General features: G+C 53.8%; 2 protein-coding genes and 2 non-coding genes across 4 annotated transcripts; 2 read left to right on the forward strand and 2 right to left on the reverse strand.

The window, feature by feature from the left end:
* Window positions 1-10,728: 10,728 nt before the first annotated feature.
* Window positions 10,729-10,801, forward strand: TRNAK-CUU (transfer RNA lysine (anticodon CUU)). The gene has a single exon. It is a non-coding gene; the product is annotated as a tRNA-Lys (tRNA).
* Window positions 10,802-28,357: 17,556 nt separating this feature from the next.
* Window positions 28,358-92,108, reverse strand: LOC129404331 (collagen alpha-1(XIII) chain-like). The gene is made up of 29 exons (XM_055136683.1): window positions 92,092-92,108; window positions 71,510-71,555; window positions 70,411-70,518; window positions 68,164-68,190; window positions 67,543-67,578; window positions 60,707-60,751; window positions 60,083-60,115; window positions 59,581-59,607; window positions 57,015-57,068; window positions 56,382-56,468; window positions 55,601-55,654; window positions 54,893-54,937; window positions 54,533-54,601; window positions 53,148-53,171; window positions 52,487-52,549; window positions 51,381-51,425; window positions 50,811-50,963; window positions 50,305-50,403; window positions 48,754-48,798; window positions 46,028-46,069; window positions 45,374-45,400; window positions 44,650-44,730; window positions 42,727-42,762; window positions 40,727-40,780; window positions 39,857-39,910; window positions 38,688-38,723; window positions 33,326-33,403; window positions 30,397-30,435; window positions 28,358-28,788 (listed from the first exon to the last, which is right to left on the reverse strand). Exons 1-29 carry the CDS (start codon window positions 92,106-92,108, stop codon window positions 28,786-28,788), a joined length of 1,527 nt encoding a protein of 508 aa, XP_054992658.1. The 3' UTR covers window positions 28,358-28,785.
* On the forward strand, window positions 75,486-75,617 carry LOC129404679 (small nucleolar RNA SNORA42/SNORA80 family). Its single transcript, XR_008630048.1, has one exon. It is a non-coding gene; the product is annotated as a small nucleolar RNA SNORA42/SNORA80 family (small nucleolar RNA).
* A 175-nt stretch (window positions 92,109-92,283) lies between the features above and the next one.
* On the reverse strand, window positions 92,284-93,403 carry LOC101553853 (tubulin beta-2A chain-like). Its single transcript, XM_055136192.1, has one exon. The coding sequence runs from the start codon at window positions 93,369-93,371 to the stop codon at window positions 92,472-92,474; it is 900 nt and encodes a 299-aa protein (XP_054992167.1). The 5' UTR covers window positions 93,372-93,403; the 3' UTR covers window positions 92,284-92,471.
* Between the last annotated feature and the right edge of the window lie 49,000 nt (window positions 93,404-142,403).

Here is a 142,403-nt window from a genome sequence, read left to right on the forward strand (position 1 = left end):
ATAAGCAAATTTCATGACTTCACCTCTCCTAACAGCTGCATAGTATTCCATTGTGTAGATGTACCAAAGTTTCTTTAACCAGTCATCTGTTCTAGGGCATTTGGGTTGTTTCCAGATTTGTACTATTGTGAACAGTACGGCAATGAACATATAGGTACAGATGTCATTTCTACTGTGCTTTTTTGCATCCTCTGGATATAATATTCCCAGAAGTGGTATTGCGGAGTCATATGGAAGCTCAACTTCTAGTTTTTGAAGGACTGTCCATATTGTTTTCCAGAAAGGATGGACCAGTCGGCATTCCCACCAACAGTGAAAGAGCGTCCCTTTTACCCCACATCCAGGCCAGCGCTGATTGCTTTTGTTCTTTTGAATGTGTGCCAGTCTCTGACACATTTTCTTCTAAGGAAACTTTTTTTGATCATTTTTAGCAGATTATTTATAACAAGCAACACAAAATAAATTATTTAGGGCCTGCTATTGGGGCAGGCTTGAGTGTTGGTTGGGAAACTTGAAATAATGGTGTGGGAAGGTTAATGGTGGTGGGATTAGTGTTGGAATATTGAGTGTAATAAAACATTGTGAACAACTTTATGAAAATAAAATAAAAATTTAAAGAGAAAAAAAAGAAAAGATACCTGAACCCAAAGACATAGCAACAGAAAACAAAGTGCATGAGGGCTGGAGCAATAGCACAGTGGGTAGAGCGTTTGCCTTGCACGTGGTTGACCTGGGTTTGATTCCTAGCATCCCATATGGTCCCCTGAGAACTGCCAAGAGTAATTCCTGAGTGCAAATCCAGGAGTAACCCTAGGGCATCACTGGGTGTGACCCCCCCAAAAAAAAGAGAAAAAATAAAAAGAAGAGTATGAGAAAAAAGACAGTAAAGAAAAACCCACAATGTTTATACAAGAAGTAGAAATATGCCCAGGAGCATGAAAATGTAGATTGGGAGGATGGAGCAATAGTACCATAGATAGGGTGTTTGCCTTACATACTGCTAACCCATCTGGGCCAGAACTAATTCCTGAGTGCAGAGCCAGGAATAAGCCCTGAACACCACCAGGTGTGGCCCAAAAAACAAATAAAAATTGTTTTAAAAATAGGTTGGAGTTTCCAGAGGAATGTGAACAGAGGGAGGGCAAAAATTGTCATTGAAGAACTGTTGGCTGAAATTTTTCTCAGAATAGTAAATCCAAGAAGCTCAGTGAACCCAAATCAAAATAAATAAGAAAATACCACCAAATTACTCAAAATTAATCATCAAGATAAAAGTCTTTGTATACAACTATACAAAAAAACACAAGAATACAAAAATACAACTGATTTCCAGCTAGAAACAAAATAAGTCCAAAGGTACAAGTTTCAAGTACTCAACAGCAAAGAAAACTCATAATGCCATCATCATCATTTTCCACCAAGAAAAAAAAATCTTTCAAAATCAAAATGAAATGAAGACTTTTTCAAGCTCCAAGAGGTTGAAATCCTTATTAGCCACAGATCAGCGTGTCAGGAAATGTTACTGGAAGTTCTAAAGGCAGATGGGGAAATTATAAGATAAAATTCTGAAACTCTGCTAAGGAATGAAGAAAAACAGAGATGGTTAATATCTGAGGAAATGGGTTTCTTCATTATTTTAAAAATTGTTTTAAAGATTATTGATAGTTTAGCACAAAAATAATAATGGGGGGGCTCAGAGAGATAGCCCAATGTGTACAGTGCTACTTGCCTTGCATGCAGCCGACCCTGTTCAATTCCCAGCATGTTACCCAGAGTTTGGGGATCATCTAAAATCAGTGAATGCAAAGTTGAGGGATTGGGCTTGCTGTGGTCATCAGTTTGTCTGAGATGTTTGGGTTTTACTTTTTAAATCGTTTTTGCAAATGCAAGGGATGTATAAACCGCAACCTGCAGTGTCCACACATTGCTGGCTCTGTACACTATACCTTATTTGATGCCCCTGAGTACTGTCAGGAATGACCCTTAAGCCAAGAGTAACTTCTGAGAGCGCTGCTGGGTATGGTCCAAAAATGAGGAAGGAGAAAGAGGAGAAGGAGGAGGCAGCTAAGCATTGCATTTATAAACTATATAGAAAAATTTCTGGGTTCTCAGCATTCCTTACAAAAACACAGAACGCCTCATAAATCCCATCTGACAGAAACTCCTTGCTTGATTTAGCTGCCCCCCAAAGCACGGGCAGACCTAGATGAAGGCGGGCACACACTTCTAACCTCACCAAAAGACCAGATCCCACAGGAGGGAAAAATCAGACCAAAGAAATTACCAGGTTGGACTAATAATATGATGACCTGACCAAGACACAGCCTTCTACAAATTCAACTGCTCACGGAGCAAGCCAGCAAGTGAAAACACACCAGGAACGTCTGTTGTCTGTGAATGTCTAGGGTTAGGCAAGTGAGATTACCCACATAGGATATCACCCCTGTAACATTTCCCAAGAAAATGCCTTATGCATTCATTGCTAAACGATTAGCAAAAATTTAGTAGTGTACTTTTAAAAGCTACGATGGAGGTGGTTATTGGGGTTTTTTTTTTAACTTAAAAATGACTGTGTACTGCCACATGGACAGTCAAATTAACTCATGAAGAGTAACAGGAGGTTTGTTTGATGATAACAGGATTCCAAAATTGGGACCTTGACCCAACCTTAGAGCAATATGAGAAAAGTTGAAATAATTCCAAAAGAGGCACCAAGCAATTAAAGGCTATTAAAGCAATTAAATCATTAATATACAAAAACATTTTAAGAATCTCTAAGTGCAAACCAAAGGGCATCGGAACATTTATTCTGCTTGGGAATTGGGAATATGCTCACAAGACGGCTCAACCACAGAGTTTATTTTGCAAAGAAATTCGAGAGCATTTCGATGGGTATACATTTGTTTCTCTGGGTTAGGTACTATAATGTTCTCAACCTAATGTTCATTACAAATGAGTCTCCGGGTTACCAAAGCAAACATATACATCACTGCAACTCTCTCTGGCTGAGCATGCGGGCCTTTATGCCACCTCCAAGATGGATCACGGAGGCCGGGAACCATTTCCTAGACAGAGGACCACTAGCCCTTAATAGACCCGGGTCCCCTGTGACACATTGAAAGCAAGATTTCTCGCGCCTGTGTTTCAGCAGCCACCGTGGAAAAGAAATAAACACTTTGGAATGGAGCGAGAAGCCCCGCTGTGCAGACAGGCTGGTTCTGAGCCAGTGGTTCCTCCCTCAGTCTCCGAGAGCAGCAGCTGTCCTCACATCCGCAGGCAGGGACGAGTCTTTTTTGAAAGCCCTTAAGGTCTTAATTGTGACTGTCCCTTCTGGCTCCAATCAGATACTTCGAGCTCACCTGTCATATTATTTGGGTGGCACTCAATTTCACAATCATCAGCACAGAACCAAGCGGTGAATGTACTCATCTAAAGAATGGGATGAGAGAGACAGACAGAGAGAGGCAGCAGCGTGGACTAGAAAGAGAGAGCTGGACTCCCCTGACCAAACTGAATTCAAAGAACAGGCTTCTGCGGCCTCAGACCCAAGGAATGGCTTCCTCAGTAAATGCATGAGTGCTTGATCTTGCTGTCCTAGATCTTTAGAGGCCTCTTGGAAGAGTCTTTATATGAAAATAAGCATGGAGAAATAGAGAGCATGGGTCATTTTCCCTTCTCCACTTAAAAGTCCCATTGCAATATTTGTCTGATGGGGTAATGGAGCCAGTTTCTAGGCTCTGATCTGCTAGAGGCATACACACTCCAATGTATGCCAATGAAATTTTGCTGGCAGAATGAGGCAGCAGGGGAAGGCCCAGCTCTGATGCCTGCTGAGCTGTGGGTGGTGTGACTTTGTGCCATAAGACAAGGTCAGGGGCTAGAGCAATAATAGCAGGTAGGATGTTTGCCTTGCACGCGGCCAACCCGGGTTCGATTCCCAGCATCCCATATGGTCCCCCGAGCACCGCCAGGAGTAATTCCTGAGTGCAGAGCCAGGAGAAACCCCTGTGCATCGCTCGGTATGACCCAAAAACAAAAACAGGAATAAAATAAAATAAAAAAGCACAGCTTAGGGCGTTCGCCTTTCACGCGGCCGATCCATGTTCGATTCCTCCGCCCCTCTTGGAGAGCCCAGCAAGCTACCGAGAGTATCGAGCCCACGTGGCAGAGCCTGGCAAGCTACCCGTGGAGTATTGAATATGCCAAAAACAGTAACAATAAGTCTCTCAATGAGAGACGCTATTGGTGCTCAAACAAATCGATGAGCAACGGGAAATAAGCAGAACTTGCTGTCCCATTACACCACAGGGGGACTCAAAACATGTGTCTAAAGAGAGGAAAATAAGTTGGCCAGATTCTCCGGGCACTCTGCTTTCACTGCTCAGCTTGGTCTCTCTGCTCTCCCCTCCCCTCCATGCTTTCATTGCAACCGCACAGCTTTCAGGGAATCCTCCCCTAAAACAGGGCCTTGGGTCTCCTCACTCCCTGATTCAGAAAAGCCTCTAAGTGTGTCTATCAGAAAGGGCTGGAAGCAGCCAGTGCTGCTGGGACAAACATGTATTTTCCCGATTACACCTCTCCTGTGTGATTACAATGGTTAAACTGTCATTGCACATCTGCCAGAGACGCCCTGTCCCCTCGTCGCATTGACCCATGTTAAGTATGCATTGCAACAGGCTTCCTAAGTGATCTGGGACCATCTGCCAGGGCCCAGGACCAGGGATTAGTGTGGCCCTTCAAGCAGATCAAAAAGGGCTTTTTTCCCAACAACTTCCCAAACACACAAAAATACATATCTGCATATCTGTTTTATTTTTGCAGCACTTAGTACAGCGGCTGTGTAAGGAAACAACCCAAATGCCCACGGACAGATGAATGGATGGAGGTCAGATGATGGTACGGCAATTGGGGTGCATGGCAGGTGCCTGACTCCCAGCACCACATGGTCCCCCAGGAGGCAAGAGGCAGCCCTAGGGGCTGGAGCGATAGTACAGTGGGTAGGGCATTTGCCTTGCATGCGGCCGACCCAGGTTTGATTCCCAGCATCCCATAGCGTCCCCCGAGCACCGCCAGGAGTGATTCCTGAGTGCATCGCCGGATGTGACCCACAAAGAGAAAAAGAAAAAAAGAGGCAGCCCTAGAGGCCCCCAAACTGCTGTGGGGGGGCAGCAGTTTCCTTGTATTGTGCAGCCAGCCTGGTTGACTGAATTGCCTGTGGGGTTTCCAGGCCTCCTGAAGACCCCAAAGTGTTTTGGTGAGACACTTCAACAATTTGTGAGATATATATATATATATATATATATATATATATATATACATATATATATCTTTTAAAAAAATGTATATATCTTTTAAAAATTCTATGTTATCTGATAGAACGATAGCTGTACTGTCTTTAAAAATTGCCATTTATTTATAGGATTGCTTCCCATCATTATTTTTTAAGCCTATGTTCATCTTGAAAAGAAAGATGTAAAAAGCAGTCTAAAACTAATATCCAACGCCTGAGAAAATGGGCCAGGAGGACTGGTCAATGGTTGGAAATTCCCACAAGGGTGTGGGGATGGAGGATAGTTAAGATAGAGGAGGGTCCTTATGACAACATTAGTTGAAAATAAACACTCTGGACAAGAACTGAGTGTTGAAAGTAGGTAAAGGGACATACATGGTAACCGTTCAGCATCTGTATTGCAAACCATAATGCCTAAAATGAGAGAGAAAGAGAAAGAGAGAGAGAGAAGGGAAGCAGGCGGGGTTGGGAGGGAAACTGGGGACACTGGTGGAGGGATGGGTGTTGGAACATTGGATGACTGAAATCCATCGTGAATAGCTTTGTAAAAATTAATTAATTAATTAATTTTTAAAAAAGAACTAAAAAATGTGTGAGGCCAGAGCAATGTGTGAGGCCAGTGGCTTGTCTTGCATGTAGCCAACCAAGGCTCAAATTCCACTTCTTCGCCAGCGTGAACCTGCGAGGAATGAATCCCTGAGCACAGAGCCAGGAGTAAGCCCCGGGCCTCAAAACTAATTTTTTTTTTGGCTTTTTGAGTCACGCCTGGCGATGTTCATGGCTGACTCCTGGATCTGCACTCAGGAATCACTCCTGGCGGTGCTCAGGGGACCATATGGGATGCTGGGAATCGAACCCGGGTCGGCCGCGTGCAAGGCAAATGCCCTGCCCACTGTACTATCGCTCCAACCCCCTAAATTTTTTTTTTTTTGCTTTTTGGGTCACACCCGGTGATGCACAGGGGTCACTCCTGGCTCATGCACTCAGGAATCACTCCTGGCGGTGTTCAGGGGACCATATGGGATGCTGGGATTCGATCCCGGGTCGGCCGCGTGCAAGGCAAATGCCCTACTCGCAGTGCTATCGCTCCAGCCCCCTACCCCCTAAAATTTTTTTTTTAATCAGAAAGAAGAGGAAGATGTGTTTCATGTGGGAAGTGAAAGTCAAATTTGTTTTATGACTCTTTCTGCCACTCTATGCCTTTTAACTGGTGGATTCAGACCATTAGGCGATAGTTGCAATGCAGTTATTGAAATATATTCAAGTATATTAAAAGATAAAGTATGACATTTTATTATTTTATTATTATCTTTAGGATTTTCTAGATTTGTTATTGATCTTTTGCCTTTTACATAATTTTTTCTCTTGAATTTTAGCAACATCCTTGTATTGTGTTGGAGTTTATTCTTCACTTTCTTCTGTTTTACTTCCATAGAGTTTGTTTTAAGGTCCTGAGGTTTATATATAAAGGCTCAAGCCTATGACCTTCTAGGCAAATTAACATCATAGTCATTTAAAAATATCCAATGGTACTTTTCTGTCTCCTGGCCCTGCACTGTAAAATTTGATTTCTTACTAATTCTAGTGCTATTTGTTTGACAGGTAAATGTTTCCTGCAAGGTTGGTATGGCACTGATGAATTAGTTTTATTTATCTGTAAGACTACCAGTCCTGCCTTCTATCCTAAATTATAGCCTGGCTGAATGAAGTCGACTGAAATTCTTTTCCGGTTGGACTCGACTGTCTTTAGGGCTGGGAAAGACCTAAAGAGCTCAAGCATGCGTGTCCCTGTGAGAACTCTGGGTTTGAACCCTGACATCGCCTGGCCCCCTATCACTATCATGTGTGGTTCAAAGACAAAAACCAAAAGAGAGCCCTGGATACCTCATGTAATTTGCATCCATGCTTTCTGCGAAGAAGTGGGCTGGCGATCCTGCGGAGGCTTCCTTACGCGTACCCGCTTTCTCTCCAGGTCCTCAGTCTATCCTGGCCTTATCTCCGGCTCCCTAACACTTGATGTTATGTAGGATAACATAGCCTCAGTAGTTTAGGTTTATTGGGTTACTCCCGTTACAGTGCTCCTATTCCTCTTTGTTTATTTGTAGCTTCTTTCTTAGTGTTCTGTTGACTTGTAAATAATGTTCTCTTCTCCTTGAGTCCTTTGCATAGTTTATTCAGAGCAAGTCCTTTTTGTATGGACACAGGAAGACTTAACAAATGCTATGCTTTTTTGTAACCTGGGAGTCATTTGACTCTACATGATATTTTCCTCCAGGGCATCTGTTCTCTTGACCTAAGCCTCAGCTGCCCTTACTTCCTAGCACCCCCAAAGCACGGTCCCGACGTGGGACAAGAAGGACCCAGGGCAAGCGGTGAGTTGTGTGCTACCCTGGCATCGAGATGGGCCCGGCCAAAGTGCCTAATGCTTAACTATAAGTTAAGAGCTTGATCATGGACAAATGCTGTCATGATCCAAACAGTGATATTAGATTTGGACCCTGCTAGGGTGAGGAATGATTAATCTGGCCTGAGTGCTGTGGTCTGAGCCTGTGGCAAGATGTTGCCAGGAGAGCTGCCTTGCAAGCCTCAATGTATCCCTTGCTATGTCCATACAAAAATAACTAGTATTGAGATGTTAATAAGTTCCTGGACTAAGGAAAAGAAAAAAACCTTAAGAGTGAGGAAGGGCTTTGGAGTGCCCTGCCCTCAGGAAGGGCTTTCTTATGTTGATTTGGCTACTTGGCTGGTTGTAGCCTAGAGGGCAAGGTGGGAGAGACAAGTGGGAGGAGAGAGAGAAGCCAGAGAGAGGCAGAGTTGAGCAGGAGATTGAGAGAGAGGCCGGAGCTGGGAGTGCGGGAGATGAGAAAGTTTGAAGATTGAATAAACGGTAACTAATCAGCAACCAGCTTGGTCCTCGTTCTTCCTTCGCCTGTCCTTGACCACCGGCCAGATCCACGAGCCAGATCCACGGGGCAGATCCACGGGGAGAGACCCAGGAGAGCGGGAGAGAAGCGGAGGGAGAGAATGAAATAAATGGATCGAGCAACCAGTTTGGCCTTCTTCCTTCTTCCTTCCGTCGCCTGCCCTCGACCGACGGCACACACAGTGGTTCCTGGGCACCGGACGCCGGCGGTGAGACAGAGCTGCCCGGAGAGCCCGCGAGTGCACTCGCGCCCCTCGGCGTGCTTTAGTTTTTTACAATGTTATATCTTGGGTTTTGTCTGGTGTGGGCTGGTTGTGTAGGGAACTCGGAGCCTCTCGTATCTGGACGTGTAGCTCTCCTTCTGAATGAGATAACTCTTGCCCTGGGGGTTTCTGACCCTCTTCCCCTTTCCCCTTCTGGGACTCCTACACTGTGAAGATTGTGCCTCTCATGCAATTCCACTGGACTCTTACATAGTCTCTGAAATTCATAATTCTTTATTTATTTGGCAAGGAGGGTCCCCAGTGGAGTGGAGGGTACCATGTTCCACCCCCAGCAAGTCTCAGCCAACTGGCGGATCAGTGCAAGGATCCAAGGCTGAGGGGCTGCCTGGGGGCTCTGTCAGGGATTACCCAGCCCCTGAGACATGCTTGGAGGCCTCCGTGGCCACACTGGGGCCGTTTGGGGAGCTCCAAATCCAAACCAGAAGATGCTGGAGGGACCATGTGGTGTTGGGGATTGAACTGGGGTGAGCGGCATGCAGGATGTGTGATTCCCCGCCCTGTGCTCTCTCTCTGGCTCCTGTGTTCTTTTCGGGAGCACTCCATGATCACGCTTTCCAACTCACTAACTTCCTTCTTGATGCTTTAGCTCTGCTAAAAGTCTAAACGTGTCGTACAAGTCTTTTATTTCCTTTTGAAGCACTTTAATACTCTTTCTCACTCTCCCTGTTCTAAATTTCATTATTTTCCATAATTTTTCTTTTTTGTGAGGGGGCCCTCCCAAATGGTGCTCGGGGAACCCCCCACCCAAGTGATTCTAGGCCAACCAAGATGTCATTTCAGTCAAGGACCTGAGCATGTGGTGCTACTCAGGCCCTGCAGAGAGAGGAGTACCTTAGTCCCCAGGGCCACCTCGGGCAGTGCTCTGGGGCCTTCAGGGCTACTCCAGTGATGCACGGGGGATCACATGGCACAGGTCTGGTATAAACCCAAGCAACTGTACTATCTCCCAGCCCCCTCCATTGCTATTCTGATTTCATTTAATGTGATTTTTAACAGCTCTCTCTCTCTCTCTCTCTCTCTCTCTCTCTCTCTCTCTCTGGATTTGGGGCCATATCTGGTGATGCTCCGGGCTTACTCTGGCTCTCTACTCAGGGATCATTCCTGAGGGTGCTCAGGAGACCATAGGGGGTGCAGGGAATTGATCCTAGGTCAGGTCAGAGGCAAGGCAAGCACCCTACCTTCTGTTACTATCGCTCCTGCCCCTTAACTGTTGTAAACTCATTTCCAGGCAGATTACTCAGTTCTGCTACATTTGAACAGTCCTCTGGATGTTTATTTTGCCCATTTGTTGTGGCAAATTCCTTTGTATATTTTATGTTTTATTTAATATTGTATATTAATTATTTTGTGTTGTATGAAGTAACAATCTTTTGATTTTCTTGTATTTTGTGAAATTTTTTTTCTATATTTTTCAGAAATATATTGCTCTACAGTCTTCTTTTTTGGGTAACTGAGCTGATCCGCCATTTGGCCTATGAGAATGCTAATCCCATCTGCCAGGCCACACTCCGCCCCTATAAGCGTGGGAAGACCCTCTCAGAATACATTCGGCTATGCTCCGAGGTTGATCCCACCACCCAAAAAATAGGGCATGCTATAGGGGCTGCCTTCAAACAGTTCTCTATTCAACCATCGAGCAGTCAGAACAAGCTGTGCTTTGGCTGTCGGCAGCCTGGACATTTCTTAAGAAACTGTCCCAATAAAAAATCGCGGCCCAGACCTAGAAGTCCTTGCCCTAAGTGCAAACAGGGTTTCCACTGGGCGTCAGAGTGCCGCCAGAAGGCCAGGCCGGGAAACTGGGCACAGGGCCAGCCCCAGGGCCCCCAGTCCGCTCCCTCTCCCGTGTCTGGGGCACCTCAGAATCATGGGCCGTTCAACCCATCGGCGTCCAGCCCCCAATTCGCTCCCTCTCCCATGACCGGGGCACCTCAAAATCATGGGCTGTTCAACCCATCGGCACCCAACCCCTCTGCAGAGCCATCCCATACTCAGCCGGATTGGATCTCTGTGCCACCTCCCGCACAATATTAGTTAAAGAACAGGGACCCCAGATAGTGTATGTCAACGCCTGTGGCCCTTTGCCATCTGGAACTTTTGGCCTAATTATTGGGCGAGGCAATATGCTCCCTCAGGGCGTGCAAGTACTCCCCGGGATTATAGATGCTGATTTTCAAGGGCAGATTGGAGTAGTAGTTGAATCACTCTCCCCATTTTCAGTCTTGGACGCTGGCGCCCGGCTAGCTCAGTCGGTAGAGCATGAGACTCTTAATCTCAGGGTCGTGGGTTCGAGCCCCACGTTGGGCGCCAGATGTGGGGTCCCATCCTGTCCAGCAGGGAGGACCCTTCGTGGGGCTAAGGAGGGGACGTAACCGAATGAACAGACGCAGAGCCAGAAGGAGGAGGAGAGAGAGAGAGAGTTTATTCACAGCAGTTACAATACTTATACCTCTTGGTGGGAGGGGGCAGTATGCATGCTTGGACCCCCATAGGAACAATAGTAAAATGCAGATCAGGCATGGGCGTTGGGCAGATCAGGCATGGGCGTTGGCTAGTGAGAGGAATGGCGAACTGATAAGATCAGTAAGGTCAGCAATGGTGACCTTCTTACAGAAATCCCAAGTAAGCCTCTGCTAGACTAGAGGATAAGAGCCGGGCTTGTAAAATGGCTCCCTACATCCTTCGCATTTACATATTACATATTATATTGTTTTATCTATTCTGACAACCTTTGAACTTACACTGGTAAGCTTAAACAGATCAAATTTAGTGCAATTACTGAGAAAGTACTATTCAAATCTCCCCTTTCGTCATTGACACTGACAATCCTTCCAATACTTTTAACAGTTGCCGCACAGAGAATTTCTTCTGTAGGTCCACATTTAATATTTTTAACCTTTCCCCTTGTTTAGAATAAGGAATAAACGGGGAATAACATTACTTGCTTTTTCCCTGAGCATCTGTCACATTGTTGAGAAAGTGAGTCTCAAAATTGGGGATCTTTTGTTGTGGATGGCTATTGATTCAACAACAATAATGATTTAGATTTGACTATATTTGACTGATTTTTATGCACATATATGTTTCTTATATCCTCCCCCCCTCTCTCTTTTAGGATCATATCCATTGGTGCTCAGGGCTCACTCCTGGCTCTCTGCTCAGAGGTCAAGCCTGGTGGAGCTCAGGGGACCGTATGGGGTATAGGGGTACTGCAAGTCAAACAGGATCCAGCAGCCTGCCAGGCAAGCACCTGCCCCAGTACTATCTCTGAAGTCCCTGACAAAGTACACTTTCTAGCAAGGATTTCAATAGGAGTTTATGTTCCCAAAAGTATTGAGTCTCATATATTTGAACAAATCTTTCTGTTCTTCTTGAATAATAGTTTGACAATGAAGTTTAAGTTCAAAATTATTTTGTGTCAGAATGGAAATTATTTCTACATTGTCTTCTTTGAAAACATATAGTGGAAATGACGTCCAACAGAGAAAGATTATGCCAGTGTAAACGGCCGCATATCCTTCACCAGGATCTACGAAGTGTTCACATTTCCCCTCATCGTTGTGCTATTTCATTTTGGTCTTTTATCTTTTTCTGTTTCACTGAGTGATCTGACAGCGAGTTGTGGGTATCCTTCCCCTTGACTTCTAAATCACTGTGCCTCAGTGAAGGGGGAGAATTTTCGCATAGGGCTGGGAGGACTTGCTCAGGGGCTTAGAGAACGTGTGTTTGTGTGTGTGTGTGTGTGTGTGTGTGTGTGTGTGTGTGTGTGTGTGTGTTTGTAGTGTTCAGGGGTTCAAATCCCACACGGCCCAGCACAGTCCTGCCAGCCCTGCAGTCTCTGATCCACAGTGCCATAGGAAATTTCTGGCTGCACTAGAGACCGCCATGTGAGCACCACGAGAGGAGGCCCAAGTCCCTCGAGAGCACCACAACTGAACTGTGGTGTGAGTGCTGTGGCCAGGAGGTCTGGCTCTTGGCAAGAATTCAAGTGAGCCCGCCAGGGGACCCTGGTGAGCCACTCGTCAGACTGTGTGTGAACTGCATAACTGAAGGGTCACAGACTTTCATGAGCACTGCGGTAGAGCACTACAACATGATGTGTAACCCAGACAGCTCCCTGGGAACAAAGGGAGAGTGACAAAGCCAGCCATGCATTCCACTGCAGTCACACCAACGATGGCATCTATGACAGGGAAGGGAAGGGGGATCGGGAGGAGATAGAAACCTTATTTAAAATTCACTTCTCTGACCATAATGCCATTATGGAAACTGAACGTTGATGCAGTGCTCCAGTCTCAGTATCAGACCCCATTCGGATGTTTCTACATGCCCTAGAATGAAAGAAAAAACTATTTTACTTCTGGCCCAGGATTTATTCAATTTTCATGTAATTTTTATTCATCAATCCTGATCAATCCTTCAATCTTTCTTTCTTTTCTTTCTTTTTTACTTTTTGGGTCACACTTGGCGATGCACAGGGGTTACTCCTGGCTCTGCACTCAGGAATTACCTCCTGGTAGTGCTCAGGGGACCATATGGGATGCTGGGAATCAAACCCGGGTCGGCTGAGTGCAAGGCAAATGCCCTACACACTGTCCTATTGCTCCAGCCCCAATCCTTCAATCTTTCTTGACAGTGAATCTTTGAGTTCAGACCAGTGTTTTACTGAAACTGCTTCTATTATTTTTCTTCACTTTTGGGTGCTGCATAGTATTCAATTGTGCATATACACCACAGCTTCTTGATCCATTTACCCATAGTTGGTGTTGGGGCTGTTTCCATATTTTGGCTAAGTACAATGATCATAGGTGTGCACATATTCTTTAAAATTAGTGTTTTGTGTTTGGGGGATAGATAGCAAAAAGCAGTATTGTAGGGTTGTATGGGAATGCAAAAAGTAGTTTTCATAGAGAAAGAGCAAGAAAACACATTTTTAGGAGGGAGGATTGCAAATGGGCTTATGCCAGAATAGTAAATAAATTTTCTCCTGAGCTGGCTCCCTTATTTCTAGAGCAATCCTTTTTGTTGAAAATATAAATAAGAGTATCAGAGATATTTTTGGTTTGGGGCCCATAAATGACAGTGCTCAGGGGCACTCCGGACTCTGTGCTTGGCGGACTCACTCATGGAGGTGCTGGAAGTGTCCCCTGAGCTGCCAGGGGTTGAACTCTGTCTCTGCACACAGACACCATTCCTCTGAGCTATCTCCAGCCCTGGTTTTTAATTTTTAATTCAGCCCTAACGTCTTTGGGGTCAGTTTCACTCCAAATCCAGAGAGAACAATCATCTCCTTTTGGAATTCTCGGTACCTAAACTCCTCCTGGTCCGAGTAAGCTTAAGTCTTTACAGATGACGCTGGTGTTCTTGTTTGGGGACGCTTACTGCTTTCTCGAATCAAGCGTGAGCAGAGAAAGAGATGTTTACGACCTGGTGCTCTCCAAACCAATCTCCCCCCACATGCCGCATTTCCCCTCTAATCTCCGAGTGGTCACACACCGACTTGTTTCAACCTCAGCAACTAGAAGCTCATCAGCTCAAAGACCCCGCGGCCGCACGGTAGCTCCGGCTGGCGTAATGGCCTCAGAAGAGATGTCACGTTGAATCTTCCCACTTGATGAAGAAGCAGAGGCTCTGGAAAATGAGGTGCTGATGAAGGCCCCAAGACGCGTGCCACAGCCACAGCTTGGATTAATCTTCTGATTTATTACTTAAACTTGAAACGATCCAGAAGGGAAGACTACCACTGAGCAATGGCAAGGATACAGTGACCACGTTAGTGACATGAGTCCTGTGGAGAAAGGGAGTGTGGAGACCTCGCTCGTATCTCCAGACTGAGATGATAAGAATTTGCCAGCCTGATCAGAAAGTCCAGGTGGGGGGGATGAAGTTGATCATTGGATTTGGGACTATGAGGTTGAAAAAACCAACAACAACGAAAGCTTGATTCATTATTCTAAAAGTGTCTTAACTGTCAGCACATTGAATTAAGGGGCCAGTAGCAAAGAGATCCTTCCAAGTTACCACAAATGTGAAGAGTCAGGGGTCTTCAATTCAGAGGAAAGGCCCGAGCCTAATAAACATGGAGATTTATTGCTCCCCCCAGTGATGAGTGCTATGAGATCCGAGGTCAGCACCCTTCACTACATCTGCTTTTGATAAGCTCTACCGAGTTATTCACGTCGAGTCCTTAGCCCCCAGCAAAATGGGGTGGGGCTGGACAGGGATAGTGGACAGGGAGAGGGGTGGGCACAGGGGTCAGGAGGTTGATGCTCAAACAATGACTTCATCAATATCTGCTTTTCCAGGCCACGTTTACCAGCATGTGTGTGAGCTGGAAACGAGGGTGGGTTTTGATGTCTGGGAGGAAATAAAGAGGATCCTGGCTTTACAGTTGTGGGAGAAAATCGTGTTTCAGAAGGTAGCTAGACTTCATCTGTATCCTTCTGTGTTACAAGATGCTAGACCTGTTGTTGTTTGGAGAGGTTCTGCCATCCTTCCTAGCTTGTATGAATTCTGTCTGTTCTGATAATGACCATGTACTTGGGCCCATTTGCAGTTCATCTCAGCTTTCCTTAACTCCACATAACGTGGGCTCTTATTAATCTGTGTTTCTATTAAATTTTCCACTGACCTAATCCCATGCATCTAATGCATCTTTATTTTTAATTTTTTTTTTCTTTTTGCTTTTAGGGTCACACCCGCCCAGGGGTTACTCCTGGTTCTGCACTCAGGAACTACCCTTGGCGGTGCTCAGGGGATCATATGGAATGCTGGGAATTGAACCTGGTTCGGCCGCGTGCAAGGCAAACTGCTGTGCTATCATAACTTCAGCCCCATCTAATACATCTTTAATATGCCCATGTTTAAGTCTACGTAAGAGTCTTGATTTTGTCTTTTTTTAAAAATTCATCTCAAAACACATAATCCTGTCACCATGAGCTTGCTTGAGAGAGAGAGGCAATGCTCCTCGTCCCCTTCTCTCTCAGACTCTGTCCCACAGATTAGCTCTCTGGAACCTTCTTCACTGCAACTTGAAAACACCTTTCATTAAAAACAAAACAGTTGTTGCCTCTTCCTTTTCCTTTTTGGGGCCCTGTTCTGGGAGGCTGGAAGGGCTATGGTGGGTTTATTAGCTGGGTGTCACAGGGCTGTGTAGCTAAAGCTTTTACCTGGGCCTGGGTAATGGGATAGAGAATGTCGGGAAACAGGAGCGCATGGGAGGGCTTTTCATAGGGGTCACCCCCGACAGTTAACATCTCGGAACAGGAACGGCTTATGGGGACGGGCCACAGCAGACCCAGACCCAGGTCCCATCTCTCAGACCATGGCTCTGCTCTGCTTTTGGGGATAGGAGGAGCCTTTCATTTTAGATGACCCCAACCTGACCCCCAAACTCTACAGGACACTCGCTGCTTTTCTGATGTCTTGATCCAAAGACAGAGGCTGGTGGGTGGCTATGAGGAACATGCACCAAGTCCCCTGACAGTGGCCCGCCTTTGTGTCCTGCAGAACAAAGCTCAAGAGCGGGGCCCAGAGGGTCCTACTGACCCCAGCTGTGTTTTCATGTGCTGGAAGGAGCATGATGTTGAGGGATCTTGGGTGACTTGCACCCATTAGCTGCGCCTACACAGATGAGAGGTGGCCTGTTTGTGCTGCGTGTCAGGAGCACATGCCCAACTGTTTCAGTCCCTTGGGGCGGGAGGGGATATGCAGACCATCAGGACTTTCTTTTCTTTTTTTGCTTTTTTGGTCACACTTGGTGTTGCACAGGGGTTACTCCTGGCTCATGCACTCAGGAATTACTCCTGGCGGTGCTCAGGGGACCATATGGGATGTCGGGAATCAAACCCGGGTCAGCTGCATGCAAGGCAAACGCCCTACCCGCTGTGCTATCACACCAGCCCTGCATCAGGGTTTTCTTATGAAGTCTCTTATGGAGTTTTACTCCATGTCCTTTGATTATTCTGCTGCCTCAGTAAAGTTGTTCACACCACCACCCCATGGGCTGTTAGATAGTAATGAAGAAATTCTGGTCAGTCCCAGAGCCTATTCAAACCTTAAGTATTTTGTTAACAATTGTTGAACTTTCCCCAGTACTCTTCAAAGTAATGAAATAGTTATGATTCTTAATCATGGTCTTTAGACGTGCCAATAAGAAAAGACAACTTCACACTCAATTTCCTTTTAGCTTTGTCCAAAAATAGAACTCAAGTAAGATACACTGTTGAACAGAAATCTTCTGTCTACATAGCACCCATGATCTTTTGGTCCTAATGCGTATGTGACCAGAATGACATAATAAAAACACATCCTTCCAATTCCATGTACTTTTGTTACCTTTTGGAACAACAGAGGCAGCTGTTTTCATTTTGAGATGAAGCTCCAAGAGGTTAAGTGACTTGGGCCGTCCACCTCTGGTAATGAAAGAGCCCGGACTCAAACCCACTCTTCTGACCCCTAATCTTTTCCTCTTCATCAGGCACCATTAGTCAGTTAGGAAGGCTCTCTTTAATCATGAAATTCTCTTTCCCTTCTGAAAGATATTAAAGGACAGATATTAAATAGAGTTTCTAAAGGAAAAAGAAGACAAGACGTGGATGATTTGCATTTTTATTAATTGAGGTCAACTTCCATTTTAGAAAAGTCAGAAGCAAAATATATAATCCATATTTACATTTCTTTTTACAAAGGAAATATTTACACCAGAGATATAAAGTGCGAAATAGCATATAAACACCCTGGGACGATGCAGATGGGAAGGACTGTGATTTCAACAGGGAATTTTTCTGGCAGGTTTTTTTTTCCTCTTACAAGTTGAAGTGTAGAAGACTGTTGCCTAATCATGTCACTAAGTTCAACCAGGTCCTCTCTCATCTTTTGAACTTGACGGGCTCTCCAAAATTTAAAAGTAGAAAAAAATCTTTGTTTCATGTGATCAGTAGCCTTGGGTTTGCCGTACAATCTCTGGCTTTCCCTTTGGCTCTGTTCCATCTGTGTGAATCGGGTCTTTGCCTTTTATGGGCTACTGGCAGGTAGGACCTCACATTAAAAGCAGTTATTCTCTTTTGCTAAAAGTCTTCACTTTTGGACAGTAGTCAGGTAGCAAAGTTTTGCTGGGGTGGGCTTATTTGAATAATCTGGGCCCAGTCTTAAGGGGCAGATTATCCAATTTACAGAGACGGTCTAGCCCTGCACTTTATAGGAAGGAGACTCAGAAAAGGTGGTCAGTGAGTGGACTATGGTACCAGACTCCTGATGCCTCACGGGACTCTGGTAGTCACTGGTTGGGATGAAGTTGCTCAGAATTCCAGGTTGTGGCCGACCAAGAGGTGGTGAGGTGGGAAGAAATGTGAACACATGTGGGTGGGCTTCGCTGGGGGCTCCTCCCGATCCTTAGGAAACACTGAAATCACTTGGGAGTCACTAAATCGTAAGTCCTCAGGCAAATGCAGTTCACTATTATACTAGAAGTGACTGAAATGGGCTAAAGACCGTTACTTAGGATGGAAAGCTGTCTTCACCTGGTTATGTTCAGGTTTTGGCAAATTTACTTACTGGCTGTTAAAAATCAAAGTCAGAATGAAAAGCACTGAATAACCATCTCCCCCAACCCTCCATGGGAACAAGTACTATTGAAATAGCACCTGATTTTGGTAAACAAACCAAAATAGGTAGCATTTAAAAAGACCGAGCATTTAATATCAATGTATCTTCCTCAAAGAGCTTTAGCTACACGCTTTCTTATGTTTACTTATGCCAGTATGTAGAATACATCTAAAATATCCAGTTGATTAGAAAAATAAATCTAGTCCATCAGAAAAATTATTCAAAATGAATAACTATAATGAAATAATAGAGTGATCACAATGAAGAGAGACAATGCTTGAAACACGGAGATAGGTTAAAGGGTACTTACATGTGGATAGTTAGCAGTGTCACATCATATGTTAAATGGTGTGGGAGGTTTAAACATTTCAATTTTGTTGTTGGCACCACACCCAGTGGTGCTCAGAGCTTCCTCCTGGCTCTGGGTTCAGGGGTCACTCCTGGCAGGGCTTGGGGGACCACCTGGGGTGATGGCGCTCGAATCTGGGCTGGCTGTGTGCAAGGCAAATGCCTTACCTCCCTTACTATTTCTCCGGTCCAGTTTTAAACATTTTTTAAAATTATCTGAAGGCCATGGGAAACAAGAGAAACTGTTCCATTATTAAACTCATTCATCACCAAAATAAAATACCGTGCGTTCAAACGTTGTGCATCCAAATGTACCCCAAAAAGGGGGGAACAGAGAAACCCTTAGAAGAAAGTGTGAAGCAACACATGTGACAAATATTCAACCACTCCCATAAAAAAGGCTGGAAAATCAGCCAGGGATTGCTGGGAAAGCTCACAGAGTCCAGCTGGGCATGATGTGCTGGATTTAGGCGTTTTCACTCCGTCTGAAACGTGATCACATCTTTCTTAGAAAGGAAGCGCTCCAACATAGGGTGTGATTAAAATTCTTCGGGGTGGTTTTCTCGCTCGTTCATGGAAGGGGCCATGGTGGAGTGTTAGAGGTCACACGGTTGCCAGAGAAAGGCTGTGGCGTGAGGCAGGGATTCTGCCCAGAAGGGAGAGGCCAGGCCAGGAGTGAGAGGCCAAGGTGAGACGAGGGCCTTGCAGCCCCACCAGACCTTAGGGTGTCTGCTTAGGATGTCCTGAGGGGGCGTCTTCCTGGCACTGCCTCCGGTCCTCCTGGCAGTGCTTCAGGGACCATTGGTGGTGCCAGGGTCTGAACAGGGGTTGGCCACATGCAAGGCAAGTGCCTCATTGCTGTAGTGTCCCTCTGGCCCCAGAGAGATGGTTGCTAAGCAAAAGATGAGCTCTTCCATTCTACTTTATTTTTCTCTCAAACATCTGGCACGGGCTTTCCCTAGTGTCTCATTGTAAGCAGGATTTCCCTGCAGATTCCAGCAGGCCCTGCTCGGCAGGAAACCACCGGGAGCATCTGACTGAAGGAAAGGGAAGGGCCAGCCCAGGGAATCTTAGCCCCACCCTGTCCACTGTAGCTGTTTGTCCCGGTTGGACAGAGAGAGGGCACGTATCCAGCCACTCAGGCCTGAGCATGTCTTCAGATTAGGAAGAAAAAGCAGATGCCTTGGTGGTTTGAGCCGAGCCAAGCACATCCCTTGCCAGGCATAAGGACAAATGCCGTCAACTTCAGGAGACACATTTCGGAAAGCTGCTGGACGAGAGTCACAAAACCCTACCTCGAGCAGTCCCTTTCATTTCCAAACTGGAGACACAGAAACTGCGCTAGAGCCCGTTGCCTTCCCTCTGGGTGGAGGCGTCCTGGGTCTAGACAAAGCCTGCCGAGATGCTGAACTTACAACCAGTGGGACACCCGAGACACTTGCTTATGACTGAAATATCGAAAAGCCAAGGGAATAAAGCAGCCCTTCACTAGGAGGTTCCCAGGGGCTAGCAGACTTAAACCCAAGTGAAAAGGGTGTATTTCCCTTCTTACGGAGAGTGTAGGGAAAGAGAAGAAAATCGAGTGCTCATAGAGCAACAGAGCCTGTCAGAGGCTGCTGAAACGAAAGGCACCAGCAGGGCTGGGGGAAACAGACCTCACCTGAGGTCTGGGCGGCGCCCTGCTTGGTGAAAGAGTGGGCAGCGTGGGCAGGGGGTGGGCAGGAGAGAGGAAGTTAAGAGAGCAGGAGCTGAGCGGGCTGCCGTGAGAGGTGAGTGGGGGGAGAACTGGAAAGCGCAAGAGAAGGAGGTGAGGATTCTCAGGAGTGGCCAGGAGAGGGGGTGGAGCCAGGGAAAGAGAGGCCAGCTCTGGTCACGTCTCCTGGGCTCCAGTGATTCCTGAGGGGAACCATTTGGTAAAGTGCCAAAAGGTGCAAGAAGTTATTCTTGAGTCCTCTCGACTCCCCCCATCTGTTCGGTTCTGAAGGAGGAAGCCCCCAGGCACTGTGTGGGTGTAAAATTGGGCTCCAGGACCCCTCTGGCTGGCCTCACTACCAGCAAAGGCCCTGCTTGTTGAACACATTACCCCAATTTTTTTTTTTGGTCTTGGTCACACTCAGAAGTGCTCAGGGCTTACTCCTGGCTCCGTGCTCAGGGATCATGCCTGGTGAGCTTGGAGTACTCTGTGGGGTGCTGGAGATTGAACCCGGGTCAGCTGCATGCAAGGCAAGTGCCCTACCCACTGTGCTATCTCTCCAGCTCCACCCTCTTTTGGGTAAAAATAGGGAGTCAAGTTCGAGGGGCAATCCAGGAGAGGACCCTGAGTGAGGGGGCTGCCTCTGTCCAGGGGCTTAGCACCAAGTTGCCTTCACAGGAGGCGCTTTTGACCCAAAGAAAAATTTAGTGGGAAGAAGTGACTTTTTGAAAGTCATAGGAAAAATACAAGAATTCATGAAAAGAAGACAACTTGCCTGGCATTACAACAGAAGTGGTAGAAACACTTAAACCATGAACAAACTATATACAGGGGAACGTTTTCTCCTTTCATATAAAAGACCCACTGTCTGTAGTGTGGATGGGTCTTTCCAGAATCACTGTCTCAAGAAAACAAGTCATCATCGGGCTTTTTCCATCTTGAGGCTATTCTGGAAAACCGTGTTGGCTCTGGCTGCATCCATACAGCCTGTCAGACAGATAGGCTCTTGGCTGTCCTGAGGCCAGGCAGAAAACTAGGTTCTGACTTGCTTAAAAGGTGTGGGAATCGCTCGATTCACTACACCAAAATGTCCTGTGAAGCATAACTAAAATAACGCTTAAAAAACTCTTTAAAATCCTGAGGTAACGGTGGTGAAATTTAAGACATCTTGCGCCCCGTGTGGATGGGACCACGGGGGGATCAGGTGCTGTGTGGGAGGAAGGAGGATTCTCCTTGAGGTGGAAAGAGGCCCAGTGTCACGAAACATCTTATACCAGAGCCCCAAAGGGGGACGGCCTCAGTCAGCCAGGAACACGAATCTTAAAGCAAGATAGAAAATAAATTAAAAAAAAAAAGATGACTTTTGCTTTCAGAAAAAAAAAGAAAAAGAAACATGAACAGTGGTGGAATTGAGACTTAAAAGTGACCTCCCAGGGGTGAGTCCACACTTGTCCTCAGGTCCCACCCCTGGCCACTGTGTCTCCATTTGTATTTCCCAGCATCCTCTGTGTGAAAAACAGGGGGGCCTGCCCCTAGCCAAATTTCACCAGAAATTTGAATAAATTTGAATAAAGCCCAGTGACAACAGTTCATTGAGGTTTGATCACAAAACCCCATTTGTTTGCTGGTTTGTTTTCCTCCTGGACAGTGAGAGCTGACCACACTGCTCAGTGTCTGAGTCCTGCCCCGCACAGCCCTCCCTCCCCTTCTCGGCACAGTACCTGCCCAGGCCAGAGGGGGCAGAGTGGAGGTCGGGGCGGCCTAGGGGCCGGGCTCCTTCCCCCCAGGCCAGAGGACTTCCCTCCGGCAGGGGGCAGTTGCAGGCCCATATAGTTTGGTGAGGTTTGCGATAAAACAGTCTTTGGAATGGCGGAGTGCTAGGAAAGAGTCTCTTAGCGGGCGAGCCCAAAGGGCCAAGTCGTTCCTCTCAGGATGTGGCACATCTCTGCCCTCTTTAGCTGCTGCTGGCTCAGAGCGCGGCCTGCTGGCAGGTGAGGGAGGCCCCTGGGCTATCCTGAGGGCTAGGATCCTGCGTGTCAGGGAAGGTCCTCGAGCCTGTTCCCCAGGCCTCCTGTCACGGAGGGAAGCCTGCGTGGCTGCACAGGGGGTGGTGAGCTAACTTGGCTGTGAGGACGCAGTGGTACCCAGTGAGCCGCAGGTCTGACCACCATCAGCCATGACTCCCCCCACATCCCTTTATGTACACCCTTGACCCTAATGCGAGCAGAAGGGTCCCCTGGCATCTGTCTGGAGCAGGCTGCTGTTTCTAAAGTGCTGTCGAGCATCCAAAGTGGGAGAGACGCGGGGTCGTCAGTGTGGCTGGGCTGAGCTTTGCATGCTGGACATTGAGGGTGCGAGCAGGGCTACCCAGGCTGCTCAAGCACATTCCCTTTAAGCCATGACTGGGCACGATGTTGTGTCTTTAAAGCTAGGATGTGTGTCCTGGTGATCCAGCCTCTGCATTCTGGAACATTCTGGAAAGGGAAGAATTCCTCCAAGACGCGCGGGTTGAAGACGCCTCTCTTCCTTTCCTGTGCCTGTCTCCCCTGTGGCTGCAGTGAACTTCGGCCCTGAGGCGAGTGGAGGTGAGACCCAGGGAGCGTTTCAGTGTCTACCTTTTGTGCGGGGGAGGCAGGCAGTGAGTGGGCCTGCCTGGCGTGACGGAGGGAGAAGGGGGTGGCCGGAGATGCCCCATCATCTGTAGTCTTGCTGCGGAAATGGGCTTGATGTGCCAGAACAGCTGCACGATGCCTCTGTCTGCCGTTGGCTCCGTGCGGGCTGGGCCCAGGCTCGGGGTGGCCCCCTGCCCAGCCTTACCCGTGGGCTGCTCCCCTCTGGGTAGCTCTGCCCCTCCCTCTCGCCGCCAAAGGCATTCTGCTTTTCCAGCTTGCTACCTTAGGGCCTTTGAGAGAATTCCCGGAGTAACCAGGTTTCTAGTGCCGACGGCCCTGGAACTGGAAGGAACTCGGTGGAGAAGCAGGCGGAGAGGTTACAGGCCCCTGGCAGTGGCCTCGGGGGGCTGATGGCCTGATGGGCACCTGGCAGTGCGGCACCCCTCTGCAGAGAATCTCAAGTCTCTGTGAGCAAGGGGGCCGGAGCAGCAGCATTGAGTCCAACAGAGCCGGAGGGCCGGGCCGGCCGGAGTCAGCACCCCCGAGGGGCTCCAGCCCTGGGAGAAGGGGACTGGCCCCCCTCTCCTGGGAGCACCGTGCAATCACCCCCTCAAGCAGGTCCCCCGGAAGCGCTTGGCTCGGGACCCTCCATCCAGGGTCTCTGAGCATCTCCCACCTCTTGGCCAGTCTCTGGGCTGCTGGCTTCACTTCTTGGCTACTAGCCACGGACTCTGGCCCTTGGGGGAAGCACAGAGAAGGGCGTTGAGAACGACGCTGCGGGCGTCTCCCGGGAAGGGGTCCTATAGATGCGCAGTGTGTGGCCCGTTCGGATCCTCTCTCTCCCCTCCCTCCACTTCCACGGCCCCTGGGTTTGAGAAATGAGCTTGGCTGAGGCTCACGGGAAGGTTCTGTGGCGGGTGAGTTGAGGGGACGAGAGAGGGGACCTGTGCTTGGTGGCACCCAGCTGCCATTGGTCTGCTGTGCCCTTGCCTGCCCATCACGCCCCCCTCTTCACCCCAGCCATTCTGGTTGCCACAGCCACACCGCTGGGCAGTCAGCTGTGCAGGGACTGTTGGGTGCCAACTACTATGCTTATTCAGCCACCCCGGCCGGGCAGAGCAAGTGCTTGGGACACTGGACCGCTCGCTTGCTCTGTGGGGCCGAGATACACAAGAGCCCCCCTCAGGGGAGCCGGGTCAGGAGAGACAGGATGAGCCAGGTTTGAGGGGCCCTCCCCGCTAAGCCTTCACCCTCGAACACAAACGTGTGCTTCCCCACCCCCACGGAAAGCGGAAGAAGCACGGGGCAGCCTTCTGGCTTGCCCCAAGGAGGGAGGCTCAAGACAGCCCAGCCATCCAGGAATGCGTTGGCAGGACTGAGCTGGGGGCAGGGGTTGTGTGGGAGAGGCCGCGACAGCCCCTCGTGAAAGGAACTTGTGTCCCACCAGCGTCACCCTGCAGGTGCTGGTCTCCCGCCCCCACAGGTGAGGGGCACCTGCTCCCAGCAGGCCTGCCCCGTGGCTGGCCTCTCTGCCCTGCTCCTCTCTCCAAGGGCTGCGGCGTTGGAAGGCGTGAATGCCCAGGGCTGGGGGAGGGGCGCAGAGCCCGAGGACAGATGCCAGGCTGCTGACTGGGACCCTCTGTGTGCCTGTGGTTCCCTTTACACTCCACATGAGGAGCCACAGCTAGAGAGAGGCATTCCCATGCCCGCTCCCCAGGACACTCCCCCGAGCCGTGTGTGTGTGTGTGTGTGTGTGTGTGTGTGTGTGTGTGTGTGTGTGTGTGTGAAGCATGCACATGCCAACACCCAGGTTTGCAGCACCAACACCATGCACGGTACATGCCAAAGGCCCCGAAGTGGGAAGAGCCAAGGATGCGCCACAGTCCTTGACCCCCCTTCCCCCCCGGTCAGCACAGGCAGTGGGAAGGGAGGGCGCCCATGTCAACACCCTTGTTTGACATTTGGGGAAACTGAGGCCTTGGAGACAGCCCAGGAGAGGACTAGAGGCTGAGCTTGTCCCCTGGGAACTCTTCCTCTCACGGGCCACCTGCCCTCCCCACAGCCTCGGCGTCACGTCCTGCCCGGTGAAGGGAGAAGGGTGACCAGTGCCCAGCCTGGGTGCGTCAGAGACGGGGCTCGTGACTCGGCGTGAGAGAGGACACCCCTTCCTGAGCGAGGCCCCGGGAACACAGAGACTCGAGCCGCCCACCCTGCGGGCAATCAGCATCTGAGCCTGGATCAGCCCGTTACCCTGTCGTCCATGAGGACGCTGGTTAGGGGGCCGGTCAAGCGGGGTCAGCTGTTTGCAAGACGCTGGAGGTGAAGTAGCCGCAGTGGCTACTTCTCGGCCCCGATGTCAGGCTGGGTGCCCCGGGCAGGCAGGACTCCACAGAGAGGGCCACCGGGAGGGCCGTGAGCCTTTCTGGCCACCCTCTGGCACTGCCCTTTGCCCCCTGCCCCCTGCAGTGAACCTTCTAGCACCCATTAGCCGGCCTGGGTCTCCTGCTCTGCGGCCAGCCCACCCAGCAGCTCCAGTCTGCCCTTCCCTGTCCCTGTGGGCACTGTATTTGGCACTTTTTGTGCCCACGCCTGCAGGGGGGCCGGGCTGATGGGGGGCGTGGAGGGCAGTGTGGGAACATAGCTCACAGCGCAGGAGGTACGGAGCTATGTGGGGCAGCCGTGCCCGGGCACAGGGATCCAGGTGCAGGGAGCACGGCGCGGGTTGTGGGCGCGATGCTCATGGATTGTCTCGGCGCCTGAGGGACAAACTTCTCTTACTCCTGGAACTCTCTTGTTCTCCCACCTCTGGGCACATTTCCCTTGACCTTGGCTTTTTTTCTTTTTGAGCCACACCCATCAATGCACAGGGGTTACTCCTGGCTCATGCACTCAGGAATTACTCCTGGCAGTGCTCAGGGGACCATAAGGGATGCTGGGAATCGAACCCGGGTTGGCCGCATGTAAGGCAAACACACCTTACCCACTGTGCTATCGCTCCAGCCCCTACCTTGACTTTTTAACTTCTGTCACTGTCACTGTCATCCTGTTACTCATAGATTTGCTCGAGTGGGTACCAGTAATGTCTCCATTATGAGACTTGTTGTTACTGCTTTTGGCATATCGAATACGCCACAGGTAGCTTGCCATGCTCTTCCATGCAGGTGGGATATTTTCGGTAGCTTGCCGAGCTCTCTGAAAGGGATGAAGGAATTGAACCCGGGTCGGCCATGTGCCAGGCAAACGCCCTACCCGCTGTGCTATTGCTCCAGGGGGAACTTTCTCTACCCAGGGTCACTGGGATACTGATAATACCAATGGGGGGCCCTCCCATGAAGGCAGATGGACCGTGGAGGATCAACAAGAAGCGCATTCTCTTTACTGATTATCACTAGGCGACTCAGGCTCCTTCCTCCATCTCTCCATTTTTTCCTTAGCTCTAAATCTGCACCTTCATTTTGCTTTATTGATATCAGAAGCCACATTCATGTAGATCATTTTATGTCTGTAATTAAATTAATTCCTCCTATTTAAAAACAATGGCTTTGGGGCCACACCTGGGGATGCTCAGAGATCACTCCTAGTGGGCTCAGGGAACCCTTTAAGAGCCGGGGATCTCACCCGGGTCAACTGTGTGCAAAGCAAGGCCCTTGCCCACTGTATATATCTCTGGTCCCCAGAACTTAGCTTTTGTTTTGGGGGAGGGGCCCAAAGGCAGTGCTCAGGGCTCACTCCTGGCTCTGTGCTCAGGATCACCTATGAAGGGTTTCGGGGGCCATATGGGCCACTGGGGATGGAACTCGAGTTGGTTGCATTCAAGGCAAGTGCCCTGCCCACAGTACTATTGCTCCGGCCTCAGAGTTTAGCTTTTGGAACAAGGCAGGAAATTAGAAAGGCGCTGTCTGATTTCCAAAATGAGTGGGCAGGGAAGGAGAATGCCCGTGAGGACCTCTTGGTGTGGGCAGCAGGGTGTCCCATCTATGTAAGTGCTTGAGTGGGGAGCACCCCCACCATTCGTGGGTCTCTCCTGAACGGGATGTCTCCGCTCTCCAGTGTGTGAGCGAAGGTTTGAGTCTCCTTGGCAGTGCTCTAAAGAAAGGGCATTTAGAGGTAAGCGCAGAGGCCAACAGGATAGAGGGAGGTTTCAGCTACCCAAGCAGTATGTGTGGCATTGCAAGCCACGTTGATCTACTCTGTGAAATGAGTTTCTCAGGGGTCAGAAAGATGGTACAATGGGTAGGGTGCCTGCCTTGCATGTGATCTAACTAGTTTCAATCTCTGGAATCACTTAAGATCCCCTGAGCCTGGCCAGGAGTAAGCCCTGAGCACTGCCGGGTGTGGCCCAATAACTGAAAAAAGAGAAAAAAGTTTCTCGAGACCTTTTCTAAGCAGTGCACAGGAGGTCCTCAAACAATATTGTCTAGTTATTGATGGAAAAGGAGAAATGCCAGCTGCCCGACACCAGTAACATTATCTGAAGACTTGCTTTTCATATATGTTGTCTTGTTTAAGGCAGAATCCAAAAACCTATTTACAGTGTTAAGTGGGACTTACTGTACAATGACTAGAAAGCAGCAAAACTCTCTCTCTCTTTCTCTCTCTTTCTTTACAGGTTTGTGACTTATTTTTTAAAAAGATTTATTTTATGTTTATTTATTTTTTCTTTTAAAATACTGACTTCTGGGGCTGGAGTGATAGCACAGCAGGTAGGGTATATACCTTGCATGCAGTTGACCCGGGTTTGATTCCTAGAATCCCATATGGTCCCCTGAGCACCGCCAGGAGTAATTCCTGAGTGCATGAGCCAGGAGTGACCCTGTGCATCGCAGGGTGTGACCCAAAACAAACAAATAAGCAAACTGACTTCTCAGGGCCAGAGAGATGTGGGTAGGGTGCTTGGCTGACCCAGGTTCAATCCCCGGCAAGAGTGAATCCTTAGTACGGACCAGAAGTAAGATTTGAGCATTGCTGGGTGTGACCCCAAAATGAACAAAAACAAACAAAAATAACAACAACAACAACAACAACAACAACAACAAAAACCCACAGGCAGACTGACTACTCATTAGTTTACACCATTAGAGAATTCAGCTTCACCCCTTGCTATGTGCCTTACCAGCCTCAGAGTTCCAGGTCAGTCCACTGGGACCCCTTTAGTAGAAAACTTTATTTCTTAAGCAACTTCAGATTGTCCAAGTGGCCGAGATCTGTGCTGTCTCTGTCAGATCAGAACAGCCCAAGCAATAAACTTTCCCACAGCTAGTTTTGTGTGGAAGGTCACTTCTTAATGCCGTGGACAGCCATCTGCAGGCAGAGAGGGGGCCAGTGCCTGCAGTCTAACCGAGAAAAAAAAAACCCACCTCCAAGCCTCTGTCCCCCTGAGAACACATGGAATGTCCTGCAAAAACAAACTTTAAGACACTCACTGCAGGAAACATGGGGTCCGAGACACGAGACCCCTCCTCATTGCCAGACCAAATGTGTCCACACGCCACTCTCTGCCTTGGGTCCCCCAGCAGGAAGGAATGGGTGTCATGCAATGATGCGTCAGGAGTATGGATCACTCATTTTCAATTTGTCTTTAATAACCAAAGTCCACAAGTTTAAAGTGTCCATAGTCACGCGTTGCTTGGCCGATCACTGTGGCCCTCTGCGTTTCTGTGAATTCACTTGAGGGGGAAGGCAGCCTGCACCTCGGTGCCGGTGGAGCCCCCTTTTGGCACCAGAACTCAATAATTTATTAAGCGTCCATCCTTAATAAGTGTGCACAAATACCATGCAAACATCTGGCCATGCTCACGAACAAAAAGTGTATTAGGGTCCAGGACTTATGCGTCTTGTAAACAAACAAATAAAAAAACGTTAGGAGGTTGGTATTTTCTGTACAAAGTATGTAAGGCTTTCTTTTTTTCTTTTCGTTTTTTAATAATCTGTAATATGCATCATCCTTCTGGCATTTTCAGAGAGTGAAAACTGTATAAAAATAAATATTCTATGTACACACACACACTCAGGCCAATCCTAGGTTAGAGGCATCACTGCAAAACAAACACAAAACAACAGAGTTAGTGTATGTGATGCTGGTGTGTGTGTGTGTGGGGTGGCCCGAAGGAGCTTATCCCACCTGACTCGGATGGGAACTAAGGAGGGGAACCTACAGGCACCTACGCTCTTGAAGGCAGGGAACCCCTGCCCCCACATTAGGTGTCCCCAGGCTGGGGGACTGGCAGGTCAGGAACTCCCATTCTCAGCCACCAGGGGGCACTTTCTCTCCACGCTGCCTGCCGCGGTGCCTCTGCTGAATCCTGGGTTTTGCCGGGCTTTTGCAGAAGGGACCATTATCGGGAGACTCTCCTTGCTTCTCCGAGAACACTGAAGCGCTGGACAGTGATGGGGCTGCCCCCCCCCTTCGCCAGGTCCAAACACTGTCCCCCTAAGCATCAGCAGTGACCCTAAAGGCTGTTCCCCAGACCTTCCCTGGTTAATCCAGGTCCAGGGGTCTCTGCAGGAGGAGACATGGATGGAGGGACAGGCTCACCCAACCTGCACGTCCTACTTTTCCTTCCTCTGGCTCTGGGGGTGTTTGTGGGCGCTGGATTTACGGAGAGTGTTTGGTGATGCCTGTTTCTCCACTGCCCCGGGGAGAACCCAGAGTCTCACCCGCCTAAGGTGAGACTCTGGCCCAGCCCAGCCTAAGGGTTAGCGTTTTGGTGGGTTTGCTGCTGCTGCCCCAATTCTGTGAACGAATGAGATTGTGGGCAATCTACAGAGGGGCCTTTATTCACATAAAGGGGCCAAAATAAGGGGCCTTATTTTGTTGTTTATGGGCCACCCCCGGCCATGCTCGGGGTTACTACTGGCTCTGCACTCAGGACTCACTCCTGGCAAGCTCAGGGGACCATGTGGGATGCCAGGGACCGATCCCGGGTCTGCCGCGTGCAAGGCAAGTGCCTTAATCACGGCGCTATCACTCCAGCCCCTATTCACCTCAATTTAAGCCCAGTCCTGCCATCATCGGGACAGGGGGGATCTGTTATAAGCACAGGGTGGGCTCTCAAGCCCTTGTGGGAGGATGTACTAGCTCCCTGGGGCATGGTGCCCGGGTGAGAGCTGCCACCTTTCCCAGGGGCCAGCCTGGGCTTCAGGGTTAGCAAGCAGCAGGGACCCTTAGGCTCAGCGAGGTTGCCCTGTGCTGGGGAGCCCGGCTGGGCAGGCTGACCTCAGCGCTGCCACAACAGGTGTCATGAAGGAACCTCCCCGCTATGAGGCCCTGTGGGAGCAGGGCACCCCGACTGCTGGGTTTAGGGAACAGCAGAGCACCGGCTCCACCCCGGGAAGGTCCCAAAGCCACGTGAGAGCGCAGGCCTCGTGCAGTTGGACGAACGTCATCAGACGTGGGCTTAGAGGAACCCTGAAGCACAGCTCATGGGGACGGACTGCAAGTGGTCCACGGCGAGTGTGAATCCCTGGGTTTAACCCCGGCCTGGCACAACAGGACTAAAACCTGTGGGGCAAGGGTCTGTCTCCACGGACCACGCGGCGTCTCTGTGTGGCCGCATGAAACCACACGGGTGGGGCGGGCGCTGGCACCTCCCTCCACAGAGGGGAGAGCGTGCCCAAGGAGGGCAGGCCGGCGCCGGGCTTACCTTGTTCCAGCAGCCCTGGACGGGTAAGCCGTCTTCGCCCTGTGGGAGCAAGGGAGGTGGCGGGATCAGAATCTCCGTGAAGGCCTCCCAGGCAGGCGCATGCAGGTGGGCATGACTCACAGGCCGCCCTCTCCCCAGCCCACCTTGTCCATCTCTCCTTCTTTTCTTTTGGGGGTTTTGGGCCACACGCGGCAGTGCACAGGGCTGAATCCTGGCTCCGCGCTCAGGGATCACTCCTGATGGGGCTCAGAGGACCAGATGCCGTGCCGGGGATTGAACCCGGGTCAGCCTCGAGCAAGGTCGGTGCCGACCTGCCCTGCTGCCGCTCGAGTCCCTGTTGTCTATTTCTCTGTCTCCCAATGGTCTCCCTGCTGAATGCTTACAGGTGCTTACAGGTGCCTCAGTTTTCTCCTCTGTCAAACCCAGGTCATGAGGGGGCTCCCCGCTGAGCTCCCCACTTCTCTTCTCTCTCCCTCTGCATTGAGGAGGAAATCTCCCCAGTACCCAGCCATTCGAGGGGGGCAGGACACTCGCAGGGGATGGTGGTTCCCGGGCACGGTGACGGGACCTGGTGCCTGCAGCAAGACAACAGGACTTCGGTCCCAGCTGCGGGGTCCACCGGGTTCGGGGACAGATGGACAAATAGGGCGGGGGTCAGCAGTGTGCCCCAGCTCCTCTGTGTGGGAGACACTCCCAGAGCCTTGACACATGCTGAGTTTTCTCAGCCCCTGGTGCCCTCAGCTAGGAATCTCTGAAAGACAGGTGGGGATGGGGTCACCAGTCTGGCTCATCTTCTTTTTGTCTTTGGTCACACCCAGCAATGCTCAGGGCTTGCTCCTGGTTTTGTGCTCAGAAATTACTTCTGGCGGTGCTTGGGGACCATGTGGGATGTCGGGCATTGAACCCATATTGGCCACGCCCAGGACAAATGTCCGCCCACTGTGCTATGGCTCTGGGCAGCCTCGGTGTTCGTAGAGGCAGACACTAGAATTCCAGGCTCCCCCAGGGAAAGAGAGGTGGGAAGACTGTTCCCAGGGGTGGAGCCAGGGCTGAGCCCTGAGGTATCTCTCCTGGCCTAGCCCCAAAGTTTGACTAAACTAAAGCTTCACTACAACTCAGAGCAATAGTGCCCAGCGTCCTGCAGCCACGCTCTGGCAGGATGGCAGGAGGCGGGGCAACACTGTGAGACAGGAGCAAAGCGGCCCCCCGCAGGGAAGCCCACAGACCAGGGCATGCTGGGGCGGTGCTGGAGAGAATGCCCGTGGCGTGAGGGTCGGCTCAGATGAGCCTGTTCTTCCCTGGGAGGGAGGCCGTGCACCAGGGCGACCCCCGGCCCCTTTGGGACTCCTCCCCAACTCCAGAAGCGAGAGGCGTGTCTGGGGATCACAGCGGCATGCCCACTGGTACGGGAAGGGTGGCAGGGAAGTGGGGGGGGGGAGCGGTGGGCACAGTGGAAGGAGCAGGCAGGGCTGCGCTTGAGAGCCGAGGTGCTGAGACTGGGGCCTGGGGCCGGGCTGATGGTTAATTGGGGGCTAGGAAGTTCCAGGGTGTATGCAGGCAGCATGCTGGGGTGCAGGCCAGGCCAGGAGGGGTGCAGGGCTGGAGTACAGGGTGAGAGTGGGGGGGCAGCTGTATGCTCCTCAGCCGGCTCGGTCTGGGCATGCCCTAGACCTCAAAGAATGGGGGCCCTCTGGCCCCCTCCTGCCTGCTCATGGCCTTATAAGTTTCCTTCTATCTCTCCTGTTCTAAGGTCACGAGTGGGCACGACCTGGGGGACACGAGGGGCAGGACATTCTATTAGGGCATGAATGTGGGTCCATGAGCTCCGAACTCCTGGGGAGATTTTTTTCTTTTCTTTTTCTTTTTGGGTCACACCCGGAGATGCTCAGGGGTTACTCCTGGCTCTGCACTTAGGAATTACTCCTGGCGGTGCTCAGGGGACCATATGGGATGCTGGTACTCGAACCCGGGTCGGCCGCATGCAAGGCAAACGCCCTACTCGCTTTGCTCTCACTCTAGCCCCACTCCTGGGGAAATTGAAGGGTCCTCACCAGCTCCCCTGCCGTGGCGGGGCGTCCTCTCTGTGGGGAGGACAGTGGGTGGAGAGGCCAGAGGCTGTGCCGTGGCCACCTGGGCTCGTGTATGCAGGGACACTCAGGGCCATGTCCCCTGTGCCTGTCCCCTCCACTCCCTGTGGCCTCTCCCCAAGCCCTCCCTCTCACCCTCCCCAGACTCCTTGAGACCTCCCGGGGGTGAACCAGCTCCAGCCCGGCCCTGAATGGGGGGGGGGGGTTGTGATGGATTTTGGGAATGAGGCCAAAGGGTGAAGTTTTTGGGGTCTCAGTTGCAGACCTGAGCCTGTCCCTAAGTTTGGGCTGTGTCACCCGCCACTACCCCAGGCCCGGCCTGGAAGGAAGATGGGAAGCCCCTGTTTCAGGTCATCCTGGAGCCCCTCGTTACCCCACCTAAAGTCCTCTGCCAAATCGAGCTGGGTGCTGAGGGCGGAGTGGGGAGGCTGACCCTGGCACCTCGCTGAAGCGTGTCAAGTGCCCAGTGTTCGTGCCACCAGCTGCCATGGGTGGGACAGGGGGAGTCGCAGTTCTAAGAACCTATCCAGGGGCTTCCCTGGTGCCCCCCGCACCTGGTTTGTCCATTTCCAGAGGAGCAGTCGAGGGGCCAGCACTGGATGTGGGGTGGGGTGCAGGCTTTGGGCTTTGGTGGGGAGCCAAAGGACTTCCTGGCACCCACAGCATGCAAGAGGGGTGTGGCAGGGGTCCCTGAGAAGGGCCAGAGCGGGCACTCTGGAGTGAAGCAGGGTGGGGGCAGAGGCGGTGGCTGGAGTAGGAGCAGGGAGGGGCCCCAGGCACAAACCACACATGGGAAGCCGAGTCAGTCGGCCGTGCAGGCGGGGCGGGGGGAGGTGCCATACCAATGGGCACGGGGCATCCAGTCCGTCCAGCCCAGGTAGCCCTGGCTCCCCTTTCTCGCCTTTAAAACCTCGGTGTCCCTGTTCACAAAACCAACCGTGATGATTACTGAGGCCAAGGCTGGCCACTCGGGCGGGGGAGTGGAGAGGCGCAGCCCCACCCGGCCATGATGCAGGACTCCGAGGGCGCTCGGGGGTGGGGGCAATGCCCGCTGCTTCCCGTGCTCCCAGCTCCAGGTTCTCCAGGGCTGGGGAGGACGCACGGAGTCCCTCTTGGAGGAGGTGTCATGAACCCCGAGTGTCACACCCTCCAGGCCTGGCCCCTGGGCCCTCTGCCCCGGGAAGGCTCCCCGACGCCCAGGGGTGCAGCCCCGTAGGTTCGTCCTGGAGGCGGGCAGCAGGCGGAAGTGGCCAACCGACAGGCGGCCTTTCCGCGCTGCTGTGAAGCCGGGCACCCTCAGGACGCGCTGACCCCCGGGGTCCTGCATCTTGACCGAGTGAGGAGGATTCAGCGGCTTGAGCAGCCGTCCACAGGGCGAACACGAAACCAAGAAGGCAGAGTGAGGTGAGCAGGCTGGCGGGGTGAGTGCCCTGACGCCGGCCCCGAACCCCTTCCCGCCCCGCTCCCTCCTTGACAGGCTGCCCAGAGGAAGGGGCAGAAGTGCCCGAGACTGTGCTCTTGGTAGTGCCCACTCGAGGGCCTGGGGGGCAGCATTGACCCCTGGGTCTCACCCGCCTCTGTTTGCCTTCTTGGTTTCGGACACGCCATCCCCCTCCCCCCAGGAAATAAACCCCAAACGAAGCAAGTGATAAATGCCAACATACCAACGGGCAGGGGGCATCTAATCCGGGTGCGCCTTGGTCTCCCTTATCCCCTTTAGCCCCTCGAGATCCTTTCTTTCCCCGCTCCCCCTGTAAATAATGATTTAGTCCAAGAAAACACAACAACATCAACACTTGGGGATGAGTCCCACATTCGAGTTAGAGGCAGAAAGAAATGGAATAAACAGTGGTTGTGGTTAATTCTATCCCATAGGACAGGGTTAGGGGTCAGTACTGACCCGCTCCCGGCCAGGACCCTGACAAGGTGGCCGGGGCAGGGGGTAAGAGCAAGGAGGCTGGGAGAGAGAGAAAGAGAGAGAGAGAGAGAGAGAGAGAGAGAGAGAGAGAGAGGGATGGGGTGAGAAAGACAGAAGGAGAGAGGGAGGGAGAGAGAAAGGCTAGGACAGAGCAGAGAGAGAGAGAGAGAGAGAGAGAGCACTTGGCAGGGAGGCAGGGGCGGCTGGCTTGCTGACGCCACGTCCTGAAACATCTGTCTGGGGGAAGGGGGGGCCCTTCCTTCTCTTGGAGCGCACTCATTCAAGAAGTGGCTGCTAGTGACTTTTGTCCCAGCCACCCCTCGCCCCTTGCTATTCCAGGAGTCAAGTCTAGTTTTGAGTTCGAGGGACTGCGCGTACATGAGTGTGGGGACGACACGTGCCCCTATACTGTGTGTGTGCCAGTGACACAGGCCCAGGCACTTGTGTGCATGTGCCTATGTGTGTCTGCACATGTGTGGTCCCGGGTGGTCGCTGGTTCTCGGCAAGGCAGCCCTGGCTCCTCCTGTGGGGGTCGGCTCCATCCTGGTCCCTCGCCTCCCTCTACTCCGGGGCTGTGGGGGCGTCTGGGGAACGGGCTGGGGTTGGCTTTTCCAGGGTGGCCCTTCATGGAAACTGTTCTCTAGGGTCCATAGCGTGGGGACTCTTGGTGTCACCCAGGGCCCGGGCCTGGAATGCTGGCAGGAGAACCTTGCAGGAGCTCCCAGGAGGTTCTGCCTGTTCCTTGGCCTGGCCTGCCTGTGCGTGTCAGAGGACACGGGACAGGGCCTGGCAGTGCTGTGGCCACACACGAGCATGGTGCCACGAATCGGCCCCAAGTAGGGGATGAGCATGGCGGCCAGCAGCCTGCTTGGAGGAGGCCCAGGATAGCTGCCACTGCCACCCCCCTGCACCCCACCCCCAGGACCCTCTTGGGTCAGGCAGTGCAAGAGGCAGCACGTACTCCTAGGTTCAAAGGGGGCTCTGGGTCCCTCTGGGTTAGTGGTTCGGGGCTGGTGGTGGCCACGGCCCTCACCTTCAGAGGGACAACTGACCTGGGGGGGGGGGGCAGTTCTGAGGGTGCAGGACATGGCTTCACATGGGAGGTCCATGGAGACATCGCAGTAGTAGCCTGAGCCATAGCCACTCTGCCTCCAAGCCCAAAAAGCCACAGGGAGGAGGGGGGGGCGCCAAGAGGCGGGGGACAGGAGAGGCTGAGAGGCAGAGCTCTCTCCCGGAGGCCCAGGGCGTGGAGGGGGGACAAGAGGAAGTAGATCTGGGCTGGGGAGCAGGTGGGCAGGGCCGAGGGAGGTGGCATCATGATGGTGGGGCGGTCACATTTGGGGGCGGGGTGCTGACGGAGTCGAGGAAGGAGGAGACAGGCCTAGGCCTGGAGAGACAGTAAGAGGGAGAGGGGGAGAGGAGGCGAAGGGGCCTTGGGAGCCGTGTGGATAGATGCACGCATGCATGCATGCACCCCCCACCCCATCCCACCGGGAACAGTGCTGTCACATGCATGCCCATGCACGATCTCCGTCCCCCCGCCTCCAGCCCCGCATGCTTGACCGACAGTTGGCTGGCACACACACACAGCTGCACGGCAGCATTCATTTTCCTGAGGCCCAAAGGACTAAATCCTCCCTACCCTGGGGCTCTGGAAGAAATCCTTCATTCTAGAAACTTCTAGGCGCAGTGCACAAAAATGCGGAGAGGGAAAGGAGGTGGCCTTGGTGACGAGGCCGGATACTTCTTTCCCCTCCTACGTGTGTGCCCTTAGCAGAATCCTGCCACCACCTTGGATCTGGACCAACACAAAGGGGGGCTTCCTCCCCGCCATGACAGGGGAGAGGGAGGTCACCCTACCCCTAGTGGGATCTAGAAAAGCACTTCTGTGCTAGGTGGGTCTGGGGTCCGGGGAACAGAGCACAGGAGAGTGCAGGCCTCTGACAGGTCCCCTTGGGCCCGACATGGGAAGGAGTCCCCCACCCCATATGTGGTGAGGTAGGGGGCAGGGGGCAGGCTTTGTATACCTCTGGCCTCACCTCCACCCCTGGCCCTGTCACTCGACCAAAATCCCTCTCTTCTGGGGTTCCAGCCACCCCGCTCTGGGAGAACAAGTTCTCGGGGGTGTCGAGACGGGGGCACATTCTCCCCTGATGTTCTGATGTCCCGAGAGAGTAAGACAAGTGGCTGCTTCTTGTTGGGGATAGGGCTGGGTCACCCCAGCAGTGCTCAGGGCTGACTCCTGGGTTTGTGCTCTGAGATCACTCCTGGTGGGGCTTGGCGCCCGCACATGGTATAAGAGTTGGCTATAGAGTTGGCTGCATGCAAGGCACGCACCTTCGCCCCTGTACTGTTGCTCTGGCCCACGCACGAGCTGTTTCTTAACTCAGAAACCTACTCCTTGCAGAAAGTCAGTGCAACGAGCATTATGATGCTCCCCAAATAAGGGTCCCACAGCAGACTGTTTCCTGCACTGGCATCGTCTCGCTAACTTCTGCCAGCCAGGAGAGCCATGTAAAAACTTACACAGAGGAAGTGGAGAAGAAATATTTTCCCACCTACCCCGGGCCCCACGGGCTTGTGAGTGCTCTCTGTACCTTCAGCAGGAGAAGCTCTGCCCCCACATCTCCTCCACCCGGGCCAAGGGTGGTGCCTGCCCTGCGTGTGCCTCGGGAGCAGTGCAGTGTCGGGAACACGGCCTGTGCCCGCCTCAGTGCCGCAAGCCAACTGAGAGGGTCTTAGGGAACAGGGCTCCGTGCTAGGGACCGAACACAGCGCAGAGAATCAGAAACACACAGGGAGGGAGGTTAGGAGGCTGCCAGAGGTGGAATGATCACATCTGCGAGTGGCTCAGAATGCCACAGAAGGGACGGTGGGCTTTCCTGCCCACCCTGGCAGGCAGAGTTCCTGGGAGCAGGTCTTCTCTCACTACAGCGTACTCCCACGGGCAGTCTGCAGGGCAGCCCGTTTCTAGACTGTGCAGGATGAATGGGATAGCTCGGAGCAGGGCCAAGGAGAATTCAGGGACACAGAAAAGCTCAATAAATACATCTTCCATGGACTAGGAAGGTGTTACTCTATACAAGCACGCTTATTTCTTCTCTCTTCCTTCCTTCCTTCCTTCCTTCCTTCCTTCCTTCCTTCCTTCCTTCCTTCCTTCCTTCCTTCCTTCCTTCCTTCCTTCCTTCCTTCCTTCCTTTCTCTCTCTCTCTCTCTCTCTCTCTCTCTTTCTTTCTCTCCTGTTTCATTTCTGGGCCACACCTGGCAATGCTCAGGCTCTGTGCTCGGGGATCACTCCTGGTGGTGCTTGGGGGACCATACGGAGTTCTGGGGATCAAACTCGGGTCAGTTGAGTGCAAGGCAAATGCCTTAACCTGCAGTGCTGTCTCTCTGACCCACAAGCACACATTTCTATGCATGAGCTTGGCCAACTGGGGTTCGAAGGTGAGCGTGAAGACCTGGGTTCTAAAAACTCTACCTTCGCTCTGACAAGTCAGAACCTTTCATTATCGATTTGGGTCTTGATTCTCCATTTTCCCACCACACTTCCTTTCCTATGCTAAGCCTTTAGACCCTCGTGCCTCAGAAGATGTTCTTGGAATGCATTGCCCTCTGAGGACTCATTCCAGAAAGAAACCCAAACATCACCCCTTGGTCAGCTATAGTTCAGTGATTCCCGCGTGGCTCACTGCCGTGGTCTGTTTCACATAGCATCGCGTGGGTACAGCCCTTTGAGAATGGTGTCCTTGTACAGATGCAGAAATCAAGGCAGAACAAGAGACCTGAGCAGACATAATTTATTTCCAAGTCCTGCCTCCTCTCGAGAGAAATCATGGCAGGAGACTCTTTTTAAAGAGCTTCTCACTGCTGTCTACTTATCCTGGCCACTGGCATTCATTCTCTGTCACCGGGAGCTTGAGATGCCCGGTGAGGCTAAGTTTCCGGGGGTCAGGACCAGGGGGTGATGGGTTGAAAAGCATCCCTTAAGGGGTTGGGGGTGAGCTGACCAGGGATGCAGTGTCTGGCTGCCAAGGCTAATTCACTGGCCATGGTGGGATTTGGAGCCTCCTGACCATTCAGAAAAAGTCGTGCTTCAATTTCAGGATTAGGCCCCAGGCTCCTGCCGGCCATGGATTAAGTTCCAAGACTACAAGGACTTTTAATTGAGGATGATTTAGCAGGAAAAACTGCAGGCACCAGTGAGGTCAGGGATCTCTAATTGATCATTCCACCACATCGGGAAGACATTAGTGATGAGAGAGCTGAGGCACATGGCTCAGACTCACCCGGTTTCCTTTGTCCCCAGGTGGTCCGTGTAAACCCTGCAATAAATCAGAGGGACAAAAACAAGTTCAGGATAAGACCTGGGGATGGGGGGGGCGGGGCGGTGCTTCCTCCAGGGCCCCAAGGCTCTGTCTGAGGTCTGATTCTTCCAAGATAGCCTTGGCTGGGAAGGAGCAAAGGCGAAAACTGCTCAGGGAACTCGACCTAGAAGCAAAGGAGAGTCCTGGGCCAGGCTGACGGGGCCAGTTCAGGTTTTCCCGCTGGTGCAGGACCAGCCCCTCCCAGCTCCCTCCTGGGAGAAGGATTCTGAGGTGCTCCCCCCTGCCCCCCTGCTCTCCTCCCAGGCCCTGGGAGCAGCCTCACACACTCCCTCCCAGAGGAAGTCACTCTGGGGATTGTCCCCAGTGCCACCAGTGCAGGCAGAGACCAGGGGGGGTCACTTAGCCAGAGCCAAGCTGTCCGGGCACGGGAGGATCACCAAGCTGTTGTCGGGAAACCACAATCGTGGTTCTCTCAGGGGGGACCAAAGAAATGGTTTTGGTTTGGGTTCACGGCAAACCCGGCGGTGCTCAGGGTTTACTGCCTGCTCTGGGATCATTCCGGCAGGGGGTCAGAGCACCTTGCAATGTCAGGGGTGGAACCGGCGTTGGCTGCAAGCAAGGCCAGCGTCTAAACCTCTGTATTGTCTCTCCAGCTCACAGCAGATTGAATAAAACCTTTCGAATTGTCTTGGAGCCCAACCCTGACGGTGTTCAGGGATCCACTTGGTGCTGGGGGCTGAAGCCCACGCCTCCCACCCGTGGGGCATGCGCTTTTACTGCTGAGTCCCACCCCAGGCTCTGTTGGTCTTGAATGAGGGGGCAGTGGGATGCTGGTGGCCACACCGGAATCCTGGATGTGAGGTGGCCCCTGCCGGAGGGTCAGACCTCTGGCACATTCGGACGTGAGACATTCACTGCTCTGGACGGTCCCCGGGCTGAGGACCTAGACTCCCTCCCACCCAGGGGCCGTGTGTATTGACTTTGCCTTGTGCACTGCCAGCAGTGGGTCGGAGTCTGTAGGCCCCTTGGCTTTTGGGGATTCCCATGGGGCCCCGAGTTCCTGCCGCAGGGTCTGGGGGTGGGGGAGTGGACCGAGTGGAGGGAGAGACCCGGGTACCCAGGAAACTCACAGGAAGCCCGGCTGCTCCCATTGGTCCTGTCATCCCAGGGTCACCTTTGCTGCCCTGTGGGAGAAGGAAGTCATGAGCCTCCCCTGAGTGGTGACAGACTGGCCACCGCACTGTGTCCTCCCGGGTCCCTGAAGGGGGCCTGGCTGGGCTGAGATATGCAGGGGCTCTGGCGGCCCAGGACTGCCACTGACAGGAGCAGGGAGACCCCAGGGAGAGGGGCAGGGAAGGGAGGGGCCGGGTTCTGGGCAGCCGCAGAGTGACCACCCCTCCCCCGGAGCCTGGACGTCTCAGGGAAGCCTCTGCCCCTGGCCCTTGCTGTCCTCCCCACCCGCTACTGTGTCTCCCGGAGCTGAGGGATGGAGCATCTCGGGGGGGACTCTGCCAGGCCCACTTGCTGGCCCCAAGGAGGAGCGGGGGGCACCAGGGCAGCTGGGAGGAGCCGGCACCCGGCACCCTCATGGGGGCTCATCCTCGCTGCTGTGAACAAAACCCCCGATGACTTGGCACTGTCCCCCTGCCTTTCCTGACACCTGCACTTGGCTCTCTGCGCCCACCCCAAAGCATACAAAGTTCAGGGGCGCCCGAGCATGCGGTCCCACGGGATTTGCCAGACTCAGCTGGTGTTGGTACTGGGGCCCAGAGCGGAGTGGGGGACACTCTTGGGGTCTCTGTCCCTCCCTACTGTCCCGGGGCCCACATCTGCCTGGCTCCCATTCAGGATGTCGGGAGGATCCCGGGACTGATGGAAGATAGGGGTGCTGGTGGCGTTAGGAGGAATGGATGGGAAGGCCGAGGCTAACGGGGGGATTCTGCACGGGGGTCAGCCCATGCTGGACCGGCTCTTCCCTCTGGGGGTCGCTGGGCACTCACCCTCTCTCCCTTTGGTCCCACTGGGCCTGGAACTCCAGTTGGTCCCGGAGTACCCTGGGTGGGGGTGAAGGAGAGCAGAGGTGATGGTGCTGGCCCGGGGGGCCCTGGGAGCCCCGCCTGGTAGAGCCAAGCCCAGAGGCGCAGTTTTCAGGGTTGGCCAGGCTCGCTGAGGGCCGTCATCCAACTGGCCCTTAGGTCGGAGAGGAGCTGTTTGGGCTCGGGGGCCAGATTCGAGGAAGGAAACCCTCTGACTTCCCAGCCAAGCTTGCCAAGGCTGAAAACAGGAGGAGTTGATACCATCCCGGGGCGGGGGGTGTCCGGGGGCTGCACCCCGGGCGCTCTCAGCTCCACATGCAGCGAGGGGGGGGGGTCTTCATGCCACAGACCGAGGCGGGCACAGCACACAGGCAGGCATGGAGGGTCATTCAGCTGCGGTCCCCACCCCCGGCCCTCCCCATCCCGGCTGCACTGAGAGGGGCTTAGCAGGTCTGGGGCTGCCTGACTCTGGCCTGGAGGGGGTCGGGGCCCCATGGGGTCTGTGTGGCTGACACGGGTGCATGAAAGAACCCCAATCCCTCTCTTCATTCCTGAGCCTCCATCGCTCTGCAAACCACGTTGGGCGGGTGCCAGGGGGCAGTGGCCCGTGCCGGGGGTAGGGAGTGGCTGTGAGAGGTGGGCGAGGGCCCGTACCATACACTATGCAAAGAGAGAGCGAGAGCACGTGGTCAGCAGGAGGAGGGGAGCAGGAGGCGAGCAGGGACACCCCACGTGAGCGATGTGGGAACTGCAGGGGGGATGTGGGTCAGAGCGGATGTCCCAGGGCCCCCGGGGGCTTCAAGGCCTGTCTGCAGGACCTGGGTCCTCTGCCTCTGCATCAGCAGGTGAACACACGCCCTCCATTCGCCCCCTGACACGGGGGTGGCCATGCACGCAGGTGGGCACTCGCGGGCGGGACAGGGGCCTGGGGGGCTCATTCCTCCCCTCTCCCCCTTTAAATTCCTGACAATGTTTGTTTGAGCAGAGTTAGTGCCTGGGCACGGAACACGACGGGACAGGAGGCCTGGGGGAGCATGACTTGGGCGGAGGTGCAGGGGCGGCAGGGATGCGGGGGCTGGAGGAGAAAAGCCACAGCAGAGACGGCAAACGGGAGTGTGTGAGCCAAGTGTGAAACCCAAACGGAGGCTTTTCCGAGTCTAGTGTTAAAGCCTCTGCAAAGAGTGAAAGCTTGACCCCTTCCTTCCCTAGCTGGAAGCCCGGGTTGTCTTTTCCCTGCCCAACTGCTATGAAGGTCAGTGATCTGAGCATTGTGGGGAGGCAACTGGCCCTGGGTCTGCTGGGTGCTCTGGGTGTAGCGGGGAGAGGCCGTTTCTGAGATGTGGTCCTGGTTTGTCCCAAGTCGGGCCGAGGTGCTTCCTAGGGAGACCCGGAGAAGGCCTGCTCTCCAGACTCAGAGCAGCCGGCGGATCTTGTTTCTACTGCAGCAAGGCCCCGGCCGGTTTGCCATGGGGTGACCGGAAGTAAGAGGCATGGTCGTTACAGGCCCACGGACGCCCCTGAGGACCAGTTCTGCCCTGCCCTCCGGTGCGGCCTCCCTCCCTCCCTCCCTCCCACTGCAGACTGGAGCTCCCCCGGGAGGAGGCAGCCCTGGCAGGCAGCAGAGACAGCTCACAGCATGGAGACACGCGGCGGGGAGCACACAGACACAGGGGGGTTGGCAGGAGGAGCAGGGTGCCCCCCCTCCCCAGGCCTGGGTTCTCAGACTCAGCTCAGCCTCCCACCCCACGTCTCCCGACCTGGAGGTTCAGAGGGAGGACCTGGCTGGGTCCTGCAGCAGGTGACCTGCAGCCACCTGGGTACAGCGGGAGAGGGTGGTGGGAGAAAGCAGGCACGACTCCTCGGGAAAACAAGGCCACAGGGACAGACGAGAAGGACCACAGGCTGGGGGCGGGGGCGGGCGGGGGTGGGTGGGGGAGGGGTCAGGGGTCATGAGTGACACTCACCGGTGGCCCAGGCCTGCCGTCCAAACCTGAAGCTCCCTGGACGAAGGGAACAGTTGGGCCGAAAGAAGGGGAAGGGGGAAATGGGAGGGAGAGAAAGGGAGCGGGGAGGGGAGAGGTGAGTAAAGCGGTGGCTCCGGACAGACACACACACGCTGGTGCTCGACACGGGGGGGGGTGGGGGGACAGATGACGCGTCCACATGGAGACCAACAGAAGCATGGAGATGCTGCCTGCAGTGGGGAGGGCTGCCCTGCTCCTCCCTGCCCTGCGCCCGTCCCCACAGAGCACTGGGAGGAGGTGGGGGACCGGGCGGGGGCTTGCCTAGCCTTTCTGGTAAATCCCCTGGGACCCCGGGAAGCTCCGTGAGGGCCGAGCTGATGGGGCCGACAGATCCCCGACTCAACTGCCCGCAGAGCCAAGCCCGGGCTCTGGCCCCAGACGGGGGCTCTCGTAAAGGCCCGGGGACAGCTGGCAGGGACAGAGGTGGATGGCTGGTGTCCCCTGGAGCAGACTGGCTGGGGCCGAGGTGGCCAGCCGGTGTCCCCCGGAGGTTGCTAGTACAACCGAGTTGCGAGGCTGACCTGGCTGTCCAACCCCTGATCGAATAATTTCACAAATCATTTCCTTCATGTTAGAAAGTGGGGTGACCCCGTAGAGCAGGCAGGTGGCCAAAGGAGAAGATTCGAACACGGGGCCCTCATTCCCCACAGGCAACGGTTCGTTGACCTGAAGAGGCTGTCCAGGGTCTGCTCCTGCCCCTCCCTGAGGCTGTCTGGGGGCATGCACAGGCTGAGGACGTCTTGTTTGTTTGTTTCCTTCGGCTGGAAAATGTACTTCCCTGCACACCCATTTTCTGGCGCCCTGTTGCCTAGGACCAGATGTTCGAACACGAGCGATCGGGCTCTTTGCTTTTTCTGGGGCATCGTGGTGGGCTGTGCCACCTGTTTGCGTGCCAGCCCCTGCTTGGGCTCTCCAGGGTTCCCTACCAGCTGGGGGAACATGTGACTGAGCCAGGGGGTGGGGGGGGGTGAGGGGTCCTGAGTCATTCCAGACACACTAAGGCATGAGGAAGCGTCAGCAAAAAGCATTCACTCTGGCGACTGCCAAGGGCCCAGCTCAGCTCGCCTGCATCGATGCCCACGAGAGGGACCTGGCCTTTGCTCCCATCATTGGATTCCTGTGGCGACATGAACCCCATCCGCCAAGTGGGGGGGGACTGAGTGCCCCAAAATGCCCCTGGCTCCTCACTGCTCTGGGGGCAGGACCAGCTTTGCATGTACCTGGGATGGACAGGAGGCCCCAGTGTGGCCTCTGGTCCTGCCCTGCCACTGACTTCTATGTGACCTCCAGTGACCCACTGCCCCCTCAAGGCCCATCAAGGAAAGTGACAGGAAGCCTGGTGAGACCCCTGCCAGATCTCTCGAAACCAAAAGTGTGTCGAGCCCACCGGGGCCTGGGGGATAACGGAGCACAGCGGCCCTGGACTCCAGGAAGGCAGCGAGGAGGCCAGCAGCCTCTGGGCCTTGGGGCGCTGTCCAGCCCCCATCTGGCAATGCAGAGGCCCTCTCAGTGGTCCCCCATCCCTGCTAGGGGGAGTCTGGCCCGGGCAGGCTGAGAGCAGAGATCTGGGGAGCAGAGCAGCGGCTGACCCAGGGTCCCTCCGGGGCGGGGGTGGGGGCAGGCCCTGTCCCCGTGGGCTCAGACCCGAGGGTCCGGCCTGCAGCTCTCGTGGGTGCCCCCGACGAGGGCTCCCAGTGGGGCCTGGCCTGGCCAGCACCCCCGGCTCCAGGCACTCAGACAGGGCCAAAGTCTGCGGCCCGGCTCCTCGGGTAAGAGCACGCAGCTGTGGGACGCTCTGGTGTCCGGCGGTCTCCCCGAGGGCCTGCCCAGCGCCTGGCCCGCTCAGGGCCCCCGGATACTCACGGGGAGGCCCAGCGCCCCTCGGTCTCCTTTTTCTCCCTGGATGCCTTGCTCTCCCTTCGCTCCTTCCAGTCCCACTTCCCCCTAAAGGAGAGAGAGATGGGGGGTGGGGGGGTCACAGAAGGCACGTGCTGGAAAGCCCACCCGTATGTTCTGGGGTCCTGGCGAGGAGGGGCAGCAGGGAGGAGGGACTGCCACAGAGGACCCCCAGGCCTGAATTCTTAGCTCTGTTGGGAGTGTCCCAGGTCGCCCCATAGTTTGCTGCCCCCGGCCCCAGCCCCAGTCACACAGCCAAACCTCACGAAGGGGAGGGGGCTGGGAGGGATGCAGAGCCACAGGGGAGGGGCGAAACCCCAGGGCAAGGCCAGTTCAGCATTGGCAGAAGTGATCACTCGCAGGACAATGGGGGCCGGGCAGTTGCTACAAAGGCACCTTTCAGCAGCTCCCAGGCCCCCAACATCACTGGGAGAAGAAAGGGCTCTGGTCAGCAGCCCTCTATCGTGTGCCCTCACCCGTACTCAGGGGCGAGGGCGGGAGGGCCAGGCTACGTGGGACAAGGCTCCGTCCTCGGGGAGTGCCGAGTCCCAAGGCTCCCTGGTGCTGCTGGGACGTACAGGGCTCTCCCTGCTGTCCTCACACACGCCACTGGCACACTTAGGGGAGGGACCACCCCCTTCTGAAGCCCACCCTCTCTTCCCGCTGCACCCAGCCCCCTGCGCCGTCTTACCTTTGGTCCAGGAACGCCCTGGAGGCCCTGTGTGGGGAACCAAGACAGGAGGCTTAGGAGGAGGTCTGGGGTGCAGCCCACATCCTTGTCTATAGCTGGGGCTCTGGGAGAAGGCTTCGGGGTGGGGGTCTGAGTCACCCTCTCCACAGCCCCCACAGGGCCCCCACCGGCATCTCAGAGGAAACAGCAGAGAGAAATGAATAGATGCAAGGCGCGAGGATGCTCCCCCAAGTCTTGCACTCCTGGGTCCTGCTGCCACCTCGGCCAAAGGCCGGTGATGCCCACAGAACCCCGGGCACCTGCAAGGACCAGTGTCTGCTGGTGCAGAGCCGGAGGACCTCGGGGTGAAAGGCAAAGGGGCTCCTGCAAACCCCTCCTCTTGTCACCTGTAACCCGGGAAGCCAGACCCCCCCGCCACACACACACCCCCCACCACACTGGCTGGTTTAAATGGGTCCTGAGAGGGGCCTGATGAACTTCCGGAGGAAGATCCCTGGAAGTGGTGTGGGGGCTACGAGACCCCACGCTGGGAGGAGGAGGTGGCAGTGAACGGAGCTGTGTGAAGCCCCTGATCGCCAGGGAGTGGGACGGGAGGGACCCAGTAGCAGTGGGCAAAGAGGCTTACGGGGGACAAGAGGAGGGCGTCACACTCACCGGAGGTCCGGGAGGCCCTTCTGGCCCAGGTGGCCCAGGAAGCTGGAATAAGAGGGAGACGGTGAGTGGACAGGGCTGTGGGCATGGCCGTGCCTTTGGTTGGGACCATGAGTCAGAGGCCAGAGTGGTGCCCTGGAGTCACCCAGAGGGAGTTCGCACAGGACAGAGACGCGCCAGCCTGCACAGGGTTGGGGGCACCAGACAGCCCTGCTGGGACCGTCCTCGAGCGTCTGGAAGACCACGGAGTGTCCGCCCTAGATCCTGCTCACTCCCGGCCACGCGGCCTAGAGCTGAGTGAGAGCTCTGGCCTCCAGGGCCCCCGGGACCCTGCTGGGCCCACCCACCACCACTCCCCGCGGTACTGAGCCAGAACCACTCTGCCGAGCTGGGGCCTGCCTGGCCCCCTCCGGGCATCTCCATTGCAGACCTTTGTTCCCGAAGAGCAGAGCTTGGTTACCCGGAGCAAGGGGGGGCTGCTGAGGAGCATCCCCGAGCACCCCCAGGTTTGGAAGAGACTGATGGAGTGTTTCTCGGAGGGCAGGCGGGCGCGGGAGGGTGAGGCAGGCCGTGGGGGGAGGCCAACCTCACGGCCTCTCTCCTGAGCCTGCCACTCCAGAGGCTGGAAGGGGGCCTGCCCCCTGTTTCCTGCCCTGGTCACCCCACTTCAGAGCTGCCACTTGCTGTGAGCCACTCATCTGCCCAACGCCGAGTTGCCTGCCACGTGGCCGGGACAGGGACCCCAGGCCAGACAGGCAGCCCCTCCCCCTGGGGAAATTCAGCCTGCAGAACCTCAACTCCCCTTAGAAAGCACTTCCAGTGTCTTATTATAAAGACCTCACACACCTCCACTGCGATGCCGGTTCTACAAACCTAGGCACGAGTCAGCATTCAAATAATTGCACACGCTCCCTGTGCTCCAGGCCTGTTTGACTCTATGATGGTTTTAAAAATTTTAAAAATTAAATTTAAAAGTAGGAAAAACTAAAGTCATAGTTCCCATTTCAATAGTTTATAAATTAAAGAGAATCGAGGGCCCAGAGCAATTAGTACAGCGGGTAAGACGCTTGCCCTGCACGCAGCCAGCCCATGTTCCATCCCCAGTGTCCCAGATGGTCCCCCAGCTCCGCTAGGAGTAATTCCTGAGCACCGTGCCAGGGGGAGGAAGCCCTGAGCAACACTGGGTGTGCCTCCAAAACAAAACACAAACAAACAAACAAAGTTGAAAGAAGGAAGATGAATAAAAACTCACACTTATCTATCTGGCAGAAAAGGACAGCTAATATTTGGCTTTCTTTCTGCTTAAACACATAAAATGTGTTTGAATGGATGTTTATACTTAGGGTGACATTATATCTATAATTTCGTTCTCTGCTCTTTTTCACTTAACACGACACTCATTTTCCCATATTTTTCGGGGGGAATGTGCCCCACCAGGCTCCTTTTAATGTTGATGTGGATTCATTAAGTGGAATAAATGAGTTGTAGGCCAGCCAGGCCTGAGCCGTGCTTGGCATCAGGACAGCCTGAGCCTGGAGACCATTATTACCATTAGTATTATGACCATAAGCTATTTGATCATTTCCTTCTCGTTAGAAATGCAGGCTGTTTCTGATTCATCTTTAAATACTTCTGGAAGAATTTTTTTTTTGCACACTAGGCTTTACTTGCATTTAAGAGCGTTTCTTTAGGAGACGGCATCTCTCAATGAGGAACATGCATGTTCTATAATCAGGCCTGTTTTGCTAAATACTGACAGGGCTGGTGACTTGAAGTGGCGACAGGGCCCTAGGGGACCTCTCCAGGGACAACAGCTTGGTGGTCTCTGTCTCGGCTTTGAGATGGCGCCTGGGTGGCCCAGCACCCATAAAACACGACTTCCGGTACATATGCTTGTGTTCTTTCTTTTAAGTTTTATAGAATTATGGTGTTTGGGCCACACCCAGTAGTGCTCAGAGTTTACTCCTGGCTCTGTGCTCAGGGGTCACTTCTGGCAGGGCTCTGGGTCATATGAGGTGCAGGATGGTACCTGTGTTGGCTGAGTACTGCCCACTGCACTGTCACCTTTCTCTTCCTTCCTTCCTTCCTTCCTTCCTTCCTTCCTTCCTTCCTTCCTTCCTTCCTTCCTTCCTTCCTTCCTTCCTTCCTTCCTTCCTTCCTTCCTTCCCCTTTCTTCGCTTTCTTTCTTTCTTCCTTTTTCTTTCTTTCTTCCTCTCCCTCCTCCCCTCCCAGTTAAGAACCCCTTGTCCCCTCCACTGCTTGCAGGGGTTCTGAGGCCCCCTACATACTAGTGTCTTCTGTAGCCTTCCTGCCTTTCTTCTTTGAACCTATAAATAGTTATCATTTCCTCCCGTCTCCAGAGAACCTGCTCCCACCCTCACCACCTGGCCTGTCCCCCACCTTGCCCTGCCCCAGAAGGCCCACCTAGAAGCTTCTAGGCAAACGTGTACAAAGCCTTCCAGATGCTGCCTAAATGTGCCACCTTGGGGGTGCATCCCCCAGCCCCGAGCTGCTGGGGGCTGCATTTTCCTCTCTATAAACTCCAGTACCTGGAGTACTATTGGGGGCCCAATCAACAGGGGAGCCGGGAGACCCCCCATGTGGGCACAGGGAGCATTCGGCTTCCCGCCCACTGAGGGCAGGCGTCCGTTTCCTGCTAGAACACGACGGTGTTGTCTTTGCTGGAGACGCATGTCTGTGTGCTGGGGTCACTCAGAGAGTCCACATACCTCTGCTCCTGAGTCCCCCTTCTCCCCGGGCTCTCCTTTCTCTCCCTGTGGGCACAAAACACCAGGGGTGGGTGCCCGCACTCAGGCCTGGGCACGTCTCCTCACTTCCGTGGCCAGGCTGGCCTCAGTCACCCAGAAATGTGTAGAGGCTGTTGCGGTCAGCGCAGAGGACAGAGCACCAAGGCTCCAGGTCTGGGGTTCCGGCACACAGGGCAGCTCCTGTGTGTGGAGCTGGCAGCACGGTCCTCTGTCCCCCAGGGACCCCATAACCAACATCCTGTGTCAGACAGGATGGACTCTGACACTCATGATTACGGGATAACTTGTATGACAGGATGGCAGCAGATTGATCAGCAGCATGTTGACATTATGTTTAAAATATATCACATGGGGCTGCAGGGACAATACAGCAGGTAGGGTGCTACACCCGGGTTCAACCCCCACCACCCCATATGGTCCCCGAGTACTGCCAGGAGTGATTCCTGAGTGCAGAGCCAGGAAGCCAGGAGTAACCCATGAGCATTGCTGGGTGTGACCCCCAAACAAACAAACTCCCAAACAAAAATATATTACACACAGACATACTTACAGAATACTCAGAAATATGCACACACACACACACACACACACACATGCACACACTTGCCCCATACATACATACACACACATACATACAGACATGCACATATATACACACCCATGGAGATAGACACACACCTCCACTCATACACAGACATACAATATACACACCCAAAGGCACATGCACACTCACACACATGTATACATGTGCTCAGACTCAGACCCAGAGATACACTGGCATACACAAACACAACGTTGTCACCCTCATCTGCAGACACACGAACACACACTCATAGACACAGTCACACACGTACACAGGCACAAAGCGACACACGTGGCCACATTCCCACCCAGACACACAGGCACACACACAACCGGTTGTGCTGGCCCATGTGGACACTCCCTCTGGCCCTGGCCTGGAAGGACAGGCAGGCTGCTGGCCAGGGTCAGTCATCTGGGGCTGTCGGGAGATGGGGCGGCCTCTCACACATGCAGGGGGGTAGCCCGTGTGGGAAGCGAGAGGGTCATGCTGCTCTCGGAGCTGAGGCTTCCCCAGTGCTCGGAACAGTACAGCCCATGATGCTGATGGCTCTGGCAGAGCCCGGGTCGGGGGATGGCTGAAACCCCAGCCCCCAGCACCTGTGGGGGAATGCGTGAGGAGCAGAGGTGGCTCCGCTGAGGGGCCAGCACAGCTGGGCACTGGCAGGAGCTGCCCGGCCGTGCAGGGGGCGCTGAGGGGGCACCCTGGGTAGCCCAGAGTTGCAGAGGCAGTGTTGGTCAGCGGTGTGAGGCGTGCCCACCTGCCCAGTGCCCGTCGGGGCGGCAGCCATCCAGGGACCCCCAGGTCTGTGTCGGGCCCTGGTGCTCGTTGGAGCTGCAGCCCTGGTTGACACTCAGACGCCCGCGCCCTGGGCAGGTCTGGGGGTCCCCCGCCCCTGGGCTGGGCTGAGCACAGCCCTCGCTCGGCCTTACCGTGAATCCCGGCAGCCCGATGGGGCCGGGCAGCCCTGTGGCCCCTGGTCTGCCTGGGCTGCCTGGTTCTCCTTTCTCCCCAGTTGGGCCATCCAGACCCTGCGGTGGGCAAAGGTCTCAGTGAGCAGGTGTGCGATTCACGGGGGCGTGTGCGGGGCCCGGTGGCATGGCTGGAGGGGACCCCTTGCATACCCGGGAGCCCCGAGGCAGGGGCAGTGGGTGTCCAGCAGGACTTGGTGAAGGCTTCTGTTCTGTGCATGCATTGAAGACCCCCCGCTCCCCCCACCCCGCCCCCAGCAGCCCAGCGAGGAATCCTGGAAGCCGGGCTTGTGCCATCTCAGAGATGGGCCTGGGCACCCTCCGAGATGGCAGAAAAGGCCCAAGAGCTCCTGAGGGCTGCCTGTGGGGGGCCCTGGGGAAGCCCCCACCCAGCCCCCGGCCCTGGCTGTCCCCCCCAGCACTGTGCTCAGGCAGCTTGCTGCCGTGGGGGCCCCTGCGACACTCACCGGAGAGCCCGCCTGGCCCGGCTCCCCCTTGGCCCCCTTCTCTCCTGGGCTCCCCGTCTCTCCGCCTTCTCCCTTGGTGCCTGCAGGCCCGGCCTTTCCCGGGGGGCCTTGGGGACCGGGCGGGCCCATGTCTCCGGGTTTGCCTCGAGGCCCCTTTGGAAAGCAACAACACTCGTTGGAAACGCTGATGGAGAGAGGTGAGAGAGACAGAGGGACAGACAGTGACAGAGGGACGGACAGAGACACAGAGACACAGAGAGATAGACAAAGACAGATAAAGATAGACAGATGGACAAGAGAGACAGAGGTAGACAGAGAGAGAGGAAGAGAGAGAGATGGGGGGGGAGAGAACACTGAAAGGAGGAGCACAGAGACCTGCTCTCGGGGTCAGCTGGACCAGGTGAATACGCGGGTCTCCGGCCACCATGAGGGCCATCAGCACCCTCTGGGCAGCAGGGTGGCACCCCCTTCCCTGGCCCTCCCTGCAGAGCTCACAGCAGAGCCGGGTGCTCTGCTGCCCTCCCTGGGCAGGGGCCCTCGATGCTTTGGCAAGTGTCCATCTGTCCTTACCTTTTCCCCGTCATGGCCTGGAGGCCCCGGCAGCCCGATCTCCCCCTGTGGTGGAGCAACACAGGTCACACTTGGGTCACGGGACACGCATGTCCCCTCAGTGCTCATGTCTCAGCACGCACCCAGCAGCAGCTGCACCTTGTCCCAATGGCAGGGGCCAGTGCTCGGGGCCAGACAGCCTGGCCACGGGTGGTGTGGGTGCCACAATCCTTGTTTGCACCACAGTGTCCACGGCCCCTTCGAGCTCGGCCCTCCCTCCTTGGGCTCCCCCAAACCTGCCCTCCAGGCCCCCTTCATCCTCACAGCTCAGGAGGGTGAGGAAGGAGAGAAGTCTGTCCTCAGAAGGCAAAATGATGCAAGTGCGGACAACAGAAAGAGAGTGGGTGTGTTGTCTGGACAGACTGTGTGTGTATGTGTGTGAGAGAGAGAGGAGAGAGAGAGAGAGAGAGAGAGAGAGAGAGAGAGAGAGAGAGAGAGAGAGAGAGAGAGAGAGAGAGAGAAGGTGTGCAAGTATGTGAGTGTTCGAGTGTGTTTGTCTGAATGTGAGTGTATAGTGTGTGAGTGAGAATGTGTGATTGTGTGGTTGTGTGTGGACTGTCAGTGTGTGGGGCAGGGTGTATGTTTGTGAGCATGTGGGTGAGTCTATGTAAGCATGTGTGAGAGGATGTGTGTAAGCGTGTGTGAATGTATGTGGGTGTGTGTGAGGGTGTCAGTGTGAGTATGTGTGAGAGGGTGTGAATGTGTGTTAGTGAGGATGTGAGTATATGTGAGAGGGTTGTGTGAGTGTGTGAAAGGGTGTGTGAGTGTATGTGTTTGTATGTATGTGTGAGAGGGTATGTATGAGAGAAGGTATCTATGAGGGAATGTGTGAGGGTGTGTGTGAGGTGTGAGGGTATGTGTGAGGGTGTATGTGTGTGAGAGGGTATGTGTGAGTGTGGTGTGTGTGTGTGTGTGTGTGAGAGGGTATGTGTGAGGGTGTGTGTGAGTGTGGTGTGTGTGTGTGAGAGAGTGTGTGTGAGGGCAGGTGTGAGGGTGTGTGTGTGTGTGAGAGAGAGAGAGAGAGGGTGTGAGTGTATGTGTGTGTGTGAGTTGTGAGGGTGCGTTACCTTTTGGCCTGGGGTCCCTGGAGCACCAGGTGGGCCGATTTGCCCGGGAAGACCAGGTGGGCCCTAGAAAAACAGAAATGGAAGTGGAGGCGTGGTCTGGTGAGGAGGGGCCCGGGCGCATCTGAGGCTGCTCCTAGGAGCTGCCTCTGGCGTCTCCCGCTGGGCAAACACTGCAGAGGCAGCGCCAGGAGCTGCAGAAGCGAGCAGAGATGCCCCAGTGAGTCTGGGTTAGAGGGGGCAGGCGGGGGGTGCTAGACCCCTGGCTGTGCTGCTATGCCAACGTTTCTGACCTGGGGTGCTCATTGCCCTCTGGGGCCCACAGGATATATTCCCAGGGGCCACAGGTGAGAAGTGCATACGTGGGGGGCCACAGCACAAGATCAGGGGGGCAGCCGATAGGAGGGGGTCACAGGAAGGAAATAGGTGGGGCCAGGCGAGATAAAGGGCCCTGGCCCCCAGGGGCTCCAGGAAGACACAGTCATTGGAAGGGCCCCAGGAAGCAGCCTGCAGGGGCCGCAGTGGGCAGCTCCTGGGAGGAGCCAGGAGGAGGTGATGAGTGCAGGGAGAGGCAGGCAGGAGCTCAGCGGGAGACCCCAACACCCTCTGCCCCTGTTCCCCCCCTCCCCCCAGGCCTCTGCCGCCCCCAGCCGGGGAGGCTCACCATCAGGGCCAGCGTGCGGATCTCCTGGAAATGAACAGCACAGGGTCAGTCAGAGGGGGCAGAGTGGGCACGCCAGCCGAGGGGCCTCCGTCCAGTCTTGGGGCACACGGACCCTCTCGGCAGGCTCAGTACCTCCCAGCCCCGCCCCACCCCACACCTGGCCCAGAGGTTTGCAGCCACATCTCACAAATGCTGCTCCGGGGTCTGTGCCCACCGGCCTCCCTGGCCCCCACACCTGCTGCTCCACTGAGGGAGGGGAGAGACCCCCTCATTCTTGTTTGCACACAGGGACCCTCCGTTTGGGAAATGGGAGGGGGGTCGGGGCCACACCTGGGGGTGTTCAGGGCTTACACCTGGCTCTGTGCTCAGGAGTCACTCCTGGCGGGGCTCAGGGACCCTACGGGTGCCGGGGATTTGCACCGGGGTCAGCCATGAGCAAGACAAGCGCCCTGCCCGCCGGCCGTTCTCTCTCCTGCTTCATGGCGGCCCGCCTTTGCTTTTTGCTCTTTCTCTGAGCTCTGGCATTTCCCAGACAAACACAATATAGCAAAATAGGAGCCCCCTCAAAAATCAACCCCCGGGACCACTGTTGGCCTCCGCCAGACCTTCTGCTCTGGAAACACAGGCACAAAGATTCCTTCGAACCCAAAACTGAGAGGCCGCAAAGTGTGGTCACTCGACCTCATACCTCTTCATCCTCAGCAATGGAAAACAAATTATCTAATGCTTCCTTTTCAGCAGGTCTGACTTTAGGGGAGAGACTCTCCAAACAGTAATAGTGAGTTTTGTTGAAATATTGTATGCAATTAAAATGAAAGTAAAGTGAAATTTATTAGTTACACAGGCGGGGGGGCTTAGGGTGGAGGGGCTAGGGGCGTGGGGAGGTTTGGGGTGTGAGGGGGCAGGGTGGAGCTATACTGGGATTCTTGGTGGTGGAATATGAGCACTGGTGAAGGGATGGGTATTCGAGCATTGTATAACTGAGATTTAAACCTGAAAACTTTGTAACTTTCCACATGGTGACTCAATAAAAAATTTAAAAAAAAAAAAAAGATTCCTTCGAATGAGGGGTCTCGAGCCCCAGAGTCGCTCGGGGCTCTGGGGGACACCAGGCGATATCTGGGGACACGTTTAGGTGGCTCTAAGGAGGGGTGGACACGGCTGGTCTTTGGGGCTAATGAGTCAGGCCCGCCCTCCGGACACCTGCCCCCAACAACGTCCTCACAATGGCCGGAAGACCACCAGGTCCGAATGGGAACCGTGAAGGATGAGGGACCCCTGCGAAGGTCGTCCAGCTCCTGGGTGCCCTCCTGGGCAGGAGACCTGGCCAGCTGGGCTGAGAGACGGAGCCGGTGCACCCTGGGGTGCTGATCCCTCCCGCGCACCTGGAGCGCCTCGCTGATGTTGCCGTTGTAGCCCACCATCTTGCCTTTGCCCGGTTCCCCCTTGGCGCCCTGCAAGACAGAGGAGGGGGCGGGCCCGGGTCAGCGGGTGGCCCCAGCACAGGTGCAGGGGACAGAGTGGCAGGGGTAGAAACGTGCCAGCCTGTCCCGGGGTCCAGAACCCCCCGAGCAGACCCCGCATGGGCAGCTGGACCTCGGTGGGTGGACCAGCCCCCGGATTCTGCGATCCTGTGATCCTGGCCTGGTCGCAGCCTTCCCCTGGCCCCTCCCAGGCCCGGCCACGCCCCTGTGACTCCGGGGAGGCCCCTCCTGTGCAGTGCCGCTGGGTGGGACGCCACGTACCGGGGGGCCAGCGGGTCCCTGCACTCCAGCTGCTCCGGGATCCCCCTGTGGACGGAACACGGGGGTAAGGAAGGGACAAGGGGACAGGTCACTCAGGTGGCCCTGTATTTGCAGCCGGGCAGGCGGCCCGGGCACTCTGCTCCCTCCCTGGGCGGGCACAGACGCCAGGGGTCACTCATCCCTCACCCTGCATGAACCATCTCCCTTTCCAGAACCTTCCGTCCCTTCCCTGTGGGGCTCTGTGGCCCCTCTGTCCCCTCCACCCTGGACAGTCCTCTGGGGCCATGGAGGGCCTGGCCGGCTCTCCTTTTTGAGGTCCCTCTGCTTATGAAAGGCCCCATCTGCGCGGGGCGGGGGGCAGTGCGGGACACTAGCAGGGGTCAGGCACGTGGTGCCCCCCCCCGGCTCGGAGCTGGGGTGTCCGTCATGGAGACCCCGATAGCGGGGAGTTCCAGCCCCAGAGGGACACAGCCTTCCACCATTCCCCGCCGCCCCCCCCCCTCGCTCAGCATCGGAGAGGAGGGGAGGAGCCGGGCCCTGGTCTCTCCCCAGCCCACATCTCTACCCCTCAGCACGTCTGCTGTCTCCAGAAGGTTCTCTAAGGACGGCCCAGCGCCAACCCTGCACCCGACTCCTGTGGGGGCCTGGCTGTGGGGGGTCCGGTTCCAGGACACTGACACGGCCGTGCTCATGGCCGGGCCTCCGTACCTTGCTTCCTTGCTGTCCAGGGGCCCCGGCCTGGCCCTCAGCGCCAGCTTCTCCCTGGGGAAGGAGGGCAGGGCTGAGGCGTGGAGTGCGGCAGGTCAGGCCTCTTCCACTGCATGGGCTCCTCGCTCCCCCTCCCTTGGGCCCCGCCCAGGGCTCCCCCCATATCCCGACACCCTCCTCCTCCTGCTTCTGCCCCAGTCACTAGCACCTCCCGGCCCCCTCAGGACACCAGCCCAGGAGGGTCTCAGCCCCCCACAGAAGCACTGATCCCCGCAGAGATGCTGCCCCCAACAGAGATGCTGACCCCCACAGAAACGCTGACCCCCCAGAGATGCTGCCCCCAGCGATTCTGACCCCCATAGAGATGTTGGCCCCCCAGAGACACTGACCCCCTCACAGAGACGCTGACCCCCCCCAGAGATGCCGACCCCTCACAGAGGTGCCGACCCCTCCTTAGAAGCCCAGCCCACACCTCCCAGGGCTGCTCAAATCCAGCGGCCCCTGCTCTGGGGGTCCCAGCCAGGTCTGCAGGCCCCTCAGTGCAGGGAAGTGGCGGGCGGTCCATTACAGGGGGGGCCCTGCTGCACCTGGCTGACTGCTCAGAGTCTGGGGCCGGGTGTGGGGGGGTCTCTCTGACTTGGTTATGTCACCACCACTGGGATAGGGGCTACCTGGGGGCAGCCCCCCGGCCTGCTGACCCTCCTGAGCCAGCGCGGGCAGTAGCAGGGGTCTGGGACACAGAGGATGCACGTCGAGGTGCCGTTCCCCAGGAGAGACTCACCTTTGGCCCCGGGGGCCCCGGGAGTCCTGGGGGTCCGGGCTCCCCTCTGCCTCCTCCAATGGCGTTTCCTGCGTCGCCCTTCTCTCCCTGAGGGCGAGCGAGTGAGTGAGCGAGCGTCACCACCGCGGGTCCCCTGGCTGCCAACCCCAGGGCTCGGCAGTATCCCCGCACCCGACACCCTGGGGGGGCCAGTGAGGGCTGGTGGGCCCAGGGGCTCGTCAGGGCAGCCCGGAGCATGCTCAGTGATGCTCCGGGCTGCCCCCGCCCTCAGCGTGTGGGGAACCTCTGCACAGACCCTGACCGGAGACCAACTAAAACGGGGCGGAAGTGATAGTAAGTACAGCAGTGGGGGCATTTGCCTGACACACGACAGACCCGGGTTCGATCCCTGGCATCCCATATGCTCTCCCGAGCACTGCCGGAAGCAATCACTGAGCGCAGCTGGTTGTGGCCTCCAAACAAAATAAAGCGTAGCCACTTTCTGGCTACTCAGGCCCTCCCCTGTGGCCCCCATGATCTCCCCTCCCGGAGAATCTGGCTGTGTTCCAGTGCTGCTCCGTGCCCGGTCCGGAAGGGACGGGGTGGGCATGTGAGTGCAGTGGGCAGTGGGCATGGGCCCGCGGCCAGACTCACCTTCTGCCCCAGGAGTCCAAGGAGCCCGGGAGCGCCCGCAGCCCCCTTCTCGCCCTGCCAAGGAAACACACAGCACGGCGCTGGGATACCTCCGGAATGCTCTAGAAGGACCCAGAAGCCAGGCCTTCCTCTCCTTCCTCCCTGGCCCTCTGAGAGCAACCTCCAGGAGGCCTCTGCTTCCTGGGGCCACCCCTCGGTCCCTGCTCCTTCCCCAGACCCTTTCACACGGGTGACAGGGTGATGGCTTGTGTCACTGTCTCATGCCAAAGGCCAAGACTGTCCCTTCAGGGCTGTGCTGGGGCGTCCAGAGGGCCTTATCCAGGGAACCTCTGGGCCCTACTCTGCCCTTGCACTGCGGGTGGCCTGGAGGCCCTCCTAGCCACTTCCTCCCTAGGGAGAGAAAAGGCCCCAAACTTCTCAGAAAGGAGCACTGTAAGAAGCTCGCCTCCTTGTTTTCCCGGGGGCCGGAGTGATAGTCCAGCAGGGAGGGCGTTTGCCTTGCATTCAGCTGACCCGGGTTCGATCCCCGGCATCCCATAGGGTCCTCCAAACACTGCCAGGGGTAATTCCTGAGTGCAGAGTCAGGGGAGACCCTCGAGCATTGCCAGTGTGATTCAAAAAGAAAAACAAACAGAATCTCGTTTTCCCCAGAGCTGCCGCTGAAGGCCCTAACCCCCCCGGCCCTCCGAGTGTGGCTCCTCAGACAGAGCGGGCTGGGCTAGGAGGCGGCTGGTCAGCCTGGGCCCCTGACTCAGCAGGCCCCGAGTGCTTGTCTAAGGGGGAATCAGGACACGAACAAGTTGGGTGGGCAGAGCTGGGGCTGGGGCGCTGTGGACAGGGGCCCCGGGAAAGCCGGAGAGAGGCCGGCCCGGCTTCCCGCAGCCGGTCTCATCTGCCCACTGCCTGGTGGGAAGGCATGCCGGGGCCGGCCACCCAGTCTGCGCCCTCGGTCCGGGCAGCTGGGGCACACTTGGCGTCTCTCTGCCGTGCCTTCTTCCTCAACCCCAGCCACGGAGCCTTCTCGACGCGGGCCGGCATGCCCCCCCGCTAGACTAAGATGCTCCTTCACTGCACAGCTGGGCCCCATGGCTGACCCCCTTAAAGAAAAGCCAGGGAGCTCTGTGGTCGGGAGACGGCTTCTCCGGCCCCCGAAGGTCGGCACTGGCTCTCAGGGGTGGCAGCTGCTGCTCTGAATCTCGTATTTCCCAGATGTATCTGACCGAAGAAACATTTTTCTTTTTTAAAATTAGCAGGTTTTTGTTTTTGTTTTGTTTTGGGGTCACACCTGGCCATGCTCAGGGCTGACTCTTGTCTCTGCTCTCAGGAATTACTTCTGGCGGGGCTCGGGGGACCCTATTGGATGCCGGAGATCAAACTCGGGTCCAACATGTGAAAGGCAAGCGCCCTCCCCACTGTGCTATCTCTCCAGCCCCTGGAAAAGTTTTCAAGTCTCCCTCCCTCCCTCCCTCCCTCCCTCCCTCCCTCCCTCTTCCTCTCTGCCTCTCTCAGGGGCCACACCCAGCAGTACTCAGAGCTGTTCCGGTCCCAAGCTCAGGAGTAACCCTTGGCCCTGCTTGGGGCCGTACGTTTTGCTGGGCCTAGAGTGGGCGTGTCTGCACACAAAGCAAATGCCTTGACCCTTTTATTTACTTTTTTTTTCTTTTTGGGTCACACCTGGTGATGCACAGGGGTTACTCCTGACTCTGCACTCAGGAATTACTCCTGGTGGTGCTTGGGGGACCATATGAGATGCTGGGAATTGAACCCGGGTAGCTGCATGCAAGGCAAATGCCCTCCCCGCTGTGCTATCCCTCCAGCTCCGTGCCTTGACCCTTGTACTATCTCTCCGGCCCAAGTTACATCTTTTTAATGTGGCGTTCAGGTGGGTCCCCCATGTTCAGGGGCCTGAGGGCCGCTTCCATGGATTTGGTCACCTGAGTTGATGATTCAACGCCAGGATGCAGAGGTACAAGGGCCCAAGCGGGCACAGGCGTCTGTGCCTGGAGGTGCCCAGGGGCCCTGTGTGTGGCTGGAGGTAGAGCCAGGCTCGGCCCTGAGGAAGGCCTGTGTCCTGACCCATGTACTGTGTCCCTGACCCTGTCAAGTTCCATCTGTTATCATCCCGGATCAGGGTCCTTCTACCCTCTGACACCAGCCTGGCATTCAAACACGCTGTCCGAGCAAGAGAGAGAGGACAGGGGTTAGGGACTCGCCTGGCACGCTGCTGACTCAGGTTCCATCCCTGGCACCCAGGTGGTCTTGCCAGAGTCAGCCTTGAGCACTGCCAGGTGTGTTCCCCCAACCAAAGCAGAAACCCACCAACCCCGCAATGGTGCAGTGTCCTAGACAGGCCCGTGACGTTGTCGCTGGGGTCCACACTGCTGTCCGTGGGGACTGGCCAGGTCAGGGGCAGCACCATCCTGGCCACAGACAGGCCTGAGCTCAGCTCAGGAAGGCCCCACTCCCGGGCTGGCCTCAGGGGGCCCAGAGCAAAGCCCCAGGAGTCCGGCCCGCCTCCAGCCCGCCCTGCTCCATGCAGCCCAGAACGTTCCCTGGGGTTCGGTACCTTGGCTCCTGGGGTCCCAGGCTCACCCTGAAGGGGGAGAAATAAAGGAAAATGGGTGAGAAAATGGGAGCACAAGGCAGGAGGAGCTTGAGCGGCTCCAGGGGCCACGGCTCCAGCTGGGCGCTGCCCACCTGCCTTCCCTGAGGAAGATCCCCCCAACTTCGGCTGAAGGGGCGGGAGGCCTGAGGGGGCGTTTGGCTGTACGCAGACGCCCAGACGCCCAGGCGTGGCACTCAGTACAGTGGCGGGCCTGTACTGTCCCCTCAGTACAGGGGAACCTGCTGGGGCCAGCCGAGAGGCGCCCGGGATGCAGGGGCTGATGGGCTCACTGCCCAGTGCTCCTCAGGCCACACCCCAGTGTAAGCCAGAGGGCCACGTGCCAGCGTCAGGGTGTTCAAAAGTGAGAGCCTCGTCCACTCCCAAGGAGCCTCGAAGCCCGAGCTGTCCAGCTTCCCTCTGCACCCCCAGCTCTCCACCCAGCCCCTCACAAGGCGCCACTGACCTTCATCCCGGCCACCGCGATTCCTGGCGCCCCCTGGAAGAGAGAAAAGTCAGGTGTGGGGAGGAGGGGGCGCCCCCACTCCCGCCCAAACAGCGCCCCGGGTGAGGAGCGGGATGGAGACCCAGTGGGAGGTATGCCTGCGTGGGCCTGGCACCCACCCGGAGGGGGCTGCCGAGCTCGGGGGGACGTCCTAAGAGGCCCCGGGAACACCACTGGGGTCTCCTGTGGGGCCCCCCAGCTCCTGGGGGCATGACAGGCACTGTGTCCGGGGAGCTGGGCAGGGGGGTAGTGGCGTCACTGGGGGAGGGGAGGAGGGCGGGCGAGGCTAGTGGGCTGGGACGGCCCCTCTCCAGCACCCCAGGTGTGCGTGCAGGGCCCAGGGCTGGGAGAGCGCAGGGGCTGAGTGCAGTTTGCTCCTGAGCCCTCCCCGCACCTGCTCCCGGGCGGGCGAGCAGGCTGCTCACTCAGGAAACCCAGCGAGGGGCCCTGGTGGGCCTCGGGATGGCCTGACTGGGGCTGCTGAGGGCCTCGGGGTCTAGGGCAGCTGGGGGCAGGCAGGGAGGGGTCGGCTTCTCTGGCGTCCCCCGATGGGGTGCCCCGGGGCGGTGGGCACTGTGGAAGTACCTTGGCGCCGTGCTTGCCGGGCATCCCTGGCATGCCCCTTTCTCCCTGGGGGAAGAGACGAGAAGCAGCGTGAGAGGAGCTGGGGGCGCGGGGCTGGCGCTGTTTCCAGGCTAGAGCAGGCGGCCATCTTCTGGCCACTCCCGCCAACACCCTCTCTCGCCTCAGAGAGGGCTCCCTGGGAGCCCAGTCCCAGAGGGGGTCAGGGAGATGGGATGTGTGTGTGGGTCTTTAACTTTTTTTTCTTTTTGGGTCACACTCGGCGATGCACAGGGGTTACTCCTGGCTCTGCACTCAGGAATCACCTCTGGCGGTGCTCAGGGGACCCTATGGGATGCTGGGAATCGAACCCGGGTCGGCCGCGTGTAAGGCAAATGCCCTAACTGCTGTGCTATCACTCCAGCCCCGGGGTCTTTAACTTTAACACCAGGGGCATGGCAGGGCCCTGACTGAGCGCGCAGGTCTGCACCATGGCCAGCAGAGGGCGCCACAGGACCTCCCTGACACCGGGCAACCTTGACAAGCGGTCTCACGCCATGAAGGGTCCCATCACTCTCTTCTCAGAGGCCCGGGTCCCCTGCTAATATGCCAAAGAGCACAGTCATGTTGACTCAGAAAGAGACACTTCCTGAGTTGGGGGGACAGGTGGGAGGTCAGCTCGGGCACCCTCTCCCCGCCCCCTGCCCCAGCCTCTCCGGAGGACGGCTGTTAGTCCACCCTCTTCCTCTCAGCCCCCTCCCGCGCCCCTGCCCTCCTCGGCCTGCCTCTATTTCGGGGGGCTGGGCTGAGAGTCAGGAAAGGCTGTGCGTGTGACCCCAGATAAGCCACATTCACTCGGGCAGGACCCTTGTCTGCAGAATGAGATTAGGCCGACACTTCCTACTCAGCCAGGCTCCCTGGCCCCCTCCACCCCCCACAGCCGCCTGTGCGTCCTCAGCAGGGACTGAGGGCCGGGGAGGGAGAGGGAGGGAGAGTTCCTTCAGGAGCCCCGGGCGTGCTCAGTCCTGTGGGTCTGGAGCCCATTCACAGGAATGCCCCCTGGACCGCTCTGAGGCACCGCCCTTCTTGCAGAGATGGAGACCATTGCCCCCTCCCTCCCGTGTGCCCAGGCTCCTGGCTCCTTGCACCCCCACCCGGGGGCAGCTAGCCTGCCTGCCTGACCACACACAGCCACACGCACTCATGCGCACACATATGTAGGCACATACACCACATGCACACATGGGCACACATACCCGTGCACAGACAGATGTACACACATGCATGCACACACTTGTAGGCACATACAACGCATGGACACACACACCCATGCAATGCACACCATGCTCAGACATACGCACACACAGATGCAGACCCACACACGTAGGCCCAGACATAGCACACACATGAATGTCTGTGCACGCACATAACTGCTCCCTGCAGGCAGGCGGCAGGGTGTCCCAGTGACTTTTGTCCCCTAGGCTCACCCACTCTCATTCATCTTTCTTCAGGGTGCGTCCCAGCAGGCCGCCCCACCTGACCTCAGAACCCACCGATGGGTGCATCTGTCTGTAGCAAGCACCCTTCCTGGGCGGGGCGAGTGCAAGCAGGGGAGGGCACATGGGCGTGGGGACCCAGGCTGTGTGGAGGGGTGACTTGGGCTGCTAATGGACTTGCCACACTGCAGAGCTTCCCGGGAGCCTGTCTTTGTCACAGACCTTCCTTCCTATTTCCCTGCTACAGTGATTCTGCCAGGAAGAGAGAGAGCGATTCTGCCAGGAAGAAACTGATTCTCCCAGGAAGTAGAGGGAGTGATTCTGCCAGAAAAAGAGAAAGTGATTCTGTTAGGAAAAGAGAAAATGATTCTCTTGGGAAAAGAGAGATTGATTCTGGTAGGAAAAGAGAAGATGATTTTGTCAGAAAGAGAGAAAGCGACTCTGTTTGGGGCGGGGGTGAGGCTCAGTGGCTGAGTACCCAGCATACATGTGTGAAGTCCTGGGTTCCAGCACCCCCGCCCTCTCTCCCATTGGGATGCTATTTAAGGTTTCTAGTGTGGCTGCATTTGGATCCACTCACCGGCTCTCGCTAACGCCACCCTCCTGTTTGTTCGTTCCTAGCCTCGGTCTCAGTTTATTCCTCTTTAGCCTATTTGCTTCCTCAGGACCCCCAGAAGCCCCCCTAGTGAGTGCTCAGCCTGTTTTGTCCTGCAGTGGGTAAGTGACCTGGAGCCGGAGGTGTGGACGCAGGGAAGCCAGTCTCTCCCTGTGGGAGACCATCTCTCAGCACCCCTGCTGGACAATGGCCCACAGGGGGACGGCCCCTCCCTGAGTCACGGGGAGCACAGGAGGGGGAGCGCGGCGGCCTGGATCCCCACACACCGGCCCGCTCTCCTGCAGGGCCCCGCAGCCCATCCCAGCATCAATAGGGTCTCTATTCTGCCCCCCACTTCCAGGTGGGGGATCCATCCGTCATGGCAGACAGGCGGGGCAGCGGGCCCTGCGGTCGGCCGGGGCCTCTTAATTTGGTGATTTATTGTTTGTTGAACCAGCGGGGCCGGCTCTTGGCTAGAAGCTGGCAGTCTGGGGGAGCCGGGGGGCTTCAAGGTCAGCTCCCAGCGAGGCAGGGTCAGGTCAGAGCAGCCGGGGTAGATGAATGGGCTCGAGCAGGACAGGCTCTGGGGGGCGGGGGGTGGGGGGCAAGGCAGACACAGACCCTTTGTTCTCTGCAGGGGGGGAGGAAGCCTGGCTGAGCAGGGGGGAGGCTGGGGGGAGCAGGAGGCTCAGGCCCCGAGCCTAGACCGGGGCCCTTTTACAGGACCAGCTCTCCCCACAGGGTTCCCAGGGCTTCTTTCCGGGAAAAGGGTGGAAACGACAGCGCCTCCTGCAGCCCAACCGGAGCAGCTGTACCTGAGCCAGGGCCTTTGGGGTCCCGCGGCCCATGGGGCTAAGGCAAGCGACAGGCTAGACCTGGGAGAGGGGGACTCTGTAATGAGCTCCCAAAAGAAAAAGTCAGTGCTCATTCATCTTTGGCCTTTGGAGGGGAGAGGGAGAGAGAGGGGGGGGAGAGAAGGGGGGAGGGAGGGAGGGAGAGAGAGAGGGAGGGAGGGAGGAAGGGAAAGAGAGAGAGAGGGAAAGAGGGGGGGAAGAGAGAGAGCGTGGGCTGGGGCCAGAGTGTCCTCAGCGGCCCCGTGACACCTCAGATAGATCTGGGGGCCAAACAGTGTCTTAGCCCCCTCCACCTGCGTTGCATGACATGCTGTGGGTGTGCTGTGGGATTTCACAGCCTGGAGAGAAAGTGTCTAGGGTGGAGGGTTCCTGCTTCTCTGTCCTGTACGGAGAGTCCAGTGCTCGAGGGACCCTGAGGGCTGGGGGCACTAGGTGGGGGCATGGACTGCTGCAGGAAGTCCTGGGGAGAGCAGAGAAAGCGGCTCTCTGGAAGCCCTGTCCCCCTCTCCAATCTGGGGGAGAGTCCCCCAGGAGCCCAGGGGCCACAGAGGAAGCGCCCACTTCTCACCTTCAGGGACTCAGCTTCCCCCTTTCCTTCTCCTGGAAAGGAGGGGCAGGCCCAGCAGGATTCCTGGGGCTTGGCGGGGTTCCCCAGACTCCAGAAGCCAGATAGTTTTGAGCCAGGTTTGGGGGTTCAGATAGACCCAACTTCACTGCCTCCAGCCTATGATCCTTTGGGGATTCACCTTTGGGAGCCCTAGTTTGCCCATCTGTAAACTGGGGCTGAAGCCCAAACTCACCTCCCAGGGAGGTGCCGAGGCTCTGAGAAGCTGATGCAGGCAGTGCCTGAGATGGGGCCTGGCACGGACCACAACCGAATCCTGCCAGAGCCCCTTCTTGGCTTGGCATCACGTGGTCCTTTTGATTGTGGGACAGAGAAGGGGGACGCAGGGCGGGATGGGGGAGGGCCACAGCCCCGAAGCTTAACTTCCAGACTCCTATGGGAGTCAGCCGCAGCCCTGCGTGAGACAGACCAGCGCTGCCCAGCTCCCCGCGCCTCCTTCTACGCTCGCCCTGGCCAGTCCCCGGGGTGGGGGGGGGCAGCCCGGCCTCGCACCAGGAGGCAGATAGCGTCACGCCCCTGGGTCTAATGGTGTCCACGTGGGCCTGCCACGGTTCGTGCAGAGTCTGGTGTCCCCGTGAGGGGCGGGGGCAGCGCGGGGCCTGCCGGCCGTGCCAGGCTTTGATCTCCGGGAGCTGGTGGGAAAGTGGCCCGCTGGCCCCAGAGGCGGCGCATGGAACTAATCACTAGCAAATTGCACTGGCCGAGAACAGGCTCTGCCGAGGTTCCCATCCACCCCCCGCCCCCCGTCCTGTGCGCGTGTCAAGTGACGCAGACACGAGGGTCTCTCTGTGGCCCTCACAGCCCCCCGTGACACTCCGGACACAGGGGCCAGCCCCGTGGCCCCTCTCTGCTCGTCCTGGCCCTGGCGCCTGCTCTCTCCTGAGCAGAGACCAATCTCCTTAATGTTGGTGTCCCGAGATGCCTCAGCCACAGCAGGCAGACAGAGGGAAGGGGAGGAGGGGGGGCTTGGGGAAGGAGCCAGAGGGGCAGGGCATCAGCGACCCGGTGGCTCAGCAGGGCGTGAGACCCTCGGAGCAGACGTTTTGCACCATGGGAGAAGATAGGCTTCCGGGCTGAACTCGTGAGCTGGAGCTTCTAATGCCAGCGGCGATGGCGCACCTGCTGTGCAGCCTCAGACAGAGCCTGTGCCTCTCTGGGCTTCTCATCTGACAGCAGGGATTTGGCCCCCAGCCCTGGCCCCTGGGAGCCAGGGACTGCGCGGAATGCAGCTAACCCGAGCTAGGAAGGATTGCCGTGTTTCAGAGGCCCCGAGGGGCGCAAAGGTCAGCAGTCCTGGGGGCTAAGCCGCCCACCGAGCCCAGGGGCGGGGCCTGGGGATGCGTGCAGTCCTCGAGGAGTGGTCCCGAGAGGCCTTTGCTGAGGGTTGCCCAGTGCACCCTCTGACCTCTGTGGACGGGCAGGGGGGTTGAGATGCTGGAGGCGGGTGGGGGCAGCACAGCGACCTCCCGTGGGCCCAGAACTCGAGAATAACAAGCTGGAGCCTGGAGGCAGAGGGAATCTTCCAGAAACCAGAGGGAGGCAGTGGGACAGGTCTCCAGATTCCACGAGGAGCAGGCCAGTTGTGAAGGGGAGCGGGGGTGGGAGCTGGCGGAGGAAGAAAGGGTGGGGGAGGGGGGCCGAGAAGGACCCAGCTAACTCCCCAGAGACCTGGAAGCCACCGCTCTGACCCGACCCGGAGGTGGACGAAGTCTGACGAGGGCAAAGACTCAAGATGCCCCCAAAGCGGCAGTTCCCCCGAGCTGGAAGGAATTTTTCTTTTTCTTTTGTCTTCTGGGTTTTTCCTTCTTTTTTTTGGGCCCACACCCAGCTGTGCTGAGGGCTGCCTCCTGGCTCTGCGCTCTGGCATCACTCCTGGCAGGGATCAGAGGCCATCTGGGGTGCTGGGGACGGACTCTGGGCTGGCTGTGTGCGAGGCAAGCATCCTACCCACTGAGCATGCGCCAAGCCCTGTGTTGCCTCATTCGCTGGGGAGAGGAGCAGCGTCCTGGGGGCTGGGAGTCGGACAGACACGAGCCAGAGGAAGCACAGTCTTGGCCGGCAGTAAGTGGTGGCCGCGACCGAGATGACTTGAACGGGGGCCAGAGAGATAGTACAATGTGCAGGGCACCTGCCTTGCATGCGGCTGACCCAAGCTCGATTCCCAGCATCACATAGGGTTCCCTGAGCCCCGAGCACAGGAGTAAGCCCTAAGTGGTACAGGACTCGAACCCTTGGAACTAAAATAACTGGAATGTTATTACTGTTAAAGGTAACGCCCACCGCTGGGCCACTGGTCGGGTCATTCTCCTGAAATGCCTCTGACTGGCTGAAGGGCTGGGTGGGAGATCTCTGCCTCGCCCGGGAAGGCTCTGGGAATGACCCCCAGCATGAAGAAGACTGGGGGAGGCCTCAAAGGCTTTGCTAGTCTGAAAGGTGTGAGGGGCAGAAGTCGCAGGAGGGGCTGCTGAATGCTCCTCAAGGGGGCCCAGGGGACATGCCAAGTGACCTGGTTTTTTGTTTTGTTTTGTTTGGGGGCCAGCCCTGACCATGCTCAGGGGCTACTCCTGGCTCTGCACTCAGGAGTCACTCTGGGCGGTGCTCAGAGGGCCAGAAGGGATGCAGGGAGATCAAGCCCAGGTTGGCCGTGTGCAAGGCAAGCGCCCTACCCTTTGCACTAGCGTTCCTGCCCCTGGCCTGTTTGGAAAGGCCACGGCGAGACCCCCAGCCCCCAGCCCACGTCAACCACCAGACATGAGGCAGCTTTTCCATCCCTCACCAAATATGGCCGTAAGTGAGAGTGTGGGGGACCCACACCCCCAGCACATCCAGGTGCCCCCCATGTAGTGGTCTGAAGCTGGGCATTTAGGATGTTCCTTTTCTTGCAGGAGGCAGGGCTAGGCCAACGCACTGCCCAGGGCGCCCTCCCGTCTGCCTTCTCCCTGGACCCTCCAAACTGCCCCCTTGGGGCCCCCATGCAGTCAGCCCAGCGCTCACCCCCTCGACTCGCCCTCTAGGGGAGCCCTGAGACCCCAGCCTGCCTCCGCCAGACACTGACACCAGGTGGGCAGTGGACACCCTCCTGGGCCTGAGGCCCATCTGGACCCCGCGTTGCCCAGGCCACCGCCCACTTCGTGTGCCAACCGGGTGGAGACTCAAGCCTCTATTTTGGCAGCTTCACAAACACGCCACAGCGGCAGGCGGGGGCTGAGCATGTGGCAAGGTGGTGCACAGCCAAGGCCCGCCCGGCGTGCATGGGGTCACCCCTCGAGCCCCCAGGCTCCGCTTCTTACCTTCCGGCCGTGGTAGCCCTGGACTCCAGGGTCTCCCTGGGGGAACAGACAGAGACTGCTAAGGGCAGACCCAGTGCAGACCCCCTCAACCAGTGCTTGCCCCCAACCCCGGTCCCTGCCACCGTCACAGACTGTCCCACTCTCCAGCGAAGGGAGGACATGGCAGGAGCACGGGAGAATGTGCACCAAGGGTTTGGGTTCCACACACCACCCGCCGAGGGGCCCATGAGACCTTCTCCCTTGGGGACTCCCCACGCATGCAATGTTTCGGCAGGATTGGTGCCTTGCAGCATCTCGTGCCCAGAGCCTGGGCGGTGGGTAGGGGGTCCCCAGCCTCTGCAGGCGAGTCCCTTTGACCTGTCCATCCCATCTGGTCTCCCCAGGGGCCAGGACCCCTCCCACTTCCAGCTCTTGTAGGGGGGAGGTGGTGGCAGGGGCCTGGCAGCCACCTTCCCTCCCCGACGAGCCCAGAACCAGACGGTTCTTAGGGAGCTCTGAACGTTTCTAAGAGGACAGAGCACTGGGAAGAGAGCCAGCAGGAAGCGTCTCACCGTCTGTCCTTTCTCAGTGAGTGGGGGGCAGCGTTCCCACACTCCCCGCCTCACCCAGAGGCACCCTCACCTTGGGTCCAGGAGGTCCAGGTAAGCCCTGTGGAAGTGAGAAGAAAGCGTGTGACCCGGGCTCCCAGGTGGGCGGCCGAGGTTGTCAGGTCCATGGTGGCGGCTGGCTGGCCCCGGGGGCCGTGAAGGAACTGTGTGTGCTGGAAAGAAGAGGCTCCCAGATTCCCACCCGGGTCTGAGGCCTGCTGAGGGCATGTGGGGACAGTCGGCCCTCTCCCTCCCTGCGGGCCTGTGGGCTCTGTGGGCACCCCTGTGCCTGCCCGCTGGAAAATAAGTCAGTGGTGGCATGTGGAAGGGACAGTGTGGCTTGGTGCACTGGGCCGCCACCACCTGCTAATTGGAGCTGTCCCTGCGGAAAGCCAGCCTTGCTCGGGGCCCGGGCGGCCGCAGCCGCTGTGGGGGCGGTGTGGGCGCCCTGGGCGGGGGGAGGAACTGCCCCAGCCGGGCTGGAGACAGGGCAAGGATGGGGTCTGTTTCTGCTAAGCCCAGGCCTTCTGGTTGCTCCCTTTATACACAAGACCCCAGAGAAAGCCACCTGGCGGAGGTCGGCACTGTGAATCTCCAGCCCTGTTTTTGGGGGATCCTTCACCATTTGCTTTGGTTCAATTTCCCTCGCCCTCTTCCTTTTGGGGTTTCTATTTTGTCGTCTAGAAATCCCCGGGAGTCGAATGCCCCTGCCGGGGGTTAGGAGAAGTCACAGACACACACGTCTGGGGGTTTAGAGAAGCTGATGTGAGCCCCGGCAAGGGAGGGGGTGCCCTGCTCCGGGGACCCTCCGTCAGCCAACACCGACATCACAAACACGGCACCTCAGCCAGGGGCAGCCAAGGGCCCCAGGCAGGAAAGCCCGGTGATGTGAGTGGGTGCTGCTTCTCGGGGCCATGGGGGACGGACGGCCCTGGCCAGGTGACTGCCCTTCTGGGACTCTCGTTACGTATTGGAATGAGCCAGAAGCACAAGCATTTCTGCCCGAGCGACTACCTGTTGTCCAAGGGAGCTCATTCGCGTCCTTGGGAGTGGGTCCAGCAGCCAGGAATAGATGTCAGGGGAAGGCCTGCCTCAGCCATGGCCGGGCGTATGCAGAGGGGCGATCTAACAGGGATCTAATGTTCCCACAGCACCAGTGTGGGAACACGGCCACGTGCAGACCCGTCTAGGGAGGGAGACCGGCTGGAGAGGGGCTTTGTCGAGACGCTGAGCTACAGGCTCACACAGCGGCTAGGATGCTTCGGCCTCAGAAGGAAGGCTCTGGTTCATTTTTGGTGGTCGGTTGGTTGGTTGAATTTCTTTGTGGGTCACAGCCGGCAGTGCTCAGGGGCCAAGGCTGGCAGTGCTCTCTATGTGGTGCCCAGATTGGACACGGGATCACAGCCATGGCCACATGCTAGGCAAGACCCTTGACTCTCAAGAAAGGGACAGTCTTTTTGTTTGTCTGGGGGCCACACTCGGCAGTGCTCAGGGCTTGCTCCTGGCTCTGAGCTCAGGGGTGCCTCCTGGTGGTGCTCGGGAGACCATAAGCTATGCAGTGCTAGGCTGGGCTGTAGCTGTGTGCAAGCCTTAGCCCCTGTCCCACCTCCCTGGACCCCCACACCTTCTTAAATGCTTTGTCCTTTTCTGCTGCCCCCTATGACTCCTGGCCTGGGTCGTAGCTCTGGGGGGGAGAGGCGTTTTCTCTGTGGAAGACCAGGAGCCTGCAAGAGACGCCCAGCCCTTTCCACACTCATTTGGGTACATTTTTGAGTCTTAGCCAGGGCTTGATACAAGGGACTTGGCGGCCGCTGGCCTCGCCCTGTCACCTGTGTGTGACAGGAGCCTGGGTCCCTCCCTGCAGTGTTTGGTTCCCACGGTCTGCAGGCTGCATCCCCCCCACCAATGTACCAGCACAGGCACTTTATTTCGGGGTGCCTTGCTATGTCTGCTGCCTTGCCCTCTGCTTCAGAACTGGCTGGCCCTAAGTCTGGTTTCCTCGCGCCCAGAGGGAAGGGCACAGCCTCCGAGGGAAGCAGGGGCTCTGCCCCCCACCCAGCTGGGAGGGGCTGCCAGCAATGCGTTTTCCCCTGGACGGCGATCCTGAAGTTGGGGGTCCTGCCCGGGGGGATGTACTTGCAGAACCCGGAAGCAAGCGGTGAGCGTGAGGCCCCTCCTCACATCTAGGGCCAGGTGTTCTGCTGTCTGGCGGAAACTCGGGGGGTTCTCGAGGCTCGTGGGAGGATCCCGAGATAAGCGTGAAGAGAGGAAGGGTACTTACAGGCGGTCCCATGGGGCCGGGCAGTCCTGGAGGCCCCAGAAGGCCACTTGGTCCAGGGGGCCCTGGGGGGCCTGGGGGGCCTTGGATGCCTGTCTGGCCCTGTTCGCCCTGTGATCCGAGGAGACAAGTGTCAGGGAGTGCCCAGTGCACCGGGTGCCCGCCCCGCCCCCAGCCGTGCTCTGGTGGCAGGCGGTGCACGTGGCGAGGCTCCATGCAGGGTTGGTGGCGAGGCAGTGCCCCTGGGGCGAGGCAGAGGAGAGGGAGCTGAGCCCCACCGCCCGGCCCCAGGCCTGCTCCCTGCGCCCCCCGCTGCCTCCCCCTGCCCTCTCAGGCTCCAGGTGAAGCTCGAGCTGAGATCAGAGCCCACCCAGTTCTGCCGGGGCCCCTGGCGTGGGGCTGCGGGGTCCTGTGCAAACTGGGTGGAGGCTTCTGATGGGAAAACCCCAGTGACGCTCCCACCCGGCTCCTCGCTGCCCGGAGCCCCTGCTTCTGTGGGGGTCTGGCTCTGCCACCACCACAGAGCACAGGCCAGCCCAGAGGCCCCCGGCGCAGGTCTGGGCGCTCCAAGGGCTGTGTGCCCTGGCGGTGACCTCAGCCCTCCTCAGACAGCTCTGAGGGTACAGCCTGCGCCACCCGGGGCCCCTGACGGACAGAGGGCCCAGGAGGGAGGGACGGCCTAGAGGGCCCTCGGGAGGAGGCGGGGCCTGTCCCATGGGGCTCTTCTGTGACCTTCTCCAGGGCCATCGCTCCTGAGGGGGCGCCTCAGACTGGGGTCACAGAGCACCTAGCCAGTGGGAGCTCCAGGCCGGTCTCCCCTCACAGTGCTCCAGGCTGGCCTCCCCTCACAGTGCTCCAGACTGGCCTCCCCTCACAGTGCTCTAGGCTGGCCCTCACCCCTCATGACCTCCTTCCTGAGAATGCTCCAGGCAGGCCTCCCCTCAGAGAGCTCCAAGCCGGCCTCCCCTCAGAGTGCTCTCTGACTCCCGTGCAGAAAGGGACTGGGTGGTCCCCTGACAACTGAGGGGCAGGTGTCAGGCGTGTCCAGCCCCAGGAGGCCCACTGGAGATTCTTGCAGTGCCTGCTGACGCCTTCTCCTCACAGGGGCCTCCATGGGGACAAAACCGGGGGCTTGGTCCTGTCCTGCTCTGAGAGGCAGCTGAGGGCTCAGAGGGCAGAGGCCAAGGACGTGGGAACGGGCCTCTAGTCCAGGAAAGAGGACTGAGGCTGACCAGTGGGGCTCCCTGCCCTGCCCCAGGAGGAGTGGGGGCGGGTGCCCAGCCGCCAAGTCAGGTTCAGACTCCATCCCGTTAGTTCCCATCCTGCCCCAGCCAGCACACGGAAACATCCCGGGAACACAAGGGCGGGGCTTGTAAAATCCATGTGGTGATTGACAGGGAGTGGCCGGGGGCCCTCCTGCGCTCGTGCTGGCTGAGCGGCTGGTCACTCTGTGAGGTGGCTGGGAAGGTGGCATTCCACGGGCAGAAGATGGCGTGGAGCTACATGAGATGGTCCAGAGAATCCGGAGCTCAGTGCCCGAAACCCAGAGAGGCCTGGACAAGGGCAAGCGAACGCAGTGCAGGCTGCCCCTTTTCATCTTACCTAATTTTTTTTTTTGGGGGGGGGAGTTGAGGTTTAAGCCACGCCTGATGGTGCTCAGGGATCACTCCTGGTGGCATCAGAGGGGCTATCTGTGGTGCTGGGATCAAACCCAAGTCAGACACGTGCAAGGCAAAAGCCCTACCCACTGTACTATCTCTCTGGCCTCCAATTCTGCCTTCTGCTGTTTTGGGACCGTTGGACATACAGTCAATTGTCCAAGCCTCCATTTAAAAATCCTGAAGGCGGAAGCCTTCCCAGCAGGGAGGTGACGTCACTTGCCTCAGGCCCCGGGCGGCTAGCGGGGAGCCCTGGCGCTCAGCAGCTGAACCAGCTGTGTGCCCTGAGCCGACCCACTCACCCAGATGCTCAGGGGTTATTCCTGGCTCGGTGCTCAGGAATCACTCCAGGCAGTGCTGGGGGGATGATACACTCAGGAATCACTCCTGGTGGTGCTCAGGGGACCATACGGGATGCTGGGAATCGAACCCGGGTCGGCCGCATGCAAGGCAAATGCCCTATCCGCTGTGCTATCACTCCAGCCTCTAATTTTAAATTTTAGATAACATATTTCTCAGTTCTAAAAGTTATATTTATTCTTGTAAAGTTCATCTTCTTTCTGGGTGCCAGAGTGTTAGTGCAGTGGGAAGGATGCTTGCCTTGAAAGTGGCCAATCAGGGTTGAATCCATAGACCCTCTAGGGTCCCCTGACCACCCTTAAGAGATCCCTGAGTCCCACAGGTAGTCCCCAAACAAAAATAAATAAAATGAAATAGATATTATTTCAGTAAAAAACATTTTGGACCCTTCATATATGACCTATTTTATTTTGTATCCATTTGGGTAGATTATTTTTTCTCCACATACTGGTAATGGCTTTCATTTCTTTTCTTTTATCTTTTCAGTCTTGTTGGAGATTTATTTTACTGGCCTTTCAAGAAATCTTTAGCATTCTAATAATTTTCTCCATTTTTTTTGTTTTCAGGAAAATAATGCTCTTAAATTTTCTTATCTATTTTTTTCTGCTTAAATAAGATGTACTGCTCATTCCCTTTTCTAGATCTTAAAGAGGAAACTTAGATTATTGATTTTAGAGTGATCTGTTTTTATTTTTATTTATTTATTTATTTGCTTTTTGGGTCACACCTGGCGATACACAGGGGTTACTCCTGGCTCTGCACTCAGGAATTACCCCTGGCCGTTCTCAGGGGACCATATGGGATGCTGGGATTTGAACCCGGGTCAGCCACGTGCAAGGCAAACGCCCTACCCGCTGTGCTATCTCTCCAGCCCCTAGAATGATCTGTTTTTAAATAATATAAACATTTAATACTTTGAGTTTCTCTCTCCAATTTTATTTCAAAATATTTCCATAGAATATATAACTTTTTAAATAAAATTTCTCTCTTTGACCCATGGAATACAAACACTTTGCTTGATATTAAGAATTTAGATTTCTATTTTTGTGTGTAGTTATCATTGGATAGTTTTACTCTAATGGTCAGAGATTCAGAGATGACCGCTAGACTAGAGCTGTTACCAACTGGATTCCATGGGATGTCAAAAGACCGAGTGGCCGCCCACCAATGAGATGGTCAGACTTCTTCATCAAAACCCTGAACGAACAGTTTGAGGCTCTTTGTGTTCCTGGAGCAAGCAGATATCATTGAGCTACACTAGCACTCGACAGGGACAAATGGAGATGTTACTGGCACCCGCGTGAGCAAATCTAAGATCAATGGATGACAAGTGACAAGTGATATAAAAAATTATCACTGTATCACAGTCATCATGTTGCTCATCAATTTGCTCGAGCGGGCACCAGTACTGTCTCCATTGTGAGACTTGTTACTGTTTTTGGCATATCGAATACACCACGGGAGCTTGCCAGGCTCTGCAGTGTGGGTGAGATAATCTTTGTAGTTTGCTGGGCTCTCTGAGAGGGGCAGAGGAATGGAACCCGAGTCAGCTGCATGCAAGGCAAATGTCCTACCACTGTACTATCACCCCAGCTCCTGTCAAAAAATTTTTGATCAAAAATTAAGGGAAATAAAACTGAAAAAGAATAAAAAACATGATAAACAAATTTACTGACTTATTCAGGTGCTTTATTTCATATGATAAAGCTTATACTTTTTTGGGGGGTGGGGGGTCACACCTAGCAATATTCAGGGGTTAGTCCTGGCTCTGCACTCAGAAATCACCTCTGGCAGTGCTCAGGGATCATATGGGATGTCAGGGATCAAACCCGGGTCTGCTGTATGCCAGGGAAAACACCCTATCTGCTGTACTATCGATCAAGCCCCACCTATTTTTTTTATACCCTGATTTTTATTTTGGAAATTTCAAAGATATACAATAAAATACCTAGCTTCAGCAGGTATAGGTTTTTGTTTTCTCCATGCTGTGCACTTGGAGCATATTCTAGACAATAGATAATTCCATCCACAAATATCTGACCTTCTCTAAAAGATACTTGTATTCACTTTCAATCATGTAAGAAGATGTTATATTGATTGAAGAGCACAGTAGTAACCGTTTTAAACCAAAATAGGTGTTCAGTGAGAAACTAAAATCACTTTTAGATATTATTTATGTACCGATAGTTCTGGTTTGGTTTGGGGCTCTGTCGGGGGGTGTGGGGGATCGAACCTGGGTCAGCTACGTGTGAGCAAACACCCTGCCTGTTGTCCTGCATCCCCAGGCTCTCGGGTGCTGATGACCCTGACTATTCCTGGCCTGATACTTTTTCCCTTGAAATTCGGTCTTGATATTTTGAGTTCCTTTCTGTGGACTTCATCCCTTTCTCTGTACCCCCACAAGGGGGCAGAAGAAGGAAGAGCAAAGTAGAGTTTAAATGAATCCAGCTTGAAGTTCATTTTTATTCATCAGTCACTGAACATTTTTGGAATAACTTTTCAGAGTGACTCCTGAAACAATTTATAATGCCTTTTCACGTTTTTTACAGTAATAACCGGGTATTTCTAGGGGGAGTTAAATTATAATCTTTAAAAAGGCATTTCCAGAGATCAGAGCAATGGTACAATGGGTAGGGCATGCAGCCTTGCATGAAGCTGACCTAGCCAGTTTCCATCCCCAGCACCCCATATGGTCCCCCAAGCACCACCAAGAGTGATTCCTGAGCTCAGAGCCAGGAGTAAGCCCTAAGCAGTGCTGGGCATGGCCCCAAACAAAAATAACAACAAGTAAATGATTTCCCAAGCACTATCCGAGTATTCAACTTTACTCGGAAATTCAGCTAATAATTTGGGCTTCAGGACCGGAGAAACATCTCAGCGGGCCGGAGTGCATGCTTCCACACAGAAGTTCCAGATTCTATTCCTGCACTACAGGGACCTTTAAGAACCTGCCAGGAAAGACCCCCGAGCAGTTGACCCAGAATAACTTCTGAGGTTTGAGCATATATGTAGTTTGAGAGTTACAGGTTTGAAAGCTCTTCTTAAAATTTCTCATCAGCTGCATGGGCTTGGGTTGATGGTAGGTCCGTGCTCTGGGACCCTTTATAGTGCTCAGGCCAGAGCAGCCTGCGGCCCCGCAACATTGCCTGGCCCTCCCAGGGGACAGCAGGCGCTGAAGCAGGTCACACAGTACAAATAGGGGCAGCGTGTTTGAGTCATAGTGCCTGGTAACACTGGAAGACAAACATGCTTGATGTTTACATATTTAGATAGTGACCACTTTCAGGGAGCCATTCTATGAAATAACCCTTTATCACTTGAATCCCATTTTTACTTTAATGATGTCCCTTTTGAGTACACAAAATGTAGAGTGATTTAATGATAGTTTTTTGTTTTGTTTTGTTGACACACCTGGTGGTATTCAGGGCTTACTGCTGTCTCTGTGCTCAGGGATCACTCCTGGCAGGCCAAGGGGAACGTATGGGGTGGAGGGGATTGAACCCGGGTAGGCTACATGCAAGATAAGCGCCCTATCCACTGTACTATCACTCCAGCCCCTGATTCAATGATAATCTGTAGAAATAACTTGTTGAAAGTAAATTGCTATGAGCTAAATGTCTATTTGAATTCTTAAATGTCTCATTAAAGTATTGGTTTGAAACTCATTAATGAAGTTCTTAATGGCTATTCTCTAATTTTCTGTGGTATAATTTGTATATTGATTCCTCTGTCCATCTCAGAGAGCCCAGCAAGCTACCAAGAGTATCCCGCCAGCATGGCAGAGCCTGGCAAGCTACCTATGGTGTGGTGGTTCAATATGCCAAAAACAGAAACAAGTCTCACAATGGAGACATTACTGGTGCCCGCTCGAGCAAATTGATGAGCAACTAGATGACAAGTGATACAGTTATACAGTGAAATAAGTAAATAAATAAGCAAGCAGGCAAGCAAGCAAGCAACTCGTCGTTTTGACTTAGCCACAAGTAAGGTACAGGTAGGGAGGAAGTGTGAAGTGGGTGTCACTGAGCACAGGAAGGAATACCCATTCCTTGAAATAGGGGATGCAGTGTCCAAGGGCATGTTGCCGTCACATAGCCTGGGCCTCTTCTGGTGCCACTCTCTCCACCTCCCAGGGAAAGTGCGCTATGCTGAAGTTCCATGGTGTGGAAGTTGATGTGGAGGTCTCGTTCTGTTCAGCAGGGAGAACCCTTCGTAGGGCGCAGCCGAAAGAACAGACGCAGAGCCTGGAGGAGGGAGAAAAGGCATTTATTCTATGGCAGTTACAGTATTTATACCTCCCTGTTGGGAGGAGGTGGTGCCAGGATCCACAGTAGAAATGCAGGGTGTGGCATGGGATTTAGCTAGTAATAAACAAATGCTGATAGGATAAAATCAGTAAGATTAGGAGTGGCAACCTTTGCTAGGTGTGGCATGGGGTTAGCTAGTGATTAAACAAATAGTGACAGGATAAGATCAGTAAGATAAAATGGCTCCCTACACCATGGCACTGTTTCCTGGGCCATGTGCTGCCCCTCCCTCTCTGTCTGTCTGTCTCTCTCTCTCTCTCTCTCTCTCACACACACACACACACACACACACACACACACACACACAGAGCGCCAGCACCCAGGAAGGACTGTTGTTTTCTTTCTCTTTTTCTGCTGGGCCCCAAATACAGGCGAGCCGGGCGCTGTACCACTGAGCCCCCTGCCTGCTCCCAAGATGGAGTGGGTGTAGCATTCATTGATTCATTCGTTCACTCCCTCCCTCATTTTCCCTTCCGAAGTGACGATCCATCAGCTCCGTTTCTTGGAGTCAGAATGCCATCTTACCCCTCTGGACCCAAACGGGTAGGGAGGAGGAGGCCTGAAGCCGACCCGCGCTCCTCGCGAGCGCCCCCTGCCGGAGCGGTCGTGGCAGTCGCCCCCCAGCAGAGCTCCATGGGAGTTCCTCTAGAGAAAGGACCCTCCTGGGCCCCCCCACGACCCCCTCCGGCGCGTCCTTCGGTCCGGGCGGTCTCTCTGGAGACGTGGGTCTGCCCCAAGACACCCACCCACCGGCGCGGCGTCTGGGGGAGAGAGGACCCCGAGACTCCCCCTCTCCCGATGACTCTGGCCTCCCCGAGACGCGAGCTACTGACTGATTGCTGTGGACCGCCGGGAGACGCACCAGGGCCAGGCTGCTCGTGACCGGGTCTCGGCCGTGCCCCGAGCCCAGAGAGCCCAGGCCCCCGCCTGCCCCGGGCAGCTTCCCGCCTCCCGGGCCGAGCGCAGGGGCCCAGGGTGCTGCAGCGCGGAGGGGCGGGGCGGGCGGAAGGCGGCGCGTGCTCTGCTCTGGCCGGGTTGGACTCAGACGTTGGTCCTCTCGCTCCCGCCGAGGCCGAGGCCCAGAGTGCTCCGGGCCGCCTCGAGCCCTCCTCGGGAGGGGTGGGGGCGGGGCCGTCTTGACACGCCACCAGAGAGCGAGAGGGAAAACGGGAAAGAAGCACTTTCCCAGAGAGCTGCCGGACATCGCATCTGCCCCTGCCCGCCGCCAGCCCGCGCCCCGCCCGCCCGGTGCACGCTGCTCGTCATTCCCGCTCTCGCTCGCTCGCTCGCTCAGTCAGTCAGTCAGTCAGTCAGTCAGTCAGTCAGTCAGTCAGTCAGTCAGTCAGTCACTCACTCACTCACACACTCACTCATTCACTCAGTCACTCGCTCACTCACTCGCTCACTCAGTCACTCGCTCACTCACTCACTCACTCAGTCACTCACTCATTCACACACTCACTTGCTCGCTCACTCGCTCACTCGCTCACTCACTCACTCACTCAGTCACTCAGTCACTCGCTCACTCACGCGCTCACTCAGTCACTCAGTCACTCACTCAGTCACTCAGTCACTCGCTCACTCATTCACTCACTCACTCACTCATTCACACACTCACTTGCTCGCTCACTCGCTCACTCGCTCACTCACTCACTCGCTCACTCACTCGCTCACTCACTCACTCAGTCACTCGCTCGCTCGCTCACTCACTCGTTCACACACTCACTCGCTCAGTCACTCGCTCGCTCGCTCACTCACTCGTTCACACACTCACTCGCTCATCAGTAGCTCTCTCATTCACACACTCGCTCGCTCACTCCCTCGCTCACTCACACACTCAGTCACTCACTCACTCGCTCACTCATTTGCTCACTCACTCGCTCACTCACTCACTCGCTCACTCACTCATTCGCTCACTCACTCGCTCACTCGCTCACTCACTCTCATTTGCTCACTCGCTCACTCACTCGCTCACTCACTCGCTCACTCACTCTCTCATTCTCTCACTCGCTCACTCACTCAGTCACTCGCTCACTCATTCACTCACTCACTCACTCGCTCACTCACTCACTCACTCACTCGCTCACTCACTCGCTCACTCACTCGCTCACTCATTCACTCACTCACTCACTCATTCGCTCACTCACTCACTCATTCGCTCGCTCACTCGCTCACTCACTCACTCAGTCACTCGCTCGCTCACTCACTCACTCAGTCACTCACTCACTCGCTCACTCATTTGCTCACTCACTCGCTCACTCACTCACTCGCTCACTCACTCATTTGCTCACTCACTCGCTCACTCACTCACTCGCTCACTCACTCATTCGCTCACTCACTCACTCACTCGCTCACTCACTCTCATTTGCTCACTCGCTCACTCACTCGCTCACTCATTCGCTCACTCACTCGCTCACTCACTAGGTCGCTTACTCACTCGCTCACTCACTCGCTCACTCACTCTCTCATTCTCTCACTCGCTCACTCACTCAGTCACTGGCTCACTCATTCACTCACTCACTCACTCGCTCACTCACTCACTCACTCACTCGCTCACTCACTCGCTCACTCACTCGCTCACTCACTCATTCGCTCACTCACTCGCTCACTCACTCACTCACTCACTCAGTCACTCACTCACTCACTCACTCACTCACTCACTCACTCATTCACAAACTCACTTGCTCGCTCACTCGCTCACTCGCTCGCTCGCTCACTCACTCACTCACTCAGTCACTCGCTCACTCATTTGCTCGCTCACTCGCTCACTCACTCACTCAGTCACTCGCTCGCTCGCTCACTCACTCACTCATTCACTCAGTCACTCGCTCACTCACTCGCTCACTCAGTCACTCACTCACTCACTCACTCAGTCACTCACTCACTCACTCACTCACTCACTCATTCACACACTCACTTGCTCGCTCACTCGCTCACTCGCTCACTCACTCGCTCACTCAGTCACTCACTCACTCACTCACTCACTCACTCAGTCACTCACTCATTCACACACTCACTTGCTCGCTCACTCGCTCACTCGCTCACTCACTAACTCACTCAGTCACTCAGTCACTCGCTCACTCACGCGCTCACTCAGTCACTCAGTCACTCACTCAGTCACTCAGTCACTCGCTCACTCATTCACTCACTCACTCACTCATTCACACACTCACTTGCTCGCTCACTCGCTCACTCGCTCACTCACTCACTCGCTCACTCACTCGCTCACTCACTCGCTCACTCATTCGCTCGCTCACTCACTCATTCGCTCACTCACTCGCTCACTCACTCACTCAGTCACTCGCTCGCTCGCTCACTCACTCGTTCACACACTCACTCGCTCAGTCACTCGCTCGCTCGCTCACTCACTCGTTCACACACTCACTCGCTCATCAGTAGCTCTCTCATTCACACACTCGCTCGCTCACTCGCTGGCTCACTCACACACTCAGTCACTCACTCACTCGCTCACTCATTTGCTCACTCACTCGCTCACTCACTCACTCGCTCACTCACTCATTCGCTCACTCACTCACTCACTCGCTCACTCGCTCTCATTCACTCACTCACTCGCTCACTCACTCTCATTCGCTCACTCACTCACTCACTCACTCATTCGCTCACTCACTCGCTCACTCACTCACTCATTCGCTCACTCGCTCACTCACTCACTCACTCGCTCACTCACTCTCATTTGCTCACTCACTCACTCACTCGCTCACTCATTCGCTCACTCACTCACTAGGTCACTCACTCACTCGCTCACTCACTCTCTCATTCTCTCACTCGCTCAATCACTCAGTCACTCGCTCACGCATTCACTCACTCACTCACTCGCTCACTCACTCACTCACTCACTCACTCATTTGCTCACTCACTCGCTCATTCGCTCACTTACTCGCTCACTCACTCACTCATTCACTCAGTCACTCATTCGCTCACTCACTCACTCACTCGGTCACTCACTCATTCGCTCACTCACTCATTCCTCACTCGCTCGCTCACTCACTCACTCAGTCACTCGCTCACTCACTCAGTCACTTGCTCACTCGCTCACTCATTCGCTCACTCACTCGCTCGCTCGCTCACTCAGTCACTCGCTCACTCGCTCACTCGCTCGCTCACTCACTCACTCAGTCACTCGCTCACTCGCTCACTCATTCGCTAACTCACTCACTCACTTGCTCACTCACTCACTCACTCGCTCACTCACTCACTCACTCGCTCACTCACTCTCATTCGCTCACTCACTCACTCACTCACTCATTCGCTCACTCACTCGCTTGCTCACTCACTCACTCGCTCAATCGCTCACTCATTCACTCACTCACTCACTCACTCACTCACTCACTCGCTCACTCATTCACTCACTCACTCACACGCACACTCACTTGCTCACTCACTCACTCACTCATTCACTCACTCGCTCACTCACTCACTCGCTCACTCACTCACTCATTTGCTCACTCACTCGCTCACTCACTCACTCACTCGCTCACTCACTCACTCACTCACTCGCTCACTCACTCACTCGCTCACTCACTCTCATTCGCTCACTCACTCACTCATTCGCTCACTCACTCGCTCACTCACTCACTCACTCGCTCACTCGCTCACTCACTCACTCGCTCACTCACTCTCATTTGCTCACTCACTCACTCACTCCCTCAGTCATTCGCTCACTCACTCGCTCACTCACTAGGTCGCTCACTCACTCGCTCACTCACTCTCTCATTCTCTCACTCGCTCACTCACTCAGTCACTCGCTCACTCATTCACTCACTCACTCACTCGCTCACTCACTCACTCACTCTCTCACTCATTCGCTCACTCACTCACTCACTCACTCACTTATTTGCTCACTCACTCGCTCATTCGCTCACTCACTCGCTCACTAACTCACTCGCTCACTCACTTGCTCACTCACTCACTCATTCACTCAGTCACTCATTCGCTCACTCACTCACTCACTCGCTCACTCACTCATTCGCTCAATCACTCATTCCTCACTCGCTCGCTCGCTCACTCACTCACTCAGTCACTCGCTCACTCACTCAGTCACTTGCTCACTCGCTCACTCATTCGCTCACTCACTCGCTCGCTCGCTCACTCAGTCACTCGCTCACTCGCTCACTAGCTCGCTCACTCACTCACTCAGTCACTCGCTCACTCGCTCACTCATTCGCTAACTCACTCGCTCACTCACTCGCTCACTCACTCACTCGCTCGCTCACTCACTCACTCGCTCACTCACTCTCATTCGCTCACTAACTCACTCAATCACTCATTCGCTCACTCACTCGCTCACTCACTCACTCACTCGCTCACTCGCTCACTCATTCACTCACTCACTCGCTCACTCACTCACTCGCTCACTCACTCATTCGCTCACTCACTCGCTCACTCGCTCACTCGCTCTCATTCACTCACTCACTCGCTCACTCACTCACTCGCTCACTCACTCTCATTCGCTCACTCACTCACTCACTCATTCGCTCACTCACTCGCTCACTCACTCACTCACTCGCTCATTCGCTCACTCACTCACTCACTCGCTCACTCACTCTCATTTGCTCACTCACTCACTCGCTCACTCATTCGCTCACTCACTCACTAGGTCACTCACTCACTCGCTCACTCATTCTCTCATTCTCTCACTCGCTCACTCACTCAGTCACTCGCTCACTCATTCACTCACTCACTCACTCGCTCACTCACTCACTCACTCGCTCACTCATTCGCTCACTCACTCACTCACTCACTCACTCATTTGCTCACTCACTCGCTCATTCGCTCACTTACTCGCTCACTCACTCACTCATTCACTCAGTCACTCATTCGCTCACTCACTCACTCACTCGGTCACTAACTCATTCGCACACTCACTCATTCCTCACTCGCTCGCTCACTCACTCACTCAGTCACTCGCTCACTCACTCAGTCACTTGCTCACTCGCTCACTCATTCGCTCACTCACTCACTCGCTCGCTCACTCAGTCACTCGCTCACTCGCTCACTCGCTCGCTCACTCACTCACTCAGTCACTCGCTCACTCGCTCACTCATTCGCTAACTCACTTGCTCAATCACTTGCTCACTCACTCACTCACTCGCTCGCTCACTCACTCACTCGCTCACTCACTCTCATTCGCTCACTCACTCACTCACTCACTCATTCGCTCACTCACTCGCTTGCTCACTCACTCACTCGCTCAATCGCTCACTCATTCACTCACTCACTCACTCACTCACTCGCTCACTCACTCGCTCACTCGCTCGCTCGCTCGCTCACTCGCTCACTCATTCACTCACTCACTCACTCACACGCTCACTCACTTGCTCACTCACTCACTCACTCATTCACTCACTCGCTCACTCACTCACTCGCTCACTCACTCACTCATTCGCTCACTCACTCGCTCACTCACTCACTCACTCGCTCACTCACTCACTAACTCACTCGCTCACTCACTCACTCGCTCACTCACTCTCATTCCCTCACTCACTCACTCATTCGCTCACTCACTCGCTCACTCACTCACTCACTCGCTCACTCGCTCACTCACTCACTCGCTCACTCACTCTCATTTGCTCACTCACTCACTCACTCGCTCACTCATTCGCTCACTCACTCGCTCACTCACTAGGTCGCTCACTCATTCGCTCACTCACTCTCTCATTCTCTCACTCGCTCACTCACTCAGTCACTCGCTCACTCATTCACTCACTCACTCGCTCAGTCATTCGCTCACTCACTCACTCACTCACTCATTTGCTCACTCACTCGCTCATTCGCTCACTCACTCGCTCATTCGCTCACTCACTCGCTCACTCACTCACTCACTCGCTCATTCACTCAGTCACTCATTCACTCACTCACTCACTCGCTCACTCACTCACTCACTCACTCGCTCACTCACTCACTCGCTCACTCACTCTCATTCCCTCACTCACTCACTCATTCGCTCACTCACTCGCTCACTCACTCACTCACTCGCTCACTCGCTCACTCACTCACTCGCTCACTCACTCTCATTTGCTCACTCACTCACTCACTCGCTCACTCATTCGCTCACTCACTCGCTCACTCAGTCACTCGCTCACTCGCTCACTCGCTCGCTCACTCACTCACTCAGTCACTCGCTCATTCGCTCACTCATTCGCTAACTCACTTGCTCACTCACTTGCTCACTCACTCACTCACTCGCTCGCTCACTCACTCACTCGCTCACTCACTCTCATTCGCTCACTCACTCACTCACTCACTCATTCGCTCACTCACTCGCTTGCTCACTCACTCACTCGCTCAATCGCTCACTCATTCACTCACTCACTCACTCACTCACTCACTCGCTCACTCACTCGCTCACTCGCTCGCTCGCTCGCTCACTCGCTCACTCATTCACTCACTCACTCACACGCTCACTCACTTGCTCACTCACTCACTCACTCATTCACTCACTCGCTCACTCACTCACTCGCTCACTCACTCACTCATTCGCTCACTCACTCGCTCACTCACTCACTCACTCGCTCACTCACTCACTCACTCACTCGCTCACTCACTCACTCGCTCACTCACTCTCATTCCCTCACTCACTCACTCATTCGCTCACTCACTCGCTCACTCACTCACTCACTCGCTCACTCGCTCACTCACTCACTCGCTCACTCACTCTCATTTGCTCACTCACTCACTCACTCGCTCACTCATTCGCTCACTCACTCGCTCACTCACTAGGTCGCTCACTCACTCACTCACTCTCTCATTCTCTCACTCGCTCACTCACTCAGTCACTCGCTCACTCATTCACTCACTCACTCACTCGCTCACTCACTCACTCACTCGCTCAGTCATTCGCTCACTCACTCACTCACTCACTCATTTGCTCACTCACTCGCTCATTCGCTCACTCACTCGCTCATTCGCTCACTCACTCGCTCACTCACTCACTCACTCGCTCATTCACTCACTCACTAATTCACTCACTCACTCACTCGCGCACTCACTCAGTCACTTGCTCACTCGCTTACTCATTCGCTCACTCACTCGCTCGCTCGCTCACTCAGTCACTCGCTCACTCGCTCACTCGCTCGCTCACTCACTCACTCTGTCACTCACTCGCTCACTCACTCACTCGCTCGCTCACTCACTCGCTCACTCGCTCACTCATTCACTCACTCGCTCACTCACTCACTCACTCGCTCACTCACTCTCATTTGCTCACTCACTCACTCACTCGCTCACTCATTCGCTCACTCACTCGCTCACTCACTAGGTCGCTCACTCACTCGCTCACTCACTCTCTCATTCTCTCGCTCACTCACTCAGTCACTCGCTCACTCATTCACTCACTCACTCGCTCACTCACTCACTCACTCGCTCAGTCATTCGCTCACTCACTCACTCATTTGCTCACTCACTCGCTCATTCACTCACTCACTGGCTCATTCGCTCACTCACTAGCTCACTCACTCACTCACTCGCTCATTCGCTCACTCACTCGCTTGCTCACTCACTCACTCGCTCAATCGCTCACTCATTCACTCACTCACTCACTCACTCACTCACTCGCTCACTCACTCGCTCACTCGCTCACTCGCTCACTCATTCACTCACTCACTCACACGCTCACTCACTTGCTCACTCACTCACTCACTCATTCACTCACTCGCTCACTCACTCACTCGCTCACTCACTCACTCATTCGCTCACTCACTCGCTCACTCACTCACTCACTCGCTCACTCACTCACTCACTCACTCGCTCACTCACTCACTCGCTCACTCACTCTCATTCCCTCACTCACTCACTCATTCGCTCACTCACTCGCTCACTCACTCACTCACTCGCTCACTCGCTCACTCACTCACTCGCTCACTCACTCTCATTTGCTCACTCACTCACTCACTCCCTCAGTCATTCGCTCACTCACTCGCTCACTCACTAGGTCGCTCACTCACTCACTCACTCTCTCATTCTCTCACTCGCTCACTCACTCAGTCACTCGCTCACTCATTCACTCACTCACTCACTCGCTCACTCACTCACTCACTCGCTCAGTCATTCGCTCACTCACTCACTCACTCACTCATTTGCTCACTCACTCGCTCATTCGCTCACTCACTCGCTCATTCGCTCACTCACTCGCTCACTCACTCACTCGCTCATTCACTCACTCACTAATTCACTCACTCACTCACTCGCGCACTCACTCAGTCACTTGCTCACTCGCTTACTCATTCGCTCACTCACTCGCTCGCTCGCTCACTCAGTCACTCGCTCACTCGCTCACTCGCTCGCTCACTCACTCACTCTGTCACTCACTCGCTCACTCACTCACTCGCTCGCTCACTCACTCGCTCACTCGCTCACTCATTCACTCACTCGCTCACTCACTCACTCACTCGCTCACTCACTCTCATTTGCTCACTCACTCACTCACTCGCTCACTATTCGCTCACTCACTCGCTCACTCACTAGGTCGCTCACTCACTCGCTCACTCACTCTCTCATTCTCTCGCTCACTCACTCAGTCACTCGCTCACTCATTCACTCACTCACTCGCTCACTCACTCACTCACTCGCTCAGTCATTCGCTCACTCACTCACTCATTTGCTCACTCACTCGCTCATTCACTCACTCACTGGCTCATTCGCTCACTCACTAGCTCACTCACTCACTCACTCGCTCATTCACTCAGTCACTCATTCACTCACTCACTCACTCACTCGCGCACTCATTCAGTCACTTGCTCACTCGCTTACTCATTCGCTCACTCACTCGCTCGCTAGCTCACTCAGTCACTCGGTCACTCGCTCACTCGCTCGCTCACTCACTCACTCTGTCACTCACTCGCTCACTCACTCACTCGCTCGCTCACTCACTCGCTCACTCGCTCACTCATTCACTCACTCGCTCACTCACTCACTCGCTCACTCACTCACTCATTCTCTCACTCACTCGCTCACTCGCTCGCTCGCTCGCTCACTCGCTCACTCGATCACTCACTCACTCACTCACTCACACGCTCACTCACTTGCTCACTCACTCACTCACTCATTCACTCACTCACTCGCTCACTCACTCACTCGCTCACTCACTCACTCAGTCACTCACTCACTCGCTCGCTCACTCAGTCACTCGCTCGCTCACTCACTCGCTCATCAGTCGCTCTCTCATTCACACACTCACTCGCTCACTCGCTCGCTCGATCACTCAGACACTCACTCACTCGCTCACTCATTTGCTCACTCACTCGCTCACGTATTCACTCGCTCACTCACTCATTCGCTCACTCACTCGCTCACTCACTCACTCACTCGCTCACTCACTCATTTGCTCACTCACTCACTCACTCACTCATTCGCTCACTCACTCGCTCACTTACTCACTCAGTCACTCGCTCACTCGCTCACTCACTCACTCACTCAGTCACTCGCTCACTCATTCGCTCGCTCACTCGCTCTCTCACTCACTCAGTCACTCGCACGCTCGCTCACTCACTCACTCATTCACTCAGTCACTCGCTCACTCACTCGCTCACTCAGTCACTCACTCACTCAATCACTCAGTCACTCAGTCACTCACTCACTCACTCACTCATTCACACACTCACTTGCTCGCTCACTCGCTCACTCGCTCACTCACTCACTCGCTCACTCACTCGCTCACTCACTCGCTCACTCATTCGCTCGCTCACTCACTCATTCGCTCACTCACTCGCTCACTCACTCACTCAGTCACTCGCTCGCTCGCTCACTCACTCGTTCACACACTCACTCGCTCAGTCACTCGCTCGCTCGCTCACTCACTCGTTCACACACTCACTCGCTCATCAGTAGCTCTCTCATTCACACACTCGCTCGCTCACACGCACGCACACCCATTCGCTAACTCACCTGCTCACTCATTCGCTCACTCACTCACTCACTCGCTCGCTCACTCACTCACTCGCTCACTCACTCTCATTCGCTCACTCACTCACTCACTCACTCATTCGCTTACTCACTCGCTCACTCACTCACTCACTCGCTCACTCGCTCACTCACTCGCTCACTCACTCACTCGCTCGCTCGCTCACTCACTCACTCGCTCACTCACTCTCATTCGCTCACTCACTCACTTACTCACTCACTCACTCGCTCACTCGCTCACTCGCTCACTCACTCACTCGCTCACTCGCTCGCACGCTCGCTCACTCGCTCACTCATTTACTCACTCACTCACTCACACGCTCACTCACTTGCTCACTCACTCACTCACTCATTCACTCACTCGCTCACTCACTCACTCATTCGCTCACTCACTCGCTCACTCACTCACTCACTCGCTCACTCACTCACTCACTCACTCGCTCACTCACTCACTCGCTCACTCACTCTCATTCGCTCACTCACTCACTCACTCACTCATTCGCTCACTCACTCGCTCGCTCACTCACTCACTCGCTCACTCGCTCACTCACTCACTCACTCGCTCACTCACTCTCATTTGCTCACTCACTCACTCACTTGCTCACTCATTCGCTCACTCACTCGCTCACTCACTAGGTCGCTCACTCACTCGCTCACTCACTCTCTCATTCTCTCACTCGCTCACTCACTCAGTCACTCGCTCACTCATTCACTCACTCACTCACTCGCTCACTCACTCACTCGCTCACTCATTCGCTCACTCACTCACTCACTTATATGCTCACTCACTCGCTCATTCGCTCACTCACTCGCTCACTAACTCACTCGCTCACTCACTTGCTCACTCACTCACTCATTCACTCAGTCACTCATTCTCTCACTCACTCACTCACTCGCTCACTCACTCATTCGCTCAATCACTCATTCCTCACTCGCTCGCTCGCTCACTCACTCACTCAGTCACTCGCTCACTCACTCAGTCACTTGCTCACTCGCTCACTCATTCGCTCACTCACTCGCTCGCTCGCTCACTCAGTCACTCGCTCACTCGCTCACTCACTCGCTCACTCACTCACTCAGTCACTCGCTCACTCGCTCACTCATTCGCTAACTCACTCGCTCACTCACTCGCTCACTCACTCGCTCGCTCACTCACTCACTCGCTCACTCACTCTCATTCGCTCACTCACTCACTCAATCACTCATTCGCTCACTCACTCGCTCACTCACTCACTCACTCGCTCACTCGCTCACTCATTCACTCACTCACTCGCTCACTCACTCATTCGCTCACTCACTCGCTCACTCGCTCACTCGCTCTCATTCACTCACTCACTCGCTCACTCACTCACTCGCTCACTCACTCTCATTCGCTCACTCACTCACTCACTCACTCATTCGCTCACTCACTCGCTCACTCACTCACTCGTTCACTCACTCTCTCATTCTCTCACTTGCTCACTCACTCAGTCACTCGCTCACTCATTCACTCACTCACTCACTCGCTCACTCACTCACTCACTCACTCACTCACTCGCTCAGTCATTCGCTCACTCACTCACTCACTCACTCATTTGCTCACTCACTCGCTCATTCGCTCACTTACTCGCTCACTCACTCACTCATTCACTCAGTCACTCATTCGCTCACTCACTCACTCGGTCACTCACTCATTCGCTCACTCACTCATTCCTCACTCGCTCGCTCACTCACTCACTCAGTCACTCGCTCACTCACTCAGTCACTTGCTCACTCGCTCACTCATTCGCTCACTCACTCGCTCGCTCGCTCACTCAGTCACTCGCTCACTCGCTCGCTCACTCACTCACTCAGTCACTCGCTCACTCGCTCACTCATTCGCTAACTCACTTGCTCACTCACTTGCTCACTCACTCACTCACTCGCTCGCTCACTCACTCACTCGCTCACTCACTCTCATTCGCTCACTCACTCACTCATTCGCTCACTCACTCGCGTGCTCACTCACTCACTCGCTCACTCGCTCACTCATTCACTCACTCACTCGCTCACTCACTCACTCGCTCACTCACTCGCTCACTCGCTCGCTCGCTCACTCGCTCACTCATTCATTCACTCACTCACTCACACGCTCACTCACTTGCTCACTCACTCACTCACTCATTCACTCACTCGCTCACTCACTCACTCGCTCACTCACTCACTTATTCGCTCACTCACTGGCTCACTCACTCACTCACTCGCTCACTCACTCACTCACTCGCTCACTCACTCACTCGCTCACTCACTCTCATTCGCTCACTCACTCACTCATTCGCTCACTCACTCGCTCACTCACTCACTCACTCGCTCACTCGCTCACTCACTCACTCACTCGCTCACTCACTCTCATTTGCTCACTCACTCACTCACTCGCTCACTCATTCGCTCACTCACTCGCTCACTCACTAGGTCGCTCACTCACTCGCTCACTCACTCTCTCATTCTCTCACTCGCTCACTCACTCAGTCACTCGCTCACTCATTCACTCACTCACTCACTCGCTCACTCACTCACTCGCTCACTCATTCGCTCACTCACTCACTCACTCACTCATTTGCTCACTCACTCGCTCATTCGCTCACTCACTTGCTCATTCGCTCACTCACTCGCTCACTCACTCACTCGCTCATACACTCAGTCACTCATTCACTCACTCACTCACTCACTCGCGCACTCACTCAGTCTCTCGCTCACTCGTTCACTCGCTCGCTCACTCACTCACTCAGTCACTCACTCGCTCACTCACTCACTCGCTCGCTCACTCACTCGCTCACTCGCTCACTCATTCACTCACTCGCTCACTCACTCACTCGCTCACTCACTCACTCATTCGCTCACTCACTCGCTCACTTCGCTCGCTCGCCTCGCTCACTCGCTCACTCATTCACTCACTCACTCACACGCTCACTCACTTGCTCACTCACTCACTCACTCATTCACTCAGTCACTCATTCGCTCACTCACTCACTCACTCGCTCACTCACTCACTCAGTCACTCACTCACTCGCTCGCTCACTCAGTCACTTGCTCACTCGCTCACTCATTCGCTCACTCACTCGCTCGCTTGCTCACTCAGTCGCTCGCTCACTCGCTCGCTCACTCACTCGCTCACTCGCTCACTCATTCACTCACTCACTCACTCGCACGCTCACTCACTTGCTCACTCACTCACTCACTCATTCACTCACTCACTCGCTCACTCACTCACTCACTCGCTCACTCAATCACGCAGTCACTCACTCGCTCGCTCACTCAGTCACTCGCTCGCTCACTCACTCGCTCATCAGTCGCTCTCTCATTCACACACTCGCTCACTCATTCACTCACTCACTCACTCGCTCACTCACTCACTCACTCGCTCACTCATTCGCTCACTCACTCACTCACTCATTTGCTCACTCACTCGCTCATTCTATCACTCACTCGCTCAGTCACTCACTCGCTCACTCACTTGCTCACTCACTCACTCTTTCACTCAGTCACTCATTCGCTCACTCACTCACTCACTCGCTCACTCACTCATTCGCTCACTCACTCATTCATCACTCGCTCGCTCGCTCACTCACTCACTCAGTCACTCGCTCACTCACTCAGTCACTTGCTCACTCGCTCACTCATTCGCTCACGCACTCGCTCGCTCGCTCACTCAGTCACTCGCTCACTCGCTCACTCGCTCGCTCACTCACTCACTCAGTCACTCGCTCACTCGCTCACTCATTCGCTAACTCACTCGCTCACTCACTCGCTCACTCACTCACTCGCTCTCTCACTCACTCGCTCACTCGCTCACTCATTCACTCACTCACTCGCTCACTCACTCACTCGCTCGCTCACTCACTCATTCGTTCACTTTCTCGCTCACTCGCTCGCTCGCTCACTCGCTCACTCATTCACTCACTCACTCACTCACACGCTCACTCACTTGCTCACTCACTCACTCATTCACTCACTCACTCGCTCACTCACTCACTCACTCGCTCACTCACTCACTCAGTCACTCACTCACTCGCTCGCTCACTCACTCGCTCATCAGTCGCTCTCTCATTCACACACTCGCTCGCTCACTCGCTCGCTCACTCACTCAGTCACTCACTCACTCGCTCACTCATTTGCTTCCTCACTCGCTCACGTATTCACTCGCTCACTCACTCATTCGCTCACTCACTCGCTCACTCACTAGGTCGCTCACTCACTCGCTCACTCACTCTCTCATTCTCTCACTCGCTCACTCGCTCACTCACTCAGTCACTCGCTCACTCATTCACTCACTCACTCACTCGCTCACTCACTCACTCACTCGCTCATTCGCTCACTCACTCGCTCACTCATTCGCTCACTCACTCGCTCACTCACTCACTCAGTCACTCACTCATTCGCTCACTCACTCACTCACGTGGTGCGACCCGCCCCACGGCCGCTACCTGACGGTGGCCGCCATCTTCCGCGGCCGCATGTCCATGAAGGAGGTGGACGAGCAGATGCTGAACGTGCAGAACAAGAACAGCAGCTACTTCGTGGAGTGGATCCCCAACAACGTGAAGACGGCCGTGTGCGACATCCCGCCGCGGGGGCTCAAGATGTCGGCCACGTTCATCGGCAACAGCACGGTGAACTTTTTTTTTTTTTCACTTACAATAAATTTTATTTGTTTGAAGAAATAAGGTTTGAAACGTGCTTTATTAAGATATGTTGAAAGACAACACTGAGACTTCACATTAACACGACAGGCAAACAGCGCCATAGCGGACACAGACCATGCTTGCCGGAGGCTGACCGCAGTCCACTCGAAAGCGCGGGCTGCTCAGGCCTCCTCCTCCACCTCCTCCTCCTCGAACTCGCCCTGCTCGTCGGCCGTGGCGTCCTGGTACTGCTGGTACTCGGACACCAGGTCGTTCATGTTGCTCTCGGCCTCGGTGAACTCCATCTCGTCCATGCCCTCGCCCGTGTACCAGTGCAGGAAGGCCTTGCGGCGGAACATGGCCGTGAACTGCTCCGAGATGCGCTTGAACAGCTCCTGGATGGCCGTGCTGTTGCCGATGAACGTGGCCGACATCTTGAGCCCCCGCGGCGGGATGTCGCACACGGCCGTCTTCACGTTGTTGGGGATCCACTCCACGAAGTAGCTGCTGTTCTTGTTCTGCATGTTCAGCATCTGCTCGTCCACCTCCTTCATGGACATGCGGTCGCGGAAGATGGCGGCCACCGTCAGGTAGCGGCCGTGGCGCGGGTCGCACGCGGCCATCATGTTCTTGGAGTCAAACATCTGCTGGGTGAGCTCGGGCACGGTCAGGGCGCGGTACTGCTGGCTGCCCCGGCTGGTCAGGGGCGCGAAGCCGGGCATGAAGAAGTGCAGGCGCGGGAAGGGCACCATGTTCACGGCCAGCTTGCGCAGGTCGGCGTTGAGCTGGCCGGGGAAGTGCAGGCAGGTGGTCACGACGCTCATGGTGGCCGACACCAGGTGGTTGAGGTCACCGTAGGTGGGCGTGGTGAGCTTGAGGGTGCGGAAGCAGATGTCGTACAGAGCCTCGTTGTCGATGGAGTAGGTCTCGTCTGTGTTCTCCACCAGCTGGTGCACAGACAGGGTGGCGTTGTAGGGCTCCACCACTGTGTCCGACACCTTGGGCGAGGGCATGACGCTGAAGGTGTTCATGATGCGGTCGGGGTACTCCTCGCGGATCTTGCTGATGAGCAGGATGCCCATGCCCGAGCCCGTGCCCCCGCCCAGCGAGTGGGTCAGCTGGAAGCCCTGCAGGCAGTCACAGCTCTCCGACTCCTTCCTCACGACGTCCAGGACCGAGTCCACCAGCTCACTCACTCATTTGCTCACTCACTCGCTCATTCGCTCACTCACTCGCTCACTCACTCACTCACTTGCTCACTCACTTGCTCACTCACTCACTCATTCACTCAGTCACTCATTCGTTCACTCACTCACTCACTCGCTCACTCACTCATTCGCTCACTCACTCATTCACTCACTCGCTCGCTCGCTCACTCACTCACTCAGTTACTCGCTCACTCACTCAGTCACTTGCTCACTCGCTCACTCATTCGCTCACTCACTCGCTCGCTCGCTCACTCACTCACTCAGTCACTCACTCACTCGCTCACTCTTTCGCTAACTCACTCGCTCACTCGCTCACTCATTCACTCACTCACTCGCTCGCTCACTCACTCGCTCACTCACTCACTCATTCGCTCACTCACTCGCTCACTCGCTCGCTCGCTCACTCGCTCACTCATTCACTCACTCACTCACTCACACGCTCACTCACTTGCTCACTCACTCACTCACTCACTCATTCACTCACTCACTTGCTCGTTCACTCACTCACTCACTCTCTCACTCGCTCACTCACTCACTTGCTCGCTCACTCACTCACTCACTCACTCATTCGCTCACTCACTCACTCATTCGCTCACTCACTCGCTCACTCACTCAGTCACTCGCTCACTCATTCACTCACTCACTCACTCGCTCACTCATTCGCTCACTCACTAATTTGCTCACTCACTCGCTCATTCACACACTCACTCCCTGGCCCACTGCTTGCTCGCTCGCTCACTCGTTAACACACTCACTCGCTCATCAGTCGCTCTCTCATTCACACACTCACTCGCTCACTCATTCACTCACTCACTCACTCTCATTAGCTCACTCACTCACTCACTCACTCACTGGCTCACTCACTCACTGGCTCACTCGCTCATTCACACACTCACTGGCTCATCAGTCGCTCTCTCATTCACTCATTCACACAATCACTCGCTCACTCATTCGCTCACTCACTCACTCACTCACTCGCTCACTCACTCATTCGCTCACTCACTCGCTCACTCATTCGCTCACTCACTCGCTCACTCACTCACTCAGTCACTCACTCATTCGCTCACTCACTCACTCACTCGCTTGCTCACTCACTCACTCGCTCACTCACTCACTCGCTCACTCACTCACTCACTCATTCGCTCACTCACTCACTCATTCGCTCACTCACTCACTCATTCGCTCGCTCACTCACTCACTCGCTCGCTCACTCACTCACTCGCTCGCTCACTCACTCAGTCACTCGCTCACTCGCTCGCTCACTCACTCACTCAGTCACTCGCTCACTCGCTCACTCACTCACTCACTCGCTCACTCACTCATTCGCTCACTCACTCGCTCACTCACTCGCTCACTCACTCACTCAGTCACTCGCTCACTCGCTCACTCACTCACTCAGTCACTCGCTCACTCGCTCACTCGCTCACTCACTCACTCACTCGCTCACTCACTCACTCTCTCATTCGCTCACTCACTCACTCGCTCGCTCGCGGGCTCGCTCACTCATTCACTCACTCACTCACTCATTCGCTCACTCACTCACTCATTCGCTCACTCACTCACTCACTCACTAGGTCGCTCACTCACTCGCTCACTCAATCTCTCATTCTCTCACTCGCTCACTCGCTCACTCACTCAGTCACTCGCTCACTCATTCACTCACTCACTCACTCGCTCACTCACTCACTCACTCGCTCACTCATTCGCTCACTCACTCACTCACTCACTCATTTGCTCACACAGTCGCTCATTCGCTCACTCACTCGCTCACTCACTCACTCACTCACTCGCTCACTCACTCGCTCACTCTCTCACTCACTCGCTCGCTCACTCACTCGCTCACTCGCTCTCTCATTCACTCACTCACTCGCTCGCTCACTCACTCGCTCACTCACTCAGTCACTCGCTCACTCATTCACTCACTCACTCACTCGCTCACTCACTCACTCACTCGCTCACTCATTCGCTCACTCACTCACTCACTCACTCATTTGCTCACACAGTCGCTCATTCGCTCACTCACTCGCTCACTCACTCACTCACTCACTCGCTCACTCACTCGCTCACTCTCTCATTCACACACTCGCTCGCTCACTCGCTCACTCGCTCACTCACTCACTCACTCACTCATTTGGTCACTCACTCACTCACTCGCTCACTCACTCACTCACTCATTCGCTCACTCGCTCACTCACTCAGTCACTTGCTCACTCGCTCACTCACTCAGTCACTCGCTCACTCATTCTCTCACTCACTCACTCGCTCACTCACTCACTCACTCGCTCACTCATTCGCTCACTCACTCACTCACTCACTCATTTGCTCACTCACTCGCTCATTCGCTCACTCACTCGCTCACTCACTCACTCACTCACTCGCTCACTCACTCGCTCACTCACTCACTCGCTCGCTCGCTCACTCACTCGCTCACTCATTCACTCACTCACTCGCTCGCTCACTCACTCGCTCACTCACTCACTCATTCGCTCACTCACTCACTCACTCGCTCACTCGCTCACTTGCTCGCTCACTCGCTCACTCGCTCACTCATTCACTCACTCACTCACTCACACGCTCACTCACTTGCTCACTCATTGACTCAGTCACTCAGTCACTCGCTTACTCACTCACTCGCTCACTCGCTCACTCACTCACTCACTCACTCGCTTGCTCACTCACTCACTCAGTCACTCGCTCACTCACTCAGTCACTCGCTCACTCGCTCTCTCACTCGCTCACTCACTCAGTCACTCGCTCACTCGCTCACTCATTCACTCACTCACTCGCTCGCTCACTCACTCACTCGTTCACTCACTCACTCGCTCGCTCACTCACTCACTCGCTCACTCACTCACTCGCTCGCTCACTCACTCACTCACTCGCTCACTCACTCGTTCACTCACTAGGTCGCTCACTCACTCACTCACTCGCTCTCTCATTCTCTCACTCGCTCACTCGCTCACTCAGTCACTCACTCATTCACTCATTCACTCAGTCACTCGCTCACTCGCTCACTCACTCAGTCATTCATTCACTCACTCACTCACTCACTCATTGACTCAGTCACTCAGTCACTCGCTCACTCACTCACTCACTCACTCACTCGCTCACTCACTCACTCTCTCATTCTCTCACTCGCTCACTCACTCACTCACTCGTTCACTCACTCATTCACTCACTCACTCATTTATTCATTCACTCACTCGCTCGCTCACTCATTCACTCACTCACTCATTCACTCACTCATCTTCCTTTCTTTCTTTCTATGTTTATTTCTTTCTCTCTTTCTTTTCCTTTTTCCTTTCCATCTTTATTTCTTTCTTTATCTCTCCCTTTCTTTATTTCTTCCGTACTGGGCTTCTCTGTGAGTGAGCTGAAAGCCATACGGGGCTTTAGGCAGAGGGTTGGAGGGATGGGACAGCAGGGAAGGGGCTTGCCTTGCACCCGGCTGACCCGGGTTCGAATCAATACCTCCCACTCAGTCCCCTGAACACCACCAGGAGTCAGCCCTGAGCATCAATGGGTGTGGTTTCCAAAGCAAAGGAAAAAGAATAGAGGTAGTCTCTCTGCCTGCTGTGTGAGGGACCCTCCAGCTCAGGTGTCCTTCACAGGGAGACTCCCCATAGCCTCTCCCTCCCTACAGTGCTCCCCAGGGGAGCGGGGACCTCTGAGTCCCACCGGGAATATCGGACTCCCTGGTCAGAGTGGAGGTCAAGGTCCTGTTGGCCGCACAGGAGAGAAGTCCACTTCCGCCCTGGTTTCTTAACCTCCTCCCCTCCCCCGACCAGGTGAAAGTGGCCCCCAGGGCGCATCAGCAAAGACGGGACCCCTGGGCCACTGGGACTTCCTGGGCCCGCAATTGTAGCCGGCCCTTCCGGTGAGGAGGGGGACAAGGTGAGAGGAGCTTGGGGGAGCCCTCGGGGTGGGGGGACGGGTCCTTCCTCGTGTCCACTCCTGTGCGGGGAGACAGGGGCACACCCGGCCACAAGGGGAGCGGAGGCGACAAGGGCGATGCGGTGAGTGGGGCCCCCGGGAGGGCGAGCGCCCACACCTTCCTGGACCCCATCCTGGTACCTGCAGACAGGACTCTGGAGCCCAGCCCTGCACGCAGGGTCACTCAAGTGGCCTCTGTCCCGACTGTGCAGCGCTGAGCCCCAGGCCTGGCAGGTTCCCACGGCCCCACTCAGGAGTGCGCCCTGCCGGACTTTCGCGCGTGGGGCGGGGCCCATTGCTCACTTCCGGCGGGAGGCGGGGTAAAGGGCGAGAGTGACATTGCTAGCCCCGCCCCTTCTGAGCCTGACTCCGCCCCCATTCTCCCTCCCAGGGTCCACCTGGGCCAACAGGGATACAGGGGACGTTCTGGACACCCAGGCCCACCCCACGTTAAGTGCTCTAGGCTTGCTGCATCCCTGATCGCAGGCAACGGGGGTCCCCCACCCTGCTTGATCCTGATCACCCCACCCCCATCTCCTTCCTGTTTGTGGTCTCAATCCTGATTCCAGCCTCACCTGACTGGGCCACACCCTAAATCCCAACCCTGGTCCACCTTCCAGGGAGGACCCGGACCTGAGCTCAGAGGCTAAGTCCTCGGGCCCAGGCCCGGAAGTAAACCTGCTCCTGACTTTGACCTCCCCTTGATCCCAACTTGTCCCCTACCCAGATGCGCTGGTCTTGCACATGTCGATCAGGGCTTCGATCCCGCCCCGCCCACACCCCTGCAGTTCCGGAAGGGCCAGACCAAATCTGCTGGAATTCAGCAGTGCCAGGAACTGTCCTACCACTGCTAGACGTGGTGGCCGCAGGCTTCGGACAGCCTGACCCAAAGTTCACTTTCAGCTGGGGCCCATCTGCTTCAGTAGCTGAGTTTTGGGGGTGGCCGGAGGGGGGACAGACGGGACGCTCCCACGGGGGCACTAATGGTGCTGAGGCCTCCGCCACCCTATTTATCTTCTCCTGGAACTGCCTCAGGGTCATACAAGAGGAATCTTCTTCCTTCTTTAGCCCCCTGGGGGACCCCAAACCACCCCCCTCCTCTCCTGGGGGTGCATCGGAAGTTTATCTGGAAGTTGAGGACCCCTGCACCCCATACAAAGGACTACCAGCTTGGAGCTGATACAGGCCCCCCCAAACCTGCCTCTTGACCTGTCCCCCCAAAACTCTGGTACCCTGGACTTCCTTGTTGACCACTATATTTCCTCCTGTTCAATGCAAGACTGCTCATTGGCTTCCCCTGACATTTGGGGGAGCACAGCGGATGTGGGGTCCCTGAGTGTAGGAGTCAAAGTCTGACTCCAGAAGGAACTGGCCTCCCTGGCAGAGCTGTGTGCCCCCCTCATCCCAACTCCAGACGCTGCCCCACCCCTGCCTCCAACCCCCTCTGCTGAATCATCAGGAGGCGTGGACCAGGTAGGGTCGAGTGAGGGTTGGGGGGTGTCCCCGGATCCCAATGGTCCTGCCTTTATTCTCGAGGGGTCCGTGTGTCAAGAGGGGGCCGCTTCTGGTGGATTCCACTCGCTTACACCCACCAGGGGCTGGAGGGGATGTGAGAGTCCAGCATCTTCCAGCCCTGACCATGCCCTGCTGGGCCTTGGGTCAGAGAATAAACTGGTGAACTGTGTCTCGGGGTCCTTACTGCCTGGGGCTCGCCCCTCTCACTCTCTGTGTGGAGGGACACCAGTGCGCAGTGCTCCAGAGCCAGCTTCCCGAGAGCAAACAGGGTGGCACAGGAGAGGCTGTGCCTTCCTGCAGTGTGGTATCTCCAACCAACTCAGTTCTAAAGGTCTCCAGACCCCACGTCCCCACACCACAGCACCCCACATTGCTGAGGGTGCCATCTTCCGTCCTGGGAGAGTTTTGGGGTTCCTTTACACATGAGAAGTCCCATGTCTTCTGTTCTCCGTGGAGGAGGGTGGCAGAGGCCAGGTTCAACTCCGGCATCTCCAGATGTCTGGGGTGAAGGTAACAGCCGTCAGAGGGACTGGGGGTGGGTGAAGGAGAATTTTAATTAACACAGGAATAATGAGCCTAAGACCCGGCAGTCTCCTTCCCTGGAAATTCTAAATACATCGTTTCTGCCAAGGAGTTTGTTTTTTGCTTTTTTTTTTCCCTTTTTGGGTCACACCCAGTGATGTTCAGTGGTTACTCCGGGCTCTGCAGCCAGTAATCCTGGCGGTGCTTGGGGGACCATATGGAATGATGGGGATTGGACCTGGGTTGGCTGCATGCACGGCAAATGCCCTACCCGCTGTACTGTAGCTCTGGCTCTGAGGATATATTTTTTTGGAGGGGGGATGCTTTGGTGTGGGCCTGCAGGGTTCTGGAGACCATTGAGTACATGGAATTGAACCTGGTCGTCTACGAGCAGGGTGAGATTATTCTGTTGTTGTTCTGTTAACTTTGAACAAGAGAAGTGCTGAACCCACCTTGCTCTCTCTGTGACCCAGCTCTTTGGAAAGGTCTTCAGTTATAGTCAACCCCACGTGCCATCACCCCACGTTCTGAGGGTGCCCCAAACCTCTTCTACAAAGAAGATACAGGGATACAGCAAGATACAGCTCAGAACCCACCACGTTGGAGTGAGGGAATCCGCCACCAACGGACTGAGGCTGTTTTGGTTCTATTTTGTTTGTTCATGGTTTGGGGGCCACAAACCCAGCAACGCTCAGGGGTTCTCCTGGCTCTGCACTCAGGAATCACTCCGGCGTGATGGTCGGGCTGTGTGGAGAGCCAAAGAAAGAACCATGGACCTGTGACTGCAAGCCAGAGCACTCACCATTCTGCTCACGTCCCAGCGGCTGCACTGTTTGCTTGATCCTTAATGACCTTGTCCCTCACATTGAAGCAAAGCAAAGGACTGGAAATCTCAAGCGTGGGAAAAGTCGGGCCGCGGTAGTTTCGCGGAATAGCCACGAGATGGCGATATGGGCGTTTTCTTTCCTCCCCAGGCCCGTTTGTCTTAAGAGTTTTCCGCCCTTGAGTTAGCTTCAGCGTTAAGTATGGAGTAATTAAGGATCAAGGAAGCGGCTTCCACAGGTGCAGCGGTAGGAGAGCCTGTGGGTGCTTGTCTTTTACTTGAGTAACCTGAGTTCGATTCCGCCTTCAGGTCTTTGTGGGGTACATGGCTGAATCTCCTCTAGGGGTCGAATGGGTTGCCCCAACTTTGTCTCTGGACCTCGAGGGGTGCAGAGGATTGAACATGGCCTGGAACGAGCAAGGCAAGGTTATTTTCTTACATTATTTGTTCTCTTCGCTCTGAGCAAGAAAAGTTCTGAACCCCCCTTGCGATATCTGTGATCGAGCCCTTTGAGCTGTTACTGACTGGATTCCACGGGATATCAAAAGACCAGATGGCCGCCCACCTACAAGATGGTCAGACTTCGTCAAAACTCTGAATGAATGGTTTGAGGCTCTTCGTGTTCCTGGAGCGAGCAGATGCCGTTGGGCTACAGTAGCACACCACAGGGATGAATGGAGACATTACTGGCGTCCACTCGAGAAAATCGAAGATCAACAGGATGACAAGTGATACAAGTGACACAAGTTTCTGGTTGGGGTCACACCCGTCAATGTTCCGGGGTGGCTTCTGGCTATTATTTCATTAATTTCTCCTGTAGGTGCTCAGGGAACTATATGGGGTGCTTGGATTCGCACCGGGAATAACTGCTGCGAGGGGAGCGCACTCGATCCTTAATCATTGAAGCCAAACCCAGCGCTGGAAATCTTCCCTGTAAACCCGGGACGCGCTACTTCCTCTCCGTCACCACAAGACGGCGCTGTGGAGCATTTCCGTCCGTGTCCCTGTCCCTGCGTTTCTCTCAGGAATGTCCACCCCTGCTCCTGACCTCCCTCCAGAACCTGCTGAAGCTCCCCGGACTTTCCAGCTCTCAGGAGAAAGACCCCTAATCCTCGCCCACCTCTGCAGCCCCCCACCCTGCCACACCAGTGCTCTGGCTTTATCTGGGGGTGGCCACAGCAGAGCTAAAGGTGTGGGGGTTCGAGGCTTCCTATGGTGCAGGGAACCGAACCCAGGTGGGCCGAGGCAAGGCAAGAGCCTGCCCACATTCCTGTCCCCTTTTCTTGACCGTTTTTTTAAAGGTTTCCCATCACGGTCATCCTCACACCTCTTTCCCCCCATACTTTTTTTTTTTTGCTTTTCCAGGTCACACCCAGCGTTGCTCATGATTCCTCCTGGCTCTGCACTCAGGAATTACTCCTGGCGGTGCTCAGGAGACCATATGGGATGCTGGGGATAGAACCCAGGTCCGCCATGTGCACAGCAAACACCCACCCCGCTGTATTCTAGCTCAGGCACCCCACTCCGTACATTTTGAAGGACCCCCAAACACTCTCTTACTCCCTGCCAGAGTTTTGGGGAATCCCATAGATTTCAGATGTTCTAAACATTGTGCTTGCCCTGTTGACCGCGGTGGAGGGGTATGGGCGGAAATTTCAGTCTGGTAACCCCCGAGTTTTGGGGTGAATCTGGGGGGGCTTGTTTAGGAATGAATGTGCAGAATTAGCACATGGAGATGGAGCACAGAAATATCCCAAGATCTCCAAGGATTTTCAAAAATTTTTTTTTTTTTTTTTTTTTTGCTTTTTGGGTCACACCTGGCGATGCACAGGGGTTACTCCTGGCTCTGCACTCAGGAATTACCCCTGGCGGTGTTCAGGGGACCATATGGGATGCTGGGATTCGAACCCGGGTTGGCCGCGTGCAAGGCAAACGCCCTACTCGCTGTGCTATCACTCCAGCCCCAGGATTTTCAAAAAATTTATTCAGAGGTTTGGTGGTTCCTCCAGTGGGGTGGGTGGGAGAGCGACTTGAAGTTCCACACTTCCCCCTGAATCTTCCAACCCAAAGCTTATTTCTTCCTTCCTCCCTCCCTCCCTTCCTTCATCCTTCCCTTCTTTCTTTCTTTCTTTGATTTGTTTGCATTTTGGGTCACACCTGGCGACGTACAGGGGTTACTCCTGGCTCATACACTCAGAAATCACTTCTGACAGTGCACGGAGGACCCTATGGGATGCTGGGAATCTAACCTGGGTCGGGCCCCATGCAAGGCAACGCCCTACCCCCTGTGCTATCACTCCAGCCCCAGGGGGTACTTGATCTTAATCTCCCCTTTATCCTTCATCAGTGAAGGAAGAGACAAATAGTTGGGCTGGGCTTTTTGTTCTCCAGGGAGAGGGGAATGAGGAGCACTCAGACATGAGGGGTGATGGGGTCCATGGCAGCAAATTTTGAATAACGGGGTTCGGGACAAAGAGATGGGAGATAGAGGCAGGGGTTTTGCTGTTTGTGACCGACCTGGGCTCTCGTACCCTTTCTGGTTTCTTGAGCTCCCTGGAGGGGGGGGTGGTCTGCCCCAAGACCCTGAATACCCAAATAAAATAAGGAATCCAAAGCCACTTTGGCAAGTTCCTGCCGTTGTCCTGGGAGAGGGTGGGGTTCAGACTGTTTCTCTAATTCCCATCACTGCTTGGTGTGGCCAAAAGGCAAACCAACCTTCATTAAAAAATAATAAAGGTAATAAAGGGCTGGAGTGATAGCACAGAGCAAGGTACAGTTACTTGCACACTGCAGACTGGGGTTCCATTCCTGGTACCCCTCATGGTCCCCCTGCCTGCCAAGAATAATTCCTGAGGTCAGAACCAGGAGTAAAACCACTGGGTGTGGCCCTGAAATCAAAACTAAAATAAAAAATATTTAAAAAAACAAGCACATACACACATGCAGCACGCACACACAGACTCAGGGTAAAATGCACGCGGCCCAGGCTGGGCGGGGTAGTACAGGGGCACTGGCTTTGCAAGCTGCTGACCAGAGTCCCATCCCCGGCATCCCATAGCGTCCCCTGAGCACCGCCAGGAGTGATTCCTGAGTGCAGAGCCGGGTGGAAACCCTGAGTATCGCCGGTGTGTGGCCCAAAACAAAACAGGGAGAAGCACACAGGCAGGAATTTGGAAGGAGGCGCAATTAATAGTTTTCAGAGACCTCTGGAAGGAGCTCACAGAGCGTTCCAGAATGAGGAACAGCAGCAGGCAGTGCCAGAAGCGCCAGGGCACGCCCCCTGATTTGCATATGCTGCTGGGCAGGTTCCCAGGACCCCTAAGGAATGGCATCTTGTTCTCTGGGGCAATTTCAGCCCCTGACTCCCAGCTGTGGAAGGGGGGAGGCCAGGGTGGATCTTCCAGGATGGACAGAGCCGGCTGATGGAGGGGGTGACAGACACAAATGGATCAAGGCCCTGGCCCCATCAAATCCTCATCCTATCCCCCTCCCTCAGGACCCCCCAAATGCATCCATCTGTAGGCTCAGCCAGATCCACACGTGATGACCCACATGCACACACAAGCATGCACACACAAGCATGCACACACACGCACATGCACACACAAAGTGCACACACATCGAAGCACACACACATGCACAGAGACACACAAACACATACTCACCCATAGACTACAAATATCGGGGCCCTCCTAGACTTCTGACTCTAGTTGGATGAACAGGTGCATCAGCAAAGCCAGAGGGGGTGCCACAGAGGAAAAGAAGGTAGGGAGGAGGGTAAGAAGTTCTCTTCAGTTGCGGGAATCACAGCGGGCTTCCTGGAGGAGGGGTCCTTGCAGCCGACATGGAGTGCATGTCTTTTGGTGCAGTGGTTCTGGGACTCACACCCTTTTGGGTGGGGCAGGGTCCAGATACCTGAGCTGTCTGGACTGGCTGGCCGAACGCTGCAGCTCGGGGGATCGAACTCCTGCAAGGCAAGTAGGTCTTAATCTGTGTCATGGGAAGGAGCTAAGTCAGAAGGGGGTTGCAGCCAGGAAACGGCTGAGAAACGCTGCACAGTCACCGGAGCACAAAGGAGAGAATTTTTTTAAAAATTTATTTATTTTTAATTAGTGAATCTCCGTGAGGGTACAGTTACAGATTTATACACTTTTGTGCTTATGCTTCCCTCATACAAAGTTCGGGAACCCATCCCTTCACCAGTGCCCATTCTCCACCACCAGTAAACCCAGCATCCCTCCCACCCTCCCCGATCCCATCTCCCCCTCAACCCACCCTGCCACTGTGGCAGGGCATTCCCTTCTGTTCTCTCTCTCTAGTTAGCTGTTGTGGTTTGCAATAAAGGTGTTGAGTGGCCACTGTGCTCAGTCTCTAGCCCTCATTCAGCCCGCAATTCCCTTCCCCCACATGGCCTTCGATTGCATTAAAGTTGGTGATCCCTTCTCTGAGTTGCCCTTTCCCCAGAATGAGAGACCAGCCTCCAGCCTCCTGGTACTTATTTCTACAATTCTTGGGTGTTAGTCTCCCACTCTGTTATTCTATATACCACAGATGAGCGCAATCTTTCTATGTCTGTCTCTCTCTTTCTGACTCATTTCACTCAGCATGAAACTTTTCATGCCGATCCACTTAAATACAAAATTCATGTGGGGGAAGGGAGTTTCGGGCTGAATGAGGGCTAGAGACTGAGCACAGCGGCCACTCAACACCTTTATTGCAAACCACAACAGCTAATTAGAGAGAGAGAACAGAAGGGAATGCCCTGCCACAGTGGCAGGGTGGGGTGGGGGGGAGATGGGAGTGGGGAGGGTGGGAGGGACACTGGGTTTACTGGTGGTGGAGAATGGGCACTGGTGAAGGGATGGGTTCCCGAACTTTGTATGAGGGAAGCATAAGCACAAAAGTGTATAAATCTGTAACTGTACCCTCACGGTGATTCTCTAATTAAAAATAAATAAATTTAAAAAAAAATAACTCACATAGCGGGTAGGGCATTTGCCTTGCACGCAGCCGACCCAGGTTAGATTCCTTCATCCCTCTCGGAGAGCCAAGTGAGCTACTGAGAGTATCCCGCCCACAGGGCAGAGCCTGGAAAGCTCACCGTGGCATATTCGATATGCCAAAAACAGTAACAAATCTCACAACGGAGACATTACTGGTGCCCACTAGAGCAAATCGATGAACAACGGGGTGAGAGTGCTTATTCTTATCTTTAGACCAATTTGACAATCATATTTTTATTTATCCAATGTCTTAAAGGCATCTGAAGGAAAATATGACTTTTTCTCCAACATTCAGTACTATTCTACTGATCTGTAGCTTGGGGGAATAGGAACAATATTTACTCGGTTTTTGAAAGACCAAAACCTAGTAATCATCTCAATTAATTTATCTTCCTTAACATTCTCCAATATATATGTGTGATCCATAATCTATCATATTCTTTTGATTTTACCTCTGTAATATTTTTAAACTTTTGTTACTTCTTGTATGTCCACTATCTCCAGAGCCACTGCAAACTCCTCCTAAATTACTTGCTCACACTCTCTCTGGTAATATTCATAATCCATTCTCAATACTATAATGTAAATAGTCTCATTTTTACCGTCATCCTCTATTCAAATTCAAAATACTTTTATTTTGAATATTTTTGCACCACCATTCATCAGATTTAAACAAAATCCATAATCTATCCCCCAAAGAATTATAAACAACTTTATATGGTCCTTTTTCCTCCATCTTTCATTGCCTTCTGTTGAATTTGAATTATTACTGCTGTATAAATAATGCACAGTAATTTGTTTATTAAATGAATAACTAAATTGAAAAAAAAATTAATGACCTCCTTTTTTCTAACAGCTGCATAGTATTCCATTGTATATATGTACCAAAGTTTCCTCAACCAGTCATCCGTTCTAGGGCATTCGGGTTTTTTCCAGATTCTGGCTATTGTAAACAGTGCTGCGATGAACATACATGTGCAGATGTCATTTTGATTATACTTTTTTGCCTCTCTGGGATATATTCCCAGCAGTGGTATTGCTGAGTCAAATGGGAGCTCAATTTCTAATTTTTTGAGAATCGTCCATATTGTTTTCCAGAAGGGCCGAACCAGTCGGCATTAAGGGAGAGAATTTTTAAAGATTGATGTTCGGGGGTCACATCCAAAGGTACTCAGAACTGATTCCTGGTTCTGTGCTCAGGGATCACGCTTGGAGGGGCTCAGGGAGACTATGGGATGCTCAGGATGGGACTCACACAGGCTGTGTTCAAAACACCTTCCCTGCTGTGCTACAGCTCCAGCTTGTTCCTGTCTGGCTGTGCCACCAGCATCACACTCGGCATGTGCAAGGGCACCGGGGATCATACCCAAGGCCTCACGCCGGAGACACTCAAACATATGGATTTTATTTATTTATTTATTTATTTGTTTGTTTATTAATGAATCACCGTGAAAAACAGTTACAGATGTACAAACTTTGGTGATTACGTTTCAAACATGAAATGATTGAGTCCCATCCCTACACTAGTGCTCATTCTCCACCACCAATGTTCCCAATATCCCTCCTGCCACCCCCCACTGCCCGCCTCTGTGCAGAGCCATTCCCTCTTACCCCTCTCTCCCTCTGAGGGCTATGGTTTGCAACACAGGTCCTAAGTGGCCCTCAGGCTTGATCCATAGTTTACTTTCGGCTCGCACCTCCCTTCCCCAGCGAGTCCTCCAACCATCGTTTACTTAGTGGTCCCTTCTCTATCCCAGCTGCCCTTTCCCCAGCACGCGAGGCCGGCTCCAAGCCTGGAGCCATCGATGCTCCTGGCCCTCAGCTCTACAAAGCTTAGGTGTTAGTCTCCTATTATGTTACTTTTTAAAAAAAAAATTTTTTTTTTAGTGTTTGGGCCACACACCTGGTGATGCTCAAGGGTTAACCCTGGCCGTGCACTCAGGGATCACTCCTGGCATTGCTCAGTGATCCTATGCGATGCTACAGATTGTACCTGGTCAGTAACCTGTGAAGCAAATTCCGTCCCCACTGTACTATTGCTCCAGCCCCTGAACTGTGGGAATTCTTTTGTTTGTTTGTTTGCCAGGGCCACACACCCAGCAATGCTCCAGGGTTACTCCTGGCCGTGCTCGGAGGACAATACTGGATGCCGGATAGAACCCAAGCTGGCTGTGTGCAGGACAGATGCCCGCCCTGCTGTGCTCTCCCTCCAGCTACAAACCCTTGGAGACATTTTTGGGGGGAGTCATACCTGGCAATGCTCAGGCATTACTCCAGGCTCTAAACTCAGGAATCACTCCTGGTGGTGCTTAGGGACCCTATGGGATGCCGGGATAGAACCGTGGTTGGCCGCGTGCAGAGCAATCGCCTTCACCTCTTGGCCCTGTACTGACTCTCCAGCCCCTGCGCAGGTAAGATTTTCAGGGGTCGGAGCCATAGTCCAGCAGGGAGGATGCTGGCCTTGCACATGGCCAACTGAGTTTTGATCTCCGGCATCCCGTAGGTCCCTGAGCACCACCAGGATTGATCCCTGAGCACCACCAGATGTGATCCCCAAATAAAAACCAACCAACCAAACACAATGTTTAAAGTGTCGGGCACAATTTGGCTGGTAACTGCCCTGGTTTTTTGGGGCCAGAGAAATAGTACAACAGGCAGGGCACTTGCCTTGCATGTGGACAATACTACATTTCTGGCACTGTAGCTCCTGAGCACTGTCAGAAGTGAACATTAAGTGCCGAGCTAGGATAAATTTTTGAGGATTGCCTGGATGTGGCCCAAAAAATTAAAGAGAAACCATAACAAGGAGACTGGAGTGATATCACATCGGGTAGGGTGTTTGCCTTGCACGTGCACAACCTGGGTACGATTCCTTGCATCCCATATGGTCCCCTGAGCACTGAGTAATTCCTGAGTGCAGAGTCAGGAGTAACCCCTGAGCATTGCTGGATTGACCCAAAAGGCACTGTAGCAGTGTCGTCCCGTTGTTTATCGATTTGCTCCAGCGGGCGCCAGTAATGTCTCCATTGTGGGGCTGTTGTTACTGTTTTTGGCATATCGAATATGCCACGGGTAGCTTGCCAGGCTTTGCTGTGCAGGTGGGATGCTCTCGGAAACTTGCCGGGCTCTCCGAGAGCGATGGAGGAATCAAACCCGGGTCAGCCGCGTGCAAGGCAAATGCCCTACCCACTGTGCTATCGCTCCAGCCCATCCAAAAAAAGCAAAAACAACAACAACAAAAAAAACCAAAAAAAGCCAACAAAATAAAACCATAACAAAGGTCCCAGTATCCTGGATGCAAAGCCTGTGCTCAGACCTTTTGTTTTGTTTTGGGCAACACCCAATGGTACTCAGGGCAGACTCCTGACTTTGTGCTCAGGAATCACTCCTGGTAGTACTTGGGGAACCATATGGGATGTTGGGGATCGAACCCACGTCAGCTGTGTGCCAGGCAAGTGCCTTCTCTGAAGAACTAAGGCTTGGGTACCCGCGCTCATCCTTTGAGCTTTGCCCAGTAATTTTTATCTCCACTTGTTCTGGGCTGCGGTCGGAAATGGCGGGATCCTTTTTCACTCAGGATCCAGAGCATTCTATGGAGGGACCCCAACCCCACAGCCCTGTCCAAGGCCTCCTCACCATGGACAGGGACTCTTGTGGGGTCCCCACTGTGTAAAAATAAAAAGAAAAGGCGCGGGTGAGGGAGGGACGCCTCACCGCACCGAGCCAGGCACAGGGCCTAGGGCAGCAGCTGTCTCTCCCGCCACCCGAGTTCGGTAGCCTCCAGCCGCTTCCCCCACCCCGGGTAGGTTGATGGCGAAGATGTGGCAGGCGAAGGAAGGAACGGAGCCAAGATGGTTGGTCTCACTTGCAGTTTATTCCAATCTTCCCTCCATACACTCTCCTCTGGAACTCTCCCCCTGCCCCCTCATACAGCTACCTTAAATCTCCCTGTCCCCCAGCAGCCTGGGGCTTATCTAAAGGTGTGGTTACAATCCATAGGGGGTATAGTTCTATCTCTTAGGGGAATGCCTTCACTAGGACAGAATCTCTCTTTCAGCAGGAAGACCCACCCAAGGGCAGAGTCCCATGAATGTGTTTCTCTTCTCCTCAGCCAGCAAACATATAAGAATTCATAATATTAATCATTTTGTATGGACACAATAAGAGATGCATTAAAGCTTATAGAATTGCTCTCCTGGGGCCATCTCAATCTCAGACTACAGTGCTCAGGCCAGATCCGTCTTTCCTATCCCTGGCAGGGTCCCAGTCTCATAATTACTATTGGATCATGACAGCATTTGTCTATGATCAAGCTCTTAACTTATAGTTAAGAATTAGGCACTTTGGCCAGGCTCATCTCGATGCCAGGGTAGCACATAACTCACCGCTTGCCCTGGATCCTTCCCGTCCCACGTCGGGGACCCTACTTTGGGGTGCTAGGAACTGAGGGCAACTGAGGCTTAAGTGGAGAAAGCAGATGCCCAGGAGGGAATATCGAGGCCAATTAAGTCTTAAGTTATAAAAACATAATATTGTCTTCTTGTGTCTATACAAAAAAGACATAGCTTTAAAGTAAATTATTCAAAAGGCATAAAGAGGAGAGAAAGGCAATGTTATAATATTCAGTGTCCTAGGAAGTTCTGACCTTACCAATTAACAGAGTTTGATTAAGGGAAGAGCAGATAAACTGGTAGAATTGGTTACAGATAAACAAAAGAATGGGAGTGACTCAGGAGCACTTTGATGGGTGTGACTGATAAACCTAAGCTCCTTGGGCAAGGGGAGCAAGGACGAACCAATGATATCCAATACCCACTTCCTGCCCCAGTGCTATGAATCCTGCCTCGCAGGCCTCAGTGGTCCAGGATTGCTTCCAGGAAAAATTCTCCGACTCCCTCGATGGAGAGGCTGGGCCCGCTGGACCATGTGGTGTTCTACTTTCATTTGGTCTCATTTTGGTTTTGGTGCTGAATGCTGACTCCTGGCTCTGCTCTTGGGAATTACGCCTGGGGGTGCTCAGAGGACCCTATGGGATGCCAGGGATTGACCTCGAGTGGAATGTATGCAAGGCAAATGCCCTCCCCGCTGTCCTACCACTCCAGCCCCCTGTAGCCTTATTTTATTTTTTTGCATGAGGTGACGGAAAGTCAGATTGGCCATCAGTCCTCTGGGTTAGAGTCAGAGGTAGGACAGCGAGCAGGTGCCTGGCTTGCCCAGTTTGGTCCCTGGTGCCCCTTAGGGTACTCCAAGCCCCACCAGGAATGATTCCCTCAGTGCAGAGTCAGCCTGAGCACTGCTGGGTGTAGCCCCCCAGCCAACCCCCCAAGAGCAAACAGAAAAGCACTTGGTCCTGGGAAGCTCTGCAGCTTCTGAGCCGCCACGTGGGCCCGCCCGGCCCCATCTGGGTCAGCAGTCCCACCTCCCCCCATCCTGTCTCTGTGAGGACCTGGAGGACAAAGGCTCTTGCTAGGTACCTCCGTTGCCTCCCAGCCCCCGTGGCAGAATGAACCAGGTCACTGCCGAGGGTCACACGGGCAGGAAGGGACAGAACCAGCGGGGCCCTACGCCTCCCGGACACCAGCCTTCCCTCCTCCCTCTGGCAAACCAGCCCAGACCCGCACTTCCCTGCATGCACAGGGCCAGGCAGGATTCTCCAGCCCACCCCACACCCCCGGATGGTTTTGGCTTGTCTGGGAGGCCACACCCAGCGATGCTCAGGGATCTCTCATGGTGGGGCTCAAGGAGAGCCGATGGGGTGTCAGGGATCACTGCTCCAACCCCCAAGCTTGATGGTCAATCGCCTTTCCCATCACCCCATAAATTGTTTTCTAAAAGCTATGGAGGAGTGATGGGGTCCCCATGGAGGGGAGAGGCAAAGCAAGCTTGGGGTGTGTCTGGATGGAGGACAGCGTGTAGGGTGGCTGCCTTGCATGCAGCTCACCCGAATTTGGTCCCCAGTACCCCAGATGGTCTCCCGAGCCCCACCAGGAGTGACCCCTAAGCACAGAGTCGGGAGGAGACCCCGAACAGTGCTGGGTATACCCCCCAAAAAGTAAGGTTGGGGGCTTTGAGAAGGAGCTGGAGACACCCAAGTTCTTTTCCTGGCAAAGGACTCTGCTGGGGACACACTTTAGGATTCTCTCTGCTCCCCCCTGCTCTGGCTCTCTCAGCTGGAATCAAAAGCAAGAGGAGGTCCCAGGAAGTGGGGGAGAGGGAGAGGGAGGGAGAGAGAGATTGACAAGAGTCAGGGCAGGGAGTGTCTGTCCCCCTCCTTTCCCAGCTCCATCTTGGCACCAGACCCCTGTCCTCACCTCACTGCCTCCCATCCACCAGGTCCCCACTGCCTTCATTTTTAGTTGGTTTTAGTGGTGGCGGCCACACCCAGCAGTGCTCAGGGCTGACTGCTGGCTCTGTGCTCAGGAATTGCTCCTCACCAGCTGAGGGGACCATACGGGATGCTGGAGTCTGAACCCCGTGTAAGGGCGAAACTGACGCCATGACAGGCGGCAGAAATGAGAAAAATCAGGTGCCTCGGGTTTAATTCCTGAAACTGAAACAGATTCAGTTTCCCAGCAATAAAAATATGTGTAACTAGCCAACCTGAACCCACCTGAGAAAGTTTCTGGACTCAGCAAGTGGGCTCAATTAATCAATTCTCACAATGCCCCAGAAGGTGCTTTTTGTTTAAAAAGAACAAGAAGACTATGTAATCATAAAATTGGTACTGATACTGGAAATTATTGTTTAATTGTTGTCTTACCATTGTTACCCTAGACACTTGCCAAAATACCTTTGGTAACTAAGTCAGATCCTTTTCTAAAACAATAAGGCATGTACTGCTTATGTAATCAAACCCTATATAAGCTGCTTGCTGCCTGAAGTCGGGGTCCTATCAAGAGACCACTCTGTGGGTGAGATAGATGACCCCAGGATACTGGAATAAAACTCCTACTGCTTTTGCATTATCATGTTCATGTCTCTGTCCGTCTTGCTACTTGGGAACCCTGAATCCTGGGTTTAACATTTGGGGGCTCGTTCCCCGGGATTCCCAAGTGGAAAAGCAGGTAGACCACATCTCAGTATAGGAGTTCCTATTAAGAAAATCCACGGTCACTCAGGGGCGGTCTCGTTGAGACTGAGAGGCCTGAGTGAAGGGGAGACAGGTCAGGGGCATAAGGCCATGTATGGAAGCGGCCCACACAGGGGCATAAAGCCATGTATCGTGACGGCCCACACAGGGGCTTTAGGCCAGCTCACCAGGGGATCTGGGATTTGGCAGCCTACTGTCGACTCAGTAGAGGGGTGTAAGGCCACCTGGCCAGGCGAGGAGGCTGGCAGCTAAGTATTGTGGGAGACGTCCCCGATGATTTTTTTCTTTTCTTTTTTTTTAAGTCTCCAGAAAGCAGTGGCAGTGCAGATGGAGACACTGGGAGAGGCCTCAGGGACTTGTGTACATGGGTTGGTGTCTGTCTTTGGTGTTCATTTGTCTTCCTTGTGTCATATTCTTTGGATTACTACGTGTGTGTTGAGTCTGACTGTTGTTTTGGTATTCGAGCCCTTCATCTGTGAATTTGTCATGAGTCAGAATCAGTCGACCCCACTTTCCCTTGTGACTGGCCATTTCAGCAATTTCAGGTCCAGGGGCAGCAGCCTTTCGGTAGAGGTGAAGAAAGGTAAACTGATAACTCTTTGTTCTGCAGAATGGCCAGCCTTCAACGTTAGCTGACTAGCAGAAGGTACTTTGATCTGGGGACCTTTCTGAAAAGTTAAAGGTAAAAATTTTCTTTCCAGGACTGGGAAGACACCCGGAAAAGACCCCTTACATCCTGGTCTAACAGGAACTGGTTAAGAGAAGCCCTTTTTGGTTAAAAACAAGAGTGTTGTAAAAGAGTGCAGAGATGAAATTAGTCTACTTAGTTTAATAACGGAGGTATAGCAGCCATCAAAACAAAGTTTTCTCATGTTTTCATAAACATATGCTGTTGTCTAAAAGTTTCCTGAGTACCAATGGCCTCTTTCTATGCCTGAAAAGTGTGTTTGAATTGTGAAATTGCTGAAGTATCTAGTGTAAAAACCTTATGATTTGAGAGAATTAAGAACTTTAAAATTAAGCCAAAGAAGGTTTTCCTGTGTTTCATAAAAATGAATGGTTTATATTTGTTTGTATTTGCACTGGATTATTAGAATGTGAGTTCAAATTATTGTGGAACATGAAAACAAGTTTCAGAGTAATGGATTTCAATGTGAGTGTTTCAAGTCATAAGATTGGTGCAAAATTTCTTACCCTACCAGTGTTTTTATTGATTTCTGAGATTGTTGGTAACCTAAATTTCAGGAGCTACCAAGACCACAGAATTGTGCCTTGATAAAAGTTAAAGATACCGGGTTTTCCTGCTGGAGTTCAGACCAGCTTTCTTTTTATTGAAGGAAAAATAATTCAAACAGCTAAGAACAGTCCATTCGGTTTCTGGTTTCTGAGAATGGAGAATTGTGTGGGTGAGGCTCAAGGCCCTGAGCGGCCCCAGGACCTGCAGAGACACCACACAAGTGGAAAATAACTGGTCGGGTCTCTTTTTCAAACTATTGTCAATTAGTCTACACAGTAACTTTATTTCACTTAAGCTTTGTTACCAGGTATCAACCTAGTCTTGACCTTAAGAGTAACGGTTTATCTACAAATATGGAATCCTCACTGCACATGGGAATCTGTGAGTGTTTTAATTCTTTTATATCTGTTTCCCTAGAAATTGGAATTCTAAAGATAAAGTTTCTAATGAACTTTGGCCAAGCAGATATATGTTACAAAGATCTTTAATTGTGAGCATTGTAAACTTTTTGAGTATCTTTGAGAATGATGTAATGCTTTTGACCCTTGCATATCGCGGGTGTGGCTGGGCCAATGAGGTCACTCCCTGGAGGGTGGTACGGGGCGGGGCCAATCCAGGTCATTCCCTGGAGAGCCTGGCTGCTGAGGCCTCCACGGGCTGCATTGCCTCCTGATGGCTACTGCTGGTACTGCAGGTGCTGATATCCATCCAGCCCAGCACCTTGTCAAAGCGGTACCTGGAGAAGGGACACTCTGTCCTCTCTCTGCTCCTCCTTCCACCCTCCTTCCCATCTCCCCTTTCTCATCCTCCTCATTCGTTCTGTCATGATTTAGCACGGAGCTCCAGGCAGCCAGGCAGTTCCAGCTGCCCCACCACCCTGCTCCCGCCCCTGCCCAGGTGCCCACCTGGGATGCAAACCTATCTCCCTGAACTCCCCACCTACCCTGAACTCCAAGAACTCCAGGTTTTCCTCTCCGTGGCTGTCATATGCCCTCCCCCCATTACCCTGCCACTGAGCAGGGGTTCCTTGGGTTCCCACCGTCCCTAGCAGAGCCTGAAACACGGTGGGCATGCAGCAAGGCCAGCTGCAGGAATGGATGGATGGGAGCACGGGGCTCCCCCGGCATTCCACAGAGCCTTGTTTCGTCTCACACTGTGGGCCACCCTGCCAAGGGAGAACTGGGGGAAGAGCTCTCCCCACCTGACCCATAACATCCCCACCTCCCCTCAGCAAAAGCTCCTGGACTCGACACATCAGGATAAAACCACCTTCTTCCATGCCTGAAATCATAATAAACTTTGTTTTTGTTTTGGGGTGACACCCAGCGGTGCTCCGGATGACTCCTGGCTCTGTGTTCAGGGATCACTGCTGGCAGTGCTCGGGGGACCCTGTGCGGTGCCAGATATGGAACCCGGGTTCACCGTGTGTAAGTCAAGTGCTCTCCACGCTTTACTCCGGCTCTGGGCCCCGTGACTAAAATTCTGTACTTCCGGGGCACTGCTACTGGGGTAAAACACTGTCCTCCCAGGCCCCTTTGCAGTGTCTCAAAAGGCAGGAAGTAGAAGGAAATCTCGAGGTTTTCAGAGCTGTTTTAGTAAGAGCCCAGTTGGGAGTTGAGTCCAAGTGGAGCTATGGCGACACCTACTGGTGAACGGAGGTTAGCGCAGAGCCTCTGAGTGTCCCTGATTTTGTGTGTGTGTGTGTGTGTGTGTGTGTGTGTGTGTGTGTGTGTGTGTGTGTGTGTGTGTGTGTGTGTGTGTGTGAAGCAAGATGATTTTCTTTTTTCTTTTCCTTCTTGGGCTACTCCCAGCGATGCTCAGGGCTGACTGCTCTCTCTGCATCCTGGAATTACTCCTGGCTGTGCTCAGGGGAACGCTACGGGATGCTGGGAGTCAAACCCGGGTGGGCTGTGTGCAAGGCCAGCGCCCTCCCCGGTAGACTGATGCGCAGGCAGGGGACCACTGGCAACGGTCCACGGCGCCCTCTGGTGGCTATGCGGTGGAACTGCCGCGGCCCGACTTCCCCAAGGTAAAGATCTCCAGTCTCGGCCTCAGTGTTGGGCTCGGGGTCATGAAGGGTCAAGCAGGCAGCCTGGGGCCGTGGGTGGAGTCCTGAGCCAGGAGGGCGCTCGCCTCGTGCGGGGTGACCCGGGTTCTGCTCCTGCACCCACAGGTTTCCCGAGCACCGTCAGAGGGTTCCTGAGGGCCCCCGAGACGCAGACGAAAGCCTTTCAGGGGGGACCCTCAGGCCAGCTGGGGGGGCCGAGCCGGGTCTTGCTCCCCCCGCCTCCCCCCGCCCTAGACCGCGGAGGGGTGGGGATGACCGGGCCAGGAGGGAGAGATTGTCCTGCGGGCTGCTGGGCTCGGCCCCCACGCCCGGGTGGGCCCATGCTCGGCTCCTGCTGCCGGCCTGAGGCGACCCCGTGAGCCTAGTGACCCGCACGTGACCAGGGCGCAAACCGAGGGCTGGAAATCTTCAGGCCAGAGGAGCGGCGGGCTCGGGCGCTGGGCGAGACTTGAGGGCCCCTCCCCTCTGCGCCACCACCTCCTTCCCCCACCCCTATCCCCCTCCCCCACCCCAGCCCCGCTCAGCCCGAGGTCGACCCGTTGAGTCACCCTTTTTCTTTCTTTCTTTTTTTTTTTTTTAAATAAATTTATCTACTGAAGCGCCGTGAGAACAGTTACAACGCTTTCGGGTCTAAGTCTGGGTCACTCAAGGATGAACACCCATCCCTTCACCAGTGCACATTTACCAACCCCCCTCGCAGTATACCCCCATCCCCCCTCCCCTACCTGTGCGGCAGACGATTTCCATTGGACTCTCGCTACTTCGATCTCATTCAACATTTCGACCTTTCAGTGCGCCTCTGCCCTGACACCGGCTGGCCGACCTCCAGGGCTCCGCGCTCCGTGCTCTGCTCGCTCCCCAGGGTCTCTGCATCGCTTGCGGCACGTTCTCTGCTCCCGCTTGAGACCCAGCTCTGCGCGGACTTCGCCTGGGTCGGGTCCGCGGCCCCCTCGCCCGGCCCCCTGTGCTGCTTGCACCCTCCCCGCACCGCACTCCGCGCCCCTGGGGACTGGGCACCGGCGGCTCCCCTTCCCCCTTCTGCCCTGCACCTTTTTCGTTCCTGCACCTTGCTGCCCCCTCGTGGCCGCTTTCATATTCCCCCAACTGGATCGAACGGGGGTGGGGGCGGGGGCGGGGAGGATACCTGTGGGCAGGACACCCGCGGGAGGACGGGGCGGGACCGGGTAGTCCCGGACCCTAGTTCGCCCATGTCTATGTATGGGGCAGGGGCGGAGTGGCGACTATCAGAGTTGGGGTGCGAGAAGGGTTTTCATTTCACTCCCTGAGCACAGCCCGGGGGGCGGGGGGCGGGCAAGTGGGCAAGCGAATGAGTGAGTGAGTGAGTGAGTGAGTGAGTGAGTGAGTGAGTGAGTGAGTGAGTGAGTGAGTGAGTGAATGAGTGAGCGAGTGACTGAGTGAGTAAGCGAGTGAGTGAGCGAATGAGTGAGTGAGTGAGCGAGTGAGTGAGTGAGCGAGTAAGTGAGCGAACTAGTGAGTGAGTGAGCGAGTGAGTGAGTGAATGAGTGAGCAAGTGACTGAGTGAGTGAGCGAGTGAGTGAGCGAGTGAGCGAGTGACTGAGTGAGTGAGTAAGCGAGTGAGTGAGTGAATGAGTGAGTCAGTGAGCGAGTGAGTGAGTAAGCGAATGAGTGAGTAAGCGAGTGAGTGAGCGAATGAGTGAGTGAGTGAGCCAGTGAGTGAGTGAGCGAGTGAGTGAGCGACCTAGTGAGTGAGCGAGCGAGTGAGTGAGTGAGTGAGCGAGTGAGTGAGTGAGCGAATGAGAGAGTGAGTGAGTGAGCGAGTGAGTGAGCAAGCGAGCGAGCGAGCGAGTGACTGGGTGAGCGAGCGAGTGAGTGAGTAACTGAGTGAGTGAGTAAGCGAGTGAGTGAGTGAGCAAGTGAGTGAGCGAATGAGTGAGTGAGTGAGCGAGTGAGTGAGTGAGCGAGTGAGAGAGCGAATGAGTGAGTGAGTGAGCGAGTGAGTGAGCGAGCGAGTGAGTGAGTGAGTGAGCGAGTGAGTGAGCGAGCGAGTGAGTGAGTGAGTGAGCGAGTGAGTGAGCGAGTGAGTTAGCGAATGAGTGAGCGAGTGAGCGAGTGACTGAGTGAGTGAGCGAGTGACTGAGTGAGCGAGCGAGTGAGTGAGTGACTGAGTGAGTGAGCAAGTGACTGAGTGAGCAAGTGAGTGAGCGAATGAGTGAGTGAATGAGAGAGTGAGTGAGTGAGCGAATGAGTGAGTGAGTGACCGAATGAGTGAGTGAGTGAGTGAGTGAGTGAGCGAGCGAGTGACTGAGTGAACGAGCGAGTGAGTGAGTGAGCGAGTGAGTGAGTGAGTGAGCAAGTGAGTGAGCGTGTGAGTGAGTGAGTGAATGAGTGAGCGAGTGAGCGAGCGAGCGAGTGAGCGAGTGAGTGAGCGAATGAGTGAGTGAGTGAGTGAGCGAGCAAGTGAGTGAGTGAATGAGTGAGTGAGTGAGTGAGTGAGCGAGTGAGTGAGCGACCTAGTGAGTGAGTGAGCGAGTGAGTGAGTGAATGAGTGAGCAAGTGACTGAGTGAGTGAGCGAGTGAGTGAGCGAGTGAGCGAGTGACTGAGTGAGTGAGTAAGCGAGTGAGTGAGTGAATGAGTGAGTCAGTGAGCGAGTGAGTGAGTAAGCGAGTGAGTGAGCGAATGAGTGAGTGAGTGAGCCAGTGAGTGAGTGAGCGAGTGAGTGAGCGACCTAGTGAGTCAGCGAGCGAGTGAGTGAGTGAGTGAGCGAGTGAGTGAGTGAGCGAATGAGAGAGTGAGTGAGTGAGCGAGTGAGTGAGCAAGCGAGCGAGCGAGCGAGTGACTGGGTGAGCGAGCGAGTGAGTGAGTAACTGAGTGAGTGAGTAAGCGAGTGAGTGAGTGAGCAAGTGAGTGAGCGAATGAGTGAGTGAGTGAGCGAGTGAGTGAGTGAGCGAGTGAGAGAGCGAATGAGTGAGTGAGTGAGCGAGTGAGTGAGCGAGCGAGTGAGTGAGTGAGTGAGCGAGTGAGTGAGCGAGTGAGTTAGCGAATGAGTGAGCGAGTGAGCGAGTGACTGAGTGAGTGAGCGAGTGACTGAGTGAGCGAGCGAGTGAGTGAGTGACTGAGTGAGTGAGCGAGTGACTGAGTGAGCGAGTGAGTGAGCGAATGAGTGAGTGAATGAGAGAGTGAGTGAGTGAGCGAATGAGTGAGTGAGTGACCGAATGAGTGAGTGAGTGAGTGAGTGAGCGAGCGAGTGACTGAGTGAACGAGCGAGTGAGTGAGTGAGCGAGTGAGTGAGTGAGTGAGTGAGCAAGTGAGTGAGCTTGTGAGTGAGTGAGTGAATGAGTGAGCGAGTGAGCGAGCGAGCGAGTGAGCGAGTGAGCGAATGAGTGAGTGAGTGAGTGAGCGAGCAAGTGAGTGAGTGAATGAGTGAGTGAGTGAGTGAGTGAGCAAGTGAGTGAGCGTGTGAGTGAGTGAGTGAGTGAATGAGTGAGCGAGTGAGCAAGCGAGCGAGTGAGCGAGTGAGTGAGAGAATGAGTGAGTGAGTGAGCGAGTGAGTGAATGAGTGAGCGAGTGAGCGAGTGAGTTAGCAAAAGAGTGAGCGAGTGAGTGAGTGACTGAGTGAGTGAGTGAGCGAGCGAGCGAGTGAGTGAGCGAATGAGTGAGCGAGTGAGCAAGTGACTGAGTGAGTGAGCGAGTAACTGAGTGAGTGAGTGAGCGAGCGAGCGAGTGAGTGAATGAGTGAGTGAGCGAATGAGTGAGTGAGCGAGTGAGTGAGTGAGTGAGCGAATGAGTGACTGAGTGAATGAGTGAGTGAGTGAGCAAGTGAGTGAGCAAGTGAGTGAGTGAGTGAGCGAGTGAGTGAGCGAATGAGCGAGTGAGTGAGCAAATGAGTGAGTGAGCGAATGAGTGAGCGAGTGAGTGAGTGAGTGAGCGAGTGAGTGAGTGAGTGAGCGAGTGAGTGAGTGAGTGAATGAGTGAGCGAGTGACAGAGTGAGTGAGCGAGTGAGCGAGTGAGAGAATGAGTGAGCGAGTGAGCGAGTGAGAGAATGAGAGAGTGAGTGAGCGAGTGAGTGAGCGACCTAGTGAGTAAGCGAGTGAGTGAGCGAATGAGTGTGTGAGTGAGTGAGTGAGCGAGCGAGTGAGTGAGTGAGCGAGTGAGAGAGTGAGTGAGTGAGCGAGTGAGCGAGTGAGTGAGCGAGTGAGTGAGTGAGCGAGCGAGTGAGTGAGTGAGCGAGCGAGTGAGTGAGTGAATGAGTGACTGAGTGAGCGAGTGAGTGAGTGAGAGATGAGAGTGAGTGAGCGAGTGAGTGAGTGAGAGTGAATGAGAGCGAGTGAGCGAGTGAGTGAGTGAGTGAGCGAGTGAGTGAGCGAATGAGTGAGTGAGTGAGTGAATGAGTGAGCGAGTGAGTGAGCAAATGAGTGAGCGAGTGAGTGAGTGACTGAGTGAGTGAGTGAGCGAGCGAGTGAGCGAGCGAGTGTGTGAATGAGAGAGCGACTGATGAGCGAGCGAGAGACTGAGTGAGCGAGCGAGTGAGTGAGTGAATGAGTGAGCGTGTGAGTGAGTGAGTGAATGAGTGAGCGAGTGAGCGAGCGAGCGAGTGAGCGAGTGAGTGAGCGAATGAGTGAGTGAGTGAGCGAGTGAGTTAGCGAATGAGTGAGCGAGTGAGCAAGTCTCTGAGTGAGTGAGTGAGCGAGCAAGTGAGCAAGTGTGTGAGCGAATGAGTGAGCGAGTGAGCAAGTGACTGAGTGAGTGAGCGAGTGACTGAGTGAGTGAGTGAGCGAGCGAGCGAGTGAGAAATGAGTGAGTGAGCGAATGAGTGAGTGAGCGAGTGAGTGAGTGAGTGAGCGAATGAGTGACTGAGTGAATGAGTGAGTGAGTGAGCAAGTGAGTGAGCGAGTGAGTGAGTGAGTGAGCGAGTGAGTGAGCAAATGAGCGAGTGAGTGAGCAAATGAGTGAGTGAGTGAGTGAGTGAGCGAATGAATGAGCGAGTGAGTGAGTGAGTGAATGAGTGAGCGAGTGACTGAGTGAGTGAGCGAGTGAGAGAATGAGAGAGTGAGTGAGCGAGTGAGTGAGCGAGTGAGTGAGCGACCTAGTGAGTGAGCGAGTGAGTGAGCGAATGAGTGAGCGAGTGAGTGAGTGAGTGAGCAAATGAGAGTGAGTGAGTGAGCGAGTGAGTGAGTGAATGAGTGAGCGAGTGAGCGAGTGAGTGAGTGAGCGAGTGAGTGAGCGAATGAGTGAGCGAGTGAGTGAGTGAGTGAATGAGTGAGTGAGCGAATGAGAGTGAGTGAGCGAGTGAGTGAGTGAGCGAGCGAGCGAGTGAGTGAGTGAGCGAGTGAGTGAGCGAGTGAGCGAGTGAGTGAGTGAGTGAGCGAGTGAGAGAATGAGAGAGTGAGTGAGTGAGTGAGTGACTGAGTGACTGAGTGAGTGAGTGAGTGAGTGAGCGAGTGAGTGAGTGAGTGAATGAGTGAGTGAGCGAATGAGAGTGAGTGAGCGAGTGAGTGAGCGAATGAGTGAGCGAGTGAGTGAGTGAGTGAATGAGTGAGTGAGCGAATGAGAGTGAGTGAGCGAGTGAGTGAGTGAGTGAGCAAGTGAGTGAGCGAGTGAGCGAGTGAGTGAGTGAGTGAGCGAGTGAGTGAGAGAATGAGTGAGTGAGTGAGTGAGTGAGTGAGCGAATGAGAGTGAGTGAGCAAGTGAGTGAGTGAGCGAGCAAGTGAATGAATGAGTCAGCGAGTGACTGAGTGAGTGAGCGAGTGAGAGAATGAGAGAGTGAGTGAGCGAGTGAGTGAGCGAGTGAGTGAGCGACCTAGTGAGTGAGCGAGTGAGTGAGCGAGTGAGCGAGTGAGCGAGCAAGTGAGTGTGTGAATGAGTGAGTGAGTGAGTGAGTGAGTGAGTGAGTGAGTGACTGAGTGAGTGAGTGAGTGAGTGACTGAGTGAGCGAGTGAGTGAGCGAGTGACTGAGTGAATGAGTGAGTGAGTGAGCGAGCGAGCGAGTGACTGAGTGAGTGAGTGAGCGAGTGAGCGAGCAAATGAGTGAGCGAGTGACTGAGTGAGTGAGTGAGTGAGCGAGTGAGCGAGTGAGCGAGTGAGCGAGCAAGTGAGTTTGTGAATGAGTGAGTGAGTGAGTGAGTGAGTGAGTGACTGAGTGACTGAGTGAGTGAGTGAGTGAGTGAGCGAGTGAGTGAGTGAGTGAGTGAGCTAGTGAGCGAGTCAGCGAGTGAGCGAGCAAGTGAGTGTGTGAATGAGTGAGTGAGTGAGTGAGTGAGTGAGTGAGTGAGTGAGCGAATGAGTGAGTGAGTGAGCGAATGAGTGAGTGAGTGAGTGAATGAGTGAGCGAGTGAGTGAGCGAGTGAGTGAGCGAGTGAGTGAGTGAGTGAGTGAGCGAGTGAGTGAGTGAGTGAATGAGTGAGCGAGTGACTGAGTGAGTGAGCGAGTGAGAGAATGAGAGAGTGAGTGAGCGAGTGAGTGAGCGAGTGAGTGAGCGAGTGAGCAAATGAGAGTGAGTGAGCGAGTGAGCGAGTGAGTGAGCGAATGAGTGAGTGAGCGAGTGAGTGAGTGAGCGAGTGAGTGAGCAAATGAGTGAGCGAGTGAGTGACTGAGTGTGTGAGTGAGCGAGGGAGTGAGCGAGCGAGTGTGTGAATGAGAGAGCTACTGATGAGCGAGTGAGTGTGTGAACGAGTGAGTGAGCGAGCGAGCGAGTGACTGAGCGAGTGAGTGTGTGAACGAGTGAGTGAGCGAGCGAGCGAGTGACTGAGTGAGTGAGTGAGCGAGTGAGTGAGCGAGTGAGTGAGTGAGCAAGTGAGCGAGTGAGCGAGCAAGTGAGTGTGTGAATGAGTGAGTGAGTGAGTGAATGAGTGAGCGAGTGACTGAGTGACTGAGTGAGTGACTGAGTGACTGAGTGAGCGCGTGAGTGAGCGAGTGACTGAGTGACTGAGTGAGTGAGTGAGTGAGCGAGTGAGCGAGTGAGCGAGCAAGTGAGTGTGTGAATGAGTGAGTGACTGAGTGAGTGAGTGAGTGAGTGAGTGACTGAGTGAGCGAGTGAGTGAGCGAGTGACTGAGTGAATGAGTGAGTGAGTGAGTGACTGACTGACTGACTGACTGACTGACTGACTGACTGACTGACTGACTGAGCGAGCGAGCGAGCGAGAGCGGGAATGACGAGCAGCGTGCACCGGGCGGGCGGGGCGCGGGCTGGCGGCGGGCAGGGGCAGATGCGATGTCCGGCAGCTCTCTGGGAAAGTGCTTCTTTCCCGTTTTCCCTCTCGCTCTCTGGTGGCGTGTCAAGACGGCCCCGCCCCCACCCCTCCCGAGGAGGGCTCGAGGCGGCCCGGAGCACTCTGGGCCTCGGCCTCGGCGGGAGCGAGAGGACCAACGTCTGAGTCCAACCCGGCCAGAGCAGAGCACGCGCCGCCTTCCGCCCGCCCCGCCCCTCCGCGCTGCAGCACCCTGGGCCCCTGCGCTCGGCCCGGGAGGCGGGAAGCTGCCCGGGGCAGGCGGGGGCCTGGGCTCTCTGGGCTCGGGGCACGGCCGAGACCCGGTCACGAGCAGCCTGGCCCTGGTGCGTCTCCCGGCGGTCCACAGCAATCAGTCAGTAGCTCGCGTCTCGGGGAGGCCAGAGTCATCGGGAGAGGGGGAGTCTCGGGGTCCTCTCTCCCCCAGACGCCGCGCCGGTGGGTGGGTGTCTTGGGGCAGACCCACGTCTCCAGAGAGACCGCCCGGACCGAAGGACGCGCCGGAGGGGGTCGTGGGGGGGCCCAGGAGGGTCCTTTCTCTAGAGGAACTCCCATGGAGCTCTGCTGGGGGGCGACTGCCACGACCGCTCCGGCAGGGGGCGCTCGCGAGGAGCGCGGGTCGGCTTCAGGCCTCCTCCTCCCTACCCGTTTGGGTCCAGAGGGGGTAAGATGGCACCCAGAGGCAAACTGTGGACGTGACAGTCTACTGGGCGGGCAGCATCCCGGGGAAGGACAATCCAGGTTCTCTGCCACCATGCAGTCTGGAGAAACTCAGAGGTATCCTCATTTGTCTTCTGTTATAATTTTTTTTGCTTTTTTTGTGGGGTCACACCCAGTGATGCACAGGGGTTACTCCTGGCTCATACACTCTTGTCTCTGAATGAAGGCATGATTTTCATGTAAAAGCAGGAAATCAGACCCAGGACAATAAGGTATGATTTTCCCCAGTTGGGCTACTTAGCACAGTAAATGATAAAAGTCCACTGTGCATGAGCATGAAATTTCAGAGCACAGGAGAAGAGAGGAGAAAGAGAGGAGAAAAGTCTAAAAAGCATCAAGAAGGGAGTAGAATTAGATTCTTTAGATTGGAAATAAAATATAGTTTCTCATACATGTGGGAAGATATTGGGAGGAATGGTACAAAGAAAAGAGGGGGAAAAAAAGAGAAAGGCGGGAGATTCAGGAATGAGCACTGCCAACACTTGCCCAAGAGGATGCAGAGGAGAGAGCCCAGGTGAGGGGTCAGCAGGCTTAGAGGGCACCATCTCTGCAGCTGCAAGGACACATACATCAATGAGACATGCCCAGGCAGATCCAATGAATGAACTTACATGCTTGAACCTTCTGGGAGGAAACCTACCATTTTGGTAGGGAGGTCAGAGAATTAGTGGGAAAACAAAACAAATAAAAAATATGGCAGTTTGGAAGGTTCAGAAAACAAATTTAAAAATATGGTAGTTGGGAAGATAATTAAAAATTATACTGGAAAGGAATCATTAAAACACCTTTATTTCGCTATCTGCCACTGCTGCCGCTCGAGCAAGATCGTGGGGCCCAAATGAACTACTTTGGACACCAGCAGCCCACTGAAATACCTCCAGACCGTGAACTGAAAGTTTACCCCAGGCTGCGACAACGGGAAAGGGTCTCTCTCTCTAGGCTTTCCCATCTTATGAGCATCACAAAATGGGAGTAAAAGCTTGCAGTGATGTAATTTCTGGCAGAAATTTTCCCTGGACTTCATACAGAAATCCAAAACCGAGTGGCCGCTGCCATGGCCGCACGACCTACGCAGGTCTGACTGTGGGGGGAAACTCCAAACAATAATACTGAGTTTTTTATTGAAATATTGAAGGTAATCGAAGTAGCAGCCATTTCTCTGGACTGTAAACTAAGCCATAGCCCCACACCGGCCGAGGAGAGGAAATATCCTCCTTTCTCGGTTCTTTTCCCTTTTCTGGGAGAAACGCGGTGTGGCATCCACCATATTATGAGGTCTATTAAGCAGGCACGAACTTAGAGGCTCAGGAAGGGGAGGGGAAAAAATTATGTACTTGGAACAGCGGGACACTTGGGGATCAGGCCTATACCAGCACATGCTCCGCTGAGATTCGACCTGGGTGACCACACTTTTGTGCGGCCGCGTTGCTGCAGATCAACCAGAATCCTGAGGAACTACTTTTGGTTCCAGAAACTGCTTGCAGCCATGTCTCTAGACTGTGAACTAAGCCCATGCCGGCTGAGGATGGGAAATATCTCTTTTACTCCTCGGGCAATATGGTGTCAGCCATAATATGAGGACTTGAACTTGGTGGCGCGGGAAGGAGGGGGAAAAATTCTATGTACTTGAAACAGTGGGACTTCATATCTCTCCAGTCTCAGCTATGGAAAACTAATTATCAAATGCTTCATTGGCAGCAGGGCTGTCTTTATTGGGGGAAGACTCCAACAATAGTGAGTTTTGTGTTGAATTATGGAAAGTAATCTAGGTAAAGAGAAAATGAAGTGAAATTTATCAATTACACAGGCGGGGATGGGGGTGGGGGGGCGAGTGTTGGGAGGTAGACTAGGGTCTTTGGTGGTGGAATATGGGCAAGGATGAAGGGATGGGTGTTTGAGTATTGTATAACTGAGACATAAGCCTGAGAACTTTGTAACTTTCCACATGGTGATTCAATAAAATAAAAAGAATTGAAAAAAATTTTAAAAAACACCTTTATTTCAAGACTAGACTATAAAGATAGTTACAGAATTGGAAAATATAAACTCTGTGCCATTGTTGCTTGACATTATTATTTTATAATTTTTTTAATTGAATCACCATGTGGAAAGTTACAAAGCTTTCAGGCTTAAGTCTCAGTTATACAATGCTCGAACAACCAGCCCTTCACCAGTGCACATATTCCATCATCAAAGAACCCCAGTATACCTCCCACCCTTCCACCCCCCACCCCACCCCTCCACCCCCCACCCCATCCCCGCCTGTGTAGCTGATAAATTTCGCTTTACTTTCTCTTTACTTTGGTTACATTCAATATTTGAACAAAAGACTCACTATTATTGTTTGGAGTTTCCCCCTCCCCAAAAGTCGACCTGCTGAAAAGGAAGCATTTGATCATTTGTTTACCATTGCTGAGAATGAAGAGATATGAGGTTGCGCGACCACAATAGCGGCTGCACGAATTTGGATTTCTGTATTTTAGTACTAAGTCCAGGGAAATTTCTGCCAGAAATTGCATCATTGCAAGTTCAAACCTCTCATTAGGGGTCCTCATAAGATGGCAGTCGCCACGCCGACCCCCCCAGCAAGGAAAAGGCAAGAGAGAAAAACCTTTCCCCTCCTGGGGTGGCATTGGGCCACGGCTTAATTCACAGTCTAGAAACATTTCTGCAAGAAGCTGCTGATACCAAAAGTGGTTTAGCTGCCCTCCGGGATCGTGCTTATTCAGCAGCGGAGAGGCCGCACATGTGCGGCCACTGGGGTTACATCTCAGCAGAGATCAGCTGCTTGATATTATTATTAAAGACAATATTATTGTATTGAAATTTACCAATTTTATCTTTCTGGTGAACTGATCATTTTTATCATTATATAAGGTTCCTATTTAAATTTATAAGGTTTCCTTTTTTTTCCTTTTTTTGGGTCACACCTGGCGATGCACAGGGATAACTCCGGGCTCATGCACTCAGGAATTACACCTGGCAGTGCTTAGGGGACCATATGAAATGCTGGGAATCGAACCCAGGTCAGCCACATGCAAGGCAAATGCCCCACCCGCTGTGCTATCACTCCAGCCCCCAAATTTATAAGGTGTCTTACCAAAAATCTATGTGATGCTTATATAGTCAGTTAAACAGTTCCCTTTAGATACATGCATATTTTAATCTCTCCATAATTTTATTTTCAATCTTTTTTTATTCCTTTAATAAAAGTGTATCTCTATGAGTGAATCCTCAGAAAACTCAGGTATGTGAGAATTTGTGACTGAGAACTCTGGGTTCAACAGGACTGGGAATGGGGATCCTCCACCCATATCCCCCTGTCTTCTGCAACTCATCAGTCACACCCATAAGCCACCTCTGGCTGGCACCAGATAATCTCGTCATCGACCACCATCCAGATCGCATGTCCTTCTTCCCCAGAAGGGAGCATAACATGACATCAGCCATAACCATGCCACTGGACCCCGCATCAGGCTGTTTCATTCAGGGCACCCTGGACGGGGGTTGTGAGACCCCTCCTCGCCCCAAGGAACTCAGCCCCGGCAGCCGAAAACCTCCAGAACTCAACTGCCACCAAGCTCATGGCCACCCTCCACAGGCTCTGGCAGAGCTTCACCCACAAATGAACCTATTCCTGGACTGAACCACGTGACACTTTATACCACGAGCCCTACTCCAAGAGTACCACACCACACTTGGTGGAGTTCAAAGTTGGAGACAACCAATCTTAGAGGGAAATCTTTTTTTTAAAAAAAAAAAATATATATATATATATAGGGCTGGAGCGATAGCACAGCAGTTGGGCTTTCGCCTTTCATGCCACCGACCAGTGTTCGATTCCTCCACCCCTCTCAGAGAGCCCGGCAAGCTACCAAGAGTATGGCGCCCACACGGCAGAGCCTGGCAAGCTACCCGTGCGTATTGGATATGCCAAAAACAGTAACAATAAGTCTCTCAATGAGAAACGTTACTGGTGCCCGCTCGAACAAATCGATGAGCAACGGGATGACAGTGACAGTGATATAGATAGATAGATAGATAGATAGATAGATAGATAGATAGATAGATAGATAGATAGATAGATAGATAGGCTGGAGCGATAGCCCATCGGGTAGGGCGTTTGCCTTGCTCACAGCTGACCCGAGTTCGATTCCTCCACCCCTCTCAGAGATCCCAGCAAGGTACTAAGAGTATCTCGCCCACACGGCAGAGCCTGGCAAGCTCCCCGTGGCATATTTGATATGCCAAAAACAGTAACAACAAGTCTCACCATGGAGACATTACTGGTGCCCACTCAAGAAAATCAATGAGCAACAGGATGACAGTGATACAGTGACAGACAGTGATATATATAATAATATATATATTAGGGCACAAGGTCAACCTTTAACAACATGTTAGTGATCTCTTATAGAAGGACTTAATGGCCCCTCGGTGAAATACAACAATTTTCACACTCTTTCCTCTAAGGAAATTTTTTGTAGCATTTTCAGCAGTTTTTCATAACAAACAGTACAAAATATATTATTTCGGTTCTGCTTTGGGTCAGAGGTTGGGATTCAGGATGGAAATATCTGAAATATGGTAGTGGAAAGGTGTAATGGTGGTGGGATTGATGTTTGAATATTAAATGTAATCAAATATTGTGAACTACTTTATAAAATTTTTTTTAAAAATTAAAGTGTGTCTTTAAAGAAGAAAACATAAACCCTGACTATCCTAATTTTTATGGTCAGTTGCCATTTGGCTACACTGTGGATACAGGGGCAGGAGGAAGGGAGTGAAAAAGGGAGGTGGTGACTCTCATCTTCACTCATAGGAGAGTCAGAGATAGTACTGAAAATACAAAAAAGCAACACAGGGACTGGAGCAATGGGACAGCGGGTAGGGCGTTTGCCTTGCATGTGGCCGACCTGGATTCAATTCCCAGCATCCCATATTGTCCCCTGAGCACTGCCAGGAGTCATTCTTGAGTGCAGAGGCAGGAGTCACCCCTGAGCATTGCCAGGTGTGATAAAAAAAAAAAGCAAAAATAAATAAATAAATAAAAAGAAAATCAACACAGCGGAGTAAGTTTTATTCTTTCTCTTCCAAAAATAGAGGAACATATCAAAATAAATGAACAAAGGGTCTGATGTGGATTCCTGCAGGGGAACGTGATCGGGGTCACAGGAGAGCAGAGCAGGCCTGGAGGTGCTGTTTTTGCTTGACGAAACCTGGAGATTCTTTGGCTGTGTTCGGTGATCACAATCATGCCACCCTTGTCAAAACACTTGCAGGGAAAATGTAGAACTGCTGTTTACAGGTGTGGGCAGGGGGTGCTACCTTTGATTATGCTCATTTTTTCTGACTTCTTTTTTTTTATGTTTGTGCAACCTTATTCAAAACAACCATAAATTTAAAATGACCCAGATGTCTCTTGATATCGGAATGAATGAACAAGTTACCTCTTCAGCCTTTAATTCATCATCATGCTGCTCTCCAGAGAAAGGCTATTAATTACACCCTTCCAACTAGTCATGAGAATTCCCTTCTCCCCCCCCAACTTTCCCAGCATAAAATATGATTAACATTGATTTTTATCTCTGAATAAAAGGGAGGGCATGAGGTCCACTTCATTTCAAATTTCTTGGATTATCGGCCATTCTGGACACATGTTCCTATGTATTATTCATTATTTATTAAGAAGTGAATTATTTACTCATTTGCCTTGCATGCGGCCGACCTGGGTTCAATTCCTCCGTCTCTCTCAGAGAGCCCAGCAAGCTACCGAGAGTATCCTGCCCACATGGCAGAGCCTGGCAAGCAACCCGTGGCATATTATATATGCCAAAAACAGTAACAACAAGTCTCACAATGGAGATGTGACTGGTGCCCACTGGAGCAAATCAATGAACAATGGGATGACAGTGCTCTGACAGTGCTACATCCTTAGCTCTTAAAAATGGATGACTGGGAGAACTCTAGCACCACCGGCTCCACGCTAGCCCGGGGAACTCCAGGGCGGGCGGGGGTCCCGCGCCTCAGGCTGGCAGCTCTCCTGCGCGCCGTTTTAGCAACTCCTCCCTACTGCCAGGTAACTTGGGGCTCAAGATCCAACGCGCTGCCTTCTTCCGGCCCCTCTGAAAGAACTCTAGCACCGCCGGCTTCCGGCTGGTGGGGGAGTGTCCTCTATGTCAGGGGACAGCCAATAAACTAAGGGAGGATATGAACACAACCATGGAACGAACAATCAATAAACTAAGGGAGGATATGAACACAGCCTTGGAACGGACCACCAACAAAATACGGGAAGAAATGAGAGCACAGATTTCAAACCTACGAACAGAAGTCACACAATTAAAGGAATCGGTAGATGAGATAAAAGGCTCCGTGGTAGCCCTCAACAGTAGATTGACTGCAGCAGAAGACAGAATCAGTGAGCTTGAGGATGACCTGCACAAAGCTTACAAACAACAACAAATAATGGCAAAAGACCTCAAGATGGCTCTAGGGCGAATCAGAGTCCTAGGGGACGACCTCAAAAGGAACAACATAAGAATCATGGGAGTACTAGAACCACAGGGAACTAATACCAATGAAAAAAACACAGCTGGCGCCATCTTCTGATTCCAGACCCACAGGTATTCGGATTTTACTTTTGGGGCTCCCAGGAACTCATGGGAAGGGGGCGTAACCGGCACGCCCTCGGCCCAGATAAACCCGGAGCCGCTGAGCGCAAATCGGACCCTCTGCGCCTAAAGACTTTGAATTCAGAGACTTCTTACAGCAATGCACTGGGACTGTGAGCTGGGCTATGTAATTTCTGGCAGAATTCTCCCTGGACTTTATACAGAAATCCAAAACCGCGCGGACTTAACATTTATAATTGTCAGCAATGTGAATTGGTTCCATTTGAACAGGTCTGACTTGGGGGGGAAACTCCAAATAATAACAGTAAGTTTTTGTTGAAAATATTGAAGGTTTTTAATGTAGCAGCCACCTCTGGACTGTGAACTAAGCAAAAGCCCCACGCTGGCCGACGGCGTGGCGTACACCATATTATGAGGCGCAGGAAGGGGGATGAGGGGGAAAAAGAAAAAAAAAAGGGAAAAGGAAAAAGAGAAAAAAAAAGAGAGAGAGAGAGTTATGTCAACTATAGTGAGTTTTGTGTTGAATTATGGAATGTAATCAAGGTAAAGAAAAAATGAAGTGAAATTCATTAGTTATACAGTAGGGGGTAGGGGGTGGGGGCGGGGGGTATACTGGGGTTTCTGGTGGTGGAATATGGGCACTGGTGAAGGGATGGGTGTTTGAATATTGTATAACTGACATATAAACCTGAGAACTTTGTAACTTTCCACATGGTGATTTAATAAAAATTTTAAAATAAAAAAAAAAATCTTAACATAAAAAAAAAAAGAAAAAAACACAGCTAAAGACATCATTGCTAAGAAATTCCTAGAGCTGGAGAATGCGGGCATCCAGATCCAAGGAGCCCGAAGGGTGCCAGCTAAAAGGGATCCCAACAAAAAAACCCCAAGGCATATCATAGTCACAATGATGGACGCCGCGGATAGAGACACACTACTGCAAGCAGCAAGGTCAAAGAAGGAAATCACATACAAAGGATCACCCCTTCACAGCAGACCTATCAGAGGAAACCCTCCAAGCCCGAAGACAATGGTGGGATATAGTGAAAAAGCTCAACGAAATGAACGTCTCACCAAGATTACTGTATCCGGCTAAACTCTCACTTAAACTCGAAGGAACCATACACTATTTCTCAGATAAACAACAACTCAAGAACTTCATAGACTCAAAACCAAGCCTAAAAGAAGGTCTAAAGGGGCTTCTGTAAGACAAAGAAAAACCCTAACAAGAACAACAAACCCTACAGAAAGATGGCACATAATCCCATGACAATAATCTCTCTCAATGTCAATGGGCTAAATGCACCAATCAAGAGACACAGAGTAGCAAAATGGATTCGGAAACTAAACCCAACTTTCTGCTGCCTACAAGAAACACACCTGAACAGTCAGAGCAAACACAAGCCAAAGTCAAAGGATGGAAAACAATCCTACAAGCAAACAATTCCCTCAAAAAAGCTGGGGTGGCCATACTAATATCTAACAACATAGATTTCAGGCTGAAAAAGATTAGAAGGGACAGTGACAGCCATTTCCTATTCATCAAGGGATACATACAACAGGAAGAAATCACACTCTTAAATGTATATGCACCTAACGAGTGACCAGCTAAATATTTAAAGCAACTCCTAACAAACTTTAAGGAGGACATCACTAGCACCACAATAGTAGTCGGAGATTTCAACACCACATTATCACCTCTGGATAGATCAACAAGAACAAAACTCAACAAGGAAACAATGGCCCTGAAGGAAGAAATAGATGAGAGAGGGCTTATGGACCTATACAGGGCTTTACACCCCAAAAAGAAAGAATATACATTTTTCTCCAGTGCACATGGAACATTCTCCAAAATAGACCACGTGCTGGGTCACAAAACATACCTCAACAGAGTCAACAAGATAGAAATTGTATCAACCATCTTCTCGGACCATGATGCACTGAAAATAGAAACTAAGCACACACAGACACAGAGCACCAAATCGAACACCTGGAAATTAAACAACTCACTGTTGAACAACGAGTGGATCAAAAAGGAAAATAAGGAAGAGATCAAAAGATACCTCGAGACATTTAAGCACAGAGCCATGTGGGGACGCTCCTTTGCGGCCCCACGCGAGATCGACCCCGGAGGCAACTGAACCACTTTGGACACGAGCGGCACCCCCAAAATGCCTCCAAACTGTGTGCTGGGAGCTTCTGGCCCAGGCGCTGCCAGCGAGGGATGCAATTACCAAAAGAATTTTCCTTGGACTTCATATAGAAATCCAAAACCGTGCGGCTGCGATACCGCGTGACCTAATATCTCTTGATTGTCAGCAACGTGTAAATGTTCCTTTTTGGCAGGGCTTAACGTGGGGGGAAACTCCAAACAATAGTACTAAGTTTTTTGTTAAAGGGTAAAAGATTGTAGCGATAGAATTTTAGGCAGAATTTTCCCTGGACTTTATATAGAAACCCAAAACCGCGCGGCCGCGGCAGCCTAATGTCATCTAATCATCAGCAATATGAAATGGTTCCTTTGTAATGGGTTGGACTTTGGGGGGACCATAATAGGGTTAAAGTTTGTAGCGATGTGTAATTTCTGGCTGTACTTTCCCTGGACTTTATACAGAAATTCAAAGCCGCGAGGCTGCTGCCATGGCCGCGCAACCTATTGTCATTTAATCATCACCAATATGAAATGGTTCCCTTTTAACGGGTCGGACTTTGGTGGGAAATCCTAACAAGAATAGTAAGTCTTTTGCTGAAATATTGAAGGCCATCAAAGTGGTAGCCATCTCTATAGACTGAACTAAGCCATATCCCCACGCCGGCTGAGAAGAAATATCCTTCTTTCTCGGGAAGAAACGCGGCGTGGCGTTAACCATAGTATGATGTCCATTAAGCTGACACGGACCTGGTGGCATGGGAATCGGATACAAGGGAATAAATTATTATATACTTGGAACAGCGGGACGCTGGTGGAATCTTGAGCCGGGGCCGATACCAGCGTATTACTTTTGGTTCCAGAAACTGCTTGCAGACATTCTACCAGACTATCAACTAAGCCAGAGCCCCACGCCGGCTGATGACGAGAAATAACCATCTCTTTTGGTTTGTTTTCCCTTTGTCAGGCAGCGTGGTGATTACTAAACAGGCGTGATCTCGGTGGCGCGGGACGAGGGGGGAAAAAATAGAAAAGTTATGTAACAAACAGCGGGACTTAATATCCCTACATTCTCAGCAATGGAGAGCCATCAAATGCTTCCTTGACAGTGGGACTGTCTTCTCTTTTTTGGGGGGAAACCCTAGCAACAATAGTGAATTATGTGTTGAAACATGGACTGTAACCAAGATAAAGCGTAAACGAAGTGAAACTTATCACTTACAAGGGCGGGGACTGGGGGAGCGGGAGGGGGCGGGAGGTATAATGGGGTGGTTGGTGATGGAATATGGGCACGGGTGAAGGGAAGGGTGTTTGAGTACTGTATAACTGACATAATCCTGAGATCTTTGTAACCCTCCACATGGTGATTCAATAAAATTTAAATTTAAAAAAAAAAAAAGATACCTCGAAACAAATGAGAATGAAGACACAAGTTACCAGAACCTATGGGACGCGGCTAAAGCTGTGTTAAGGGGAAAATTTATAGCCCTGCAAGCATTCCTCAGAAGGGAGGAAAGGGCCTACATAGAGAGCTTGACTTCACAGCTCAAGATCTTAGAAAAGGACCAGCAAAAGGAACCCAAGCCAGACCGAAGGAAGAAAATAATAAAACTTAGAGCAGAAATTAATGATAGGGAAACCCAAAAACAATCCGAAAGATCAATAAAACAAAAAGCTGGTTCTTTGAGAAAATAAACAAGATTGACACACCGCTAGCAAGACTCACAAAGAAAGAAAGAGAGAGAACCTTAATAAACTGAATCAGAAATGAAAAGGGGGATATCACAACAGAAACCAATGAAATTCAAAAGATCATCAGAGACTACTTTGAAAATCTCTATGCCATGAAACAAGAGAACCTAAAAGAAACGGACAAATTCCTTGATTCCTACAATCTCCCAAAACTGAATCAAGATGACTTGGAATACCTGAATAGACCCATTAATATCAAGGAAATTGAAACTGTTATCAGATGTCTTCCCAAAAACAAAAGCCCAGGCCCAGACGGATTCACTGGCGAATTCTTCCAAATATTTAAAGAGGACCTGTTGCCAGTTCTATCCAAGTTATTCAAGGAAATTGAAAAAACAGGGACCCTACCAAACAGTTTCTATGAAGCTCATATCTCCCTAATACCAAAGGCAAACAAAGATACCACAAACAAAGAAAACTACAGGCCAATATCCCTGATGAACACCGATGCGAAGATTCTCAACAAAATACTAGCAAATAGAATCCAACAACTGATTCAAAAAATCATACATCACGATCAAGTAGGATTCATCCCGGGGATGCAAGGATGGTTTAACATTTGGAAATCAATCAATGTAATCCATCACATCAACAAAAGTAAAAATAAAAACCATATAATTATTTCAATAGATGCAGAGAAAGCATTTGACAAGATCCAACACCCATTTATGATGAAAACTCTCACCAAAATAGGCTTAGAAAGAACTTTCTTCAAGATAGTCAAAGCCATCTCCCACAAATCCATGGCAAGCATTATCCTCAATGGAGAAACACTAAAGGATTTCCCTCTAGGATCAGGGACAAGACAAGGATGCCCACTCTCACCACTTCTGTTCAACACAGTACTGGAAGTACTTGCAGTAGCAATTAGGCAAGAAAAAGACATTAAGGGTATACAGATAGGAAAGGAAGAAATCAAGCTCTCACTATTTGCAGATGACATGATTCTATACCTAGAGAATCCTAAAACCTCTACCAAGAAACTCCTGGAAACAATAGACTTGTACAGAAAAATTGCAGGCTATAAAATCAATACTCAAAAATCTATGGCCTTCCTATATGCAAATAGCGAGTCAGAGGAAAGTGACATTAAAAAAAAAAATCCCATTCACAATTGTGCCCCAGAAGATCAAGTACCTAGGAATTAGCCTAACTAAGGAAGTAAAGGATCTCTACAAGACTGAACACAATGGCCACTCAACACCTTTATTGCAAACCACAACACTTAATCAGAGAGAGAGAACAAAAGGGAATACCCTGCCATAGTGGCAGGGTGGGGTGGGGGGAGATGGGACTGGGGAGGGGGGGAGGGATGTTGGGTTTACTGGTGGTGGAGAATGGGCACTGGTGAAGGGATGGGTTATCGAACTTTGTATGGGGGAAACATGAGCACAAAGATGTATGGATCTGTAACTGTACCCTCACGATGACTCTCTAATTAAAAATAAACTAATAAAAAAATCAGAAAAAAAACAAATATATAAAAAATAAATAAATAAAATAAAGGATCTCTACAAGGAAAACTACAAAACACTACTCAATGAAATAAAAGAGGACACGAGGAAATGGAAACACATTCCCTGCTCATGGATAGGAAGACTTAACATTGTCAAAATGGCAATACTCCCCAAAGCACTATACAGATTCAATGCAATCCCTATGAGAATACCCATGAAATTCTTCAAAGAAATTGATCAAACACTCCTGAAATTCATATGGAACAATAAACACCCATGAATAGCCAAAGCAATTCTTGGGAAAAAGACGATGGGAAGCATCACCCTCCCCAACTTCAAACTTTACTACAAAGCAGTAACAATTAAAACATCATGGTACTGGAACAAAGGCAGAACCGCTGATCAATGGAACAGGGTGGAATATCCCTACATGCAACCCAAAATATATGATCACCTGATCCTTGATAAGGGGGCAAGAAATGTGAAATGGAACAAGGAAAGCCTCTTCAACAAATGGTGCTGGCATAACTGGACAGCCACATGCAAAAAAATGGGCTTAGACATCGACCTAACACCATGCACAAAAGTCAGATCAAAATGGATTAAAGACCTCAACATCAGACCACAATCCATAAGGTACATCGAAGACAAGGTGGGCAAAACCCTTCACGATATTGAAGCTAAAGGTATCTTCAAAGATGACACAGAACTAAGTAAGCAAGTAGAAACAGAGATAAACAAATGGGACTATATTAAACTAAAAAGCTTCGGCACTGCAAAAGACACAGTGACCAGAATTCAAAGGGAATGGGAAAGGATATTCACCCAGTACCCGTCCGATAAAGGATTAATAACAAGGGTATATAAAGTACTGGTTGACCTCTACAAAAAGAAAACACCCAACCCCATCAAAAAATGGGGCGAAGAAATGAACAGAAACTTTCTCAAGGAAGAAATACGAATGGCTAAAAGGCACATGAAAAAATGCTCTTCATCACTAATCATCAGGGAGATGCAGATCAAAACAACCATGAGATACCACCTCACACCACAGAGACTGGCTCACATCCCAAAGAACAAAAACAACCGCTGTTGGCGTGGATGCGGGGAGAAAGGAACCCTCCTACACTGTTGGTGGGAATGTCGACTGGTTCAGCCCTTCTGGAAAACAATATGGTCGATTCTCAAAAAATTAGAAATTGAGCTTCCATTTGACCCAGCAATACCACTCCTGGGAATACACCCTGGAGAAGCAAAAAAAATAGTCAAAATGACATCTGCACCTGTGTTTATCGCAGCACAGTTTACAATAGCCAGAATCTGGAAAAAAACCGAATGCCCGAGAACAGATGACTGGCTAAAAAAACTTTGGTACATCTACACAATGGAATACTATGCAGTGGTTAGAAAGCATGAAGTCATGAAATTTGCATGTAAGTGGATCAACATGGAAAGTATCATGTTGAGTGAAATGAGTCAGAAAGAAAGAGACAGACACAGAAAGATTGCACTCATATGTGGAATATAAAGTAGCAGAGAGGTACGATCTAGCAAAGATGCAACCTCTGGCAGAAAGCCATCTGGACTTAGTCACTAAAATACTAAAATACAGAAATCTAGAACCTCACGGCCCCTACTGTGGCCACACGACCTCATAGCTCCTCAATCGCAGCAGTGGAAAACAAATTATCAAATGCTTCCTTTCCAGCAGGTCCGACTCTGGGGGGGAAACTCCAAACAATAATAGTGAGGGTTTTTGTTGTTGTTGTTGTTGTATGTAATCAAGGTAAAGAGAAAGTAAAGTGTAACTTACCAACTACACAGATGGGGTAGGGGACCGGGGGGCAGGGCAGGGTGGGGTGGGAGGTTTACTGTGGTTCTTGGTGGCAGAATACAAGCACTGGTAGAGGGATGGGTGTTCAAGCATTATGTAACTGAGACTTAAGCCTTAAAGCTTTATAACTTTCAACATGGTGATTCAATAAAAATAAATTTTAAAAAAATTTAAAAAATAAATGATCTTTGTACTTGAAAAAAAAATGGATGACTGGGATGGAGAGAAAATACAGTGGTTAAGGCACTTGCCTTGCACTTGACCAAACTCAGTTTAATACCTGGCACCTCATATGTACTGCAAAGAGTGATTTTTTAACACAGAACCCAGAGAAAGCCCTGAGCATTGCAAGGTGTGGCCTATGAACCAAACAAAGTAAAAATAAAAGTGAACATGCCCACCCAATTTTCATTTATTTAAGAGAAAAAAAATGTATCAAAACTCTTAGTCTGTTATGCCCCATACATAATGGAAATATTTCTCCTATATAGCCACTATATACATTTTAAATGTATGTCATTTTTGGAAATAGCCAATATGACAGTTTTAGATGGTCTGAAATAAGGATATTTTGAAGAGGAACCAAAGGTGACCACAACAGATGCTGGTGGCCAGGACACCGCTGGCCAGAGGGCTGACAGTGGAGCTGGGCATTCTGGGAGGAAGGAGAGAGCAGGGGACGGAGCTAGGTCTCACAGAAGGAGCAGGGGACAGGTGAGGATCCAGATGCACAAGGACCTGGGGTCCCTGTGAAAGACAGGCAGCTGGAAGAGCCACCCAGATGCGGAATTCCAGGGTGTTGCACTCTCAGGGATGGCCTTTCCCCTCCGTGGTCTTCAAGGAGCCCTTCGAGGCGGATCCCAGGTTCAACCAGCAGTGCCCTTGGGCCTGAGGTCTGAGGTGAGGTTAGGGGCAGTCGTGGTCATTATTCCCACGGAACTGGTGAAGCCCTGAGGAGTGAGGGGGAAGAGAGGAGAGCCTGGAGGGGATTCGTCCATTCCCTGACACCTGCTCTCTCACATGAGCCCCCTCTCTGCCCTGCCCCCACACTCCTTAGAGCACCTCCTTCACACACACACACACACACACACTCCCTAGAGCATCTCCTATACACACACACATACACACACTCCCTAGAGCATCTCCTTCACACATACACACACACACACTCCTAAAAGCCTCCTACACACACACTGACACACACACTCCTTAGAGCACCACCTTCACACACACTCCTTAGAGCACCTCTTACACACACGGACACACACACTCCTTAGAGCACCTCACTCACACACACACACACACACACTCCCTAGAGCATCTTCACACACACTCCTTAGAGTACCTCCCTCACACACACACTCCTAAGAGCACCTCCTACACACACACACACTCACACACACACTCCTTAGAGCACCACCTTCACACAAACACACTCCTTATGGCACCTCTTACACACACAGACATACACACTCCTTAGAGCACCACACACACATACACACACACATGCTCCTTAGAGGACCTCCTTCACACACATACACACACTCACTCCTTAGAGCACCTCCTTCACACACACACACACACATTCCCTAGAGCATCTCCTACACACACACACACACACACACACACACACTGTGTCACCCAGAGAAATCACAACTGTAGTCATTTGTGTCTTGGTTTTTCTTGGGCCCTCTTCCTAAGGGCCCTTCCCTTCGGGGGTGCTGATCTGGTCTTCAGTGTGGAGGAGTCTGGGAGCCTGGGAGTGCCTGCTGGCTTGCCGAGAGGTAGGTAGGAGACACTCCGGAGGCCTCGGAATCCCACCCAACTGCTGCAGAGTGGACAGGGCCCAGGACAAAGGAAATGAGGGTTTGTGACCACCCAAGGCAGTGCACAGTTAGGCAGGTGCAGGGGCTTTTGATCCCGCAAGTTACAATCAGGGTGCCAGGAGACCCCTGTTACAATTGGGGTGATGCCACCCCCAATCTCTGGCTGCTCCCTCTCCCCCAGGAGAGATACTTCCTCCTGCTCCACTGATCTCCCCACTCACCAGGGCACGACAGGTCAAGAATATGAGCAGAAAGATCAGCACCAGGACCTTGACCACCAGCAAGAGTACACACAGCAGGAGCACCAGGAAGCTGTTGTCAAGCCATCTGGAGAGAGAAGGAAGTTTGGTTCCACTGAGAGAGAAGGGAAAGGGGCTGGAGAGCCCAACATGGCGGCTGAGGAGAGGTGGGGTGGGGGAGCAGCCCCTAAACCTAGGGGTGGAACCATACTGGACTCACTGGGGGGCAGCCACAGGGACCCCCAGAACAAAACCCCGAGGACCTAATTGCTCTGGGTGGAAGGAAGGGGAGACCAGGAAAAACCAAGACACAAATGACTACAGTTGTGATTTCTCTGGGTGACACCCTCGGGGCTTACAACACCAACGCCCAACCCATGGAAACAGGTCTCTGGGTCCTGTGCAAGGAGCAGAGTCCCAGGCTGCCCCCCACCCCCGAGGGACCCTTGGAAACCTCTGACTCAGAAGAGTTGGGGTCCGGTAAACTGAAGGGCCCTGATGTAACTGCCTGACTCTGGACTATAGCACTGACAGGCATCTGTCCCTCTGCAGAGGTGCTGTCCCAGGGGCCATGATGACCATGGAACTCCTCCTTCACCCCTGCCCTGTCCAGCCCACCCTATCTCTGAGCTTGTGGGGGGGAGCCCTGCACTCTCTTCCTAAGTCAGGGGTCACGCATGTCACCTGCCCGGTCCCTTTGGGGCCCTCCCTCCCGGTGAACCGCAGACATACCCCTGCTCAGAGTCACTCATGCCGGAGGTCGCCTCTGGAAAAACAGGTGGGGTTGATGACAGCACAGGGGAGGCAGCAAAGGCTGTCCAGAGTCCCCAGAGGGGAGATCAGCCCCCAAATATTGTTCAGGGTTTCCTGGGGGTCCCAGTGCTGGAGATGGAGGGACAGGGCTGGGGCGAGTGGGGGACAGAGGGAGAGAGGTTTGACATGGGGTGCGCTGAGGGCAAGGAAAGGCCCCTGCTGTGGAGGAGACAAGCCCATATGCCTGTCCCAAAGCCTCCGAGTCCCGAGTGCCTTCAGGCTGTCCCCAACAGCCTATGAGTGCACCAGGGGGTCTACCAGCCCCAGGTGCCGGAGGAGGTGGCTGGGTGTGCCTGAGCAGGCATGCAGCCTGGGGATCTACACCCGGTGTGACCTCCACCTCTGGGACCCAGGCCACCCAAGGATGGAGGTGACAGCTGGAACCTGGGGCTGGGGCCAAGTGCCTGTCAGGGTGGTACCGGGTGCTATCCTGGGGGCCATGGTGGCTGATTTTGGACCTCCTCCTTCACCCCTGCCCTGTCCAGCCCACCCTGGAGCAGACGAGAGGGAAGCTGAGGGCTGGGGGTGCCTTCAGTTCCGGGAGAGCCAGGGATAGCCATCTCTGATCCAGGCTCACCTGGAGACACCACCAATTTGATTCTTCTGGAGATCCTGACCTTGCCCTTGATGTAGGTGCCACACCAGTAGAGTCCTGTGTCCCTCTTCTTGACGTCGTTCATGATGACAATGAAGAAGCCGGCTATTGGGTTGTCCCAGAGCAAGTACTGAGCTCTGCGGGCCATGGTCCGTGGCTCGGAGCTGTTGACCAGAGACAAACAAGACCACATGACCTTCTCCCGACACCAGGTTTTGGCCTCATACTCACCTTCATGGAAGGTGGTCTGGCACGTCACAGCAACGTCCTGGCCCTGCACAGCCCACACCACGTCCACCTCGGTGTCAATCTCTGGCTCCAGCAGGTGTTCCTGTGCCCAGAGGTCTGGGGAATAAACCCAAGGTCTGACTAAGGAAAGGGACACAGCCTCATTGACATAGTCCCCCACCCCCGTCCCCCTCCCTGTCTCCCACCCCCACCCTCTCTCTGTCCCTCACCTGAGGCCAGCAGCAGCAGCAGCAGCAGGGCTAAGTGGGGGGCCTCCCCAGCCATAGACCTGCCTGCGCTGGGGTGAGTCCAGGAGAGAGGGCCCAGCACCGGGCTCAGGGCATGGGGGTGCAAGAGAGAGACAGGAAGCACCTGGATTGGGTAAGGCACAGGACGGATTCTGTGGGCAGCAGACATGGGCCTCTTGCTCCAGGAGCACCTCAGCCCTGCCCTGCCCAGCCCCGGAGCCCCTGGCACGGGGGTCACTGCTGGGCACCCCCACCCGGCACTTCCTGAGCCGAAGGAAGAGGCTGTTGTACTTCCAGTCCCTTCGCTCCCGGAGTTCTGGCTCCCCAGGAAAGGGCTGGACAGGCTGAGGTTTGCCCCTGTCCCTCACGCCCCTCACTTCCCCAGAGACAGCAGAAACCGTCTTCCTGAAGGGTCATAGGCACCCCCTCCTGTCCACCCCCCACCCCCCAGAAGGTATCCTGTAAGCCTGGGTCCCTTACAACGAACAGCGACCACAGGACAGTGCTCCAGACCATGCCAGCCCCAGGTTCCCTATACCCTCTTGGCAGCTCAAAAACACACCCCAGGAAGTGGTCAGTATCTGCAAAGCCCGGCACGTTATTTCAAGGTTAACAGCTGTTTCACCAGCAGGTTTATTCCCAGGACAAACCGTGGGTTCCACGCGGCGTTGGATACAAATCTCTCTACTCTGCTACTCCCTCTGAGTTTTCCTCCCCAGCGCCTGATTCTGCTCCCCTAATACCTGTCCCACAGGGGCCACAGTCTGGGACCCTACATTCTCCGTGCTCCGACCTGAGGCTTTAAGCCAGATGCTGCACTGCAGACCCACTTCGTGCAGGTGAGTCCACACTGCCCGTTTCTCGGAGCTAATGCAAAGAACTAAGAGATCCCCAGGGGAAGCGGCTCTTTTCCAAAAAGAAAGCGGCTCAACAAAGCGACTTCCAGCTGGGTGGGGTCCGCCCCGCAGGCGGCCCTGGGGAGTAACCCGCCAGCAGCCCCGACCCACGGGCC

Source organism: Sorex araneus, chromosome 4, assembly GCF_027595985.1.
Source record: "Sorex araneus isolate mSorAra2 chromosome 4, mSorAra2.pri, whole genome shotgun sequence".
Classification (NCBI taxonomy): Eukaryota; Metazoa; Chordata; class Mammalia; order Eulipotyphla; family Soricidae; genus Sorex; species Sorex araneus.

What these genes read in the sequence shown, in the direction of transcription:
- LOC129404331 (XM_055136683.1), bottom strand. An exon ending in AGGGCTACCACGGCCGGAAG is followed by an intron (nt 60,752 to 67,542) that starts GTAAGAAGCGGA and finishes CTCTTCCCCCAG; the next exon opens with GGAGAAAGGGGCATGCCAGG. An exon ending in ACATCAGCGAGGCGCTCCAG is followed by an intron (nt 53,172 to 54,532) that starts GTGCGCGGGAGG and finishes GTTCATTTCCAG; the next exon opens with GAGATCCGCACGCTGGCCCT.
- LOC101553853 (XM_055136192.1), bottom strand. Translation starts at nt 93,371, where the DNA reads ATGGGCATCCTGCTCATCAGCAAGATCCGCGAGGAGTACCCCGACCGC.